Source organism: Lissotriton vulgaris, chromosome 1_1 (assembly GCF_964263255.1).
Source record: "Lissotriton vulgaris chromosome 1_1, aLisVul1.2, whole genome shotgun sequence".
Taxonomy (NCBI): Eukaryota; Metazoa; Chordata; class Amphibia; order Caudata; family Salamandridae; genus Lissotriton; species Lissotriton vulgaris.
The window spans coordinates 910,500,855-910,645,033 of NC_141685.1; positions in this window are offsets into that span (position 1 = coordinate 910,500,855).

Genomic DNA, 144,179 nt, shown 5'->3' on the forward strand with positions numbered 1-144,179 from the left:
AGAGTACAACGAGGCACGAGAGAGAGAGAGAGAGATCGAGAGGACAGACAGAAGCAGAGGAAGGCAGGAACCTCAGGTGTGGGGCCAGGTATGAACGAGCCTTGATTGGTTGAAGGAGCAGTTGCAGGTAAGTCCAGGAGACTGCTAAGGCCAACCACCTGCTTAATTGCTGTTCAGCGCTGTGACCGCTGTTAAGTAGGTCCAGGGAGGGGCGGGGAGTGCAATTGAGCAGTGTTCGGAGCATAGGGGGCGTGGGAGGCAGGAATGCAGGAGAACGGGAAGCAGGAACGGGCATAACAAATGGTACAGAGAATCACACATTGCCTACTAAATATTTTTTTTTGAAAGGCAGAAAAAATAATGGTCAACAATGGTCAAAGACCCACAAAAAGAATAAAATGGGTACAGAAAGTACAAAAGTCGCACAGTGAAATTGAGAAAGATGAAAGAGGGGTACAAAGACGGGAGAAGAGAAGCAATGAAATACGAGGCAGAACAGAATCAAAAAGAGGCACAGAGAGCAATAGAGGCAGCAGAAAAGAGTTATGAATAAATTCACAAAGAGTTTAAGAGTTATGAAAGGAGGCAAAAGGAGTACAACCAGGCACAAGAATGTGAGAGAGAGATAAATCAAGTGTGAGAGAGCAGAAAGGAGTGGGGATATGCTGCAGCCTCAACAAGCTCTCTGAATTGCTGTGGCGGGGGAGCGCATTCCTTTGAAGTCTGATGGGGGTGGCGGGGGAGCGGATTCCTTTGAAGTCTGATGCCGAGGCTCAGAAGGCTCAGACAAATGGTGTGGGATGTGGCTGAGGATGTGCACGCACCTGGCTCCATTGAACTGTACCTAATCCGCAGTTTGGGTAGACTTTTGAAAGCCTTACTATAATCTCGCCAAACATGCATTGCTAAAGCAATGCTGTAGACAAGACCTAAAAACTGGTATAGATGCCCAGCTCCAAAATCCCAATTCTTTCTTTTCTCTTTCTCCCTTTCTAATTTTAAACCCTCTACTCTGAGCTGTTGGAATGTTCCTATAGCATAATTGCCCTTTTGTTTGACCATACTGGTTATTCAAGCTATCTATTTTGTTATTGCCTTTAGCTCTGTGGCTCAGGCCTATCACATTTGTTCTGGTGGAAGAAATATTTAACATAGAGAGCCAAGCCAGAGCCAAGTGGATGGTCTTACTATGCTCTAAGAGCTGGTGCACATGCCGAACCTGAAAATGTTTAGCACGTAAACTGTGCAACAAACACCATATAAAAATATCTTAGACTCTTCAAAATTAAAAAACTGTGCTTAACATGCAGAAATGTTTAAACGTGGTACTAAGAAGACATCAATGCTTTGAGAGGACAATTTTTTTAGAACTGACAGTTTTCAAGAATGCAATTTAAAAATATTCATGTCATTCCAATCGCCTGCCATGACAGCAATGCGATTAGTGAATTAAGAGGCAAGTCAGTTGTCATGTGCACTCTGTAGGTGGCCTAGAGTTTTACATGGAGCAACATTAAAATCTATTTAAATAAGACAAAGCAGAGGTGCTTGTATAGCACACACCCTGGCCTCACGTATTTCATAGAGCTTTCAACTGCAATCTCGAAAAAGGAAGCAGGGAAAATAAACAATTAGCCTAGTATCACACAATTTAAGCTGATCGCGAAATTTCAGTGGCTCACCCACCTCCAGGTTCAGGGCCTATAACAACCAGCAGAGCCCCCGACAGTGGTAGCATATAGATTGTGTATCTATATGCTACCTCATAAAGGCAATGATACTTGTAGGGAAAGGGTACAAAAGGGGGTGGTGATGGACGGAGCATCTGAATCAATCAAACACTCACACCCAGTCAAAAGATCTGGGTTTAATCCATCACTGTTCTTTAACCCACTCTGCCACCCCAGTTCAGACATGGCTATATGCTAATCAGTCTGACCCTGTGCCTCATGGGAACAGTCGGGCCCGAACTGCCAAGCCATGTCTTCCCTGGACCGGAAACAAGCTTCCGAGGACCGGTTTCTGGCATTCCAGCCGTCTTCAACCCGGCTTGCTTGAATCCAGTGGCAAAGTGAGCAAGGGACTCACGTCTTAGCATACCCTGCCACACTTGTGGCAGCCAAAAGCGGTACAAAAGGGGGTGGTGATGGACGGAGCATCTGAATCAATCAAACACTCACACCCAGTCAAAAGATCTGGGTTTAATCCATCACCGTTCTTTAGCCCACTCTGCCACCCCAGTTCAGACATGGCTATATGCAAATCAGTCTGACCCTGTGCCTCATGGGAACAGTCCAGCCCGAACTGCCAATCCATGTCTTCCCTGGACCGGAAACAAGCTTCCGAGGAGCAGTTTCTGGCATTCCAACCGTCTTCAGCCCGGCTTGCTTGAATCCAGTGGCAAAGTGAGCAAGGGACTCACGTCTGAGCATACCCTGGCACACTTGTGGCGGCCAAAAGCGGTACAAAAGGGGGTGGTGATGGAGGGAACATCTGAATCAATCAAACACTCACACCCAGTCAAAAGATCTGGGTTTAATCCATCACCGTTCTTTAGCCCACTCTGCCACCCCAGTTCAGACATGGCTATATGCAAATCAGTGTGACCCTATGCCTCATGGGAACAGTCCAGCCCGAACTGCCAAGCCATGTCTTCCCTGGACCGGAAACAAGCTTCCGAGGACCGGTTTCTGGCATTCCAGCCGTCTTCAGCCCGGCTTGCTTGAATCCAGTGACAAAGTGAGCAAGGGACTCACGTCTGAGCATACCCTGCCACACTTGTGGCGGCCAAAAGCGGTGCAAAAGGGGGTGGTGATGGACGGGTCAGACTGATTTGCATATAGCCATGTCTGAACTGGGGTGGCAGAGTGGGCTACAGAACGGTGATGGATTAAACCCAGATCTTTTGACTGGGTGTGAGTGTTTGATTGATTCAGATGCTCCGTCCATCACCACCCCCTTTTGTACCACTTGTAGGGAAACGGGCATAAAGAGAATGCTTTGCCACTTTAGCATTAGCGGCGATTTAGAACCGAGTGCAAATAGGGCTTTCATTTAAGGGAAAACATGTGGCAACCACATATCCAAAATCTATAAACGCTTCTGCACATCACTCTTCGTTTTAAGCACCAAGATGTATATTTTAGGTATGGGTGAAATTTTAATTACGTCGGAGAATCTGATTAATTATGCATTACCCCTTAAATGCAAAATAACCAAAATAATGTGCTTAAGTCCGCTTGAGTAATTAGGAGTAATTTGGGGCAAAAATCCTACTGTAGGTGCACAGGAAAAATAAACTGAGAGACCGAGTGACTGGAGGCTACTGCTGTTCATATCCTGCAGCATTTACTGCTATTTTCTTAGATAAATTGCATCCGTCCTCTGCCCATTTCGAATGCAAGGATGAATGTTGCACTAAGAAAAAAGTGATACGAGTAATTATGCGGTAAATATTAGTAATTACGCTACAGAGGATTATGCCAGTTACGCCCACCTTCTAATATGGCCACAATTGGCAATTGCGTGGTTGAGTTGTAGAACCCAGTTTTAGCACCAAGGCCTAAAGGTGTCTGAGAGAGCGCTTGATCATCGTTCTGTATGGTAATAGGAGGCCTTGTTTTTATTTGTCAGTGAGTTTTTTACAAGGGAGACGATATTTAAAACTGTCACACTGACGTGAACTAGATGAGCAAGCTCTAATCAGAAGCATATAACAGCTGGCTGCCACCATTTTACTCAGCCGCACGCAATACGTCTCCCTGGGAAACAAAAAAAAACCTTCCGTCGGTTTTCGCACTTTGGCCAGGGTTATCAAATCCCGACTCATTTCTCGGCACGCCAGAAAGTCCTTTAATAATAAAGATTTATTGAAGAGGCGAGCTGATCCGGGCCAGTGTTTTATGATTAAGTTACAATCTGATGTGCTCAGAATTCATTTTTAATTTGATGGAGCGCCCTAACGCGGTGCACCCAGCAGCACCTGCGGCACAGAGAGCGTGCGGCCACATAAATTAAGCAATAAAAAATGATTAACTTCTGCGGGGTCCTGCGCGCGCCGAACCCGAATCCTTGTCGGACTAATGACGTCAAGGTCATATCTGATCAGTTTCTCAGTATTAATAAGAAAATCTGTCTTGTTTGGGGACTTTATATTCAGAGTCATTAAAGGCTTTCTAGAAGAGCTACATGTTCGGTGGAAGTGTTATTTGTATTGGAAAACTGAACTGCGTTTAATGGCGCCTGTTACAGATGCATCTGAAGGTTTATCTTTTAAAAACAGAGCCTTCAGCTCCCTGTTTGTGGCAAAAAGTGTGTGACCTTCTTCTAGGACTGGGTGTCAGTGTGTCACTGAGCGTCCTTCCATGCATGATGTAGCCTACCAAAACAGCCATTTTATCTCGTGACGTGTTGCAACCCTAGGCAGTCTAGGAGAAGAAGACCTCCCAGCATATCCCACGCAACATTGTGCTATTAAGAGACTAATTAAATGCAGTCTTGGGTGTGGTACTAGATTATCATTGTCAGAATTTCATCTAACATAAATACTGTACATTAAGTAGCTGCCCATCGGAATTAATGATAGAACATCTGCAGCTAAAGTTGGTGACATTTTTGTAAATGATATTTAGGACACTATCTCAGATGATAGTTCTTACAATCGTCTTCGGATACCCTCTCAACCACAGTAATCCTAATTTAAGTTAATAATTGTTCAGGCCGGCCTACCTAAATTTGTGCACTGAAGAGGTCATCAGTGACGGCCGGTGCAGGTAAGAGCGGTGAGATCGTGGGGTGGGGGAGTCGACAGATGGCGATGAGAAAAAATGAAATAAAATAAATCCACTAACCTTGCGCTTGCCACACCACTGATTTAGCGATGCAGTGAGCGCAAGGTAAGTGTTTTAAAAAATATATATATATTTTTTCCCTTGTCGTCGGCATTTGTCGCTTACCCCTCTCGACCCACTGCCTCGCCACTCCTACCTACACCGGCCGTCACTTGAGGTAATGCCATACCCATGCAGAGAAGCCTCAAAAAGGGAGAAACCCAATTCTTTATTAAAGTAGGTGAGAAATGACAAGGCATGTCAAGATGCCTGTTTTAGTCCCTGACACTTTCCCAGAAGCAATTCCTTTTCACCTACTATATTGCTTGGTCTCAGCTGGTCAATGTCTCTATATCTTTCAGTGTTGTCAGATCTTCACACTACTGGAGCCTAGGACCACACCATAGAGCAGCTTGTACAGACATGGTTGTTTGATTTGTAATCTAAGTAGAATGATAACTCTAATGGTTAAGTCAGTTCGACTGCGCCCTGATAGAATTTGTTGGCGAAAACTCTACTTAGTGAAAGACTGACAAAATATTTAATTTGTTCAGGAAATTTACCAAGGCGCTGAATGGGACATCACAAACAGCGAGCTTCAAATTGAATTATGGAATTACAAAATACATACATAAAAATAAGTAAAAAAGGTATACAATGAGAAGTGATCAGTCAGGGCGTGTGAAAGATATATACTCTGAGGCGAGTGAAAGGTGGGGAGGCTGAGGGGATGAAATAGAATAATTGGAGTAAGGTGCTTGGATTAATTTCGGTAAGGTGCTTTAGAATTTAAGTGCGATGAGGCGACATCAGCGAAAATGAGAGGGGCTCATGTTGTAGGTGAGAAACAAGTGCTTATTGTAGATGTGGGTCACCGAGAGCTGTGCTGGAGTACAGAATATAAGCAAAGATGCAAGATTATTAGGAGGGGAGCAAGGCTTTGGACGGATTTGAGCAGACTGTCAATAAAAAGGAGACAGTTTGGGAGGGAAAGGGTATATAGGCGGATCGATTCATGTCCCGCCCAAAGGAATAGCACTGGTTCTTTAAACCTTGTCGTTCTGCCACTGTCTCAGGCCCACAGGCGCGGGTTATGCCTGACACTCTGCAGGCAGCAGAAAACCGGACACCGCAGATCGATCGCGACTGGGCTCTCTGCTAATTTATCGTCTCCATGACTTGACGGGGGACAAGTGGCAATCCCGCAGAGGAGAAATGGAGACTTCATCGCTGTCACTGCTGTCTGAACTCTACCTCGTTGTGCTCTTTCTGCAGTGACAAGTGTGCCAGAGGACTCAGTAGTAATTGGATGTTCTTAATAGGTGTTGGTAAGAAAAGCCCAGGACTTATTCCTATCCAGGTTTGCCAGTTAAGTCCCTATTAGGCAAATCAAGATTCCATGTGCTGAGCATGCATTTAACAAATGACCGCGCTCTCGGACGGATAGTCTTGGCTCGCTTCCTTTTATAAAAATGGAAAAACACGCCTGATAGCATTTGTAAAGTCGTAAGCGCTAGGGCCTCACATTTAGTAAAAGGATGACAGGCACGGGGTGTATGTATTGTACTAAAACCAGGGCACAAGTCCTAAAAGAAGAAGTGGGGGGATGCTGACATCACAAACGGTGGCTTGCACCATCAGACTCATTGCCTCCCCTCACTCACCCCTTAGATGCGATTGCATCAGAGAAGCCAGCGCGTGAGCAGCGTTCTGAATGAGTTCCGATCTCGCCACAGAGAGGCCAAAGAGTGAAGGTGTGGCTCCATTTGCTTCAGTAATTGAGCTCCTGGTAAAATAAGTGGGGGGGCGCCATCCACCCACGTGGTAACCCAACTCGAGCCCTGACTAAAACTGAACTCAAGCACATGCACTCTGGGGCCCTTATTTATGAGGCCTTGCGTCAGTTTTGCGCCGCTGGTGCGTCACTTTTTGTGACGCACCTCGTTACACCATATTTAAAAAGTGACGCATCTAGGTAGATGCGTCACTTTTTAAACCCCTGCGCCACATTATACCTGCGTCAGGTATAATGTATGCAGAGGGGGCGTTCCTCCGCAAAAAGCATCGTAATAGTGACGCAGTGAAATCTATGAGATTTCACTGCGTCACTTTTAGGACGCTGTTGCGTCAAAATCTTACGCCTGCCTCACAGCAGGCGTAAGACTGACGCAAGCCCTTTCACATGGGGCTTTCCCCATGTGAAAGGACGCATTGCTGGAGTTGCGTCACTTTTGTGACACACTGCAGCAATGCGTCACTTTTGCGCTTACAGATACATCAGAAATACTGACGTATCTGTAACTCCTTGCGACATGATGCGTCATACATTAAATATGACGCATCAGGAATGTCGTAAGGAGTGCGCAGTGAGAAGTGAAGCATTGCTGTTTTCATGCAGCGATGCGTCACTTTTCATAAATGAGGCCCTGGTTCTTTTACAGCAGGGTCAGCTGACTGGTGACACCTGTGTTGGATGGGTGTGGGGTGAGTGTATGGCCAGCCCTCAAAGGAGTAACTGGTAACTGAGTGCCTGTTGAGACACTAGGACGAGTCTCAGCAGGACACTACATTCCTCCCAAACTTTGTTGAAAAAGAAAACAAAGTCCAACCTGTGTGAATGAATGAAAACAACTAAAACAATACTAATTGGGAGATTTACTAAGATTTGATGTTGTGTTTGCATCACAAAAGTGGCGCAAATCGGGGCAAAATCTTTTTTTCCAATTTAGTTTCCAGCGCTAAACTTGCTTAGTGTTGGAAATAACGGGAAAGTAACTCAAAGCAGCACTGCTTTGCATTATTTAGCGCCAAGGGGGCATGACTTGGGTGGTGCATGGGCGTTGCCAGGTAACCACCCAGGGTTTCTGACATTAACCCAATTTACTAAACAAAGTAGACAGGGTTTAGTGTCAGAAAACTGTGCCTTTTAAAAGTAGGTGTAAGGAAGGAGAAATGCTTTAATGTCTCCTTCCATTTCCGACTTTGCATGTGTGCTGCACTGTCCAGCACACTACAAAGTTGGAAACGTATTGAAGTCAGTCTCTGCATGGTATTTTGTACTGGACGCCTACCCTTCCAGTACAAAAGCTATCCTAGACTAAGGGAGACACCCTTGCACGATGGCGCAAAGGTGTCTCCGTGTTGCACAGCAGCTGATTTCAGCGCTGGTGCAACAGAGAGGGGAGGAGAGTGTCATATTTCAATACATTTGGTGCTCTCCTGTTCTCTCCTTCTCACGCAGCGCAGCATTTACAGCTGCTGCACTGTGCTGTGTGAGAACTTAGTAAATCTGTACTTATGGGGGAGATTTACTAAGATTTTCTGCCATGCTTGCTTCACAAAAGTGCCGCAAATCGGAGCAAAATCTTTTTTTCCCGAATTACTTTCCAGTGCTAAACTTGTTTAGTGCTGGAAATAATGTGAAAGTAATGCAAAGCAGCACTAAGCGCTGCTTTCAATTGCTTTGCGCCAAGGGGGTGTAACATGGGTGGAGCATGGACATTTCAATGGACCCACCCGAGGTTGCTGAGCCTAAACCCAATTTACTAAACAAAGTAGACAGGGTTTAGTGTCAGAAAACTCCACCCAGGTGCAAGGAAGGATACATGAGAAATGCTTTCATTTCTCCTTCCTTTTCTGACTATGCATGTGTGCTGCACTGTACAACACACATACAAAGAGGGAAAAAGTCTGAAGCGAGTCTCAGCATAGTATTTTGTACAGGATGGGTGCCCTTCCAGTACAAAACCTATGCTAGACTCAGAGACACCCTTGCACCCTGGCGCAAAGGTGTCTTCACGGCACACAGCAGTTTGTTTCAGTGCTGGCACTAGGGAAAGGGGAGGAGAGTGCCATATTTGAGTGAATTTGGCACTCTCTTTCTCTCTCCTTTACATGCAGCGCAACATTTACGGCTGCAGCACTGCACTGTGTGAAAAAGTGGCAAATCTCCCCCTTATTCTCACAGCCTCGAGAGGCAATTCACAGAACAGCGGTGGACAGGTGCAGCTGGAAGCACCTAGTCATCTGTGCACGTGTTAATAATTTAACCAGCTGCCGCTAGGCATGAACCCTATTTGGTCAATTACGATATCGGTCGGAAAGGCTCTGAATCAGATTCGGGTCTGCCGAATCCGATTCAGAATCCTTCTTTCTGGCCACTTAGTTAAGCTTTCTGAATGACTAGTTATGATGTTTGGAAAGCGTTCAGACTTTCTGAGTAGGTTCTGAATAGCATTCGGAGGAACCAAGGGGCATATTATCAAGGGGGGCGATAGACAATTTTCACCACTTTAGCGGGTGTTTTCGGCCGCTAAGCGGCGATAATACTATTGCCCTATTAGCAAGCTGTCGCTAACAGCAGTTAGCGACAGCTTGTAGGCGATAGCGAGCGGTTTGGGGCCCGCTTTGCATGTCAGCGATATTTTTCGCTAATGACATGCAAAGTGGGCGTACCTAACCTGTTAGCGACTGAAAGCAGTTGCTAACATCGCTATCCCCTATTACCAACACAGGCGTAGCGATGGAAATATTCGCGCTAAGCGCGAATATCTCCAAAAACGAACACCTGCTCAGACCAGTTCTTAGCCATTATATCCAATGGGAGGTGGATATAATGGCCAAGACCCTGTTAGTGATAATGCGTGAATATCGCTGTATTCTCAGCCATATTCACGGATTTTGCCGCTGTCGCCGGGAATTTTATCGCTTTTGAGATAAACGTTGCTAATAGCACGTTATCTCAGCGATAAAATCCCGTGATGCGCGGCGATAAAAAAAATTGCCGCTAACTCTACTTAGCGACAAATATCGCTATTTGTTGATAATATGCCCCCAAGTCTTTCGCAGGCGACGCGTACAGGTCAACGGTCCGCGTTTCCGATCGAGCGATTACGATGTCTGATTCAGACAGCCTTTCCGAATCAGTTATTCCGATATGGATCGGCTGTCAGAATCTGACTTTAGGGGGCCGTAACATGTTCCCCTTCACCCTGAGCCTTCTGAATGGGCCCCGTGGATGTACCCAAGCGACCCCCCTTTCAGACCATGCAGAGTGTGGCAGGCACCATTGGGTTCCCACCACAGGGTGCACGATTTTCCCCACCAACCCCTTTCTTCTAAAGGAGCCTGTGCATTTGGTCGGAGCACAGGCTCCCATTGAGGTTAATGGGAGTGCGACCAAATTGCATTCGGAACCATCAAAATCGGTTGGTCGGACTCCCCGAATGCGATTCAGTCAGAAACCACTCCGATACAGATTCGGTCAGAATGCTTTCCAACGGACATCCTAATCAACCCCTATGTAGAGTTAGTATGAATCTTTTGATAGCATGTCAGTTGAGTCAGCATCCACTCACACATCGATGGTCAGTCCTGAGTGCTCTCGCTGTGATGCAGTTGGTGTCAACAGTTCAAATTTGGTGTATCAGGAGCATCAGTGGAGTCATTCTGCAGAGCTTACACTTGAGGCACCTTGGTTCCTGGAAGACATTTTGCCAAGACTGGGATGGCATCGACTATGCATGGGAAGTCTTCCTCTGATGCCCTGGTGCGACCCGGTACCCATCGATAGAGCAGCTTCCAGAACATCTCTCGTCCTAGGATACCTTTGGCAGGAATATCCTTGAGGCCATTTTGCTTGGCTAGCATCTTGTGGGATGCCTGGGGCCCACTGCAGGATTATTGACAGAATCACGGCATACAAAACATAAGGGTAAATTATTCATGGTCAATGTGCTTGCCAACTGGATCTAGGTGACGTGGGCTATCATAGTGTTCCCGCACACTTGGTCTTTCACATTTCTAGGGGCACCTCACTCTCTTGGTGCTTTGCAGGTGTAAGTCGCCACCCTGGTGATGCATATGGCAATGATGGTGTGGTTTGATGACCTCAACAACAGATGGCAATGATTTGAATGGAGAAAGGAGAAAGGGGGGCTGGAGGGGCCTAATAGCCACACATGTCAGTGACTTTACCGGTGCTGTTATTCTTCTCGACATGTGCTGTTGCGATCAGCGATGCCATCTGTCTCAAGCAGCCGATGCTTGAGAACTGATGGTCGCACCGGGAAGTGTGGAGTAGTGACGTAGTTTGTGCTTCCAGGCGGCTTACCTTTGGTCCTCCCACTGTACTGTCACCAAGGACATCACTCCACCTCAGTGGCTGGCTTGTGTCAGTGGGGGCACTCTCCGGAAGTGTCAAGAGTCCTCGATCTCTCTTCACCCTGGAATCTTGTGCTCTTGCTTATCTGTGGTCGTCCAGTCCTTCAGTGTAACACGCCAGGTCACATGCTCTTCTCCAGTGAGACAGGTCAGGTCACACAATTCTTCTTGCTCAGTTCTTGTTTGCAGTGTGGCATCCTTCCATGTGTCATCAGTTCTCCTCCCTGGGACCTTCTGCCTGCTCTGTCGCATTAGTTGGACTCCACATCTTCTCCTGTTTCAGAACACTCACTGATCCAGTCCTGCCTGTAGGACTGGACATCTTTTTACATGTATGTCAGCCTTTTTGGGGATGACAGCGGAGGTAGGTGTGCCTACATGGATCTGGTCTGCAGCCTCTTCAATACCTTTGTTCTCCTGGAGAAGGTATTCCGAGGTAGCATGCAGAGGCGGCCGTTCACCCTAGAGACTGTGAAACGCTCTCCGCTGCAGCATGGGGGACAGAGAGCAGCTCAATTTGTGCGTGGCTGCAACCAGTTCATGTTTGAGCATTAAACATTCTTCTCCGAGGGCTTGCTAGGCCTAGTGCCAATCTCATCTTTTCTTTTGTAGGGCGTACCCTGGAGAGCTAGTGTCCCATCGTGCAATGGTGAGGCTATGCTCTCCCTTTTGGGTTTGTACTGGCACGTGATTGTGTCAGGGCTCCTGTAGTGGTGCGTATGGTGGCTGGCCTTAACTCACCTTTCCCTTTTCCTGTTGGGTTTTCTTTTCGGAAAATGTGATGTCTGCCTGCTACAATCTCCCCCGGAGCAGGTAGTCAGTTTGTGTCCTTTTTTAAGTGTCATCAATGCCAGGTCCCATCTGGCAGCATGCGGTGTCATCAGAGGATGTTCATCACTCTCACAGGCAGTTTTTTTAGGACAGACAGGGTCCCCCGGCTTCTGCCCTAACTGAGAACGTGGAAAGCAGTGAGGTTGGAAAACGGGTTCCCAGGGTCATCACCCAACAGAGCCTCCCCACTGTTTCTCCAAAGGGGCTTGAATTCATTTCCTCCCCCCTTACCCATGAACCTGTCTACATCTCCCTTAACCTCCCCCTGACTCTGCTGGGGGGAGCCTGAAACACTTTTCTTGGCTACCTCTCCCACATACCCTTTCTTGTGGACCCTGGTACACATACAGTCTTCCGCCTCCATAGCAAGATTTCTCGGGTCAGTCAGCTTACTATCAGTCAAGTGCTGGCACAGCTCTGCAAAACACAGACTAGAAAAGTTATCCTAAACAATCAAAGTGTACAGTCCAGAAAATCTGTCACAGTGCTGCCCTTCACCCAACCATCCAGTGACCTGCAAGAAGACTCCACATATTCTCACCATTTCTGAAAATCAATTTTCTTACTTCCTCTAAGCTGATCCCTGTCCTTGTCAGGAGTGAGACCATACCTAGTGAGAAGGGCCTCCCTCATGTCGGTGTAGACAAAGTTGTACCCCTTACCCAAAGCCAACAATGTGTCCCTCCCCTTCTCTAAGAAGTGGGTCCACAATCATGATCCCCCATTTCTTCTCAGAGACCCTTGGATATCATCTCCCTTCTTGTTCTCTTTTCCTACATTCTTAGGAATGTGTAGTATTCTGTGTGAGTGGACTGAGATATTGCTGCCACCATATGAGTTGGACCAACTCCTCTGATCTAGTTCCTTTACTCTAAGCTCATGGTCTAACATCATCCTTTTTTTCTTCCATTGCCAGCTTGAACCTCTCCAGCTCCATTGCATCTCTCCTTGCTTCCCGACAGTCCTCCAGCTCCTCTGGGGACAAGCCACTGTTGCCTGGCCTGGATGGCCTCTCACCTCCCAAAAGCACATCTGCCCCAGAAATAGGCTCTACATCCTCCCCATCGAGCTCTCCAGACTGCCCACTGCCATTTCTTCCTGCTACCTAGGCCCGCAGCACATTCTCTAGCTTGTTTTTCCTGGTGTTGCCTTTGATATGGACTTTCAGGTCTTGCAAATAACCTTCAACTCCTTCACGTTGTAGGATTCCAACCTTTTCTCCTCAAAAGCCACTTCTAGGGATGCAACTGATGATGCTCTTGACTCAGGCATGAGGCTGTAGAAAATTCAAGCTCCACAAAAATGGAAAGACAAAAATGTACCAAAATAATTCAGTATGTGGTTAGTGGTCTGCTATATTTTAGTAGTGTACACCAATCACTGTAGTCAAGTGTAAATGCAAGTCGTATACTATCACTGCCGCCAATGTTAGAAATGGAGGTCTCTGGTTAGCAGGTTTGCACCCTGTCCAAGTAGGGACCCTTCTTTCTAGTCAGAGTAAAGGGGATTACACTTCTAAAATAACCCCGGCTCACCCCCTTGGCCAGGCAGGCATACGTCAGGCATACGTGTAAAGCATTTGCACATAACACACAGTAATACACTCAAAACACTACAAAAGGTCAACGAACAAGTTTTAGAAAAGTAGCCAATATTTATCTGTGTAAAACAAGACCAAAATGATAAAAGACCCAACATAAAGTAATCACAGTACGTATACTGCAACAATAACCTTGAACTACAGTTCCTTGAATTTGATAGCTTCGTTCAAGGCTATCCCTGCGTCGTGAACAAACAAATCCAACAGTTCAGGCTGGCTGTGAGGTCGCCGGCAAGCTAAGGTGTTTGGGATCCCCTAAAACAGTACTTCAGAAATGCAAGGCATCATGGACCTTGCAATGATCTCTGGAGAAGAGCTTCGTCAATGTCGGTTCCAGAGGTCGGTGCGGGAGTCATTGGGCCTTTGAAGTCACACTAATTTAAAAAAGAGCTAAAACAACAATATCATCTATGAAATCAATTCACTGGTATGTGCATAACATTTTAGTTATTTAGAAAATAATTACATTACAAATGAGGATGTATATAGGAGTTTCACAGTGATATGAAAAACAATATATGAGATGAACTGTATTTATCAGAGGGTATGTGTTTAAGATGTTAGTACAAAATGTTTTGGGAAGTAAGAGAAAAATTAATAAGTGCCCCTTCATTCCATTGTGTGGTTTATAGAACTAACAGTAGAGTATTGTTCAAAGTTGTAATGAGGAATGTATTTAAAAGTTAGAATGTTTTAAATGTCTAAGCATCATGTGCATAATGGATACATCTATGTTATTTGTGTTCTGGGAGTTGTAGTACTTTTGGCCACATAATTAAACAGGAGTAGTGTAAGTAAAACATAAGAAACTGTTCTGAGCCTGTATATGTATTAGAACGTAGTAATATTTGTTAGGTATGTGTTAGGAAGTGTTTGTCAATGTGGTTTGTCACCTATATGAGTGGTTTGCAAAAGCCTAGATGGTGTGATTTATTTTTTTTGGTTACCGATTGCTATAAGTATGGTGGGACTCTTAAGTTTATTTGATGATGTAGAGAACTATACATTTTTGGACAGATGGCTTTAAGATGTATATCTATTATGAAATCACATATATGTTTACATGGTGATCTTTGTTCTTTAAGGCAAATTAAAATATAATGTATGTGGTGAGGGTAGTGTATTTCTTCAAGCATGCTCTGTTTAAAATTGAGGAGAGTTTATAGTGGAGAATGTCTGTTGAGAGTTATTGAGCTACCTTTATTTGGCATGTAACTTGTTTTTGAGAAATGCTGAATATATGTTTTAAACACACAAGAACATTTTGAGAAATGATGTAGGTGGGCTAATAGGAAAAGCTTTTGTGCTTTGAAAAAGTGAGATTTGTTTTCAGTTTTAGAAACCTACTTATGCATGTGCATGCTGAATAACAGAACAATGTATGCTTGTATAGAGGCATATATCCAATTATATATGAAGTGTAATATCTAGACTTTTCTGATACATAGGTCATTAGAAAAGGAAAGGTACACTAAAACAGATCATTTGATACTGACAGAATGAGTTACACAATTGGTTCCTGTTGGAAAGTGGGTTATTGGTAGGGGCAAATGTAGGTCTGCCACTGGCAATAAGGCCACTAACACATGGTAGGACCCAGCATAGGTATTAGAAAATTATTCCTATGCCCAACCCTTGGCAACTTGGCTGCTAGCAGACAGGCTTAACTTCAAAGAAAGGTATGTAAAGCATTTAAAAACACCATTTCAGTAAATAATAAATACACAACACAAAATAAAAATCCAACATCAATTTATAAAAATAGGTACTATTTTTATCTTTTAAATGACACCAAAAGAAAAGAAACCACTGTAGGGAACCTGAGATATGAATTTTTAAAGATTAGTCACTTTCTAGTGCTTAGAAACCAACAGTGCCCCTTTTAGTCATTTCGTTTTCTCTGACAGGGACACCTTTAGAAATTGTTCTGGAGAATCTCACCAAATGTGCCCCCTTCTCCAGCAGGCGGGGTTCAGTTAGAACTCCTTCCTGAAGTTCTGCTTGCGGGTCCTAAAGCATCCAACACACAATCCAAGGTTCTAAAATCTCCAAGGGGGTCCTTGAAAGTGTGAAACATCAAGTCTGCAATCCACTTGAACAAAACCCTTATAAATCCACTGGTACTCCAGGCAGGAAATTCTTTGTGGGGATGTCCAAGTGAGCTTTATGAACCTGTAGCTTGCAGGGAGTCCACTCTTTAGTCCTTTTGCAGCAAGGTAATCCACAGGGCTGCAGTTTCAGTTGATGCAGTCTTCAGAGTGTAACTGCAAAGTTTTTCAACGAAAATGGAGGAGGAACTACTCGGCAGAATCCAAATTGCGTTACAAAGCTGCCTTAAAAGCCTATCATACCCTTTGTAAAGCTGCTCGTGCAGACTATGTCTCCACCACCATTTCCAATGCTCTTAATGGCTCAAAAACTCTTTTCAACGTAGTCAAAGAGCTTGCTGACTCCAAAACACACTCTAACCCACCTGCACTCAGCAAACAGAAATGTGAGGCCTTGGCCTCGTTCTTTGTTCAGAAAGTGGATAAAATATATCAGGACATAGTGATTGCACAAAACACGAATCCCCAGCCACCTTTTATACCATCCTCATCTCTCTCAATAAATGATAACCAGGCTGAACTTTCCAACACCCATGCCAATTATTTGGATACCTGGTCCACTTTAAGCTTAGACACATTGAAAAAACTTCTAAATAGTATCAAATCAGGATCTCCCAGGGATCCTTTGCCGATTCACATACTACGGATGTTGGAAACATCAACGCTGAATGTGATCCTGGAACTTCACAATGTCTCTTTGCTGGAAGCTAATATTCCATCAGATTGGAATGCAATGATTCTTCCGCTCCTTAAGAAGACAACTGCGGATCCCGATCTACCCATGAATTACCGACCGATCTCCTTATTACTAGCTTTCTCTAAACTCTTGGAGAAACACGTCCATACACAACTATCCCAGTTTGTAGAAACACATGATCTTCTCCATCCAGCCCAATCTGGCTTCAGAGCTGGTTTTTCTACCGAAACCACACTTCTAGGGGTAACAGAGACAATACGACGCCATCTAGACACAGAGGACACCGTCACACTCATTTTGTTGGATCTGAGTGCTGTGTTCGACAAGGTGTCCCACGCAGTGCTGATCAGAACCCTTAGATCTCTGGGCATCTGCGGACCAGCTGTGAACTGGCTTATTTCATTTCTCTCCAACCGCACCTTCCAAGTTTTCTCCCCCTTAGAAAGTTCAGAATCCCCCTCTTTCACATAAGGAGTGCCACAGGGATCAATCCTCAGCCCCTTACTATTCAATTTGTATGTAAGACCCCTGGCAGACGTGGCAAAGGAGTCAGGGCTGTCCTTGTTCTCATACGCAGATGATTCACAAATCATCTTCTCTCTTTCCATGAAGAGCACTGAACGCTCCTCTCCACCCGTAAGACTGGGATCAATGCCCTAATCACGTTGAGGCTAGATTATGGCAACATGCTCTACTTGGGCTCTAACAAGAAGGTGGTAACCAACAGGTTACACATAGTGCAGAACTCTGCAGCTAGGCTCTTATGCCGTGTACTCAGAACTTCATCAATTTCAGGGCGCCTTCGGAATCTGCATTGGCTCAGGGTTGAGAACAGAGTTAAATTCAAAGCCCTGAGTTATATGCATAAAATAAAAACAGGAAATGCCCCCCGCTATCTTCAAACACTTGTCTTGCCTTACGTCCCTTCTCGTTGCCTCCACTCCTCCACCCAAGGGAAATTCACCATTTCAAGAGTAAACTATCCCGGATGGGCGGAAGGTCTTTCTCTCATTTAGGCCCCTCTTTGTGGAATTCTATGCCTACAGCTCTTTCTAACGACACTGACTATATCCATTTCCGCAGATCCTTGAAGACATGGCTTTTCAACAAATAATTTGCTAGCCCCTCCACTCCATCTCTGATCTGTTTTTGCGCCAGGAAACCCTTTTTGGGTAGCTGCCGCGCATTACAAATTGAAAAAATAAATAAAATAAATAAAATTCAGAGGTCAGGCCTTAGAATCTTTGCACAGCAAAACTTCCCAGCAGGGTACTTCTTGCTTCAGTAAGTTTCAAGCAGCAGATGATACTTATTCAAAATTCTCTGGGTCAAGCAGCAGGTCACTCCTGACCAATGGGAGCAGGGTAACTCCTCAAGGCGATGACCATATCCTGTAGAGTGTGGCATAATTTTGTCCCAGAGTGCATCAAATCTTCGAAATCCATAATGGCTGATTTTCCAGCAGAGAGTCAAGACCTGGCTAAACACACCCCCAGGAATGGCCTATTTCCCTAGAGTCTCGCACTACCATCTGCACATACCTTCCTTAAGCCTATCCCTGACGCTGGGACTCTGGGTCAAAAGTGTAAACGTGTAACTGACACCCAGGCCTCCTCTCTGCCTTTGAAGAGCATGGTTTACGACTCTACCTCCTGGCCTTGCATTCCTATGGACCAGTACACTGCCCTTCCAGCAGAGCTGGTAACCCCAGGGGCTCTTTACCACCTCTTCAAAGCAGCATAGCTAATCCACTTAACTCTGACCAATCAAGGCAGACCAGTGGAAGGCTGAATTTGGACTTACAAACAAGACAGTCTTATAACTTCTTATGGGTACACTTTAGGAGAGCTTTAACAATATGATATTTTTGGATATACTACTACCATTCTAGAAAGTCTTTGAAGGGCCAGGCTAGTCCTCTCCTACCAATAGTTATTAATCAATAACTTCCTAACATGTTCACCTATGTAACAAGGGATTTGCAATGGGAAACATGAATTGGGCCATTTTTCCAGTACCAGGACTTACAAAATCATATGTTATAAGTACTTGCCTGATATCTACAGGAAACCCACCCCATGTGCAACTAGGGGAGACTGTGGGGGTTCTGGATCTGTAGAAATATTGCAGATTCTCCTTTTACTGTGCTCCTAGCATCAAAGTCGATTTTGACCAGCACTTTAGCACAATGTGGGGAGTGAAATGTGAAATTTCACCTTACCCAGGCATATAAAAACTCATTTTGTGAGGGTGTACCTTATAGATAACTGACCCCCCACTGCTGGCATACCTAGGGGAGACCCTGGGGGACCCTAATATGCCAAAACATTATAGGTTATCCATTTTTAAGTGCCCCTACCACCAAGTTGAGTTTGGGCACAATTTACTTTTTAAAAGTAGTCCTGGCACCAAGGGCTGGTTTTTTTAAACTGACCTCAGGTTTCAGCAGTGCACACATGACAGTGCAGAAAAAGCTGCTGGCCTCCAAATTACCATGCCCCAGGGTACTGGGGACTTCTAGGTAGTTTCAATCCCCTGCCTTATCATATACTAGGGGCTTACTGGGTAGTTCATGCCAATTACAGGGTACCCCACCATACCATAGTGTACCCTAGTGTATGTTAGGTGTTTTAACTGTATTCTAATGTGTTCCTTTCAGCTTAGCACTGGCCCTGGTTAGGCAGAGCCCAGGGTCAGTCAAAATCATTTACCACCAGCATCAGTCATCATCAAGTTGAGGGGTGCCCAGGGCACAGGATGACCTTGCAACAGTTACATATATAGTAACAATTTGTATGTATCTAACCGCAATGAAGATACTTTACAGTCACCCAAGCATTACTCAGGCACTCATCTAACCACTCAAGCACTATGTACATACTTATTCCTTCACCCAGACACTACACACACACTCTTCCAATCATGGAGGTACTAATTATGTACAATCTCCCAGGCACTAATCATTCACATATACAGTCACCAAAGTTGTACCTATGCAATTATTCAAATTCCCATGCACAAACCATGCACTCAACCAAACACTCACTTATAACCCATGCACTCATCCAGACCCTCAGGTACTAGTCAAGCACTCCTTCAATTACATGGGAAGTACCATTGCAATGAAATTATCATCCATTCAGCATCTATGCTCTCATTCAATTACTGAGGCAATACTCTTGCACTAATATAATCATCACAGTAGCACTCTTGTTTTTATACAATCCCTTAAGCATTAACAATGGACTTATACAACAATGAGTGACACAGTGGCAGAGAGGCACATATATAGCTCTTATGTTGTGTTTTTGGATTTACAGTATTGAGACATTGTATATACTTTTATACTTTGGATAAATTTACTACAAAAGGGATAAAGTGGTCTTTTAGCATGTATAAGTGAGAACTGCAATATTGTGCAGCTGTATTGTAGGAGATGGTGCTATAATATTAAAAGGTAACACATACATTTAGTTTTGTGTTTTGGTTTGGGTTTGGTACATTGAAGTAAGTGCTTGTAGTTATGTAGCTAGGTTCATCTATAGATTGTAAACTGCAACATAACATAAACACTGTTTTTGTATTATGTGTAAGCCAGTAGTAGAAGTAGATGGTACATTGACTAGAATAACAATTCAAATATACTTCTTTTTATTACAGAACAATATCTCCATAACTACTGACAGAATGCCTACAAAATCTCAGGGGAAAAAGAAACAGAAACAAATACAGTACCTATGCAGAACTGAGACACAAAAGGGGCACGATGAAGAAAAATTTGTAAAAGAAAACAGAGCTACTGGTAAAAGGACAAAGTAATTTCTTGAAAATGGATGTGGACATTTGAGATGTCATCAGTGATGGCATCAGTGATGTCACTGACCAAGTCATGAGTGATGTAATATGTGAGGTCATAAGCAGTGCATTGCAGGGCACGAGTTAGAGTTAGCTCAACTAATTAGAACTGCCTAATTTCACTGGTTTTGTATGAGTGAAACTTGAGTCTAACTATAACTTTCTAAGGTTTTTAAAATTATATTTCCTAACTATAACATCCCTGTAACCTTTGGTTTTTTCAGTTAATTTCTAACCGCCCCATTGTGTCTTCCTTGTGTATCTCTCTGGGTATGCATGAGTGACTGAGCGAAAATGTTATAGATCTGTTACCACGATTTCTTGGGGAGTCAGGGTTTTCATGATCTGAGGTTGCCACATGCAATTGTTACTCTGTGAGGCTTAGGGGTACTTATGGAGGCACTGTGAGCTAGCAGGACTATAGGCCACATATCCTGAGGGGTGCATAGAATAAATGTAGCACCATCCCAATGTTTATGTTATCCCACAAACACACAGTTCCCACTGGGAAAATGGAAGACGTACACCAGTAGCTTGGATCCTTATGTTGAAAAAGTAGAAAAGATGAGGTCTGGTTGGACAAGTTGCCCATTTTGAAAGTTGGGTACAGGATTCTCATCCAGGCTTCAGCCCATGACAGAAAATTGGCTTCAGCATTTGATTAAAAATCAACTTCAACACTTGCTAGAAAATTAATTGAAAGTGAGAAATGACTTAATCTCCCTGTATTCACAAATATAGTAACATAGAATGCAAATGTAAATATAAGAATTATATTAAACCTACGTAATTCAGAAAGACATATACCCTCTCTTGGGACTAACCGATACAGTGCATTTTCCGTGTTTGGGCTTTTAAAAGGTGCACCTAGCACAAACAAGGAAAATGTTCCATATTAGGAGGAATGCGCTGCTCTCAGAGCAGCCAGGAACTTGTGCTGCCCTAGGGACAGCGCATTGATGTGAAAAACGGAGCGGCTGCTTTGAAGCTGCTCTGTGTTTCGCAGTGTAGGTGGTAACCCGCCTGCACTTCAAAGAGGGATTAGAGATCCCATCGTAGGAGGGTGCAGTGAGTGACTGGGGCTATTTAAACTTGCGCTTTCGTCTATAATACTGTCTGGGCACGGAGGCAAAGTAGTTCCCTCATTTGCATGGGGCCACGCTCCATGCAAACGATGGAATGCCTTCTGATGATAACGCTGGAACTTTATTTATGCCAGTCTATCAGTATTACAGAAAGGGACACACAGGCGTCCGTGGCCCCTTCTGTAATACCAAAGTGCCTCAGGGGCACGAAAAGCAGGTGCAAATGCCCATTGCACCCCCACAGCACTTCTGTAAATGGCCCTTGAGGTACACATTTATCCATTGCAATATGCTCCATTATGTACGCTACTCTGTATATTTAAAGCCAGGTTTATGTTGCCTGATCTCTTGTTACTGTGTGATTGTCTGAAGGGAAACGCAAACTCCTCTGCACAACGGAGTTGGAAATGGAAACTGCTCACTGTACCTATAATGGGTTCTGAAGTACTTGTTGTTCTCGGATCCAATTAAGAGATTTTGAGGTTCATGATGGTTATTAGGTCCATTTCAGATTTTGAAGCTGTCGATGGAGAACATGTCTGGGCCGCTTTTAAATTACCTGCTATTAAATTAACTACGCTACTTTTTACAGTTGTCCATAATGTTAAAATCTAGCATGGTTCAACCACTCCTGGGTGTATGTAAGGGAAAATTTCCCTTTCTATCCTTTGTGCCAGACATTCCAAAGTTGGGTTGTTTTTTAAGGGTGTGACCTATGAAATGTTTCAGTTCACATTGAAATTATATATCTATATTAATAAGGCTACTCTGTATTTGAATTCATATCTGTGCATTAAAAGGGAGTTATTGCATTTGAAACAAAATCATGATGTATTTTCGTGTGTTTTTATGACTCAGGACTCAATTAGGACTCAAATTTATTTGAAAACAGTTGCCATATCATGATGTACATGTGTGTTTATTTTTCTTACTTGACGCCACACTCAATAAGATGTGCACTGCTTATTTTGTGCGACATGTTGTCCCAAAAGAACTCGTGAAGGAAGCCTTTTTCTACTTCCTGCTTGCACATTGTACTGCTTCATTAACAATTGTTAACAGTTGTTTTTGCTATTAGTTTATTCTGACACCTCTAGATGACATTATGTCAGAAGGGGTGAATCAATATTCATGTAGTGGGTTAGTGCCAAGATGGTAGGGTTATGTAAAGTTTTAAAATATTACTGTATGATTTGTTGAAATTATGATACTTTCCTCATATTATGCTGTCTTTGCAGTTTCCACCATTTTCTATTTAGAAATTTGCTATATAAACACCTTGGTCTAGGGGTGAGTCAGAGACTTACGGAGTTCTACTACGGATACTGCCTGAATCTCTATTGATTTGCTATAAATTTGGGACTCGGGCAATGTTTCTTATTTTGCTTGCAACTGTATTTTACTTAGAGTCTGAGTGTCTTTATGGACATTTACTTCTATGTCCTTTGACTGATTCAGTGATTTTGCTGCAACATTTGTATTTTTAGGTCTCGCCTGAGCTAGCGCATGGGCTAGCCCAGGCAAGACCTTTAGTAAGCGGGTTTTCAAAGTGCTACCAGAGAGGCTTTTGCTGGCCTAAAGCTTGCGTGTATGTGAGCGTGAATGCGCGCAGGCCATCTGGCTTTTTGTAATGGCTCATTAAGCCTTACAGCGCGTGAATCCCCTCCCCTCCCCTTCCCCCTCCCTTCTCCCACTCCCTCCTCGTCAGCTTCATTTTCACTCCTCTCGCGCATCTGTCTCTTTCTTCTGCCTGTTCCTCTCTCTCGTCTCTTATCTTCTTCTGTCTTTCCTTTCACTTTCTCTTTGCGCTTGTTTTCTTTGTTTAATCACTCTACAAAAGCAAGTGCTTCTCAGCTGCTCAGTCATGTACTTCTGCCCCCTCCATGTTCCTGCCCCAGCCCCACCATCACTCCCTCTGTGTGCTTGCCCAGCCCCCGGTCCTCCCTGTGCTTGTGATTGTCCCCCCGCCTATGGAGGTGTGTAATAATACAGGCGTGCGGTACACAGTGCTGTTCTCTAGTTTCACTCAATAAATGAACTGCTTATTCCTTATGAAGAAAACGGATGTAGAGTTTGTGTCATGTGATCTCTGTTCTCGTGGCCGCCGGCCAGCCCCGTGTTGCTGCAACAAAACACGGTAGATATAAGCAACAAATTATGCGGCATTTCTAGCCTCCGCCCGGAGAGTTCCTTTCACGAACATGCATTTACCGCTCTCTGAGGTGGTAACTAGCTCAGCTCCAGCTCTAATCTGCTAAAGACATCAGTCAGCACTGGTCTTTCATGGCCCTAGGAGAACAGTTTACAGGACCGAATGTGAAATGAAACACTTTATTTGTAAATCTACCGGCGCTGGGCCCTAACCAGACCTGGGAGGAGGAGGCTTGCTGTAGCCCTTGTATCCGCTTTACAACTTTCACCTTTCCACGGGCACCCACAGACACTCGTGAAAGCGTGGGCAGCCGCCTCAGACTATTTTCAGTTTTTTGAAAAGCCCACCATCTCCGGGTCTGCCTTGCATCGATGCGCAGGAGAATGTCCAGGGAAGAGCTTTTGGTGTGGGTTGTGAAGGCCTCAACACATAGTTTTTGGCAACCATTGAATCTCTTATCACAGCCTCAGCCACAACAGCGGGATCAAAGGGTTCGCTAGGAAGACAAGAGGGGTAAGGATGGCGCCCGCCACTGTTCCCCAATGATGATACGTTTCACTCAATGTATAGATTTTTGTTTTATACAGCGCGAACTCAACCCAAATGTATCAGAGCGCTTTACATGAGCACCGGTTGCGTTACAGACTGATGACACGTTCATCTTGTTAGGCATGGGCAGATTATGTGATTTGCCCAGAATCTCAGAACGTTGAGCGTTGTTTGCCCAGACTCGAGCTCGGCCTCCTAGCTTCGAGGGCCATATCCTCTCACCCTCCCACCCCGCGCTCCTCCATAGTCTATTTGCTTGCTGTTGCCACTATTCTGTAAAGTTACTGATTAATGCGCAGAGATAGCTGCTGACTTGTTCTTTAGTTCTTTGCCTCCACGACCCCTGTAACAGAGATATCACTAATTAACACCTATGACACACGTGCACACCATTAGATGGCCCTGGCCGTGTTTGGGACATATCTATAAATGGGGCAGAAGAGGGAGATTGTGACTGCAAGAAGCCTGTGGGAAAAGAGGAGTGACTGTCACATCTTTAAACCTAACCTACACGGTGTTCCCAAACTTGGGATCTCGACCCGTTGGTGGGTTATGATGAGCCGATTTTTGGGGAGTCGCAAAAATCTATCCAATAATTAAAGATGCCTTTTAATTCTGCATTTATCTTGTCGCATTTTCTGAGGTTCAAAAACGGAAGGCAAATGCCGGCTGTGCATTCTGACAAATTGCTACTATTTTTTTTAATATGGGAATTTGGTTTTTACAAACTTTTCTCACTTTACAGTCGCGAAAAGTAAAGTAAATTAAGAAACAATATTTCTGGGGTGCAAGGAGTGTGAAAGAAAAGGCCGTAGGATGTTTGTGTTTGTAATACACAACAAAATGTAAATATCTGTACATAAATTGTACTCATTCAGCAGGTAGGAAAGCCAAAACCAAGCGCATTTTTTGTAATAATGAAGTGTGCTGGAAACAAAGATTGTAATATGATCAAAACAAATCAAGACAATCAATCAACGAGCATTGGCATAGCTAATAGGTCTCACCTTTGGGACCTTATACGTTTTTAGCTATGCAACAGTTGATGTTATTGCACCAAGGATATTGTGCTGCATCACTAAATACTTATAAGGTCCAAAAAGCGAGACCTATTGGCTATGCCAATGATTGTTTGAATTTACTGCATTGCTTTTAAAATTATTAAACCTTCATGATTTCTCTCAATTTCTGATCTCAAACTCCCTTTTTGAGTCACTCCTTTCTTATTGACTGTATAATGAAATGCTATTTTGAATCTTTGTCGCCACATCTCATGTTAACATCAAAACAGTGCTTTGAAAAACAGTATGGAGCTAAAGATCTAGTCTCCGCCCTCACGTTGCTCTCTTTTCTGCAAATGTTTGAGTTGAAAGAAGATGTGTACTTTAAAAAGATTGCTTGTTTTGGCTATTGGGAAATCATATGCTTCACACAGTAGAACTGTGTTGATTATGGTGACAAGCCAATGACCAAGTCTATGGTTGTCATTAGTTCAAAGGGAAAATGTATGTAGGATGCCATGTATCTGACAGCTCTACCAAGAGTCTCCCATCAGGTGTTAGTTTAACGCATTTTAGTTAGTGTGCAGCATCACCGCGCTAAAATGAGTAGTCACTCATATTTAGTTACAGTGCTACTGTGCTCAAGGTACTTTGAGTTCAGCTACATCATGCGTACAGCAGGTGCAGAAGTGCTTGATCTTTAGACGGTGTCCTAGTAGTGAGAATCGGGGCCTGAGAGGTGACTCTGGTTAACATGGAAACCTGCTCTGGCCCCAGCTTTTTATGTTATGTATGTATCTTTATATGTATGTGTTAGAAATGGGGGTTTCAAATTGGCAGAGGTAGGTGCCTTTGTCCAACTTAGGACTCTTGTTTTTAGTCCGGGTAAGGAGGATACAATTCTAAAACAACCCCTGCTCACCTCCTTGGTAGCTTGGCATGACCAGACAGGCTTATACCAGAGGCAGTGTGTAAAGCATTTGGGAACACATACATTTGAAAATACACTACAAATGGACATCACACCAGTTTAGAAAAGAAGTAATATTTATCTAAACCAAACAAGACCAAATGACAAAAATCAACAATACAGTAATAAAAATATGACTTTCACATGGTAGGAATAATTCAGTTCAAAGCAAATTGCAGATGCAACACTTTTCACTCAAAGTACCTTGGATGCATCGCGCACACAAACAAAAAGAGTCACAGGGAAGGTGATGTGTCGGTTCCTTACACTCAGGATAGGTCAAGATAGGATGCGTCAGTTCCTTGCTCTGGGGGATGTGTTGTGTTGGTTCCTTTCTGTGGGGCAGGGGAGGTAGCGTCGGCTCCTTGCCAGAAAGGAGATGATGCGTCGGTTTCTTACTGCGTGGGGATGTGATGCGTCGGTTTCTTACTGTGTCCCTTAACGATGCGATATGACGATCTGGGACGATGCATGGGTTCTTGCAGGTGCATAGTAGGGCTTGCGCCGGAATCAGTGCGGTGATCTGGGACTTCAGAGACTGGTGCACTTGATGCAGTGTGCAGCAATTTATCGAGCCGCGGGCAGGCGCTGCGTCAGTTTCTTCAGCGATGCGTCAGAAGCAAGTACGATGTGTCGCACTTCTCGTTATTGCATTGCTTTTCCAGCTCCCAACAGCCAGAACAACCTCCAGAGGCCCGGAACAGATACAGCCACCTTTTGGCAGGTCAGAACTGCCAGCAAGGAAGTTCAGGGGAGCTGGGGGTGTAGTCTCTCTGTCCGTGAGACTTCAGAACAAGAGACAAGCTCTTCTTCAAGCCCTTGGCAATCTTCTTCAAGCAGGGGACACAGCGAACAGCAAAGTCCTTTTCCCTTTCCTTGCAGAATGTAGTCACTGCAGGCCAACCACAGACAGCAAACAGAACAGGGGCAGTATTCCTCCTCGGTTTCTCCAGCTCTTCTCCTTGGCAAAGGTTTCTCTTGATTTCCCAGAAGTGATCTAAAAGTCTTGGGCCTGGGCATCTCTTTTTAGACAGTACATCTCTTTGTTCTCTTATGTAGAGAAGCTCTTTGCCCAGCCAAAACCAGTTCTGTCCTCTCTGGTGAAGCTTCCTGGCAGGAGGGGGAGACAGTATTGTCCTTGGCATAACAGGCCCATTCAGGTGTGAAAGAAATCTCCTCCCCCAACTCTGAATGCAGCCCAGGTGTATTCAGACCAGCCCTGACTCACCCTGGAAAGGCAGGACACACCTCAATCCCCCAAGTGGCTGCCTGAACAGAATACACATCCCCAGCCTCTGTCACTCCAAAGCCAGACAGTCAATACACAACCTAGCAGAGGCACACTGGATGGTTAGGAAAAAAATACATACTTTCTAAAAGCAGTATTTTCAAACCCAGAATGTCAGAATCAGCCTCACTAACAGATGCATCTTAATGATATGAGCTCAGGCATATTAAACTTCATTTTCCTATCATGTCCCCATGGGCAGTAATACTCATAAGATATTGAGATCAAATTTCCAATCCTATCCTTTGGGGACAGATAGCCTTACTATAGTGAAATACAAAATTATGATAATTATTATTTTTATAGCATTTATAAAGCACCTGGTTACACCACTGGTGTGTCCCCATGCTCTACATCCTTACCAGACAACTACACAGATACCAGCCTGAAAAAGGGGCAACGGATCAGGGAAATGGGAGGGAAAAAAATTCATTCACAGTTTGAACAGCCAGGTTTTTATTTTTTTCCTGAAGATGCTCTCTGTTTGTACTGCACAAAGGCAATTATTTGCTGCCAGTTAGCCAAGAAAGCGGGTGCCGCTTTGTCCTTTCTTTACCCTGGGCATTCTAACCAGGTAAGTTCCAGTCGACCTCAGATGCCATTCTGGATTATAAGGAGTAAGACCGTCCTGTAGGTAGGACGGGCCTTTATCCTGCAAGGCTCAGTGGCAAAAGCATAGCACCTTAAACAAGATCCTTTTCTGAATAGGCTGCCATTGTAAGATTTCAAGTCCTTTTTTCGAGGAAGCTCTTTTAGGTAGACCCAGAACCAAGCGAGCTGCTGCATTCTGGATGCACTGCAGCCTATGCAGGCATTTTTTTGATGCATTCATATATAGGACATTCCCATAGTCCAATTAAGATGTCACAAGGGCATGGGTCAGGGTTTTAATGGAGGATGCCGGGAGAATGTCTATGGTTTTCCCTAAAATCTTCAGGATTCCAAAGCACTTCCCTGTGACTTTCCTGGTCTGAGTCTCAAAGGAGAGGGTGGAGTCCAGCCACACTCCTAGATTTTTTACCTCTGTCTTAGGGGTCAGGCCAGGCATAATATTGGTGGCTACCAGGCCGGAGACCAGATGGATTTGGAGTCTTGCCCACTACCAGGGAGCTCTAGGGAGCTCTTTAAAATCGCTGACACCCTATGCTCCTTGCAACTCCCTGATCCCGTAGTCAGTTCGCAAGAACTTTGCAATAACATCTCCGACTTTTTTCACAATAAAATTCTTGACATACATGTCTCCCTGGAAGCTCATTGTCATGCTTTGGACCAAAGCGTACTGCCTGTCATTTCCAGTCTGGATTCTTTAGGTACAGATCCCTCCTGTTCTCTTATGGAATTTCCATCTTTATCCTTGGAAGGACTGAACCTGTTGCTTGACAGAACCAAATCTGCTTCCCCCTGGACCCTCTACCTCTGAAAAAACTGAAAGAGTGTAGAAATAGCCTTCTTCCTCCTATGCTTGAGGTAATGAATAAGGCTATTACCCAGGGTTCTTTTCCTTCTGTGTGGAAGAAGGCGATTGTGAAACCTCTCCTTAAGAAGCCGTCCCTCGATCCGGCCTTGCTGAAAAATTTCAGGCCGATCTCCCTCCTCCCTGCCCCCGCCAAGATGCTTGAGGCGCATCTGAATTTCCATCTGTCCTCCTTCCTTGAATCATCCTAATACCTTGACAACACGCAACACGGTTTTAGAAAACATCATAGTACTGAGTCCGCCCTCACTTGTGTGGTCAATAACATCCGACGCAAAGTGGACTCTGGCCAAACCACGGTTTTGTATTTGTTGGACCTCATGGCCGCGTTTGACACCCTGTCCCCGGCCATTCTTACATCTCGGCTCAGGGAAGCTGGTGTCACGGGACCGGCCTTGAGTCTCCTCAACTCCTTTCTGTTGGAAAGGGAGCAGAGAGTGATGCTCGGGAACCACCTCTCCCCTGCCAAGTCATTGCAGTGTGGGGTGCCACAAGGGTCGGCTTTAAGTCCGACCCTGTTTAACATCTATGTGGCTCCTCTGGCAAGACTAGTAAGATCGCAGGGGATGGAGGTGGTGTCCTATGCAGACGACACCCAGATTATGGTGTCGCTGACTCACTCCTCTGTCAGGACATCTGCCGCCAGTTTCAGGGTATGCATGCAGTATGTGGCAGACTGGATGACTATAAATTCCCTGAAACTGAACGGCGAAAAGACGGAGGTGTTGATCTTTGGGAAGGACCAAGATGCTTGGTCAAGTGAGTGGTGGCCACCTTCTCTTGGCATCTGCCCCACCCCCTCCCAATCTGCCAGAAACCGTGGCGTAATTTTCGACACCTCACTTTCCCTTTCCCTTCAAGTCAACAGGACCGTGGCCACTTGCTGGGGTGTGATCAGGATACTCAACAAAATCTGTGGGTATCTTTCCCCCCAGGCACGTAAACAGGTTGCAGTTGCCTTGGTAGGATCGAGGCTAGATTACTGCAACTCTCTCTATATGGAAGCCAATAAAAGCCTCATACATCGACTGCAGATTGTGCAGAATGCTGCAGCTCGCTTTGTCCTGGCCCTTCCTAAAACCTCCTCCGCTACTGCAGCCAGGAAAGAACTCCATTGGCTACCTGTCCAGCACAGAATCTCTTTTAAAATTCTGTGTTTGGCCTACAGAGCTTTGACAGAAGGCTCCTCTAGTGCTATTGGCTCTCTCCTTATGCGCTATGTCCCTACAAGAGGCCTTCGTTGTGCGGGACTCTGTCAACTTGTTGTCCCGCGTTTTAAACTAGCCAGATGGGGAGCCAGAGCTTTCTCCGTGGTTGCCCCTCAGCTCTGGAATTCGATCCCTATCGAAATAAAAACCCTTCCCACAATTGAGTCATTCAAAAAGGCTCTTAAAACCTGCCTCTTTAAGAGGGCTTATCAATGAGAGAATGCTGTTGAGTGGGGGGCTTAGCTACTATATTTGATTTAGGCGCCTTGACGCCCACTGGGCTACGTTTGCGCAAGATAAGATCTGTTTCATTCATTCATTCATACCAGTATCTCTGTTTTATTACAATTCAGCTTCAGGCAGTTGTTTGTCATCCAAAAGGCAAGGTCTTTTAAGCAGTTCGCAAAACTGCTGGCTGCTTGCACCATGTTAGGAGTCAAGTTGACCACTAACTGCATGTCATCTGCATATGACACTATGGTGAAGCCGTGTTTTTCCACAATTCTGGCTAAGGGGGCCACATACAAATTAAAAAGAGTAGGGCTCAAAATTGAGCCCTGCGGCACCCCCTGCACTAAACAATTATTTAGAGGTATGTGGGGGTTGTGTTACTTGAAAATTACAGCCCTGCAGATAAGAGGTCAGCCAGTTTAGAGCAGCCCTGTCCACATTGCCTATTATGAGATGGTGTAAAAGCAGCTTGTGGGACACCGTATTGAAAGCTGCACTAAGGTCCAAAAGGACTAGTGCAGTCATCAGGCATTCATCCACCCGCCTGCGTACTGTCTCCGTAGCAAAGAGCAGTGCCGACTCCGTCAAGTAAGTTGCCCTAAAACCTGATTGAGTGGGATGAAATAGGTTAAATTTATTAACGTGTGCTACCAGCTGTAAGTTGACCACCTTTTCTGCAATTTTTGAAAAGTAGGGAAGTAGCTAGACAGGTCGCAGGTACTCCAGTAGAATCCTGTCTATTGTGGGTTTTTTTTCAGGGGGAGTACCATCGCTTGCTTCCATGTGTCCGGGACCAACCATTCCTGAAAGGACATTTCCAACAGTTGTTGCACCAAGGGTAATATGGTGTCTAACCCCATGCAGATAGCTTTCAGTGTGGTTGGGTCTTTTGGGGAATCTGATTTTATACCCACCACTATCTTTTCCAGACCTTCCAAGGAGGAAAAGAGAAATTCAGAGAGGCAATTTCCCCCCCACTCCGGGATCTGTTCAGGTTGGTAAACAGATCCGTTGCAAGCCTCATCAGGGAAGGTGTCATAGATTGCTGATACCTTTGTAGAAAACAAGTCGGCGATTTGGTTTCACAACTCATTTGAACTGGAGGCCAGTGCCACAGTTCTTTCCAGAGAAGATAGCTCTTTAAGAATAGCAAAAAGTTCCTTGGGGGAATTATCCGCTTGCTCAATCCTCTCAGTATAGAAGGCAGCCTGTGTCTTCTTGAAGAGGGAGTGATAATGGTTTGGGCTTACAGGCCACCTTATCCATATCCAGAAATTAGAGTCTCAATTTACGCTCTATGCGTTTACAAGACTTCCTAGCCAACCTCAAAGCTTCGTCACACCAAGGTGCGGACTGCGGGCCCGATTCACAGAACTAACTTAAGACAAAATCCTAAACTTACTACCATTTTGGTATTCAAAGAAGGCACTTACTCATTTTGGTATTCCCAGAAGGCAATTACTCATTTCGTGATTCACAGAAGTTAGGAGTCCTAACTTTAGGACTCATGAATGCCTTCTGTGAATACCGAAAGTCTTAAAGTTAGGATTTTTCTCAGTTTAGGAGTAGTAAAGTTAGGACTCCTAACTTTTGGACTCTTAAAAGCCTGCTGTGACTACCAAAAGTCTTAAAGTTAGGATTTTTCTCAGTTTAGGAGTCCTAAATTTAGGAGTCCTAACTTAACTACCCTCCATAGGGTTGTATTTAAGGCTCAGGCGGAGGGGGAGGAGAGTGGTAACAGTAGCCACGCATTACCATTTACCATGCCTGCCTTTACCACAAGAATATGTGGTAAAGGCATGCATGGTAAAGCAATTTGTGGTTAAGACACAGTTGTTATAGAGACAGCATTGTTCAGGTATGCGGGGTAGAGGAACTTGCTGTTCCAACATACAAGCATGTTCCAAACCTTACAAACCACTTATACAGCACGTACTCAGCACTGCCTTTTTTATGTCCCAGTCCAACGGTGGTCATAAAGTTGTTTCAATTACATGTTCATGCAAACAAACTGCATGCTCCTCTAATTATTAGCCTCTCTGAAGAGCAATTAGACCAATCGTCACACATGTGCTAATTGTATTGATCAATTTATGGGAATGTGTGTGAATGAGATAGCGGTTGAGATACAGACAGCAACAGACTAAGAAAAAGAGATTAGGAAAAAGAAAATATGGTACTGAGAGAGAAAGAGTCCATTCAACACGCATGAGTAAATGTAGAAAGACAGAGGTAAAGAGGAAGGAGATGACATGAGAGATGAAGATGGAATATCTCAGAGAGAAGTGGGGAAAAAAAGTTCATATGCTGCTAACAAAAGTGAGAGACTGCGGGGAAAATTGGTCGAAGGGGAGGACAGGAATGACTGAGACACTTCAAAGACCAACACCCCTTCCACAGACCTCAGTAATGTCTAATTTAAAGCCCATATTTTCAGAATTATGTTATGTTAAGTATGCTTATATAGCGCATGGCTACCCCGTTACAGGGCATCCCAGCGCTTGCAGACAGGCCAGATGGCAGAGCACAGCAGGGGAAAAGAAGTGACAATTTAACCGGCACCAGGAATGCTGGTCATCCTAAATGGAGGAGAACAGCCAGGTTTTAATTTGTTTCCAGTAGAGACGAAGGTCCTGTGTGTCGCAAGAATTGAAACACCTTCCATTCTAATCAATCACAACAAAATAATTTTTTCATTGACTAAATACTGCTAACAAGCATTGGCCAGGCAAATATGCCTGGCTTGTTTTAGGCATGTGTTTATCATTGTATAATATGTCTGGTTTCAATAACAGAAAACTCCCAGAGAGGCACTCAAATGCAGGCCATTGCTTTGATTTACCTGTGAGAAAGTGTCACTCAAATTGCCATATATTTGACAGTAGAATGTCACTCATATACAGACTAAAGCAATAGAAATGTCAGCTGTGGTCTGATCTATGAACGATTTGGTGTTGTCTCCCCTTCTGATAAACCACAAGGGTATAAGATTTCCACTGTGAAAATACTTCTTAAGTATTCTTTGAAATGGTTGAATATTTTTTGGCCAATGTCATTTTCCACCTATTTGTAATTTAATGACTGTGTGCCTGATGGTTGCTTTGCGGAAAGCCTATGCGAACGATAGTAGGCTTTATTGGTTGTGGACTACAGGCCCCATTAGTTAAGTTAGAAAGTTAAATCAGATGGAAGTAGGCGTTTGAGGGTGGATCTTTATTACACTGTGTTAAAGACTGTGTACAGTTATTTTCTTACATTTAGGCTCATAGATTATCGCTGTAAGCAGGGGTTTCGATTATTCCCCCCAGCAATCCCTGGGTGTAGAAGAATATGCATGGGGCAGTGAGTCAATCGGCTCAACCACTGGTACTCTTGCCCTGTGAGTGACGGCATTGTCATGCGTGCAAGTCTGTCGTAAAATGAGAACCATACATTGCAAGGACTGGAGGGCAAGTCCTTTAGTTTGACATTTTACCATTTTAAATGTACGCTTTCATTTCTTTCCTTCCTCCTTTGTTCTTTTAGTGTGATCTTTCCTGATGGTTCTTCTAAGCTGCTCATTTGCTCCATATCTGTAGCTTGCCATATCCCATGCGATCAGTGCTTAATTTGTGCCGGTGCTTTCGGGTGCTTAGCACCAGCACTTCTTTTTCAGGGCCGGGTCTAATATTAAAGTTTGCTCACCAGGGCCCAGTAAATATTAAAAAATTAATTGCACACCTACCCATCCTGTTCTCCTTCGGTTCAGATTCCTGCCTGGTAAGTCTCCAGAGAACGGCCCACCCACGTCCAGGCATGATGACTGCATCACGTTAGTGATGTCAGCAGTTGACGTCCTTCTGCTCATCCAATTTGAATAATTGCGACTGAGGGCGGGCTCGTGGGTGAGGTGGGGGAAAGGCAGGCTGGGAAAGTTCAAGACATGCTGCTAAGGCCCGTTGGACTGGGTACTCTGACTTTTGGGCGGCTGTCCAGAGGCCTGCAATGAGGAGGAATTTAAATGCTGCAGTTAGAACATTTTAAGAATGAAAGCAGCGAATCCCTGATGCTGCACAGATTATTAATTTGTTATGAAGGAATTGAATTCGAGCAGCTGCAGGCACCAAAGGTCAGTCTCCCTCCTTTCCTGCACCTGCCTGTTTTTTATTGTCGTACTACAGAGCAGTTATTGAAACGTACTAGTGTCTGCCACTGCAAGTCTCAAAAACTGAAGTTTTAATCCAGTTGATTATGGAAGTCGGAAGAGTTAAGAGCTGGTGCGCCGCAAGCTTGTGTATTTCTAAATATGAGTGCGCCAAAGCGAATTTCTATACCCATACACTCCGCTTGAATACGAAAGCCCTGCCTTGTAGAATTCCCCAGAAAAACATGTGACCTTTGCCCACAGACTTACTTGTAAATCAGCTGTGTAGACCCTCATGTCCTCCCAACAAAGCTATCAACTGCCAAAAAATAAACTAGTGCTGCTTTTTCCAAGAGCTAACAATAGGCCCCTCCTGCCGTGTGTCCTCAAAATATGCTTTCTTGAGAAGGTGAGGGCAGCCAGGGTGCAGAAAAGACACCCTTCGATTTCTAAATGTATTCAAATCTATTTGTGCTATAGAAATCCAATCACAAAACATAGTCACAAATAAAGCGGACCTTTTATATGTTTCAAAGAAGTAATGCATGGGGAAACGAGAAGCAATTTCGAAAAAAAAGTCCAGAGCCTACCTTGATAATGTATTAACCCCTACCCCTCTACTACTTAGTGGAGTGTCACCAGAGGAGTGAACGTGTTTATTTATTTATTTATTTGAAATCTACACTAGGATCTAGGGAAGATTACTCAACTTTCCAATGGTTGCAACGGTTTACCTTTTTCTACTTTTGCATAGAAATCAAGCATACATTTGCCACTGTGCAAAAAAAATCTTGTTAAATCTTAAACCTTCAGAGATAAAGTCTCCATATATTTTGCATCTTGGATGGGTTCGATTAGTGTGGCAGTTATATCACAGTATAGTGAAAATTAGCTTGCAGTGCACAAACAATCTTTTCATCTGCGAAAGCATAGTTAAACCAGGAGTATTTGGAAACTTCACTAAGGAATAAAGTCCAGAGCAATGCTTAAAAAAATCTTTATACATCCCTAAATCCACCTGCCAATAGATGAATCCATAATGTTTGTCCAAAATACACACCATGAGTGTACTGCAGCCAAACGCTTCTTCATGTGTCAGCAAACCAATAACTACAATGACCATATCTAAGTTGCTTGTTCATGCTTTATGAGTATTCTCACAGTTCTCAGCTATTTTGCATCTAAGGTTTTTCTTTTTTTTTTAAATTGTTTTTATTGTTCTCAGGAAAGTTACACTGGTTCCAAAAAATAATCAAGCATCATAATAAAGCAAAAAGGGAAAAAAACAAAAATTTGACAAGATGAAAAACAAAAAAGCAGGACAAAAAAATTAAGAAAACCAATAGAGACAGCAATTCATAGGATCAAAAAAAATAACAGCTAATACATACACTTTCTTTAAACTTTGAAGACATAGATTTCCCTTTTATCCTTGCTGCTCCACCAAGGGGGCCCAGAATTGTAACCCTTTTTTCCTGGCTCTACTCCCCTTACACTTGTATAGTGCCATCTCTAAGTTAAATATATGGAAAAGTCTGGTGTATCATGCTTGGTATGTCGGAGGATCTTCAGCCTTCCACTTTGAAGCAATCAATATACGTAGAGTTGCTGTCACAATAAAGCAGAAATAGACTTGGGATGTTTCTAGCTGTAAGGTCTCGTCACAGCCGAATAGGATTAAAGTTGGAGTTAATGGGGCCCCATAGCCTGAGACAAAAATGTTTCGATCCCCTGCTTTACAGCACCCAGTTTACAACACTCTGCAAACATGTGGGCCATATCAGCCGGGCCTTGTCCACATCTTGGGCGTTTATTAGTCTCCCTTTTCTCCTATACCCAAAGTTTAGTGTGAAGTATAATCTAAAAAATGTTTAAAAATGTTGAGCCTTGAGGTTGACACATAAGAGAACCTTCTTAGACAGTCCTAATGATCTACATAGATCCACATCTTGATTTCCCAGTTTGACTGCCCACCCGCTTTCCATTTTAACTATATCATCACCACTAGCTTCCATCATCATTGCGTATTTTTCCTTCACTTGGGGCTGTTGATAAACTAAGATGTTTAACAGTGGGAAATGGGCCAAGTTAGTAAGTTGTGCGGTGACTGATTTAATTGCCTCCCTAATCTGTATATACTTAAATAAGCATCGGAAATCTATTCCGAATCGTTCCTGGATGACATGATTCCGTTTGAAATAACAATGTCACCGACATAGTTAATTCCCGCCTGCTCCCACTTACTACCGATTTTATCATACAGTGAGGCTGAGAAGATTGATGAGCAACATAATAACAGGTAGCGTTGGATTTTCGGAATTTTTAGCAATTTAATAGATTTCTGCCAAACATTCCAAGCTGCTCTAAGGGGTCTGAAACGACTTTTCTTGTAGTAACTCCCCTCCTATTGTCTAAGTAATATCCCTGGTGCTAAATCACCCAAAGCTAATTCAAAGATGGAGGGTGGTATCTCCATATCCTGAGCGGAATATGGAGAAAAGACAGGGAAACATCTCGCACTTCGCATCAGACAAAGGGTAGCTGCAAGTAGCATTACAAGGCTGAATAGGAAGGATGGTACAATTTCCACTAAAGCTCAAGAAATAGTGGAAATATTTGAGGATTTTTACCAAGATCTTTATAACTCTAGGCTAAGTGCTCCAGTAGTAGGCAATGCTGGTTTAGAACCACCATCTTTGATTAAAGAATTAGAAGCAGACATTACTTTGAAGGAGGTTAATGAGGCACTATTGTCGATGGCTTCTCGGAAGGCGGTTTGCCCGGATTTAATACCAATTGAGATTTTTAAAGTTTTGCACAGAGAAGTAGCCCCTCTTTTGTTAGATTTGTTTTTAGCAGTACAGCAGAAAGGAATTCAACCTAAATCATGGCAGGAGACTAATATAGTCATTTTCTTGAAGAAGGGAAAGGCAATGAAAGATCCAGTCTCCTATAGGCCAATCTCGCTGATAAATTCTGATGAAAAGCTTCACTCTAAAATCCTAGCGCGTAGGCTATCTAAGATAATTGATTACTTAGTAAGCCCGTGGCAACACGGTTTCATTCCGGGTAGAGGAACGACAGACCATAATCAAAGGGTAATAGCATTATTTAATATTGCAGAGATCTCAGGGCAACAGATGTCATTAATATTATTGGATGCTCAAAAGGCGTTTGACCAAGTGGAGTGGGTATATCTTTGGCAGAACTTATGGTCAAACGGCTTTGGAGCACGTATTTTAACTGCCCTCAGAGCCATTTATGTTCAACCATATGAGAATATACAACTGGTGGGGAGGGAGTCGGGGAAGGTCAAGATCGTCAAGGGTACAAGGCAGGGCTGCCCATGCTCCCCTATTCTCTTCTCATTATATATAGACCAGCTTATCAGAGCAATATTAAACAATCAGGTACTCAAGCCGGTAGTGGTCAGGGGTATAGCACTACGGTCTTAGCTTACGCTGATGACATTGCAGTAGTCACCCTTGACCCTCAGGTGGTAATAGGGAGGATTGAAAAACTGTCCCAGGAGTTTGGGAAGCAATCAGGGTAGGGGCTAAATGCCGATAAAACAAAAATTGCCTGCTCTAAGTTGGTTACTTGGCAGGATTCTAGGAGGACGGAGGCAGCCGCATACTTAGGGATTTCTATTGCAGCAGATGTTGGGACAATCTGGAATATAAATGCAGATCCTCTCATCAGGAAAATAGGGGCTGATTTAAAGAGAATGGTTAACCTGCATCAATCTATTATTGGATGGGCGAATGTCATAAAATTGACAATGTTCCCTAAAATATTATATCTGTTACGTTGTATACCAATGGAACCACAGAACCTTTTCTTTAAAAAAATTGAGGGGATCTTCTAGCAGTTTATCTGGGGATATAAGAAAGTCAGGAGATCTCTGAAATTAATGACCCTACCACAAAACCGAGTCTGGATGGCTGTCCCAAATATTCTCTATTATCACTGGGCTATTATGCTTCAGAAGATGAAGATTTTATTTAGACCCAGGCCAATGATAACAGCTCAGGATATGGAGATACCACCCTCCATCTTTTCTTTTTTTCCTATGAATACATTCGGTCCCTTTCCAGGAATCCACTAACGCCAGGAAATAAGGTGAAGAGCTTGAGTAAGGGATTACAACAATGTTCTCTTTATAAGTGGTAGTTTGTGTGCTCCTGATCAGCTGTTTTATTAATGTGTGCTACCAGCTAGAAGTTGACCACCTTTTCTGCAATTCTTGAAAATTAGGGAAGTTGCTAGACAGGTCGCAGGTACTCCAGTAGAATCCTGTCTATTGTGTTTTTTTTTCAGGGGGAGCACCATCGCTTGCTTCCATGTGTCTGGGACCAACCATTTCTGAAAGGACATTTCCAACAGTTGTTGCACCAAGGGTAATATGGTGTCTAACCCCATGCAGATAGCTTTCAGTGTGGTTGGATCTTTTGGGGAGTCTGATTTCATACCCACCGCAACCTTTTCCAGACCTTCCAAGGAGGGATAGAGAAATTCGGAGAGGCAATTTTCCCCTCACTCCGGGATCTGTTCAGTTTGGTAAACAGATCCGTTGCAAGCCTCATCAGGGAAGGTGTCATAGATTGCTGATAACTTTGTAGAAAACAAGTCGGTGATTTGGTTTCACAACTCATTTGAACTGGAGGCCGGTGCCACAGTTCTTTCCAGAGAAGATAGCTGAAGAATAGCAAAATGTTCCTTTGGGGAATTATCCGCTTGCTCAATCCTCTCAGTATAAAAGGCAGCCTGTGTCTTCTTGATGAGGGAGTGATAATGTTTTGGGCTTAGCTTACAGGCCACCTTATCCATATCCAGAAAGTCTAGTCTCCATTTACGCTCTATGCGTTTACAAGACTTCCTAGCCAACCTCAAAGCTTCGTCACACCAAGGTGCGGACTGCTGGCCCGATTCACAGAACTAACTTAAGACAAAATCCTAAACTTACTACCATTTTGGTATTCAAAGAAAGGCACTTATTCATTTTGGTATTCCCAGAAGGCAATTACTCATTTCGTGATTCACAGAAGTTAGGAGTCCTAACTTTAGGACTCCTAAATGCCTTCTGTATATACCGAAAGGCTTAAAGTTAGGATTTTTCTCAGTTTAGGAGTAGTAAAGTTAGGACTCCTAACTTTAGGACTCCTAAAGGCCTGCTGTGAATACCAAAAGTCTTAAAGTTAGAATTTTTCTCAGTTTAAGAGTCCTAAAGTTAGGAGTCCTAACTTAACTACCCTCCATAGGGTTGTATTTAAGGCTCAGGGGGAGGGGGAGGAGAGTGGTAACAGTAGCCACGCATTACCATTTACCATGCATGCCTTTACCACAAGAATTTGTGGTAAAGGCAAGCATGGTAAAGCAATTTGTGGTTAAGACACAGTTGTTATAGAGACAGCATTGTTCAGGTATGCGGGGTAGAGGAACTTGCTGTTCCAACATACAAGCATGTTCCAAACCGTACAAACCACTTATACAGCACATATTCAGCACTGCCTATTTTATGTCCCAGTCTAACGGCGGTCATAAAGTTGTTTCATTTACATGTTCATGCAAACAAACTGCATGCTCCTCTAATTATTAGCCTCTCTGAAGAGCAATTAGACCAATCGTCACACATGTGCGAATTGTATTGATCAATTTATGGGAATGTGTGTGAATAAGATAGCAGTTGAGATACAGACAGCAACAGACTAAGAAAAAGAGATTAGGAAAAAGAAAATATGGTACTGAGAGAGAAAGAGTCCATTCAACACACATGAGTAAATGTAGAAAGACAGAGGTAAAGAGGAAGGAGATGACATGAGAGATGAAGATGGAATATCTCAGAGAGAAGTGGGGAAAAAAAGTTCATATGCTGCTAACAAAAGTGAGAGACTGCGGGGAAAATTGGTCGAAGGGGAGGACAGGAATGACTGAGACACTTCAAAGACCAACACCCCTTCCACAGACCTCAGTAATGTCTAATTTAAAGCCCATATTTTCAGAATTATGTTATGTTAAGTATGCTTATATAGCGCATGGCTACCCCGTTACAGGGCATCCCAGCGCTTGCAGACAGGCCAGATGGCAGAGCACAGCAGGGGAAAAGAAGTGACAATTTAACCGGCACCAGGAATGCTGGTCATCCTAAATGGAGGAGAACAGCCAGGTTTTAATTTGTTTCCAGTAGAGACGAAGGTCCTGTGTGTCGCAAGAATTGAAACACCTTCCATTCTAATCAATCACAACAAAATAATTTTTTCATTGACTAAATACTGCTAACAAGCATTGGCCAGGCAAATATGCCTGGCTTGTTTTAGGCATGTGTTTATCATTGTATAATATGTCTGGTTTCAATAACAGAAAACTCCCAGAGAGGCACTCAAATGCAGGCCATTGCTTTGATTTACCTGTGAGAAAGTGTCACTCAAATTGCCATATATTTGACAGTAGAATGTCACTCATATACAGACTAAAGCAATAGAAATGTCAGCTGTGGTCTGATCTATGAACGATTTGGTGTTGTCTCCCCTTCTGATAAACCACAAGGGTATAAGATTTCCACTGTGAAAATACTTCTTAAGTATTCTTTGAAATGGTTGAATATTTTTTGGCCAATGTCATTTTCCACCTATTTGTAATTTAATGACTGTGTGCCTGATGGTTGCTTTGCGGAAAGCCTATGCGAACGATAGTAGGCTTTATTGGTTGTGGACTACAGGCCCCATTAGTTAAGTTAGAAAGTTAAATCAGATGGAAGTAGGCGTTTGAGGGTGGATCTTTATTACACTGTGTTAAAGACTGTGTACAGTTATTTTCTTACATTTAGGCTCATAGATTATCGCTGTAAGCAGGGGTTTCGATTATTCCCCCCAGCAATCCCTGGGTGTAGAAGAATATGCATGGGGCAGTGAGTCAATCGGCTCAACCACTGGTACTCTTGCCCTGTGAGTGACGGCATTGTCATGCGTGCAAGTCTGTCGTAAAATGAGAACCATACATTGCAAGGACTGGAGGGCAAGTCCTTTAGTTTGACATTTTACCATTTTAAATGTACGCTTTCATTTCTTTCCTTCCTCCTTTGTTCTTTTAGTGTGATCTTTCCTGATGGTTCTTCTAAGCTGCTCATTTGCTCCATATCTGTAGCTTGCCATATCCCATGCGATCAGTGCTTAATTTGTGCCGGTGCTTTCGGGTGCTTAGCACCAGCACTTCTTTTTCAGGGCCGGGTCTAATATTAAAGTTTGCTCACCAGGGCCCAGTAAATATTAAAAAATTAATTGCACACCTACCCATCCTGTTCTCCTTCGGTTCAGATTCCTGCCTGGTAAGTCTCCAGAGAACGGCCCACCCACGTCCAGGCATGATGACTGCATCACGTTAGTGATGTCAGCAGTTGACGTCCTTCTGCTCATCCAATTTGAATAATTGCGACTGAGGGCGGGCTCGTGGGTGAGGTGGGGGAAAGGCAGGCTGGGAAAGTTCAAGACATGCTGCTAAGGCCCGTTGGACTGGGTACTCTGACTTTTGGGCGGCTGTCCAGAGGCCTGCAATGAGGAGGAATTTAAATGCTGCAGTTAGAACATTTTAAGAATGAAAGCAGCGAATCCCTGATGCTGCACAGATTATTAATTTGTTATGAAGGAATTGAATTCGAGCAGCTGCAGGCACCAAAGGTCAGTCTCCCTCCTTTCCTGCACCTGCCTGTTTTTTATTGTCGTACTACAGAGCAGTTATTGAAACGTACTAGTGTCTGCCACTGCAAGTCTCAAAAACTGAAGTTTTAATCCAGTTGATTATGGAAGTCGGAAGAGTTAAGAGCTGGTGCGCCGCAAGCTTGTGTATTTCTAAATATGAGTGCGCCAAAGCGAATTTCTATACCCATACACTCCGCTTGAATACGAAAGCCCTGCCTTGTAGAATTCCCCAGAAAAACATGTGACCTTTGCCCACAGACTTACTTGTAAATCAGCTGTGTAGACCCTCATGTCCTCCCAACAAAGCTATCAACTGCCAAAAAATAAACTAGTGCTGCTTTTTCCAAGAGCTAACAATAGGCCCCTCCTGCCGTGTGTCCTCAAAATATGCTTTCTTGAGAAGGTGAGGGCAGCCAGGGTGCAGAAAAGACACCCTTCGATTTCTAAATGTATTCAAATCTATTTGTGCTATAGAAATCCAATCACAAAACATAGTCACAAATAAAGCGGACCTTTTATATGTTTCAAAGAAGTAATGCATGGGGAAACGAGAAGCAATTTCGAAAAAAAAGTCCAGAGCCTACCTTGATAATGTATTAACCCCTACCCCTCTACTACTTAGTGGAGTGTCACCAGAGGAGTGAACGTGTTTATTTATTTATTTATTTGAAATCTACACTAGGATCTAGGGAAGATTACTCAACTTTCCAATGGTTGCAACGGTTTACCTTTTTCTACTTTTGCATAGAAATCAAGCATACATTTGCCACTGTGCAAAAAAAATCTTGTTAAATCTTAAACCTTCAGAGATAAAGTCTCCATATATTTTGCATCTTGGATGGGTTCGATTAGTGTGGCAGTTATATCACAGTATAGTGAAAATTAGCTTGCAGTGCACAAACAATCTTTTCATCTGCGAAAGCATAGTTAAACCAGGAGTATTTGGAAACTTCACTAAGGAATAAAGTCCAGAGCAATGCTTAAAAAAATCTTTATACATCCCTAAATCCACCTGCCAATAGATGAATCCATAATGTTTGTCCAAAATACACACCATGAGTGTACTGCAGCCAAACGCTTCTTCATGTGTTAGCAAACCAATAACTACAATGACCATATCTAAGTTGCTTGTTCATGCTTTATGAGTATTCTCACAGTTCTCAGCTATTTTGCATCTAAGGTTTTTCTTTTTTTTTTTAAATTGTTTTTTATTGTTCTCAGGAAAGTTACACTGGTTCCAAAAAATAATCAAGCATCATAATAAAGCAAAAAGGGAAAAAAACAAAAATTTGACAAGATGAAAAACAAAAAAGCAGGACAAAAAAAATAAAGAAAACCAATAGAGACAGCAATTCATAGGATCAAAAAAAATAACAGCTAATACATACACTTTCTTTAAACTTTGAAGACATAGATTTCCCTTTTATCCTTGCTGCTCCACCAAGGGGGCCCAGAATTGTAACCCTTTTTTCCTGGCTCTACTCCCCTTACACTTGTATAGTGCCATCTCTAAGTTAAATATATGGAAAAGTCTGGTGTATCATGCTTGGTATGTCGGAGGATCTTCAGCCTTCCACTTTGAAGCAATCAATATACGTAGAGTTGCTGTCACAATAAAGCAGAAATAGACTAGGGATGTTTCTAGCTGTAAGGTCTCGTCACAGCCGAATAGGATTAAAGTTGGAGTTAATGGGGCCCCATAGCCTGAGACAAAAATGTTTCAATCCCCTGCTTTACAGCACCCAGTTTACAACACTCTGCAAACATGTGGGCCATATCAGCCGGGCCTTGTCCACATCTTGGGCGTTTATTAGTCTCCCTTTTCTCCTATGCCCAAAGTTTAGTGTGAAGTATAATCTAAAAAATGTTTAAAAATGTTGAGCCTTGAGGTTGACACATAAGAGAACCTTCTTAGACAGTCCTAATGATCTACATAGATCCACATCTTGATTTCCCAGTTTGACTGCCCACCCGCTTTCCATTTTAACTATATCATCATCACTAGCTTCCATCATCATTGCGTATTTTTCCTTCACTTGGGGCTGTTGATAAACTAAGATGTTTAACAGTGGGAAATGGGCCAAGTTAGTAAGTTGTGCGGTGACTGATTTAATTGCCTCCCTAATCTGTATATACTTAAATAAGCATCGGGAATCTATTCCGAATCGTTCCTGGATGACATGATTTCGTTTGAATTAACAATGTCACCGACATAGTTAATTCCCGCCTGCTCCCACTTACTACCGATTTTATCATACAGTGAGGCTGAGAAGATTGATGAGCAACATAATAACAGGTAGCGTTGGATTTTCGGAATTTTTAGCAATTTACTAGATTTCTGCCAAACATTCCAAGCTGCTCTAAGGGGTCTGAAACGACTTTTCTTGTAGTAACTCCCCTCCTATTGTCTAAGTAATATCCCTGGTGCTAAATCACCCAAAGCTAATTCAAAGATGGAGGGTGGCATCTCCATATCCTGAGCGGAATATGGAGAAAAGACAGGGAAACATCTCGCACTTCCCATCAGACAAAGGGTAGCTGCAAGTTGCATTACAAGGCTGAATAGGAAGGATGGTACAATTTCCACTAAAGCTCAAGAAATAGTGGAAATATTTGAGGATTTTTACCAAGATCTTTATAACTCTAGGCTAAGTGCTCCAGTAGTAGGCAATGCTGGTTTAGAACCACCCTCTTTGATTAAAGAATTAGAAGCAGACATTACTTTGGAGGAGGTTAATGAGGCACTATTGTCGATGGCTTCTCGGAAGGCGGTTTGCCCGGATTTAATACCAATTGAGATTTTTAAAGTTTTGCACAGAGAAGCAGAAAGGAATTCAACCTAAATCATGGCAGGAGACTAATATAGTCATTTTCTTGAAGAAGGGTAAGGCAATGAAAGATCCAGTCTCCTATAGGCCAATCTCGCTTATAAATTCTGATGAAAAGCTTCACTCTAAAATCCTAGCGCGCAGGCTATCTAAGATAATTGATTACTTAGTAAGCCCGTGGCAACACGGTTTCATTCCGGGTAGAGGAACGACAGACCATAATCAAAGGGTAATAGCATTATTTAATATTGCAGAGATCTCAGGGCAACAGATGTCATTAATATTATTGGATGCTCAAAAGGCGTTTGACCAAGTGGAGTGGGTATATCTTTGGCAGAACTTATGGTCAAACGGCTTTGGAGCATGTATTTTAACTGCCCTCAGAGCCATTTATGTTCAACCATATGAGAAAATACAACTGGTGGGGAGGGAGTCGGGGAAGGTCAAGATCGTCAAGGGTACAAGGCAGGGCTGCCCATGCTCCCCTATTCTCTTCTCATTATATATAGACCAGCTTATCAGAGCAATATTAAACAATCAGGTACTCAAGCCGGTAGTGGTCAGGGGTATAGCACTACGGTCTTAGCTTACGCTGATGACATTGCAGTAGTCACCCTTGACCCTCAGGTGGTAATAGGGAGGATTGAAAAACTGTTCCAGGAGTTTGGGAAGCAATCAGGGTAGGGGCTAAATGCCGATAAAACAAAAATTGCCTGCTCTAAGTTGGTTACTTGGCAGTATTCTAGGAGGACGGAGGCAGCCACATACTTAGGGATTTCTATTGCAGCAGATGTTGGGACAATCTGGAATATAAATGCAGATCCTCTCATCAGGAAAATAGGGGCTGATTTAAAGAGAATGGTTAACCTGCATCAATCTATTATTGGATGGGCGAATGTCATAAAATTGACAATGTTCCCTAAAATATTATATCTGTTACGTTGTATACCAATGGAACCACAGAACCTTTTTTTTTTAAAAAATTGAGGGGATCTTCTAGCAGTTTATCTGGGGATATAAGAAAGTCAGGAGATCTCTGAAATTAATGACCCTACCACAAAACCGAGTCTGGATGGCTGTCCCAAATATTCTCTATTATCACTGGGCTATTATGCTTCAGAAGATGAAGATTTTATTTAGACCCAGGCCAATGATAACAGCTCAGGATATGGAGATACCACCCTCCATCTTTTCTTTTTTTCCTATGAATACATTCTGTCCCTTTCCAGGAATCCACTAACGCCAGGAAATATGGTGAAGAGCTTGAGTAAGGGATTACAACAATGTTCTCTTTATAAGTGGTAGTTCTTGTGCTCCTGATCGGCTGTTCAAAAGTGTTAGCCAAAATAATCTTTTTTCAGTTTCTTCATATTTTATTTTTTTAAAGGAGGTGGCATTTCTTGTGTACTACCCACACACTGCATATTGTCAGTATAAATGTTGGCCCTACAGATTGACACCCTTCAATCTAGTGATTGTCTGCCTTTAGATTTTTAATAGGTTTGTTGTGTTCACAGATGTTAAGTTGGAAGGAATGTAGAAGAGCAAAATTAAAAGCATTGTAAAAATCATGGTAGTTTGATGCTATTCTCATATTGTGATAGCTATCAGATCCTGGAATAAAGAGAAATTGAACAAAAACCCTATTATGGGCAAATGACAACACACATTGCTTTTATTTTTTAGTGAAGTATTATACAAGCAGGGATAGTACTCATGATTACGATTTCAACTGGTTTGGAACACTCAATCTTTAACCCATAGCAGAACAGTGGACCAATTTTAATATAATGCAACAGAAATGCTAGTTTGTTTATTTTGCAACTTAATCGCAGGGATGGGTCCCTGGGCTATAGCATAGCATATGCGAAAAAATGGGTTGTTGTTTGAGAGATGTTTAACCCTACCGTAGAAACAGCCAAAAACTTTGTTAGGGTGAACACAAAATGTTGTTAAACTAACCTGTCAATGTTTTTTTCTAGTCTCTCGCACATACTTTAGAAGATGAATGCATAAGGTATGTGTAAGGGGCTGCAGATGGTATTTGTGCACAGTGTAGGTGTTTGGATTTAGAGACAGAATGTGGTGGGGGTCTCTGAAATTTCAAATGATAATTTTAATTCCAGGTGGTTTTAACTGGCACATAAAATTAAAAAAATAATTATACACCATAATGGCCTTGTGGTTGTTAGAGGTAATTTCTACTGTTTCAATGTTGTGCTGAGAGCTCTGACTCCATCTAGTGGATATCAGGAATTTTCTTCCATCTCTGATGACTGGCATGTGTTCTCAGAGGTCTTTGAATAGATTTTAATAGCTATTGCTTCTGAAAGTACATTTCAGGAGCGGTGGGTCCCTCAATCTCTTTTCTACTCCTATTGAGGAGGAAGGTCTTCTGGTTCAGTAGAGACCTGTCAAAGGTGGTTGGGTATTAAACTTGGGGAAGGGTAGTGGTGGAAGAGGGCCTTTGTCTGAATTCTGCAGCGCTCAGATCACTGCCCAGCTTTCCCCAATAGCTCTCCATCAGGAAATGTGAGTCACAGTTGGAAAGAAAGATATTTCTTCTTGTAGAGAGTTGAACACTGAAATTCAAATTGGTTATTACATCTGGCTTTCAGTAATGCTCGTTGTGGATGTGGGTGGGGCCAATAGAGGAAGTGGGTGGGTCTAGTAGAGGAAGTGGGTGGAGCCAATGAAGTGGGTGTGGCCTCTCCCAAAAGTTGAGCACCTGCACTTAAAATTTTACAAATTAAGCGCTGCATGCAATCACTGCTTGTTACCCCAGCTGTCATCTTCAAATGGTAATATTCATAGTGAATATTATTGTTTTCTGACTCCAAGATAGATGCTTGATTTAGATGTTATATTTCAGCCACTCAGAGTGATTTTTACTGACTAGGCATCTTTGAACATATAATGCACAGTGTGTCAATGTTTTACGGTTCCCCGATGGCTAATACAATGCTTCTAACTGTGGCAGCCATGTTGGTACTTTAAAACAATGACATACTATGCAAGTACCATTCTAAGATGTCCATTCACTTCTACGTTTATTTTTTTAATTTATTTCCTATTGCATATGGCCACCACATATAGGCAGAAAAGTTTTTCCTTTTTTCAAGTTTTCTTCTTTTAACTTGCATATGCTTGTTTAGTGTGTGTGTGTTTTTAATGTGCACTGGTGAGTGAGTAAATGCAAGCATGAGTCAGTGGGCAGATGAATGATTGCAAGAGTGGAGGGATGAGCAAAAGAGTGCATGTAGTTGAGCGCCTAATTTTATCACTGACAGAAAAAAACATTTTTAGTTATATGCCAGACCTAATGGCATTGCCACTGCAAGTAGCTGATAGTTCAGTGGACCATTGCTAATGTAGCAGAGAATGGTCCGTAATTTGAGGCGAACAGTATACAAATGATGTCCTTTACTCAGCCTGTCAGCATCAGAGGTTGATAAACTGAGTCCCATAGAACTGGGTTATAACAGCTAAGAGCAATGCTCTGGAACGGAATAGTTCCTATAATGGGGCAAATAAGTGAATAAAACATTTTTATATGCTTAAATCGAGTTGTCCGAATTTACATTTATAGTATTTACATATGCTTCCCATCTATTCCCATTATAATTTATAAAAGAAAACAGCTTACCAGATAGATCTGTGAGTATACATTTACCTGAATGGTGGGCAGAATCTTTATAAAAACCTTTTTGGTTTACATTTTTTTTAGCTTAATAAAAGGGTGACATTAAATCTGTAAAAACTTTACAAAGGCTTTAGAAATCCACACCTTTTTTTTTAAAGTATTTTTATTTATACCATTGCACAATTCACACAATTCATTATATATTCTACAACCATACATTGTATTCATTTATCGTATTACATCATACACAAAAAAAAACAATTAAGAATTCATTAAAACAACATATCAGCATCTACTCAGGTTATTTCAATTGCCATTACTTGACCTGGTCAAATCTCACAGATCCAATCCTTCTTTCCATCTTACAATGGGGTCCCATATCCTTAAACCCAATCTCCTCCCTTTCCTACCTTTCCGGGCGTATATATTTTTTTCCAAATTATAGGTTAATAAAAGGTTAGACAGCCAGACTTGCATTTCTGGGGGGTTTTTATCTAACCAAGCCCTGGCTATACAAAGCCTAAAAACTGCCATTGCGACAAAGATGAACTCCCTCTGAATAACACTAGTATCTGTAACTATCCCAAGCAGTATTTCTGGGGGTTTTAAAGTAATCTGGATATTTAGAGTGGCATCCAAAAACTTCTCTATATCCTTTATCACTGTCTGTATCTGCGGGCATACAGCAAATAAATGTATTAAATCTGCGTCAAGGGAGCTACATCTTGGGCATGTGATGCCTGTGGTACCCCCCCATTTTGCTATTTTTGCAGGGGTAAAGTAGAGCGAGTAAAGAGTTTTATACTGCTGCGATTGAAGTGGTGCTGAACACAGGAGAGTTCGCTCTAAGTCCAGTGACTCCTTAAACCAACAGGACTCCCCTTCCAACCTGTCTGCCCACTTTTTACTATCCTTATCTATGTCATCTGATTTCCCTGCTAACAAATTTGCATAAAAGCACCGTATTGAACAATCACCCCCCAATCTTATTTTCTCGAGAATTTCTACTTTAGCAAACCCTATACTTCCACCCTGCTTATTCCCCAGAAAACTTCTTAGCTGAAAAAATTTGAAAAGGTCCCTCCTGTCTAACCCAAATTTGGTCATTAGATCTGTAAATTGGAACATCCCCTCCATATTCCTCACATCCCCAAGCTGTACTATCCCCTTCTCCACCCAGCCCGCCATTATTCTGTCACCAAAGATCTGCATTGGGAGGGAGACATTTTTATACAACCTCGTATACCAGTTGTATCGGCCCAGACCAATTTTTTTCATCACTGCATTCCAAATCCTAATTGCAGCTTGGACCGTCTTGAATCTAGTTCTTTTAAAATAAGCGAAATCAATACATTTGAGGAAGGAGTTCTCTACCTCCGGTCCCAACACAATAGAGTATATCCTGGATGAATCATTTGTTGTTCTAGCGTCTACACCACCCCCCCCCCTATCAATCCCCGCATATATTGGAGTGCAGATGCCCAATAGTATAATCTAAAATCAGGCACCCCCCACCCCCCCCTTTTCTCTAGGCAAAGACATAAAACGATATGACTCACGGGTCTTGTCATGGGCCCAAATAAATCTGTTCAGAATTTTTTCCAAATCATTGAACCATTTTAACTCAAAAAATAATGCTATTGTCCTAAAAAAATACAGAAATTTCGGCAATATTAACATTTTTATAACATTAGTGCAGCCTACTAATGACAGATGCAGATTGTTCATACGGTCTAGATCGGACTTGACTTTTGTCAGGAGTGGCGCAAGATTATTCTGTACCAACACGTCTAAGTCAGCTGTAATTGCAACCCCCAGATATACAGCAGAGTCCACAACTCTTTGATCATTAAACACCATATGTTGATTACAGACTATTTGAGTTTTGGAGCTGTTCAGGCTGTACCCAGATATTTGCCCATATCTTTGTGCTTCATTTATTTATTTTATTTTATGTGCTTCTATAGCGCCTGAATAGACCCCCGAAGGGGTATCTCTGCGCTTTTGCTATTTGAAGGAAAAATACAGGTGTACCAGGTCTTTCCAGTAGTAACCAAGGCCGGGGGAAGATTAGCCACTGGTGAAGAGGTAAGTTTTAAGAGTTTTGCGGAAAGCTAAATGGTTTGTAATACTTTTTAATGTAGGGGGAAGAGAATTCCAGAGAGCGGGTCCAGTGTGTGCCAGAGCACGCCCTCCCTGACGGGACCTTTTTATTTTAGGGACCTGTAGTAGGTGAAGATTACTGGACCGTAGAGAGCGGGCTGGAACATAGGGTAGAAAGGCAGTTGTAAGATATTTGGGGCCCTTACCTATCAAGCATTTATGAATGGTGCACAGAATTTTAAACTTAGTGCGTTGCCGCACTGGCAGCCAGTGGAGTTGCACCAGTAAGGGTCGGGAGGGAGTCCTAGATGGAGCATTAAGGACTAACCTCGCTGCCGTATTTTGGACTACTTGCAGTTTGTTCATTTGGCCTTCATTAGTTGACAAAAGAAGGCCATTGCAGTAGTCCAATCTACTGATCACTAGTGCCTGGACTAGTGTCTTCCTATGGTTGTCGGGTAGATAGGGGAACACCCTTTTCAGCAGACCAATAGCCCTGAAACATGTGCCGGCGACTTGGTTGACGTGATGTTTAAATGTCAGCGCCTGGTCAAATAGTACTCCCAAGTTTTTCACAGTCTGCTTTGGAATGGGAACTGGGCCCAGTTCTACCGGCCACCATTCATCGGACCACAGAGTCACCGCCTCTCCAAACAGCAAGACCTCTGTTTTTCCCACATTGCATTGTAGCCAGTTCTCAGCCATCCATCTTGAGACTACCCTCATGCTTTCTGCAAAAGATTTTAGCAGATCAGGTGTGAAGGGTTTAAAAGGGAACAAAAGTTGGGTGTCATCGGCGTAGGACACCGGGGTAAACCCATAGGACCTCACTAAGGCGGCCAAGGGGGCCACATACACATTAAATAATGTGGGGCTTAGGCATGAGCCCTGTGGCACCCCCCTGGTGAGCTCCCTGGAGATGGATTTATGGGAGCCCAGCCTGACTTCTTGAGAGCGGCAGGAAAGGAAGCTTTCCATCCAGGACAGAGCTGCACCTCCCAGCCCTACATCCCTCAGACGACAGAGAAGCACTTTGTGAGACACCGTATCGAAGGCGGCGGATAAATCTAACAGCACCAGAATCATAGACCCCCCTTCATCTAGTGTCATCCTGATGTTGTTGGTCACTGCCAGAAGGGCCGATTCGGTGCTGTGATTTGGCCTGAACCCTGATTGAGAAGGGTCCAGGCCTTCCGCTGCCTCGATAAAGTTGGATAGATGGGTGTTCACGTGCTTCTCCGTTAGCTTACCGATGTAGGGGAGGAGGGAGATGGGCCGGAGGTTAGAAAGATCTGTCCAGGGGGAGGCCGCTTTTTTCCTAATCGGGTTTACCACCGCAATCTTCCATTCCTTAGGGACTTGCCCTTTGGCCAGTGAGAGATTAATTACTGACTGGATGGATGGGGCCAGAATAGAGGTCAAAGGGGCCACCATTTTTGCAGGGAGGAAATCGTTGGGGGAGCCAGTTTTCACGTTGTTAACAAGGAGTGAGAGATCTGAATCACTAACTGGTGGGATAATAAGAAAATAGTTTTTGTGCTGTATGGGCAAGTCTTTAGCAGGGGGGGCCATGGTTCCTATGTCTTGTGATGCTAAGATTTTATTATAGATGAGATTGATTTTGTCCTCAAAGAACGTAGAGATCTCATCACAAAGTTCTTGTGAGGCATCATCAGGGCACTCCCCTGCTGTGGGTTTAACAAAAGTTTGCAGGATTTTAAATAATTCCCTCGGGCAGTTGCCAGCCTCTGCGAGTTGCAACGAGATATTATTTTTCCTTGCTATCTTTATATTCTTGTAATACATTGCCTGGGCCTTTAAAAAAAGTTCCTTCTCTTTTTCGTTTTTCGACCTCCTCCATGTTTTTTCTAACCGCCTACATTTCTGTTTTTCTTTCCTAAGATCTAAGGTATACCATTTTTCTTGTTTGGTTGAGGGGTATTGCTTGTGGAGTTTTAAAGGGGCCAAGGTGTCGATAGCTATTTTAAGAGAAGTATTGAATTTGTCCAATGCCAACTCGGCTGAGTCTGCATCTGTAAATATTGGTTCTAGCCAACATTCCTGCAGCTTTTCAGCAGATATTTTGTGCCATTGGCGACGAAAGATTGGCGGGGGTGGTGATCTATGCAGACGTTTAGTGGGACCAGGCAAAAAGAACTCAATCAAGAAGTGGTCTGTCCAATAGATTTCTTTGGCGGGTAGGCATCTGATTTTGGTACAGTTGGAGAATATTATGTCCAAGGTGTGGCCACCCGTGTGTGTGATACCACTATTTATTGCTTTCAGTCCCAGATTGGATAGGTCAGCTTCAGTCTCAATTTCCACTATGGCCATACTAGGATTAGGAGTCAGGATAGCAATATCGTCAGCGTAGGCGAGTGTCTTTATTTCACATCCATTCAACCTTACTGGAGGAATCCTTACATTGCTTTCAATTTTCCTTATCAAAGGGTCTAGATAAAGGGCGAATAGTAATGGTGATAATGGGCAGCCCTGTCTAGTCCCTCTCCCAATCCTAACTGCTGACGATTTGCCTCTGTTTACTCTAATCCTTGCTGTTGGGTTTTTATAGAGTGTCTGCATTGCTGTTACAAAACTATTTCCAAATCCATTCCATTTTAATGTTTGCCATAGATATTCCCAGGAGACTCTATCAAACGCCTTTTCGGCATCTAAAAATAGTGCCGCGATAGAGTCCCCCAGGACATTCGCTGCATCAAACGTTGTGATCACTTGTCTGATATGTTGTGTCGTGCCTTTTCCAGGAATAAAGCCATGCTGAGTGTGACTTACCAATCCCTCTATTACTCCCGCCAGCCTTGTTGCTACAATCTTAGAATATACCTTCGTGTCCGCATTCATCAATGTAATAGGCCTATATGAGCCTGGGAGTGTCGAATTTTTCCCTTTTTTTAAAATAACAATGATGTCTGCTTCCCCTCATGATTCAGGTACTTTATCCCCTTTCTGTGCCTCCACCATGACATCAAACATTTCCATTCCCACTGTTTGATAAAATACCTTATAAAACTCCACCGGTATCTGATCCGGTCCGGCAGCTTTACCTGCCGGAAGCGTGCTTAATGCCATGATAAATTCCTCTAGAGTAAAAGGGGAGTCCAATCTATCTTTCTCTTCTTCCGTCACGCCTGGCGAGGTACCATCCCTTAAGTAACTTTCCATCTCGCCCACCGTTCCCATACTATCCCTAGTATATAATTTTTCATAGAACTGCCTGAATACATCTCTCACTCTGTCTACTTCAGTAACCAAAGTTCCATTTTCGTTCACAATCTCAACAATGTCCGATGCAGCTAGTCTCTGTCTGGTACGTACTGCTAGTAAATGGCCTACCTTCTCACTTAACTCATAGGCAGCTTCTCTCTTAGTCAGATAATTCTCTGCTGCTTTTTTAGAAATACTTTCCGTCACCTCCACCCTGAGTGCCACAATTTTTAATAGATGTTCTTCTATTGGTGCCCTATTTCTTAAAGCCTGCGCCAACTCCTCCTCCACCCTTATCAGTTTTTGTACAGCTTCGCTAGTTTTGAGTCTTGTCTTTTTCTGTGCTGAGAACACATAGCTCATTGTTTCTCCCCGTACTCGTGCCTTAAAAGCATCCCACACTACTCCCACTGGGGCTGTATCCTTATTAATTTCCCAATAGGATCTGATCCATCCTATCATGTAACACCTATAGCCTTCATCTTTCAACAGGGCTCTATCAAATATCCACTGCCTATCTTTCATTTGCGCCTGACCCAGTTTAATCGTTAAAATCAGAGGACTGTGATCTGAAACAATTCGAGGCTGTTTATCTATCTGTGCCTCTGATATCAAGGAGGATGAAATCAAGAAATAATCCAGCCTAACAAGTACTTTATGTGGGGCTGAGTAAAATGTACTGCCATCGATGCCTGGATTCATTTTTATCCAAGGGTCAACTAAAGAATTATTTGCTACCATATCTGATAGTGCCCTGTGGGTTCTCTTTTTTCTCCCTATATATATACCCCCCATTTGTCCAAATGAACTAGTAGGATCGTGAATGTTAAGGTCTCCACAGCATACAATTGGCTCAGGCCATAGTGCCAGCTCTGTATCTAAAAATTGAAAAAGGTCTGGGTCGTCCTCTGTCGAACCATACACAGAAACTATGGTGCATTTTTCTCCCTTAAATTTTATTTCTAATATTACCCACCTTCCCCACTTATCCTCTGATTTCCTAATTACTTCTACGTCAGTGGGTCTTCCTAGTACCGCTACTCCTCTGTGTTTCGTCTCTTGCAAAGTATTTGCCAGTACCGAAAACCCTAGATGATTCATTATATAACTCTTGGAAGCTTCGACGTGTGTTTCTTGGAGGCAGACCAAGTCCAACTTAAGTGTCCTAAGCAGTGCCACCACTTTTAATCTTTTCCCCGAATCATTCAGCCCACAGATATTAATAGTAGCTATCCTACAAGTCATTTATCTGGATCATTAGTTTTACCCAACGCAAGGTACCATTCAAGATCTAGCATTTTGTTCTCAAAATAAACCTGATATGTATCATGTATCCTCATTACTTCAATTGTTGAATACCAATAGAAGTTCCTTCCTTGTGTTCTGAATTGTGCTTTCTTGTGCTGATTCTTACATATTTTCACCCCTTTTTTTGTATTTTTAACCCTCACTTCAGCCCCCTCTTCCCCTGCTCCCACCCTACCCCCCCTCTGGTTACCACCCCCCTCCCCCCCTTTACAGGCGAATAGGTCCATAAGACCTATGTGTAGCCGCAGTAGCCTGTGGATATCGCTCCCCTCCCTCCCCTATACCCAACACCCCGAGTATTATATACTCCTCTGTGCCATTTCACTCTTTACTGACGCTGTCCATTAAATTTAACCAACCCTCCAAACAGCTGTATATCAGAGTCTAACATTTTCAACTTTATCATCTTTAAACTTCTCAGCCCCCTTTCTGTGACTTAATCTCCTCCATGTATTGCTGGGCCTTTATCTCAGATAGAAATATGTTTATTCTATCCCTTGTAACCACTTTCAGTCTTGCTGGAAATAAGAGAAAGGCCTCAGAGCCCAAAGCCTGAAAGGGTTTAATAAGCTGCCTCAGTCTCCATCTTCTCTCCACCGTTGCGTGGCAGAAGTCTGGCCTGGCGAAAAAAGTGACTCCTTCAAAAGATCTTTTCTTATCTGGTCTAGCCTTGTCCATTATCTCCTCTCTGAGCAGATAATTCCCGACATAGATCAAGATGGCTCTGGGGAAAGCATGCTGAGCTGCCTGTCTCTTATCCCCATAATTTTTCCTGATAGTAAAGGGAAATCTGTGTGCTCGTTGTATCTCTCTCTCCCACTTCCACTGCGATTCAGGAAAAGCTCCTCTCAACAAATTAACCACAAAACGCATAATGTCATCTCCCTCTTTTCCTTCCTCTACTCCAAAATGCGTATGCTATTCCGTCTCTGGCGGTTCTCAAAATCCTCCAACTTCCATTGTAAGTCAATTGACAACTTTTCCTGCTCCATTTTAAAGTCCTGCCATCCCCCAACATCGTCCTCTAGTTTTCCAGTCCGAGCCTCCACCTCAGTCACTCTTTCACTGAGACCTTCATATAGTTTGTTAACTTTTCTAAGAGTATTTTGGATTTTCTTTGTGGCCTGTCTAGCCCTTCGACTTTCCGACCTTGCTTCCCCTTGCATCTGCTTGAGAGTGGAACAGATCGTGTCAAAAGGGGCCATGTACTGCACCGGTATGGGGGTATTACCGGAGGCCTGTGGGTTACTTTCTTCTACATAAGTCTGGGATGTTGCAGAGTAGTCCCAATCTAGCTTCCTTCCCCCCATTACTGGCGAATCCAATCCTCCGCCATATCTTTTACCCTTTGACCTTCTCCTTCTCTGCGTAGTATCTTTTACAGATGAACTTGAACCAGAGCTCGAATCTTCATCTGATTCTTCTGTAACCTCATTGCTTGACTGAGTAGTATCAGCATCCTCATTCACTGAAAAGAAGCATTCTCCCTCCAGTGAGGCTCCCTCTCTTTTCTCCAGTTCAGCGTTTTTATTTTCTGCGCCTGATTTTGCACTTTTTCCTGCTTCCGATAGAGAATTAGCCCCATTGTTACTCTCCTTCAGCCCTTCATTACTCATTTCTGCTTCCAGCTGAATTAACGCTTCCAGCATGTCTGCGCTTCCTACTGCGTTAGATTTATGTGGGCTCTTCAATACAGTTAATGTTATGTCATTGCTAGCCCCTTTAAGCTGCTTTTGCCCACTGTCATTTGAACCTGAGGCTTGTGTTACCTTCGGCGCTGCAGCTCCCGTTTCCTCTCCGCCTCCGCTACCACTGCCAATGTTTGCTGCTGCCGGGTCTCTGGGTTGCCTAGCAACCGCTGTCTCCGCGCTGGAAGCGTCAGTCTCTGCTGGTGACTCAGCCGCTGCGTCCTCGAGGACGTCTCTGCTAGCGGTAAACGCCGTGTCTGGCTGCGAGCCTCTCCTCGAGGTAAACGCTTCCAACAAGGTAGGCTGCCTCAATGCCGCGTCTTTCCCTTTACTCATGCCTTGCTTTGCCGCTATTGTGATATTTTCATTTGGGGAATCCGCAAGCCGATCTTTCTTAGCTGCAGGCGCTGTCATTGTATCGCGTTTTGCACGCACCTCTGCCGTCTCGGCTTTCTCCACTTTCTCTTTCTCTATTTTCTTCCCCTTTTGTATCGGGGGAATTGTCTTCCTTATGGCGCCAGGCCCTCGGTGATGCTGCGATCCTGAGGTTAGATCGTTGCGGGTTCTCTTCACGCTACCCTGGGTACCTTTACCGCTCGTTCCTTGTGCGTTTGCTGTAGCGTCTTGCTGCATCTTCACCTTCTCCTTGTCTTTGTCTTTAGACAGGCGTGTAGGCATCTTTGTCAACTGATCACGAAGCACTGCTCTCCACTCCAGTGCACTTTGAAAAAGTCGGCTGAGTTGTTCTTTTAGACCTGGATATTTAGGACGGAATCTGTTCAGTCCTCTCTGCAACCAGCTACTCAGATCCATAAAGGAGTATAACAGTCCTTATTCACCAACCATCTGGGCGTCTCGGGGAGAGAGGTCTGGAGCGACTTCTCACCACAACCTCCCGGCGGCCATCTTGCCCCCTAGAAATCCACACCTAATGCACATTCCTTAATCAAAGGAGAGCATAAAGAAGGGAGGAAAAGCTAGAAAGAGGCGAGAGAGATACTCAGAGAAAATGTCCTGAGTACTTACTGGTAATCTCAAATTACTCCGAGCACTAGCCCTTCCTCATCACAGTCTCCAGATAATGAATGTAACCCACATCCAAACAGATAGTCATATATGTGATAGAAAATATTTGAAAGCACAGATTTATTTTACTTCTTGACTAATCAACCCTGTGTAGGCCTCCTCTGTCCCATCTTGTCCACCTGCTGCTAGCAATGAAAGTCCAGGGGATTGTGGGAGGGAATGCAGGATTACTCAGAATATTGAAGATTGCCACTAAGCAAGCAGGACATTGTCCTTTCCTTCTCACTGTCCTTACATGAGGATGCACCAAGAAGTATGCAGAAAAATACCAAACAGGAATCATCCAAGAACATGGCACCAGAACACAAGTATGGGAAGTAGAACACCGGAATAGGATCATCAAACAAATGCAAATCCAAATGCCAGAGAGTTGCCTCAAACACATGCACCCTAATTGTCGCACAAAAGTCATCAGACAAAAGTGCCACTGGTATCCACCTGTGCCAAACTTGTCTGTAGGCCAAAGAAAAGTCTATTTGAGATTGATTCCACTACACCTCTCGGAAGGCAGGATAGCCTCCTCTTCCGTCTCTTCAATGAGAAAACCTGAGTTGCAGGAGGAATCACAAAGACCTAGGACTGGATTTAAATTTGCTTTGATTTACATGTGTAAAACGTTAAAATGATACTGTCAATAATACACTGAGCTATTTATACTGAGGAGTGGTGAGGCCAAAAAACAAGTATATTTGAAATTATTTACAGCATGGTAAAAAGTAGACATATTAAGAAATAGTCGAGGAGTAGAGTTCCATGTTTTAGTAGTAATCTAAGGCAAAGCCAGATTTCCTAATCTAGCACGTCAAATTGTCAGAATCGCAAACTATGATCAGACTATGAGCACCCTACCATATGCGAGGAGTGGTGATTATAAAGTCTTTAAATGTAGCTAGGAGCAGCAGACTTAAACATCACCATCATATATACCACATATACAAAGTGAATTGAAGAATCTTCTCGTCCTTACGAGAAGGCAGTGAGTCTCTTGATTAACTGAAATATGAGATCATTTGCATGCTAATAAAATAAGACGAGCTGCAGAATTTTGAATCCAGTTAAGCCATAATGAGACAAGGAGAAGGCCTACATGCATAGAATCACAGTAGTCCGGTTGGGAAACAATTGTTAACTGGATAACTGTTTTAAAAAATGGTATGGAAATCAAGGTCTGATTTTACTGAGCACTTTCATCACAAAAATGCAAGTAGATGTAAACTTGTCGATATGACCCTTGAAGGATACTGAGTAGTCAAATTCTACTAGGTCCTAGAATGCTTGATTCCGGTCCAGGAAAGACATGGCTTGGCAGTGCAGGCTGGACTGTTTCCATGAGGCACAGGGTCAAGACTGATTTGCATATGGCCATGTCTGAACTGGGGTGGCTTGGTGAGCAAAATAACGATGAATTAAACCCAGATCTGTGACTGGGGTTGAATGTTTTGCCATTGTGCAACATTCCGTCCATGATCTTGTGTGTTTTGCTGTTCACTCTATGTGGGAAGGGTATGCCAAGACGTGGGTCCCGTGCTCACTAGGCCACTGGAGTCAAGCTATCCTGGATGAAGACGGCTGATAGCCAGAAACCGGTCCTGGGATGCTTGATTCCGGTCCAGGAAAGACATGGCTTGGCAGTTCAGGCTGGACTGTTCCCATGAGGCACAGGGTCAAGACTGATTTGCATATGGCCATGTCTGAACTGGGGTGGCTTGGTGAGCAAAATAACGATGGATTAAACCCAGATCTGTGACTGGGGGTGAATGTTTTGCCATTGTGCAACATTCCGTCCATCATCTTGTGTGTTTTGCAAATTCACACCCTACTTATAAACAGAGGTGGCAGACTAGGGGGAATGGCAAGTTCCTCAGCCCATCAGTTAGCATCCATCCAACATGTGACTTTGAAACGGTGTCCTCTTCGAATTTACCGAAAGAATGAGATATATCTCATCAGCATAAAATGTGATGCTGAAGCCATCAATCAAGGCAGCAGGTGGGGTTCCATATATTTTGAAAAACATTGCACTGGTGCTCCACACAGTTACATAAGAATGAGGCAAACCATTGTAAGGAACTGTCTCTCACTCCAGCTCCGTATAGACCATCTAAGAGGATCAAGTGGGAGAATGTGTTGCCTGACATGATGACTATCAATGAGAACAATAATGCTTCAATGCCCTAATTAAACAACATAGGGATGTAAATGGACAAGACCAAGAGCGTCTGTCCTTGAGAGGAACTAAACTGTGATCGATTGAAATCCAGAGCATAGGCACTTCAAATAAAGGGAGAAGTTGAGAATTTACAATACTCTCGGATATTTTCGCTGGGTGATGGAGAAAAGAAATAGATAGCACAACTTAAGCAGTATGATAGGCTGAAAAAGGAGATCTGATCCCTAACCTCACTTCCCATATAAGACTCTTTTTTCTGCAACCGAAACACCTCAAAGTTCTAGTCAATCAATCAAGAACTTCTATAGCACTAATTCCCTAAAAAAAGGAGCCTAGCAATCGTTCAGCATGAGGAGATTTACAAAACAGGTAAGTCTTAAATGCCTTCGAAATTGAGAAGAGCTAACAATTCTGTTGAAGTTCTTCTTGCAACAGTGATACGCCATAACAGGTAATCACTGTGAAAGAGAACAAACACAGGGGACCAAAACTTGGGATTTTCCCATGTGACGGGTGAGATTATTTTTTTAGGGGAAAATAATAAATTTTACGAACAATGTCAAATATCTATACACAAGGGTATCTTCACCCACTATTTTACATAAGGCCTATTGGACCCCTCACCATCTGGTCAGAAATATAAGTGTGTCTTTTTAAAGACCCTCACCCACTCTAGTAGTGGCATGCTTCATCATCGGGTTGCATCCTGGTCCCAAAAAACGAGGATGGTTTCAACCATATTCCAGGGAGCACTCTGGATAATAGTTAACAGCCAAGGATGGTAAAGAATAAAAATGCCTTAAGTATCACAGGTATCCCCTTTATTGGTGGTAGCTCAGGTATGGTTAAAAATCTATACGGTGGGTAACAATGGGGAATAATGCCCCTCTTACCCGATTCCTGTATCAACATGTTTCAGCCATTGGATTGTGGCCACTAAGGGGCCTTAGGCTTTCATCAGGATGAGAAACATGCCCCGGATCTTCCGTACCCGACTAATGACAACTTTTGAGGACAGAAGACAGATAAAACGTTTAAGATATAAAGCATGCAAAAACAAGTATACTGTCCTCTGCTTAAGGAAAACCTCTTGCTATTCTCTTTGCTCTAGGCTCATTGAGCGACATGGTAGGAGGAGGGGGTATGTACTCCTGTAGTCACAGATTCGTCAAAGGTGCAACGCTGCCTGTTTACGTCTTTGACCAAGCTGAATTAAGGTATGTTTATTGTTTACAAATCCAGGCTAGTGGCTGCCATCCAATGTAATCCCTGGGATATGGTTGAGCCCTCCCTGGTTTTTAGGGACCAGGATGAGACCGGATAATGAAGCATGATCCTACTAGCGTGGGTCTTTAACCCCTTCGCTGCTCATGACGAGCTCAGCTCAGCTCAGCTCGTCATGCAGTACACTGGTCGTGTGCTTATGACGAGCTGAGCTCGTCATGAACAAATGCACCAGGGATTTTCCAGCACAGGAGGGGAAAACCTCTAGCAGCCAAGGTGTTAAAAAGAAGTACCTGTATTTCTCACTAGCAATGACAGGTCCAAGAGGCCTGATGTAAGATAGCATGAGAGGCTTTCCTTGGGTATAAAATAACTGGTAAAGAACAGCTGGTAGCTAACCAATGTAGTGCTTGCAATGTATTGATTCCCAAAGCAGAGCATGCACAGTAATGTAGGTAAACCATACCCCAACCCCCCCCCCCCCCTTCAACCAGTGGCAGCACAAAAATGATGGCCAGAAGATCCCCCAGGAAGGTCAACAATGTGTCATCAATTTCTCAATGGTGTTGAACAGTTTTGAGAGTGAGGGTGCATACTTGTTAGAATATTGATTGTTAGTTGGAGGATGGTAGCCCACCAAAAGTATTAAAGTCACTATTTTTGTTAGGTCCAGCAAAGTTTCAATAATTTGAACCTGAGTCTAACTCCTGCTAGCTATGGCATAGATCAGGAAAGGTTGACTTAAGAAAATGTGTATAGCATTTAGGAGGACCAAAACAGTTAAAAAAAATCAGAAACGTAATACAATAGAAGATCTCCTCTCAATTTATAAAAATAGAGAGTAATTTACTGAACTAAATGACACCAAAATGACAGAAATCCAGTAAGGGAAATAGAGATATGATTTTTTAGAATTTTAAATACAAATAACATTAAAAAGCATGAGCACCAACAGCATTCATCTGGTTGCACGTGACCGATGACTAGGTGTGATTTAGGAATTATCGCAATGGAGCACAGATTGGATACAGAAACCAGGTTTGACCCAATTAAAAGTTTTCCCTTCTAAGTTAGTCTCTGAAATTAAAGTAAAATATCATGAGCTGGTGAAGGCAGCAGGCTGTGGTGGAGAAGGCCTCCATGAGACCGGATAGACGAGCTCCCAGTGAAGTTGTTAACTTTTGCCAAGAAAGCTCAGAGCGAGTGAAATTCAAAATTTGCGGCCAACAAAGGGGTGCCTTAGCCCTGTGAATATTTCTATGTTGGGTATTAGTCACTTTTTTGATGATCAGATTAATCCAGTGGAGCAAAGCTGCATGCTGTAGCCGAGCAAGGCTCTACAAGGCCAGATACCATCTCTGCAATGGATGTATTTAAATAAGAGCCCAGTAAACAACAATCACTCCTGTTCTGTTGTTTCTGTGTGTTGGCAGTACCTTTTTACTGCAAATCACCACAAATTTCACCATTTGCTGTAAATTGTTACTGAGAAGAGCACCTGATTACGTTAACTGGAGTAATGGCATTATTTCAGGAATTTCGTATGACAAGTGTAACAGAAAATTCACAGATTACATCGACATAAATTAAATTTCTCCCAATCCTAGTCAAGACTCATTCCAGCAAAATTGAACAGTAGGCTCCAGGGCAGGCCTCTTTGGAACTGGTTAGATGGGCTCCTCAGTAAAAGGGAATTCTTGCAGCTTTTTGTAGCCCTTATACTTAAGAGCAGGTTAGTCAGTTGACACTTGGATTCCAATTCTTTGTCCATGGTACAAGTGGGAGCAGATTCAGTCATTCAGGTCCCTATAAAGTTCTGAACAGCAGGCAAAGTCCTTCTTCTGCTTTTCATGGGTCCAGTCTCCTGGGCCCCTGAACAAAAGGGAAAAAGTTCCCAGGGGTAACCCTGCCCACGTTTGCAGCAGTTCCTGTTTGCCTTATAGTAAACAATCCCACACTGCATTGATCTGCATAAATCCAACATTGCAGAAACCATCATCCTCAGGGCAGAGCTTGTGGGCCCACCCTAGGGGTGTTGTCAGGGAAATGTACAACCCCTCCTCTGTGGTCACTTAAAACTAGTTCTAGGGACAGTTCCTCCCCCACTGGAATTTGTGCCTGCCTGACTGATGAAATAAATAAGGGCCCTGCCCAGGTGTCAGTTAACATCTGCATGCCAAAGCATGCCTCTTTGAAGTTAATCAAGTTCCTGGGAACAGCCCAGATGGTCATCCTGCCAAAGGAATAAAAAACACCTCTTCACACCCAAGAACTTTATCCAGTTCTGGTAGCAGTCTGCACACCTCATTAAGGGGGATATTCAGCTGCCGAGTGAAAGTTGCAGCTAATGTAAATGGGTCTCCAGAAGCTTTTTCATTAAATTAGATTTTAAATAACTCTCAAAAAGAGTGTTTGAATTATATTTCTAGCTGTTTCCTAACTGAAATTAGCATTATTAAATGCATGTTACCCAGTGTTTTCCTACAGAACATCCAGTCTTGCTACAGTGAAAATAGCTTTTAGGGCTTTGCGGACATATTTAAAACTTTGCCATTTCTTAGTTTCCAATACCTGGCACTCTGACTCATGGGAAGTACAGCCTAATTAGGGCTCACTGATTTAAAAGTAGGGTTTAGGGTCGTCAAAAAGGGTTGTTTTAGCAGGTTGAATTTGCAGTTTAAAACTGTCACAGCCATGATAAAAAGCAGGCCTTTAGTCATGAATGTACTGTCGCCGTAGAGGGCGGCACAATGGGAGCTGCAGTCCACTAGTGATATTTAATTTAATGTCCCTGGGTGTCCTTTATACCATGTACTAGGGACCCATAGGTAAGTTAAATATGCCAATTAGCAGAATAACGAGTTCCAACATGATTTAGAGGTCAAAGCACATGCACTGGGGTCTGGTTAGCAGAGTCCCATTGCACAGAATTTAAAAAAACACCATCATCACTCCAATAAAAATGTGCTGATAGTGCAAAAAGAGCCATTTCCTACAGTACAAATTGAGTGATTTTGCTTGGTATAAAGGGAAGAGTAGGTAGTGTGAAGTCGAATAAATCTATAGCAAAAATGTGGAGTATTGACCTTGAATTTGTGCTTGGCCCGGAATTGAAGCTTATGTGGAATAATTCGGTTTTTCCCAGCACAAATACTGTCAGGTAAAACATGGAAAAATCTGTGTGGAGAAATTACATTAGCTTTAGTTTTGCCACTCAGAATAATGTAAACCCATGTCATTTCTCATTCCATAGTGTACAACTCACATTGGGTTGTTAGCTCTATTTTCTGGGTGCAGTAAAACCTCCTCGTATATCGTGGGTCTCACAATGAGATACATCGTGTTCAAATTTACTGTAGAATTCTTGAAAAGGTATTTTGTAAACCAAGCTGATGTTTTTATTTCGAAGTGTGCTATACAACATTGAAATACTGCAGTCTTTTCCATCCAAACTTTCATGTACCCCCAGCAAGAGTGTCAGTGGCGTGATGTTACAATACAAATTCACTTTGTGTCAGAGAAAAGAAAAGTAAATACTTTGTTAAAAGAATTATTAACAATTATTGGTAAGCCATCTGACATTTGACAGTCTGCCTTTGAAAAAATATGTCATATGTTGCAGGACAAATTCCAAAAAGCCTCTTTAGTTAATATTGAAATTGAACTCATTCAAGGTTGTCTGGGGTATTGCAGCACTAATGCCTTCCTACTTCTGTTACCTCTCCACTTACTAGAGGAACACTAGGCCATTCACCACAAGATCAAAGTGGGACCCATGGACTGTGCACCCAAAAAGTTCAATTAGAAATACAGAGGCCTCACAGGCACCAAGCAAAACACCTGTATCAGACAGATCACTGATTGCCCTGGAGATGGCCAGTGGTTGCTGTGCCCCTCCTTGTGTGATCCGGCAAAATGACAGTGTCAGGCAAACAGTGACACATGACGCTCTGCCTCTACCCAACCCACTAAGAGCTGCACAGAAAGAAGGAGAGGAAACACAAAGTAAAAAGTCTGCTAAAGCAGGGCACCCATGAAGCAGTCGAGCAGAAACATGTCTGTTAGAATGGAAGGTCTCCTGAATGGTCTAAGGCCATTTCTCTCTGCTCCGAGTGCCCGACTGCATGTTTATCTGGTATAATGACTTTTATTTTGACCCTGGGATCACACTAATACAGCGTGCATAGAGGTCTAGGTGGATCCCTCACTATGTGAGCTACAGGGCCTGTCCTGTGATCCAGATGAGTGCACACAGTGCACCTTCATAATGGGCAGAGGATTGCTATCACTGCTCTGGAAATAGCACGTAAAGTTGTGTGGGAGATTGATAGCGTGGCAATACCTTTTCAACGAGTCTATGAGAATGTGGCCTGCTGGCCTCCATGTGTATAAGTCTATTGTCATATGAATGCTCACAATCTTGCACATATTTTGCATGTATGTTCTGTAAATGTGCGTGTGTAGTGTGGGTGTAGCCACAGTACAGTGGGAGGACTGTGCATAGGAGCCTGAGTATTGAAGCCAATTGGATCCATTTAAAATGTTTCTAGCTTGCCAAGGCGACAGATGGAAGATGAGGACAGCTTCTTCATACAGTGTGAGATTTTTGCTTGTATTAATGTTGGAGGAAGAATCAGCTCCAGACTCCAAAGTGGGGAAGATGGTGACAGGGTTACCTTTAGAAATTACATGGAGACATTTATTTGTAAGGGGCTGTTAATTTGTTCTTCCAGAGCTCAATCATTTGGTGGAAGGTAGGGATGAAGGATCGTATTACAATTTATTTTGTTTTAGGTGAGGACATTTCTAGGTCTGGTGTGCTCTTTTGTCTCTCCTTGTTCACTCCTTCACATAAACTGATGACAGCCAGGTGCTGAAACCTTGCACTTCATCATACTTGAGCTACGAGTGTTCTAGTTTGAGGAGTGTCCTGGTGCTACCTGTCAAGGAAAGCATCAATTTACATAAAAGCTGTGTTTAGAGAGTAGCCTGAGAAGGACACTAGAAAGTGAACCATCCCAAACCTGTTTTGAAGCATGAGACAGTGGATCCACAGTCCGCTGTCTAGAAAGTGGTTTCAATTGGAATATAAAACCCTATATTTTGTTCCTGTTCCAAGTTCCTCATGAAGAAGGAAGGGAGACTCCTCACAGTACTCAGTGACTGCTGTGTAGCCATAGCTTGTGTCTGCCTGACAACCAAGTACTGATGTCTATCCGACAGCCAAGAGGTGATGGAACATCACCTGAAGTCTACACTTTTTACTGGAGGTTCTGGGGTCTGCCTAATGCCTAGGAGCCTGCCTGCAGAGAGATGGAAGGAACCTGCCTGGCCGTACAGGAGGGGAGACTGATAAGGATAGAAGCCCAGCATGTTCCCACTCAAAGGAACAAATGAGGTTGGAAAATGAAGTCAGGGTGACCTATGATGAAGAGGATCGCTGAGCAGGAACTGCTACAACTGTCTTGAGGTTTACCTAGCCCATTCAGGGTTAATCTGCTGGAGCAGGGTGGGCACTCACTGCCTCACATCCTAGCACTCAGTTTGCCCCGATGCAATCCTAGATAACACTCATTTCGGTATCAGGCTTTCATTTTTCACCCTTGTTGGTGAAGCCAGTGCTGTGTATCTCTACACATGTGTTTACAAATAGTTGTCCTTCTTCAGTAGAGAGCAACACATTCTTTTTGGAGGTGCTGGAAATGCTGCACAAAGTCTTCTCTGGTCACTGTACCACTCGCTGGGTGCAGGTGCATCAACCAGAGCTTGTCAGCTCATTAGCTCAAGGTAGCCTTTTCAAACAGGAGGAGGGTGGGCGCACACTGCCTCACATCCCAGCAGTCAGTTTGCCTAGAGATACACAGCACTGGCTGCATTAGGTCCACCTCTTGATAGTCTTAATTCTGCTTGCTTTGATAGCCCAGATTTTTTAGGTGATCAAGTGAGGAAAGGAAAGGAAGGGAACAGCAGGGACCTATAACACAAAGAAAGACAATCTATATTACCAGGAACATACCAACAGGCTACAAATCTAGTTTCAGTAAAAACGATGGTACCTGGATAGAAAAATATCATTATTTCAAAATAAGATATATGGTTTAAATATATTTATAGATACACATTACACATGTTAGGTTTGCAAAGGTTTTTTTGCTTGTCTGAAAACTTGTAGCTGTAATAAAAAGGCAGAGCATTAACATCTGTACATACTGAATCAATCTTCTTTTCTCATGTATCTATAGCAAGGCATCTTATACATGCCTAACTAATAGTGTGCCTTATATCATGGGCTATGAACAATTTCTTTTGGACTCACCAGGGATCCTGTTAAAAATGGTAAGAAATAATACATTCAACTTAGTCATAGCATTGTAACACTCCTCTCCCTGATCTGCATATCAATACTGAAACAGGGATAGTATTACTCCATACCACCAACAGAGGATGTCATTTGTAATTTATAGTACTTAGAAGGATTTAGGAATGAAATATAACTTCTTTAAATAGATTGGTAATTTTATCACCATTGTCTTGTGTCAAGGAATTTTGTATAAGCAAAGAAATTGCCTGACCTTATGCTTCACTTGGAGTCCATTTGGCAATGGTAAAGGTAAGGGCAATGTTTAGAACAGGCAATTTGTCATCACTATTGAGCTCACTGGCTCGCCAAAACTTCAGGGATCTTCCCCAAAGTAAGTAAACTTCGAACTTAGTGAATGCTCCCCTAGAGTATCTGTAAATGCAAAATGATGTATTAATCTCACACTTACTTACAGAGAAATAAAATAACATGCATAAGTTGGTGCAAGCACCCTTACTTCCCCAGAAACTCAGCAAGGATTCTGGCAGCAGGCCAGAACAAACAGCAACCAGAATTAGTGCTAATAACAGCAAAATACCCCTCCTGCAAACCCCCAACTATATCATAATAAACACACAAGAAACATTGTTTGTTGGAGAAAATATTGCTGCAGGTTTATTTGCATAATAAAATATGCCAACATGGTTGGTCAACTTATGGGCAATCCAAGGCCAGGCAGCAGTGACATCCCCTAAGCTGCCCTGCCCACCTGATGAGCCAAATTGCATTGTGGCAATAATCAATCGGTGCTCAAGATTTTGTGGGATTACCCCTTAAGTCATGTGGACCACCAGTCCACCCATTTACTCATGCCCCTTGAGGGGGTGGAGCGTATCCAGGCTAGCCCCCGGTTGCTCAGGTATACAACCGACCACAGGACTAACGGGGCGCCGTCGTTCCTCCAGGGTCCTGCCGTAAGGACTTCCTGGGGTTGTTTGAAATTTGTACCCTTGTTGTGCTCCTGAAGAGGGTAATCCTATGTACCATTCAGCCTCTGGATTGCTTTGTAACTCCGCCATGACTCTGGGTGAGGCATCCATCACACCCAGGGCCCCCCACCAAGGCAGGTATTCTGGCTTTACCATTCTTACTTACACCCCGCTGATACTAAGGCACCCCCAAGTCAAACAGAAACAGGTCCAAGCCTACACTGGACAAGTGAACCCTGTCCATATGAAAATATCTCATGGACTTGGCATGTAAGAGTCCATGTTTGAGAAATCCAAAGCCCCTCTGTCCTGTGAATTTGTGCATGGCGCGGTTTACTCTCCTGTACGAGATTTCTATGGCTTCACCATACCTCGCCCCCTGCCAGACTAATTGTGGCGTAATCTCAGACCACCATAATTCACATTCACCTAATTGGTTGCTCAATTTACACATAGTGGCTTTCATTGCTTGCAGAAGGACCTTATCACACAAGAAAGTCAAGTCATTGCCTCCCAGGTGTATGATCAAAATGTTGGGAGGGGATCCGCCTGCCGCCAGTCTTTTCCGTAGCTTCTTCAACAAGCAGTACCAACACATGCCTGGGAAGCTCAGACAGACTATCTCAGTGAAGGAAAACCTGGGCCTTCAACTCTTGCTTTCGGTCCACTGTGCCACTCTGGCGAAGGGGGAATGGACAATCACCCAAACCTTTGATCCTTGCAAAAGGAAGAAATTCAGAGTTGCAACACACCATTTATTTCAAGGGTACACACAAACTTTCTCTCGGGGTCCAAAATTACAATGTGGTTTGTGTCCGAGGGCCGCAACGGTAGGGGCAGGGTCAGTGGGGAAGGGGGCGGGGCTAGAGCAACAAAAAAAACTGCGACCATGAGGTTGGACACAGGTTCCTGCAGTGGACGCATTCGTCCACTGAGCCACCAGACCCAGCATACCTACATCTTTCTTTCTCTATCTCTCTATGTCTCTGTTTCCCTCCCCCTATCCCTCTCTCTCTCAGGCTCCCTCCCTCTATCTCTCTCTGTCTCCCTCCCTCCATCCCTCTCTCTCCCTGTCTCCCTCTGTCTCACTCACTCTGACTGTCTCACTCCCTCTCACTCCCTCACTCTCCCTCACTCTGACTGTCTCACTCCCTCTCTGTCTCCCTCTCTCTCCTTCCCTCTCCCTCTCTCCCTCCCTCTTCTTTCCTCTCCCTACTGCTCCCTCTCCTTCTGTCTCCTTCCCTCCCTCTCCTTCCCTCCCTCTCCTTCCCTCTCTACTTCCCTCTCTCCTACCCTCTCCCTCACTCCCCTTCCCTATCCCTCACTCCCCTCCTCATCCTCACTCCCTTTTTCTCATCCTCACTTCCCTTTCGTCATCCTCACTCCCCTTCCCCTGCTCCAGCTTCCCCTGACTCACTCCCCTTCCCTCTCTCCCTCCCTCACTCCCCTTCCCTCCCTGCCTCCCTCCCTCACTCCCCTTCCCTCTCTCCCTGCCTCACTCCCCTTCCCTCTCTCCCTCAATCCCCTTCCCTCTCTCTCTCACTCCCCTTCCCTCTCTCCCTCCCTCCCTCCCTCCCTCACTCCCCTTCCCTCACTCCCTCCGTCACTCCCCTTCCCTCACTCCCTCCCTCACTCCCCTTTCCCTCACTCCCTCGCACACTCCCCTTCCCTCTCTCCTTCCCCCTCTCTCGTTCCCTCTCTCCTCCCCTCTCCCTCACTCCCTTCCCTCTCCCTCACTCCCCTTTCCTCATCCCCACTCCCCTTTCCTCATCCTCACTCCCCTTCCCCCGCTCGCCCTTCCCCCTCACTCACTCCCCTTCCCTCTCGCCATCCCTCACTCCCCTCCCCTCCCTCCCTCCCTCTCTCCCCTTCCCTCGCCCCCTTCCTCGCTCCCCTTCCCTCCCTCCCACTTCTGCTTCCCTCCCCCGCCTCCCTCACTCCCCTCACTCCCTCCCTCACTTCCCTTCCCTCACTCCCTTACTCCCCTTCCCTGACGCTCCTTCCCTCACTCCCTCACTTCTACTTCCCCCCGCCTCCCTCACTCAGCCTCCCACCCTCCGCCTCCCACCCTCTGTCTCCCTCCCTCTGTCTGTCTCCCTTTCTCGGTCTCAATTTCTCAGTCTCCCTCTCTCTCCCTTTCCTCCACTCTCCCTCCCCTCTGTCTCCCTCGCTTTCCCTCCCTCCCTCTTCCTCTGTCTCTCTCCCTTTCCCTCCCTCTTCCTCTGTATCCCTCTCAGTCCCTCCATCTCCCTATGTCTCCCTCCCTTTCCCTCCCTCCCTCCCTCTCTGGCTCCCTCCCTCTACCTCCCTCTGTCTCCCTCTGTCATCTCACCTTGCATGTGTTTGCCCGGGCTGAGACAGCTTCCGGACACACACACACACAGCGCACCCGAGCACTTCACAGGTCTTTAAAAGACCATTTGTATGTTAATGGGGCTTTGTGTCATTTCACCTCTTAGCGCCCCTGCATCTCCATGCTGACTATCACTGGAATGAATCATCCGCCGGTCCCTCACAGAGCAGCAGAGTCTCGCTTCGGTTACAGACACTCTTTAAAAATAATTTTTAAAACACGGGTCTGATGTCTGCAAGGTCCGCGGGCCGCCAGGGAAGGCTTGCCGGGCCGCTGGCGCCCCGCGGGCCGTACTATGAGTACCCGTGATTTATTTGATACACTGCACACATTTTATACATATTACACAAATTGCACATAATACCACACGATGTCCCGCATAATTGCTTGTCATTTTTTTTAATTCACGCTGCCCACCTCGTTACTCATGGTGCAGCTCAAGCTTGTACTTAGTTTACACTGGAGCTGACTGTAGTCTCATTAATACATGGTGTCACTATGCACACTCAGCCCTTGCCGGCGTCAAGGGCAGATATACCACTTGAAACACTGTGATTTCCACCGTCCAACCTACCTGATGCGGCCTGGTGACATGCCCATCTTAAATTCTTGAAGTAGCTGCCCCTATCCTAAATGAACAGCTGCAAAAACACTTGCCAGGCCCAGTATTACCTGACAATGTTAAGCAAGATTTCATAATTTGTACTTGAAATTTAGTCAGGGGCATATGGTCCTCATGGATCAATAAGTATCGTTCCCCGGGGGTCGCAGAGCCAGGTAGGCTGCGACTAAGCCTACCGGGTAGTACCTGGTGTCCCCTAGTTACTGTAACCAGATCTCCTTTCCCTGCCCGCCTGGTCTGTTTGGGATCTCTTCACAAACTTTAAGTGATTTTCTGTGAACACTGCATCCTGTTTACTAACTGCATCCCACGATTGATCGTTCTTGGACCTTGGCACTAATTTGCTTATTCTCAGAGCCTCAAAGAATGCTAGGCTGAAAGCTGCTGAAAAGCGGGCAGCGTCATAAGGAGAAGAATTTGCCTTGTCCACTACATTAATCATGTCCTGTAATGTGCCATATTCAATGGGGGACTTGGTGTCGGGTGCTCAGGGTTCTCCTCTCGCCCAACCCTTTGGCGCCGCCCTGATGAGGAAAGATTTAGGGGGATCGATCTGGCCCTTCAATTTAGCGTAATGATACCCAAGAATGGCTCCTGCCCTGGTCCTTAGCCCACACTATAAAGGTTTGAACCTTTTGCTCCAAGGCTGACATGTCTTCCTCCCAGGGCCCGCTATCTTGCAGAACATAGCAGCATGCGCTTTGTAGCGCTTCCTGGTCCCTGGTGCTAAGGTGCGCACACCTAATTCTCTCAGTTGTTGTTCCACTGGAGGAGGAACCAGAGGTGCAGTGTGAAAGGGATCATCTTCTCTCTTGCTCTAGGCCACGCCGCTCGGAAATGGCGCCACTGAAAATGAGAGAGAGTGTCAGCTGCCACATTCTGCACCCCTTGAATATGTCTAGTCTTGCATTTCACGTCGTTCAACAAGCACGTCCGCGCTAGTTCTCTCAACAGTCATAGCACCAACGGACAGATAGCTATTTGCATGTTTATTGCCTGAACCTCTACCATGTTATCTGACCAGAAAAGCACTCGCCTGGTGTTAGAATTGGGGGTCTCTGGTTGGCGCAAGTATGCACTTGTGACAAGCAGGGACCCTCTCCTCTAAGTCAGGGCAAAGGATGACCCCTTAGAATTACCCTTGCTATGGGCTACTAGAGGCAAGATGGCCGCTGGCAGGCTGTAGGGAGAGGACGTGTCTCTCCTCTCTCCCTAGTTTTTTGAGAGAAAGATGAAATATGTATGCAGACCGGCGCTTTAGCAGACGAATTCCCTTGATGTACACGGAGAAACGAGGATATGGTGTACTTGCTTGGGCAAAAGAATAAGAAAGATATAATCTCAGTGTTCCCAATTATAGCTGAATATAAGCTATACAGAAAAGAATCAACCGCCCAGACGGTGAGGACGGCGGTGGTGCGGGTACTGACACGCTCAAATCAGCTTATAGCTAAGTTTACTGGCTGGACTCGATTGCACTATCAAAGAGCACTAGCTACATCGTCTAACTATTGGGATATGATGGCTCCGAAAATATCAAAGAACGTGAGAGAGGAGAGGGAGAGAGCTGCCTGGAGCGACTCAGATGCCCCGGCGGCTAACCTCAGAGCGAAGAAAATGCTTCGGAGTCAGGAAGAGTGTGATAATCTTCGTGCCGGCAAACAAGACAGGAGTGCTGTTAGAAATGGTGCAGCTAGCAGCATGACCGAAAGGAAGAAGAAAAAGGAAAAAAGCAAGGCAGCATCTAACAAGAAATGCAATGCAGGTGGTAAAGCGGCTGAACAGGCAACCATGAGGCAACCTATGGTTTACGAGGCTTTTTTACCTGTCAGTGTCGGCGTCCGCGGGATATCAGCAAACGCGTCGGCTCCCGCAGACCTTGCTGTGGATGATTCAACCTCCGCCCCTGCTTTAGAACATTTGGATCAAGACGGCGCTATGGTACAGTTTGTGGACTCAGCTCTGACAGCGCCGGTAAGCGTGGAGGCAACGGTCACAGCAAGCGAGCAAGGGGCGGGCAAGGCACTGCAAAGCAGTCGGGAGGACTAACGCTGCAGGCGGTTGGCGCGGAGAGGGGCGAGAATGAGAGTGTTTCACTAGAAGGGGAGAAACAGGCTGCGAACCAAGTGAACCAAGCGAGCATTATAACACAAATGGAAGCAATATCAACACGGCAGGAGCAAAGGGCGGTAAATAATGGCAATTGTCAGGATGGAGAGGGGACATCTGTGTGTATGGACAAGGATATGGCATCAATAGGTGTATTAATAGGGGAAGTAAGAGCAGAAATACAGGCTGAAGGCACGATTCTTACTCCTGAAGATATTATGGGGGCGGGGTCTACTCAAGGACTTACTAAATCTGGACCCACGATAATAGTGAATGACATGGCTATTGTAGATTCTGATGATCTTTATTCAAAAAAAGGAGGCCAATCCAGCAGGCACCCTTTGGCAATTCCAGGCTCTCCTTCCGATGAATGTTTTTTTTCTGTGAATGAGGGTGAGGAGGAGGAGGAAGAGGAGGAGGAGGAGGAGGACGGGGAAGAGGAGTTGGGGGGGGCACTTCTGTAGCCTCCTCAAGCTCTGTGGAGACAGAGAATGATCAAACAATGTCTGGATTAGCGACAGAGGCAGTAGCCACATCAGAATGTGGAGAGGGTTCGGTTCAAAAGCTATCTGCCAAGCGTAAGTCAAAAGTTTTGACAAAAAAATGAAGGGAATCAAAAAATATTGTAAGTCCTATAAATGCTGATATTGCAAAGCGATTGGATTGGGATTATTCTGCGACGTCGCAGATGTACCAAGAGACTGTTGGGGTGACAGGAGATAAAGCTATGGGTACTATAGAGATATCAGAGCAAGATTCAGAACAAACACAGAGGCAGAGGCAGAGTCAGAGTCAGTCTCAAGGGCAATCACCACCTAAAGGGTTTGAAATGATGTTTTCAATGTTGAAGCAGATACAGACAGAGGCGAGAGTGGAAAGCCGCAGAGCCAGGCAGGAAAGTAAAAAGATACAAGGATCTCTCCGTAAAGTGAATAAATTATACGCAGATTTGACAGGGAGAGTTACAGAGGTGGAAGAAAGAACCGGTATGTTAGAGGATGAAATGAAGAAATGGCAAGAGTTCAGGCAGGAGCAAGAGAAGACTACATCAGATGTCCTATGGAAATTGGAAGAATTTGAAAATAGGCAGCGTAGAAATAATATCAGACTTTTGGGTATTGCGGAGGGGAAAGAGGGGCAGGATGCGAGATCATACGTTATTGAGTTACTCTTGGGTGCGCTTCCTGGCATAGAAGGCTGGGATTGGGAGACGGAGATACAGCGTGCGCATAGATTTCCATTTACACAGAGAAAGGGGGATGTATCAAACAAACCTAGAGCAATACTCATATATGTTGGTAACTATCTGCTGAGAGAGGAGATAATTACAAAAAACAATTTGATGGACAGAATGTAGATCAATGTCTTACATTCACCCCAGTACAAGGATCTGGGCCTAAATCCATAGTTTTTGCACTCCACACCACCCTGGGTCAGATAATGGCTTTATGCAAATCAGCTCTGACCCTGTGCCCCATGGGAACAGTCCAGTCCGAACTACAACAGCCATATCTTTCCCAGACCGGAATCAAGCATCCGAGGACCGGACCGGTTTCGAGGTAACACCTCTCATCAGCCCGGCTAGCTTGACTCCAGTAGTGTGGAGGCTCTGGGACCCACGGCTGAGCTACCCCAGTACACTCAGGGAGAAAATTACAAAAAACAATTTGATGGACAGAATGTAGATCAATGTCTTACATTCACCCCAGTACAAGGATCTGGGCCTAAATCCATCGTTTTTTGCACTCCACACCACCCTGGGTCAGATAATGGCTTTATGCAAATCAGCTCTGACCCTGTGCCCCATGGGAACAGTCCAGTCCGAACTACAACAGCCATATCTTTCCCAGACCGGAATCAAGCATCCGAGGACCGGACCGGTTTCGAGGTAACACCTCTCATCAGCCCGGCTAGCTTGACTCCAGTGGTGTGGAGGCTCTGGGACCCACGTCTGAGCTACCCCAGTACACTCAGGGAGAAAATTACAAAAAACAATTTGATGGACAGAATGTAGATCAATGTCTTACATTCACCCCAGTACAAGGATCTGGGCCTAAATCCATCGTTTTTTGCACTCCACACCACCCTGGGTCAGATAATGGCTTTATGCAAATCAGCTCTGACCCTGTGCCCCATGGGAACAGTCCAGTCCGAACTACAACAGCCATATCTTTCCCAGACCGGAATCAAGCATCCGAGGACCGGACCGGTTTCGAGGTAACACCTCTCATCAGCCCGGCTAGCTTGACTCCAGTGGTGTGGAGGCTCTGGGACCCACGTCTGAGCTACCCCAGTACACTCAGGGAGAAAATTACAAAAAACAATTTGATGGACAGAATGTAGATCAATGTCTTACATTCACCCCAGTACAAGGATCTGGGCCTAAATCCATCGTTTTTTGCACTCCACACCACCCTGGGTCAGATAATGGCTTTATGCAAATCAGCTCTGACCCTGTGCCCCATGGGAACAGTCCAGTCCGAACTACACCAGCCATATCTTTCCCAGACCAGAATCTAGCATCCGAGGACCGGACCGGTTTCGTGGTAACACCTCTCATCAGCCCGGCTAGCTTGACTCCAGTGGTGTGGAGGCTCTGGGACCCACGTCTGAGCTACCCCAGTACACTCAGGGAGAAAATTACAAAAAACAATTTGATGGACAGAATGTAGATCAATGTCTTACATTCACCCCAGTACAAGGATCTGGGCCTAAATCCATCGTTTTTTGCACTCCACACCACCCTGGGTCAGATAATGGCTTTATGCAAATCAGCTCTGACCCTGTGCCCCATGGGAACAGTCCAGTCCGAACTACAACAGCCATATCTTTCCCAGACCGGAATCAAGCATCCGAGGACCGGACCGGTTTCGAGGTAACACCTCTCATCAGCCCGGCTAGCTTGACTCCAGTGGTGTGGAGGCTCTGGGACCCACGTCTGAGCTACCCCAGTACACTCAGGGAGAAAATTACAAAAAACAATTTGATGGACAGAATGTAGATCAATGTCTTACATTCACCCCAGTACAAGGATCTGGGCCTAAATCCATCGTTTTTTGCACTCCACACCACCCTGGGTCAGATAATGGCTTTATGCAAATCAGCTCTGACCCTGTGCCCCATGGGAACAGTCCAGTCCGAACTACAACAGCCATATCTTTCCCAGACCGGAATCAAGCATCCGAGGACCGGACCGGTTTCGAGGTAACACCTCTCATCAGCCCGGCTAGCTTGACTCCAGTGGTGTGGAGGCTCTGGGACCCACGTCTGAGCTACCCCAGTACACTCAGGGAGAAAATTACAAAAAACAATTTGATGGACAGAATGTAGATCAATGTCTTACATTCACCCCAGTACAAGGATCTGGGCCTAAATCCATCGTTTTTTGCACTCCACACCACCCTGGGTCAGATAATGGCTTTATGCAAATCAGCTCTGACCCTGTGCCCCATGGGAACAGTCCAGTCCGAACTACAACAGCCATATCTTTCCCAGACCGGAATCAAGCATCCGAGGACCGGACCGGTTTCGAGGTAACACCTCTCATCAGCCCGGCTAGCTTGACTCCAGTGGTGTGGAGGCTCTGGGACCCACGTCTGAGCTACCCCAGTACACTCAGGGAGAAAATTACAAAAAACAATTTGATGGACAGAATGTAGATCAATGTCTTACATTCACCCCAGTACAAGGATCTGGGCCTAAATCCATCGTTTTTTGCACTCCACACCACCCTGGGTCAGATAATGGCTTAATGCAAATCAGCTCTGACCCTGTGCCCCATGGGAACAGTCCAGTCCGAACTACAACAGCCATATCTTTCCCAGACCGGAATCAAGCATCCGAGGACCGGACCGGTTTCGAGGTAACACCTCTCATCAGCCCGGCTAGCTTGACTCCAGTGGTGTGGAGGCTCTGGGACCCACGTCTGAGCTACCCCAGTACACTCAGGGAGAAAATTACAAAAAACAATTTGATGGACAGAATGTAGATCAATGTCTTACATTCACCCCAGTACAAGGATCTGGGCCTAAATCCATCGTTTTTTGCACTCCACACCACCCTGGGTCAGATAATGGCTTTATGCAAATCAGCTCTGACCCTGTGCCCCATGGGAACAGTCCAGTCCGAACTACAACAGCCATATCTTTCCCAGACCGGAATCAAGCATCCGAGGACCGGACCGGTTTCGAGGTAACACCTCTCATCAGCCCGGCTAGCTTGACTCCAGTGGTGTGGAGGCTCTGGGACCCACGTCTGAGCTACCCCAGTACACTCAGGGAGAAAATTACAAAAAACAATTTGATGGACAGAATGTAGATCAATGTCTTACATTCACCCCAGTACAAGGATCTGGGCCTAAATCCATCGTTTTTTGCACTCCACACCACCCTGGGTCAGATAATGGCTTTATGCAAATCAGCTCTGACCCTGTGCCCCATGGGAACAGTCCAGTCTGAACTACAACAGCCATATCTTTCCCAGACCGGAATCAAGCATCCGAGGACCGGACCTGTTTCGAGGTAACACCTCTCATCAGCCCGGCTAGCTTGACTCCAGTGGTGTGGAGGCTCTGGGACCCACGTCTGAGCTACCCCAGTACACTCAGGGAGAAAATTACAAAAAACAATTTGATGGACAGAATGTAGATCAATGTCTTACATTCACCCCAGTACAAGGATCTGGGCCTAAATCCATCGTTTTTTGCACTCCACACCACCCTGGGTCAGATAATGGCTTTATGCAAATCAGCTCTGACCCTGTGCCCCATGGGAACAGTCCAGTCCGACCTACAACAGCCATATCTTTCCCAGACCGGAATCAAGCATCCGAAGACCGGACCGGTTTCGAGGTAACACCTCTCATCAGCCCGGCTAGCTTGACTCCAGTGGTGTGGAGGCTCTGGGACCCACGTCTGAGCTACCCCAGTACACTCAGGGAGAAAATTACAAAAAACAATTTGATGGACAGAATGTAGATCAATGTCTTACATTCACCCCAGTACAAGGATCTGGGCCTAAATCCATCGTTTTTTGCACTCCACACCACCCTGGGTCAGATAATGGCTTTATGCAAATCAGCTCTGACCCTGTGCCCCATGGGAACAGTCCAGTCCGAACTACAACAGCCATATCTTTCCCAGACCGGAATCAAGCATCCGAGGACCGGACCGGTTTCGAGGTAACACCTCTCATCAGCCCGGCTAGCTTGACTCCAGTGGTGTGGAGGCTCTGGGACCCACGTCTGAGCTACCCCAGTACACTCAGGGAGAAAATTACAAAAAACAATTTGATGGACAGAATGTAGATCAATGTCTTACATTCACCCCAGTACAAGGATCTGGGCCTAAATCCATCGTTTTTTGCACTCCACACCACCCTGGGTCAGATAATGGCTTTATGCAAATCAGCTCTGACCCTGTGCCCCATGGGAACAGTCCAGTCCGAACTACAACAGCCATATCTTTCCCAGACCGGAATCAAGCATCCGAGGACCGGACCGGTTTCGAGGTAACACCTCTCATCAGCCCGGCTAGCTTGACTCCAGTGGTGTGGAGGCTCTGGGACCCACGTCTGAGCTACCCCAGTCCACTCAGGGAGAAAATTACAAAAAACAATTTGATGGACAGAATGTAGATCAATGTCTTACATTCACCCCAGTACAAGGATCTGGGCCTAAATCCATCGTTTTTTGCACTCCACACCACCCTGGGTCAGATAATGGCTTTATGCAAATCAGCTCTCACCCTGTGCCCCATGGGAACAGTCCAGTCCGAAATACAACAGCCATATCTTTCCCAGACCGGAATCAAGCATCCGAGGACCGGACCGGTTTCGAGGTAACACCTCTCATCAGCCCGGCTAGCTTGACTCCAGTGGTGTGGAGGCTCTGGGACCCACGTCTGAGCTACCCCAGTACACTCAGGGAGAAAATTACAAAAAACAATTTGATGGACAGAATGTAGATCAATGTCTTACATTCACCCCAGTACAAGGATCTGGGCCTAAATCCATCGTTTTTTGCACTCCACACCACCCTGGGTCAGATAATGGCTTTATGCAAATCAGCTCTGACCCTGTGCCCCATGGGAACAGTCCAGTCCGAACTACAACAGCCATATCTTTCCCAGACCGGAATCAAGCATCCGAGGACCGGACCGGTTTCGAGGTAACACCTCTCATCAGCCCGGCTAGCTTGACTCCAGTGGTGTGGAGGCTCTGGGACCCACGTCTGAGCTACCCCAGTACACTCAGGGAGAAAATTACAAAAAACAATTTGATGGACAGAATGTAGATCAATGTCTTACATTCACACCAGTACAAGGATCTGGGCCTAAATCCATCGTTTTTTGCACTCCACACCACCCTGGGTCAGATAATGGCTTTATGCAAATCAGCTCCGACCCTGTGCCCCATGGGAACAGTCCAGTCCGAACTACAACAGCCATATCTTTCCCAGACCGGAATCAAGCATCCGAGGACCGGACCGGTTTCGAGGTAACACCTCTCATCAGCCCGGCTAGCTTGACTCCAGTGGTGTGGAGGCTCTGGGACCCACGTCTGAGCTACCCCAGTACACTCAGGGAGAAAATTACAAAAAACAATTTGATGGACAGAATGTAGATCAATGTCTTACATTCACCCCAGTACAAGGATCTGGGCCTAAATCCATCGTCTTTTGCACTCCACACCACCCTGGGTCAGATAATGGCTTTATGCAAATCAGCTCTGACCCTGTGCCCCATGGGAACAGTCCAGTCCGAACTACAACAGCCATATCTTTCCCAGACCGGAATCAAGCATCCGAGGACCGGACCGGTTTCGAGGTAACACCTCTCATCAGCCCGGCTAGCTTGACTCCAGTGGTGTGGAGGCTCTGGGACCCACGTCTGAGCTACCCCAGTACACTCAGGGAGAAAATTACAAAAAACAATTTGATGGATAGAATGTAGATCAATGTCTTACATTCACCCCAGTACAAGGATCTGGGCCTAAATCCATCGTTTTTTGCACTCCACACCACCCTGGGTCAGATAATGGCTTTATGCAAATCAGCTCTGACCCTGTGCCCCATGGGAACAGTCCAGTCCGAACTACAACAGCCATATCTTTCCCAGACCGGAATCAAGCATCCGAGGACCGGACCGGTTTCGAGGTAACACCTCTCATCAGCCCGGCTAGCTTGACTCCAGTGGTGTGGAGGCTCTGGGACCCACGTCTGAGCTACCCCAGTACACTCAGGGAGAAAATTACAAAAAACAATTTGATGGAAAGAATGTAGATCAATGTCTTACATTCACCCCAGTACAAGGATCTGGACCTAAATCCATCGTTTTTTGCACTCCACACCACCCTGGGTCAGATAATGGCTTTATGCAAATCAGCTCTGACCCTGTGCCCCATGGGAACAGTCCAGTCCGAACTACAACAGCCATATCTTTCCCAGACCGGAATCAAGCATCCGAGGACCGGACCGGTTTCGAGGTAACACCTCTCATCAGCCCGGCTAGCTTGACTCCAGTGGTGTGGAGGCTCTGGGACCCACGTCTGAGCTACCCCAGTACACTCAGGGAGAAAATTACAAAAAACAATTTGATGGACAGAATGTAGATCAATGTCTTACATTCACCCCAGTACAAGGATCTGGGCCTAAATCCATCGTTTTTTGCACTCCACACCACCCTGGGTCAGATAATGGCTTTATGCAAATCAGCTCTGACCCTGTGCCTCATGGGAACAGTCCAGTCCGAACTACAACAGCCATATCTTTCCCAGACCGGAATCAAGCATCCGAGGACCGGACCGGTTTCGAGGTAACACCTCTCATCAGCCCGGCTAGCTTGACTCCAGTGGTGTGGAGGCTCTGGGACCCACGTCTTAACTACCCCAGTACACTCAGGGAGAAAATTACAAAAAACAATTTGATGGACAGAATGTAGATCAATGTCTTACATTCACCCCAGTACAAGGATCTGGGCCTAAATCCATCGTTTTTTGCACTCGACACCACCCTGGGTCAGATAATGGCTTTATGCAAATCAGCTCTGACCCTGTGCCCCACGGGAACAGTCCAGTCTGAACTACAACAGCCATATCTTTCCCAGACCGGAATCAAGCATCCGAGGACCGGCCCTGTTTCGAGGTAACACCTCTCATCAGCCCGGCTAGCTTGACTCCAGTGGTGTGGAGGCTCTGGGACCCACGTCTGAGCTACCACAGTACACTCAGGGAGAAAATTACAAAAAACAATTTGATGGACAGAATGTAGATCAAAGTCTTACATTCACCCCAGTACAAGGATCTGGGCCTAAATCCATCGTTTTTTGCACTCCACACCACCCTGGGTCAGATAATGGCTTTATGCAAATCAGCTCTGACCCTGTGCCCCATGGGAACAGTCCAGTCCGAACTACAACAGCCATATCTTTCCCAGACCGGAATCAAGCATCCGAGGACCGGACCGGTTTCGAGGTAACACCTCTCATCAGCCCGGCTAGCTTGACTCCAGTGGTGTGGAGGCTCTGGGACCCACGTCTGAGCTACCCCAGTACACTCAGGGAGAAAATTACAAAAAACAATTTGATGGACAGAATGTAGATCAATGTTTTACATTCACCCCAGTACAAGGATCTGGGCCTAAATCCATTGTTTTTTGCACTCCACACCACCCTGGGTCAGATAATGGCTTTATGCAAATCAGCTCTGACCCTGTGCCCCATGGGAACAGTCCAGTCCGAACTACAACAGCTATATCTTTCCCAGACCGGAATCAAGCATCCGAGGACCGGACCGGTTTCGAGGTAACACCTCTCATCAGCCCGGCTAGCTTGACTCCAGTGGTGTGGAGGCTCTGGGACCCACGTCTGAGCTACCCCAGTCCACTCAGGGAGAAAATTACATAAAACAATTTGATGGACAGAATGTAGATCAATGTCTTACATTCACCCCAGTACAAGGATCTGGGCCTAAATCCATCGTTGTTTGCACTCCACACCACCCTGGGTCAGATAATGGCTTTATGCAAATCAGCTCTGACCCTGTGCCCCATGGGAACAGTCCAGTCCGAACTACAACAACCATATCTTTCCCAGACCGGAATCAAGCATCCGAGGACCGGACCGGTTTCGAGGTAACACCTCTCATCAGCCCGGCTAGCTTGACTCCAGTGGTGTGGAGGCTCTGGGACCCACGTCTGAGCTACCCCAGTACACTCAGGGAGAAAATTACAAAAAACAATTTGATGGACAGAATGTAGATCAATGTCTTACATTCACCCCAGTACAAGGATCTGGGCCTAAATCCATCGTTTTTTGCACTCCACACCACCCTGGGTCAGATAATGGCTTTATGCAAATCAGCTCTGACCCTGTGCCCCATGGGAACAGTCCAGTCCGAACTACAACAGCCATATCTTTCCCAGACCGGAATCAAGCATCCTAGGACCGGACCGGTTTCGAGGTAACACCTCTCATCAGCCCGGCTAGCTTGACTCCAGTGGTGTGGAGGCTCTGGGACCCACGTCTGAGCTACCCCAGTACACTCAGGGAGAAAATTACAAAAAACAATTTGATGGACAGAATGTAGATCAATGTCTTACATTCACCTCAGTACAAGGATCTGGGCCTAAATCCATCGTTTTTTGCACTCCACACCACCCTGGGTCAGATAATGGCTTTATGCAAATCAGCTCTGACCCTGTGCCCCATGGGAACAGTCCAGTCCGAACTACAACAGCCATATCTTTCCCAGACCGGAATCAAGCATCCGAGGACCGGACCGGTTTCGAGGTAACACCTCTCATCAGCCCGGCTAGCTTGACTCCAGTGGTGTGGAGGCTCTGGGACCCACGTCTGAGCTACCCCAGTACACTCAGGGAGAAAATTACAAAAAACAATTTGATGGACAGAATGTAGATCAATGTCTTACATTCACCCCAGTACAAGGATCTGGGCCTAAATCCATCGTTTTTTGCACTCCACACCACCCTGGGTCAGATAATGGCTTTATGCAAATCAGCTCTGACCCTGTGCCCCATGGGAACAGTCCAGTCCGAACTACAACAGCCATATCTTTCCCAGACCGGAATCAAGCATCCGAGGACCGGACCGGTTTCGAGGTAACACCTCTCATCAGCCCGGCTAGCTTGACTCCAGTGGTGTGGAGGCTCTGGGACCCACGTCTGAGCTACCCCAGTACACTCAGGGAGAAAATTACAAAAAACAATTTGATGGACAGAATGTAGATCAATGTCTTACATTCACCCCAGTACAAGGATCTGGGCCTAAACCCATCGTTTTTTGCACTCCACATCACCCTGGGTCAGATAATGGCTTTATGCAAATCAGCTCTGACCCTGTGCCCCATGGGAACAGTCCAGTCCGAACTACAACAGCCATATCTTTCCCAGACTGGAATCAAGCATCCGAGGACCGGACCGGTTTCGAGGTAACACCTCTCATCAGCCCGGCTAGCTTGACTCCAGTGGTGTGGAGGCTCTGGGACCCACGTCTGAGCTACCCCAGTCCACTCAGGGAGAAAATTACAAAAAACTATTTGATGGACAGAATGTAGATCAATGTCTTACATTCACCCCAGTACAAGGATCTGGGCCTAAATCCATCGTTTTTTGCACTCCACACCACCCTGGGTCAGATAATGGCTTTATGCAAATCAGCTCTGACCCTGTGCCCCATGGGAACAGTCCAGTCCGAACTACAACAGCCATATCTTTCCCAGACCGGAATCAAGCATCCGAGGACCGGACCGGTTTCGAGGTAACACCTCTCATCAGCCCGGCTAGCTTGACTCCAGTGGTGTGGAGGCTCTGGGACCCACGTCTGAGCTACCCCAGTCCACTCAGGGAGAAAATTACATAAAACAATTTGATGGACAGAATGTAGATCAATGTCTTACATTCACCCCAGTACAAGGATCTGGGCCTAAATCCATCGTTTTTTGCACTCCACACCACCCTGGGTCAGATAATGGCTTTATGCAAATCAGCTCTGACCCTGTGCCCCATGGGAACAGTCCAGTCCGAACTACAACAGCCATATCTTTCCCAGACCGGAATCAAGCATCCGAGGACCGGACCGGTTTCGAGGTAACACCTCTCATCAGCCCGGCTAGCTTGACTCCTGTGGTGTGGAGGCACTGGGACCCACGTCTGAGCTACCCCAGTCCACTCAGGGAGAAAATTACATAAAACAATTTGATGGACAGAATGTAGATCAATGTCTTACATTCACCCCAGTACAAGGATCTGGGCCTAAATCCATCGTTTTTTGCACTCCACACCACCCTGGGTCAGATAATGGCTTTATGCAAATCAGCTCTGACCCTGTGCCCCATGGGAACAGTCCAGTCCGAACTACAACAGCCATATCTTTCCCAGACCGGAATCAAGCATCCGAGGACCGGACCGGTTTCGAGGTAACACCTCTCATCAGCCCGGCTAGCTTGACTCCAGTGGTGTGGAGGCTCTGGGACCCACGTCTGAGCTACCCCAGTACACTCAGGGAGAAAATTACAAAAAACAATTTGATGGACAGAATGTAGATCAATGTCTTACATTCACCCCAGTACAAGGATCTGGGCCTAAATCCATCGTTTTTTGCACTCCACACCACCCTGGCTCAGATAATGGCTTTATGCAAATCAGCTCTGACCCTGTGCCCCATGGGAACAGTCCAGTCCGAACTACAACAGCCATATCTTTCCCAGACCGGAATCAAGCATCCGAGGACCGGACCGGACCGGTTTCGAGGTAACACCTCTCATCAGCCCGGCTAGCTTGACTCCAGTGGTGTGGAGGCTCTGGGACCCACGTCTGAGCTACCCCAGTACACTCAGGGAGAAAATTACAAAAAACAATTTGATGGACAGAATGTAGATCAATGTCTTACATTCACCTCAGTACAAGGATCTGGGCCTAAATCCATCGTTTTTTGCACTCCACACCACCCTGGGTCAGATAATGGCTTTATGCAAATCAGCTCTGACCCTGTGCCCCATGGGAACAGTCCAGTCCGAACTACAACAGCCATATATTTCCCAGACCGGAATCAAGCATCCGAGGACCGGACCGGTTTCGAGGTAACACCTCTCATCAGCCCGGCTAGCTTGACTCCAGTGGTGTGGAGGCTCTGGGACCCACGTCTGAGCTACCCCAGTACACTCAGGGAGAAAATTACAAAAAACAATTTGATGGACAGAATGTAGATCAATGTCTTACATTCACCCCAGTACAAGGATCTGGGCCTAAATCCATCGTTTTTTGCACTCCACACCACCCTGGGTCAGATAATGGCTTTATGCAAATCAGCTCTGACCCTGTGCCCCATGGGAACAGTCCAGTCCGAACTACAACAGCCATATCTTTCCCAGACCGGAATCAAGCATCCGAGGACCGGACCGGTTTCTTTGTAACACCTCTCATCAGCCCGGCTAGCTTGACTCCAGTGGTGTGGAGGCTCTGGGACCCACGTCTGAGCTACCCCAGTACACTCAGGGAGAAAATTACAAAAAACAATTTGATGGACAGAATGTAGATCAATGTCTTACATTCACCCCAGTACAAGGATCTGGGCCTAAATCCATCGTTTTTTGCACTCCACACCACCCTGGGTCAGATAATGGCTTTATGCAAATCAGCTCTGACCCTGTGCCCCATGGGAACAGTCCAGTCCGAACTACAACAGCCATATCTTTCCCAGACCGGAATCAAGCATCCGAGGACTGGACCGGTTTCGAGGTAACACCTCTCATCAGCCCGGCTAGCTTGACTCCAGTGGTGTGGAGGCTCTGGGACCCACGTCTGAGCTACCCCAGTCCACTCAGGGAGAAAATTACAAAAAACAATTTGATGGACAGAATGTAGATCAATGTCTTACATTCACCCCAGTACAAGGATCTGGGCCTAAATCCATCGTTTTTTGCACTCCACACCACCCTGGGTCAGATAATGGCTTTATGCAAATCAGCTCTGACCCTGTGCCCCATGGGAACAGTCCAGTCCGAACTACAACAGCCATATCTTTCCCAGACCGGAATCAAGCATCCGAGGACCGGACCGGTTTCGAGGTAACACCTCTCATCAGCCCGGCTAGCTTGACTCCAGTGGTGTGGAGGCTCTGGGACCCACGTCTGAGCTACCCCTGTACACTCAGGGAGAAAATTACAAAAAACAATTTGATGGACAGAATGTAGATCAATGTCTTACATTCACCTCAGTACAAGGATCTGGGCCTAAATCCATCGTTTTTTGCACTCCACACCACCCTGGGTCAGATAATGGCTTTATGCAAATCAGCTCTGACCCTGTGCCCCATGGGAACAGTCCAGTCCGAACTACAACAGCCATATCTTTCCCAGACCGGAATCAAGCATCCGAGGACCGGACCGGTTTCGAGGTAACACCTCTCATCAGCCCGGCTAGCTTGACTCCAGTGGTGTGGAGGCTCTGGGACCCACGTCTGAGCTACCCCAGTACACTCAGGGAGAAACTTACAAAAACCAATTTGATGGACAGAATGTAGATCAATGTCTTACATTCACACCAGTACAAGGATCTGGGCCTAAATCCATCGTTTTTTGGACTCCACACCACCCTGGGTCAGATAATGGCTTTATGCAAATCAGCTCCAACCCTGTGCCCCATGGGAACAGTCCAGTCCGAACTACAACAGCCATATCTTTCCCAGACCGGAATCAAGCATCCGAGGACCGGACCGGTTTCGAGGTAACACCTCTCATCAGCCCGGCTAGCTTGACTCCAGTGGTGTGGAGGCTCTGGGACCCACGTCTGAGCTACCCCAGTACACTCAGGGAGAAAATTACAAAAAACAATTTGATGGACAGAATGTAGATCAATGTCTTACATTCACCCCAGTACAAGGATCTGGGCCTAAATCCATCGTTTTTTGCATTCCACACCACCCTGGGTCAGATAATGGCTTTATGCAAATCAGCTCTGACCCTGTGCCCCATGGGAACAGTCCAGTCCGAACTACAACAGCCATATCTTTCCCAGACCGGAATCAAGCATCCGAGGACCGGACCGGTTTCTTTGTAACACCTCTCATCAGCCCGGCTAGCTTGACTCCAGTGGTGTGGAGGCTCTGGGACCCACGTCTGAGCTACCCCAGTACACTCAGGGAGAAAATTACAAAAAACAATTTGATGGACAGAATGTAGATCAATGTCTTACATTCACCCCAGTACAAGGATCTGGGCCTAAATCCATCGTTTTTTGCACTCCACACCACCCTGGGTCAGATAATGGCTTTATGCAAATCAGCTCTGACCCTGTGCCCCATGGGAACAGTCCAGTCCGAACTACAACAGCCATATCTTTCCCAGACCGGAATCAAGCATCCGAGGACTGGACCGGTTTCGAGGTAACACCTCTCATCAGCCCGGCTAGCTTGACTCCAGTGGTGTGGAGGCTCTGGGACCCACGTCTGAGCTACCCCAGTCCACTCAGGGAGAAAATTACAAAAAACAATTTGATGGACAGAATGTAGATCAATGTCTTACATTCACCCCAGTACAAGGATCTCGGCCTAAATCCATCGTTTTTTGCACTCCACACCACCCTGGGTCAGATAATGGCTTTATGCAAATCAGCTCTCACCCTGTGCCCCATGGGAACAGTCCAGTCCGAACTACAACAGCCATATCTTTCCCAGACCGGAATCAAGCATCCGAGGACCGGACCGGTTTCGAGGTAACACCTCTCATCAGCCCGGCTAGCTTGACTCCAGTGGTGTGGAGGCTCTGGGACCCACGTCTGAGCTACCCCAGTACACTCAGGGAGAAAATTACAAAAAACAATTTGATGGACAGAATGTAGATCAATGTCTTACATTCACCCCAGTACAAGGATCTGGGCCTAAATCCATCGTTTTTTGCACTCCACACCACCCTGGGTCAGATAATGGCTTCATGCAAATCAGCTCTGACCCTGTGCCCCATGGGAACAGTCCAGTCCGAACTACAACAGCCATATCTTTCCCAGACCGGAATCAAGCATCCGAGGACCGGACCGGTTTCGAGGTAACACCTCTCATCAGCCCGGCTAGCTTGACTCCAGTGGTGTGGAGGCTCTGGGACCCACGTCTGAGCTACCCCTGTACACTCAGGGAGAAAATTACAAAAAACAATTTGATGGACAGAATGTAGATCAATGTCTTACATTCACCTCAGTACAAGGATCTGGGCCTAAATCCATCGTTTTTTGCACTCCACACCACCCTGGGTCAGATAATGGCTTTATGCAAATCAGCTCTGACCCTGTGCCCCATGGGAACAGTCCAGTCCGAACTACAACAGCCATATCTTTCCCAGACCGGAATCAAGCATCCGAGGACCGGACCGGTTTCGAGGTAACACCTCTCATCAGCCCGGCTAGCTTGACTCCAGTGGTGTGGAGGCTCTGGGACCCACGTCTGAGCTACCCCAGTACACTCAGGGAGAAACTTACAAAAACCAATTTGATGGACAGAATGTAGATCAATGTCTTACATTCACACCAGTACAAGGATCTGGGCCTAAATCCATCGTTTTTTGCACTCCACACCACCCTGGGTCAGATAATGGCTTTATGCAAATCAGCTCCAACCCTGTGCCCCATGGGAACAGTCCAGTCCGAACTACAACAGCCATATCTTTCCCAGACCGGAATCAAGCATCCGAGGACCGGACCGGTTTCGAGGTAACACCTCTCATCAGCCCGGCTAGCTTGACTCCAGTGGTGTGGAGGCTCTGGGACCCACGTCTGAGCTACCCCAGTACACTCAGGGAGAAAATTACAAAAAACAATTTGATGGACAGAATGTAGATCAATGTCTTACATTCACCCCAGTACAAGGATCTGGGCCTAAATCCATCGTTTTTTGCATTCCACACCACCCTGGGTCAGATAATGGCTTTATGCAAATCAGCTCTGACCCTGTGCCCCATGGGAACAGTCCAGTCCGAACTACAACAGCCATATCTTTCCCAGACCGGAATCAAGCATCCGAGGACCGGACCGGTTTCGAGGTAACACCTCTCATCAGCCCGGCTAGCTTGACTCCAGTGGTGTGGAGGCTCTGGGACCCACGTCTGAGCTACCCCAGTACACTCAGGGAGAAAATTACAAAAAACAATTTGATGGAAAGAATGTAGATCAATGTCTTACATTCACCCCAGTACAAGGATCTGGGCCTAAATCCATCGTTTTTTGCACTCCACACCACCCTGGGTCAGATAATGGCTTTATGCAAATCAGCTCTGACCCTGTGCCCCATGGGTACAGTCCAGTCCGAACTACAACAGCCATATCTTTCCCAGACCGGAATCAAGCATCCGAGGACCGGACCGGTTTCGAGGTAACACCTCTCATCAGCCCGGCTAGCTTGACTCCAGTGGTGTGGAGGCTCTGGGACCCACGTCTGAGCTACCCCAGTACACTCAGGGAGAAAATTACAAAAAACAATTTGATGGACAGAATGTAGATCAATGTCTTACATTCACCCCAGTACAAGGATCTGGGCCTAAATCCATCGTTTCTTGCACTCCACACCACCCTGGGTCAGATAATGGCTTTATGCAAATCAGCTCTGACCCTGTGCCCCATGGGAACAGTCCAGTCCGAACTACAACAGCCATATCTTTCCCAGACCGGAATCAAGCATCCGAGGACCGGACCGGTTTCGAGGTAACACCTCTCATCAGCCCGGCTAGCTTGACTCCAGTGGTGTGGAGGCTCTGGGACCCACGTCTGAGCTACCCCAGTACACTCAGGGAGAAAATTACAAAAAACAATTTGATGGACAGAATGTAGATCAATGTCTTACATTCACCCCAGTACAAGGATCTGGGCCTAAATCCATCGTTTTTTGCACTCCACACCACCCTGGGTCAGATAATGGCTTTATGCAAATCAGCTCTGACCCTGTGCCCCATGGGAACAGTCCAGTCCGAACTACAACAGCCATATCTTTCCCAGACCGGAATCAAGCATCCGAGGACCGGACCGGTTTCGAGGTAACACCTCTCATCAGCCCGGCTAGCTTGACTCCAGTGGTGTGGAGGCTCTGGGACCCACGTCTGAGCTACCCCAGTACACTCAGGGAGAAAATTACAAAAAACAATTTGATGGACAGAATGTTGATCAATGTCTTACATTCACCCCAGTACAAGGATCTGGGCCTAAATCCATCGTTTTTTGCACTCCACACCACCCTGGGTCAGATAATGGCTTTATGCAAATCAGCTCTGACCCTGTGCCCCATGGGAACAGTCCAGTCCGAACTACAACAGCCATATCTTTCCCAGACCGGAATCAAGCATCCGAGGACCGGACCGGTTTCGAGGTAACACCTCTCATCAACCCGGCTAGCTTGACTCCAGTGGTGTAGAGGCTCTGGGACCCACGTCTGAGCTACCCCAGTACACTCAGGGAGAAAATTACAAAAAACAATTTGATGGACAGAATGTAGATCAATGTCTTACATTCACCCCAGTACAAGGATCTGGGCCTAAATCCATCGTTTTTTGCACTCCACACCACCCTGGGTCAGATAATGGCTTTATGCAAATCAGCTCTGACCCTGTGCCCCACGGGAACAGTCCAGTCTGAACTACAACAGCCATATCTTTCCCAGACCGGAATCAAGCATCCGAGGACCGGACCTGTTTCGAGGTAACACCTCTCATCAGCCCGGCTAGCTTGACTCCAGTGGTGTGGAGGCTCTGGGACCCACGTCTGAGCTACCCCAGTACACTCAGGGAGAAAATTACAAAAAACAATTTGATGGACAGAATGTAGATCAAAGTCTTACATTCACCCCAGTACAAGGATCTGGGCCTAAATCCATCGTTTTTTGCACTCCACACCACCCTGGGTCAGATAATGGCTTTATGCAAATCAGCTCTGACCCTGTGCCCCATGGGAACAGTCCAGTCCGAACTACAACAGCCATATCTTTCCCAGACCGGAATCAAGCATCCGAGGACCGGACCGGTTTCGAGGTAACACCTCTCATCAGCCCGGCTAGCTTGACTCCAGTGGTGTGGAGGCTCTGGGACCCACGTCTGAGCTACCCCAGTACACTCAGGGAGAAAATTACAAAAAACAATTTGATGGACAGAATGTTGATCAATGTCTTACATTCACCCCAGTACAAGGATCTGGGCCTAAATCCATCGTTTTTTGCACTCCACACCACCCTGGGTCAGATAATGGCTTTATGCAAATCAGCTCTGACCCTGTGCCCCATGGGAACAGTCCAGTCCGAACTACAACAGCCATATCTTTCCCAGACCGGAATCAAGCATCCGAGGACCGGACCGGTTTTGAGGTAACACCTCTCATCAACCCGGCTAGCTTGACTCCAGTGGTGTGGAGGCTCTGGGACCCACGTCTGAGCTACCCCAGTACACTCAGGGAGAAAATTACAAAAAACAATTTGATGGACAGAATGTAGATCAATGTCTTACATTCACCCCAGTACAAGGATCTGGGCCTAAATCCATCGTTTTTTGCACTCCACACCACCCTGGGTCAGATAATGGCTTTATGCAAATCAGCTCTGACCCTGTGCCCCACGGGAACAGTCCAGTCTGAACTACAACAGCCATATCTTTCCCAGACCGGAATCAAGCATCCGAGGACCGGACCTGTTTCGAGGTAACACCTCTCATCAGCCCGGCTAGCTTGACTCCAGTGGTGTGGAGGCTCTGGGACCCACGTCTGAGCTACCCCAGTACACTCAGGGAGAAAATTACAAAAACAATTTGATGGACAGAATGTAGATCAAAGTCTTACATTCACCCCAGTACAAGGATCTGGGCCTAAATCCATCGTTTTTTGCACTCCACACCACCCTGGGTCAGATAATGGCTTTATGCAAATCAGCTCTGACCCTGTGCCCCATGGGAACAGTCCAGTCCAAACTACAACAGCCATATCTTTCCCAGACCGGAATCAAGCATCCGAGGACCGGACCGGTTTCGAGGTAACACCTCTCATCAGCCCGGCTAGCTTGACTCCAGTGGTGTGGAGGCTCTGGGACCCACGTCTGAGCTACCCCAGTACACTCAGGGAGAAAATTACAAAAAACAATTTGATGGACAGAATGTAGATCAATGTCTTACATTCACCCCAGTACAAGGATCTGGGCCTAAATCCATCGTTTTTTGCACTCCACACCACCCTGGGTCAGATAATGGCTTTATGCAAATCAGCTCTGACCCTGTGCCCCATGGGAACAGTCCAGTCCGAACTAACACAGCCATATCTTTCCCAGACCGGAATCAAGCATCCGAGGACCGGACCGGTTTCGAGGTAACACCTCTCATCAGCCCGGCTAGCTTGACTCCAGTGGTGTGGAGGCTCTGGGACCCACGTCTGAGCTACCCCAGTCCACTCAGGGAGAAAATTACATAAAACAATTTGATGGACAGAATGTAGATCAATGTCTTACATTCACCCCAGTACAAGGATCTGGGCCTAAATCCATCGTTTTTTGCACTCCACACCACCCTGGGTCAGATAATGGCTTTATGCAAATCAGCTCTGACCCTGTGCCCCATGGGAACAGTCCAGTCCGAACTACAACAGCCATATCTTTCCCAGACCGGAATCAAGCATCCGAGGACCGGACCGGTTTCGAGGTAACACCTCTCATCAGCCCGACTAGCTTGACTCCAGTGGTGTGGAGGCTCTGGGACCCACGTCTGAGCTACCCCAGTCCACTCAGGGAGAAAATTACATAAAACAATTTGATGGACAGAATGTAGATCAATGTCTTACATTCACCCCAGTACAAGGATCTGGGCCTAAATCCATCGTTTTTTGCACTCCACACCACCCTGGGTCAGATAATGGCTTTATGCAAATCAGCTCTGACCCTGTGCCCCATGGGAACAGTCCAGTCCGAACTACAACAGCCATATCTTTCCCAGACCGGAATCAAGCATCCGAGGACCGGACCGGTTTCGAGGTAACACCTCTCATCAGCCCGGCTAGCTTGACTCCAGTGGTGTGGAGGCTCTGGGACCCACGTCTGAGCTACCCCAGTACACTCAGGGAGAAAATTACAAAAAACAATTTGATGGACAGAATGTAGATCAATGTCTTACATTCACCCCAGTACAAGGATCTGGGCCTAAATCCATCGTTTTTTGCCCTCCACACCACCCTGGGTCAGATAATGGCTTCATGCAAATCAGCTCTGACCCTGTGCCCCATGGGAACAGTCCAGTCCGAACTACAACAGCCATATCTTTCCCAGACCGGAATCAAGCATCCGAGGACCGGACCGGTTTCGAGGTAACACCTCTCATCAGCCCGGCTAGCTTGACTCCAGTGGTGTGGAGGCTCTGGGACCCATGTCTGAGCTACCCCAGTACACTCAGGGAGAAAATTACAAAAAACAATTTGATGGACAGAATGTAGATCAATGTCTTACATTCACCCCAGTACAAGGATCTGGGCCTAAATCCATCGTTTTTTGCACTCCACACCACCCTGGCTCAGATAATGGCTTTATGCAAATCAGCTCTGACCCTGTGCCCCATGGGAACAGTCCAGTCCGAACTACAACAGCCATATCTTTCCCAGACCGGAATCAAGCATCCGAGGACCGGACCGGACCGGTTTCGAGGTAACACCTCTCATCAGCCCGGCTAGCTTGACTCCAGTGGTGTGGAGGCTCTGGGACCCACGTCTGAGCTACCCCAGTACACTCAGGGAGAAAATTACAAAAAACAATTTGATGGACAGAATGTAGATCAATGTCTTACATTCACCTCAGTACAAGGATCTGGGCCTAAATCCATCGTTTTTTGCACTCCACACCACCCTGGGTCAGATAATGGCTTTATGCAAATCAGCTCTGACCCTGTGCCCCATGGGAACAGTCCAGTCCGAACTACAACAGCCATATCTTTCCCAGACCGGAATCAAGCATCCGAGGACCGGACCGGTTTTGAGGTAACACCTCTCATCAGCCCGGCTAGCTTGACTCCAGTGGTGTGGAGGCTCTGGGACCCACGTCTGAGCTACCCCAGTCCACTCAGGGAGAAAATTACATAAAACAATTTGATGGACAGAATGTAGATCAATGTCTTACATTCACCCCAGTACAAGGATCTGGGCCTAAATCCATCGTTTTTTGCACTCCACACCACCCTGGGTCAGATAATGGCTTTATGCAAATCAGCTCTGACCCTGTGCCCCATGGGAACAGTCCAGTCCAAACTACAACAGCCATATCTTTCCCAGACCGGAATCAAGCATCCGAGGACCGGACCGGTTTCGAGGTAACACCTCTCATCAGCCCGGCTAGCTTGACTCCAGTGGTGTGGAGGCTCTGGGACCCACGTATGAGCTACCCAGTACACTCAGGGAGAAAATTACAAAAAACAATTTGATGGACAGAATGTAGATCAATGTCTTACATTCACCCCAGTACAAGAATCTGGGCCTAAATCCATCGTTTTTTGCACTCCACACCACCCTGGGTCAGATAATGGCTTTATGCAAATCAGCTCTGACCCTGTGCCCCATGGGAACAGTCCAGTCCGAACTACAACAGCCATATCTTTCCCAGACCGGAATCAAGCATCCGAGGACCGGACCGGTTTCGAGGTAACACCTCTCATCAGCCCGGCTAGCTTGACTCCAGTGGTGTGGAGGCTCTGGGACCCACGTCTGAGCTACCCCAGTACACTCAGGGAGAAAATTACAAAAAACAATTTGATGGACAGAATGTAGATCAATGTCTTACATTCACCTCAGTACAAGGATCTGGGCCTAAATCCATCGTTTTTTGCACTCCACAGCACCCTGGGTCAGATAATGGCTTTATGCAAATCAGCTCTGACCCTGTGCCCCATGGGAACAGTCCAGTCCGAACTACAACAGCCATATCTTTCCCAGACCGGAATCAAGCATCCGAGGACCGGACCGGTTTCGAGGTAACACCTCTCATCAGCCCGGCTAGCTTGACTCCAGTGGTGTGGAGGCTCTGGGACCCACGTCTGAGCTACCCCAGTACACTCAGGGAGAAAATTACAAAAAACAATTTGATGGACAGAATGTAGATCAATGTCTTACATTCACCCCAGTACAAGGATCTGGGCCTAAATCCATCGTTTTTTGCACTCCACACCACCCTGGGTCAGATAATGGCTTTATGCAAATCAGCTCCGACCCTGTGCCCCATGGGAACAGTCCAGTCCGAACTACAACAGCCATATCTTTCCCAGACCGGAATCAAGCATCCGAGGACCGGACCGGTTTCAAGGTAACACCTCTCATCAGCCCGGCTAGCTTGACTCCAGTGGTGTGGAGGCTCTGGGACCCACGTCTGAGCTACCCCAGTACACTCAGGGAGAAAATTACAAAAAACAATTTGATGGACAGAATGTAGATCAATGTCTTACATTCACCCCAGTACAAGGATCTGGGCCTAAATCCATCGTTTTTTGCACTCCACACCACCCTGGGTCAGATAATGGCTTTATGCAAATCAGCTCTGACCCTGTGCCCCATGGGAACAGTCCAGTCCGAACTACAACAGCCATATCTTTCCCAGACCGGAATCAAGCATCCGAGGACCGGACCGGTTTCGAGGTAACACCTCTCATCAGCCCGGCTAGCTTGACTCCAGTGGTGTGGAGGCTCTGGGACCCATGTCTGAGCTACCCCAGTACACTCAGGGAGAAAATTACAAAAAACAATTTGATGGACATAATGTAGATCAATGTCTTACATTCACCCCAGTACAAGGATCTGGGCCTAAATCCATCGTTTTTTGCACTCCACACCACCCTGGGTCAGATAATGGCTTTAGGCAAATCAGCTCTGACCCTGTGCCCCATGGGAACAGTCCAGTCCGAACTACAACAGCCATATCTTTCCCAGACCGGAATCAAGCTTCCGAGGACCGGACCGGTTTCGAGGTAACACCTCTCATCAGCCCGGCTAGCTTGACTCCAGTGGTGTGGAGGCTCTGGGACCCACGTCTGAGCTACCCCAGTACACTCAGGGAGAAAATTACAAAAAACAATTTGATGGACAGAATGTTGATCAATGTCTTACATTCACCCCAGTACAAGGATCTGGGCCTAAATCCATCGTTTTTTGCACTGCACACCACCCTGGGTCAGATAATGGCTTAATTCAAATCAGCTCTGACCCTGTGCCCCATGGGAACAGTCCAGTCCGAACTACAACAGCCATATCTTTCCCAGACCGGAATCAAGCATCCGAGGACCGGACCGGTTTCGAGGTAACACCTCTCATCAGCCCGGCTAGCTTGACTCCAGTGGTGTGGAGGCTCTGGGACCCACGTCTGAGCTACCCCAGTACACTCAGGGAGAAAATTACAAAAAACAATTTGATGGACAGAATGTAGATCAATTTCTTACATTCACCCCAGTACAAGGATCTGGGCCTAAATCCATCGTTTTTTGCACTCCACACCACCCTGGGTCAGATAATGGCTTTATGCAAATCAGCTCTGACCCTGTGCCCCATGGGAACAGTCCAGTCCGAACTACAACAGCCATATCTTTCCCAGACCGGAATCAAGCATCCGAGGACCGGACCGGTTTCGAGGTAACACCTCTCATCAGCCCGGCTAGCTTGACTCCAGTGGTGTGGAGGCTCTGGGAGCCACGTCTGAGCTACCCCAGTCCACTCAGGGAGAAAATTACATAAAACAATTTGATGGACAGAATGTAGATCAATGTCTTACATTCACCCCAGTACAAGGATCTGGGCCTAAATCCATCGTTTTTTGCACTCCACACCACCCTGGGTCAGATAATGGCTTTATGCAAATCAGCTCTGACCCTGTGCCCCATGGGAACAGTCCAGTCCAGTCCGAACTACAACAGCCATATCTTTCCCAGACCGGAATCAAGCATCCGAGTACCGGACCAGTTTCGAGGTAACACCTCTCATCAGCCCGGCTAGCTTGACTCCAGTGGTGTGGAGGCTCTGGGACCCACGTCTGAGCTACCCCAGTACACTCAGGGAGAAAATTACAAAAAACAATTTGATGGACAGAATGTAGATCAATGTCTTACATTCACCCCAGTACAAGGATCGGGGCCTAAATCCATCGTTTTTTGCACTCCACACCACCCTGGGTCAGATAATGGCTTTATGCAAATCAGCTCTGACCCTGTGCCCCATGGGAACAGTCCAGTCCGAACTACAACAGCCATATCTTTCCCAGACCGGAATCAAGCATCCGAGGACCGGACCGGTTTCGAGGTAACACCTCTCATCAGCCCGGCTAGCTTGACTCCAGTGGTGTGGAGGCTCTGGGACCCACGTCTGAGCTACCCCAGTACACTCAGGGAGAAAATTACAAAAAACAATTTGATGGACAGAATGTAGATCAATGTCTTACATTCACCTCAGTACAAGGATCTGGGCCTAAATCCATCGTTCTTTGCACTCCACACCACCCTGGGTCAGATAATGGCTTTATGCAAATCAGCTCTGACCCTGTGCCCCATGGGAACAGTCCAGTCCGAACTACAACAGCCATATCTTTCCCAGACCGGAATCAAGCATCCGAGGACCGGACCGGTTTCGAGGTAACACCTCTCATCAGCCCGGCTAGCTTGACTCCAGTGGTGTGGAGGCTCTGGGACCCACGTCTGAGCTACCCCAGTACACTCAGGGAGAAAATTACAAAAAACAATTTGATGGACAGAATGTAGATCAATGTCTTACATTCACCCCAGTACAAGGATCTGGGCCTAAATCCATCGTTTTTTGCACTCCACACAACCCTGGGTCAGATAATGGCTTTATGCAAATCAGCTCCGACCCTGTGCCCCATGGGAACAGTCCAGTCCGAACTACAACAGCCATATCTTTCCCAGACCGGAATCAAGCATCCGAGGACCGGACCGGTTTCGAGGTAACACCTCTCATCAGCCCGGCTAGCTTGACTCCAGTGGTGTGGAGGCTCTGGGACCCACGTCTGAGCTACCCCAGTACACTCAGGGAAAAAATTACAAAAAACAATTTGATGGACAGAATGTAGATCAATGTCTTACTTTCACCCCAGTACAAGGATCTGGGCCTAAATCCACCGTTTTTTGCACTCCACACCACCCTGGGTCAGATAATGGCTTTATGCAAATCAGCTCTGACCCTGTGCCCCATGGGAACAGTCCAGTCCGAACTACAACAGCCATATCTTTCCCAGACCGGAATCAAGCATCCGAGGACCGGACCGGTTTCGAGGTAACACCTCTCATCAGCCCGGCTAGCTTGACTCCAGTGGTGTGGAGGCTCTGGGACCCACGTCTGAGCTACCCCAGTACACTCAGGGAAAAAATTACAAAAAACAATTTGATGGACAGAATGTAGATCAATGTCTTACTTTCACCCCAGTACAAGGATCTGGGCCTAAATCCACCGTTTTTTGCACTCCACACCACCCTGGGTCAGATAATGGCTTTATGCAAATCAGCTCTGACCCTGTGCCCCATGGGAACAGTCCAGTCCGAACTACAACAGCCATATCTTTCCCAGACCGGAATCAAGCATCCGAGGACCGGACCGGTTTCGAGGTAACACCTCTCATCAGCCCGGCTAGCTTGACTCCAGTGGTGTGGAGGCTCTGGGACCCATGTCTGAGCTACCCCAGTACACTCAGGGAGAAAATTACAAAAAACAATTTGATGGACAGAATGTAGATCAATGTCTTACATTCACCCCAGTACAAGGATCTGGGCCTAAATCCATCGTTTTTTGCACTCCACACCACCCTGGGTCAGATAATGGCTTTATGCAAATCAGCTCCGACCCTGTGCCCCATGGGAACAGTCCAGTCCGAACTACAACAGCCATATCTTTCCCAGACCGGAATCAAGCATCCGAGGACCGGACCGGTTTCGAGGTAACACCTCTCATCAGCCCGGCTAGCTTGACTCCAGTGGTGTGGAGGCTCTGGGACCCACGTCTGAGCTACCCCAGTACACTCAGGGAGAAAATTACAAAAAACAATTTGATGGACAGAATGTAGATCAATGTCTTACATTCACCCCAGTACAAGGATCTGGGCCTAAATCCATCGTTTTTTGCACTCCACACCACCCTGGGTCAGATAATGGCTTTATGCAAATCAGCTCTGACCCTGTGCCCCATGGGAACAGTCCAGTCCGAACTACAACAGCCATATCTTTCCCAGACCGGAATCAAGCATCCGAGGACCGGACCGGTTTCGAGGTAACACCTCTCATCAGCCCGGCTAGCTTGACTCCAGTGGTGTGGAGGCTCTGGGACCCATGTCTGATCTACCCCAGTACACTCAGGGAGAAAATTACAAAAAACAATTTGATGGACAGAATGTAGATCAATGTCTTACATTCACCCCAGTACAAGGATCTGGGCCTAAATCCATCGTTTTTTGCACTCCACACCACCCTGGGTCAGATAATGGCTTTATGCAAATCAGCTCTGACCCTGTGCCCCATGGGAACAGTCCAGTCCGAACTACAACAGCCATATCTTTCCCAGACCGGAATCTAGCTTCCGAGGACCGGACCGGTTTCGAGGTAACACCTCTCATCAGCCCGGCTAGCTTGACTCCAGTGGTGTGGAGGCTCTGGGACCCACGTCTGAGCTACCCCAGTACACTCAGGGAGAAAATTACAAAAAACAATTTGATGGACAGAATGTTGATCAATGTCTTACATTCACCCCAGTACAAGGATCTGGGCCTAAATCCATCGTTTTTTGCACTCCACACCACCCTGGGTCAGATAATGGCTTAATTCAAATCAGCTCTGACCCTGTGCCCCATGGGAACAGTCCAGTCCGAACTACAACAGCCATATCTTTCCCAGACCGGAATCAAGCATCCGAGGACCGGACCGGTTTCGAGGTAACACCTCTCATCAGCCCGGCTAGCTTGACTCCAGTGGTGTGGAGGCTCTGGGACCCACGTCTGAGCTACCCCTACACTCAGGGAGAAAATTACAAAAAACAATTTGATGGACAGAATGTAGATCAATTTCTTACATTCACCCCAGTACAAGGATCTGGGCCTAAATCCATTGTTTTTTGCACTCCACACCACCCTGGGTCAGATAATGGCTTTATGCAAATCAGCTCTGACCCTGTGCCCCATGGGAACAGTCCAGTCCGAACTACAACAGCCATATCTTTCCCAGACCGGAATCAAGCATCCGAGGACCGGACCGGTTTCGAGGTAACACCTCTCATCAGCCCGGCTAGCTTGACTCCAGTGGTGTGGAGGCTCTGGGACCCACGTCTGAGCTACCCCAGTCCACTCAGGGAGAAAATTACATAAAACAATTTGATGGACAGAATGTAGATCAATGTCTTACATTCACCCCAGTACAAGGATCTGGGCCTAAATCCATCGTTTTTTGCACTCCACACCACCCTGGGTCAGATAATGGCTTTATGCAAATCAGCTCTGACCCTGTGCCCCATGGGAACAGTCGAGTCCGAACTACAACAGCCATATCTTTCCCAGACCGGAATCAAGCATCCGAGTACCGGACCGGTTTCGAGGTAACACCTCTCATCAGCCCGGCTAGCTTGACTCCAGTGGTGTGGAGGCTCTGGGACCCACGTCTGAGCTACCCCAGTACACTCAGGGAGAAAATTACAAAAAACAATTTGATGGACAGAATGTAGATCAATGTCTTACATTCACCCCAGTACAAGGATCTGGGCCTAAATCCATCGTTTTTTGCACTCCACACCACCCTGGGTCAGATAATGGCTTTATGCAAATCAGCTCTGACCCTGTGCCCCATGGGAACAGTCCAGTCCGAACTACAACAGCCATATCTTTCCCAGACCGGAATCAAGCATCCGAGGACCGGACCGGTTTCGAGGTAACACCTCTCATCAGCCCGGCTAGCTTGACTCCAGTGGTGTGGAGGCTCTGGGACCCACGTCTGAGCTACCCCAGTACACTCAGGGAGAAAATTACAAAAAACAATTTGATGGACAGAATGTAGATCAATGTCTTACATTCACCTCAGTACAAGGATCTGGGCCTAAATCCATCGTTCTTTGCACTCCACACCACCCTGGGTCAGATAATGGCTTTATGCAAATCAGCTCTGACCCTGTGCCCCATGGGAACAGTCCAGTCCGAACTACAACAGCCATATCTTTCCCAGACCGGAATCAAGCATCCGAGGACCGGACCGGTTTCGAGGTAACACCTCTCATCAGCCCGGCTAGCTTGACTCCAGTGGTGTGGAGGCTCTGGGACCCACGTCTGAGCTACCCCAGTACACTCAGGGAGAAAATTACAAAAAACAATTTGATGGACAGAATGTAGATCAATGTCTTCCATTCACCCCAGTACAAGGATCTGGGCCTAAATCCATCGTTTTTTGCACTCCACACAACCCTGGGTCAGATAATGGCTTTATGCAAATCAGCTCCGACCCTGTGCCCCATGGGAACAGTCCAGTCCGAACTACAACAGCCATATCTTTCCCAGACCGGAATCAAGCATCCGAGGACCGGACCGGTTTCGAGGTAACACCTCTCATCAGCCCGGCTAGCTTGACTCCAGTGGTGTGGAGGCTCTGGGACCCACGTCTGAGCTACCCCAGTACACTCAGGGAGAAAATTACAAAAAACAATTTGATGGACAGAATGTAGATCAATGTCTTACTTTCACCCCAGTACAAGGATCTGGGCCTAAATCCACCGTTTTTTGCACTCCACACCACCCTGGGTCAGATAATGGCTTTATGCAAATCAGCTCTGACCCTGTGCCCCATGGGAACAGTCCAGTCCGAACTACAACAGCCATATCTTTCCCAGACCGGAATCAAGCATCCGAGGACCGGACCGGATTCGAGGTAACACCTCTCATCAGCCCGGCTAGCTTGACTCCAGTGGTGTGGAGGCTCTGGGACCCATGTCTGAGCTACCCCAGTACACTCAGGGAGAAAATTACAAAAAACAATTTGATGGACAGAATGTTGATCAATGTCTTACATTCACCCCAGTACAAGAATCTGGGCCTAAATCCATCGTTTTTTTGCACTCCACACCACCCTGGGTCAGATAATGGCTTTATGCAAATCAGCTCTGACCCTGTGCCCCATGGGAACAGTCCAGTCCGAACTACAACAGCCATATCTTTTCCAGACCGGAATCAAGCATCCGAGGACCGGACCGGTTTCGAGGTAACACCTCTCATCTGCCCGGCTAGCTTGACTCCAGTGGTGTGGAGGCTCTGGGACCCACGTCTGAGCTACCCCAGTACACTCAGGGAGAAAATTACAAAAAACAATTTGATGGACAGAATGTAGATCAATGTCTTACATTCACCCCAGTACAAGGATCTGGGCCTAAATCCATCGTTTTTTGCACTCCACACCACCCTGGCTCAGATAATGGCTTTATGCAAATCAGCTCTGACCCTGTGCCCCATGGGAACAGTCCAGTCCGAACTACAACAGCCATATCTTTCCCAGACCGGAATCAAGCATCCGAGGACCGGACCGGTTTCGAGGTAACACCTCTCATCAGCCCGGCTAGCTTGACTCCAGTGGTGTGGAGGCTCTGGGACCCACGTCTGAGCTACCCCAGTCCACTCAGGGAGAAAATTACAAAAAACAATTTGATGGACAGAATGTAGATCAATGTCTTACATTCACCCCAGTACAAGGATCTGGGCCTAAATCCATCGTTTTTTGCACTCCACACCACCCTGGGTCAGATAATGGCTTTATGCAAATCAGCTCTGACCCTGTGCCCCATGGGAACAGTCCAGTCCGAACTACAACAGCCATATCTTTCCCAGACCGGAATCAAGCATCCGAGGACCGGACCGGTTTCAAGGTAACACCTCTCATCAGCCCGGCTAGCTTGACTCCAGTGGTGTGGAGGCTCTGGGACCCACGTCTGAGCTACCGCAGTACACTCAGGGAGAAAATTACAAAAAACAATTTGATGGACAGAATGTAGATCAATGTCTTACATTCACCCCAGTACAAGGATCTGGGCCTAAATCCATCGTTTTTTGCACTCCACACCACCCTGGGTCAGATAATGGCTTTATGCAAATCAGCTCTGACCCTGTGCCCCATGGGAACAGTCCAGTCTGAACTACAACAGCCATATCTTTCCCAGACCGGAATCAAGCATCCGAGGACCGGACCGGTTTCGAGGTAACACCTCTCATCAGCCCGGCTAGCTTGACTCCAGTGTTGTGAAGGCTCTGGGACCCACGTCTGAGCTACCCCAGTCCACTCAGGGAGAAAATTACATAAAACAATTTGATGGACAGAATGTAGATCAATGTCTTACATTCACCCCAGTACAAGGATCTGGGCCTAAATCCATCGTTGTTTGCACTCCACACCACCCTGGGTCAGATAATGGCTTTATGCAAATCAGCTCTGACCCTGTGCCCCATGGGAACAGTCCAGTCCGAACTACAACAGCCATATCTTTCCCAGACCGGAATCAAGCATCCGAGGACCGGACCGGTTTCGAGGTAACACCTCTCATCAGCCCGGCTAGCTTGACTCCAGTGGTGTGGAGGCTCTGGGACCCACGTCTGAGCTACCCCAGTCCACTCAGGGAGAAAATTACAAAAAACAATTTGATGGACAGAATGTAGATCAATGTCTTACATTCACCCCAGTACAAGGATCTGGGCCTAAATCCATCGTTTTTTGCACTCCACACCACCCTGGGTCAGATAATGGCTTTATGCAAATCAGCTCTGACCCTGTGCCCCATGGGAACAGTCCAGTCCGAACTACAACAGTCATATCTTTCCCAGACCGGAATCAAGCATCCGAGGACCGGACCGGTTTCGAGGTAACACCTCTCATCAGCCCGGCTAGCTTGACTCCAGTGGTGTGGAGGCTCTGGGACCCACGTCTGAGCTACCCCAGTACACTCAGGGAGAAAATTACAAAAAACAATTTGATGGACAGAATGTAGATCAATGTCTTACATTCACCCCAGTACAGAGAGAGGAGATAATGGCAAAGGCAAAACCACAGGCCAAGTGTAGATATAAAGATGTTGAGTTTTTTGCTAGGCCTGACTTCTGCCATACAACTCTAGAAAGGAGGTGGAGAATGCGGGAGCTGATTGTGCCTTTTCAGAAAATGGGATGTGAGGCGTGGATTGGTGTCGTTACAACGCAGGCTATTACAACGCCTGCTGTTACAACGCGGTTTTTACATCGCATACCACTACAACGCATAGTGCTTTTAAGCGCTGGATAGTGATTTATTTAATTTACTATTCCAACTCCAGTCCCCGTGGATAGTAGGGAAGGTGTTGGATAGTAAATTAAATATATTCCCTATCCTAGAGCGCCCCCCAGCGCAATGCGTTGTAATGGTTTGCATTGTAATGGTTGCGTTGTAATGGTAGTGCGTTGTAATAAATGCGTTGTAAGTGATGTTTCCCGTGAGGCGTACCTGATGTTTCCTAGCAGGCTAAAAGTGGTAAGGGATGGACAGTTTAAAATTTTTTATTCTGAAATTAAAGCTCAAGAATTTCTGATATGGTTGAAAGAGAATAACCCACAGTCTCAGACACAGGCTGATAAAGAGCGAGCGGTAGCTCTGGTGGCGCAAGGAAGCAAGAAGCCGTAAAAGCACACAAAATGGATAAGATGTACAAATGATTTATAGCAAAGTAAGCAAAGATGTATGTATATATATAGGATATTTCGTCTTGTTTGCATAGGTTGGTATTAAGAAAGGGGGAGTGGGGGATACGGTGTTCCCAGACAGTCACAGCTGCCACATATAGGTCCCATGGACCTATTTGCCAGTAGGGGGGGTGGGATAGTCAGGGTGGGAACTCAGGGAGGGGGGGGGGTGGGGGGGGGGTGAGGAACAAAAATTTTGGAGATATTGTAGAGGAACAAAGGAAGCAAGTCAGAAGATAATGACTAATAAAAGAAAACTGTATTATTTTTATATGGCTGTTAGGTTATTATGTATAAAGTTTGAGCTGTGTATTGATTTAAGAAATGTCGACTCACTTAATAATCCAGAATGAATACTTGAATAATGACATGGAATGTCTGCGGGTTAAATGATAGACAAAAGAGACAGAAGGTGTCTATTTTAATTAAGAGCCTTAGACTAGATTTCCTAATATTGCAAGAAACACATATCCAGGTGTCTGAAATTCATCTGCTTGAACAATTGGGACTCTCGGTCTTAGCGTACTCAAGACAGGGGTCTAGGAATAGGGGAGTAGCAGTACTAGCAAGACAGAGAGGCATCACTACTAGGAAAAAATGGGAGGATGCTTGGGGGAGATGGGCTCTGGTAGAATGCATGGTAGGAGAACAATGGATAACTCTTGGTTCTATATATGGATCTACAGGGGACGATGCGGAAATCTTTGAACAGGTCGATATAGAGTTGGCAACTTGGGCCCCATTTGTAGTACTAGGAGGGGACTTCAACATTAATGGCGCAGGAGGCTTGGGATTGGGGTTAGGACCACCAGTTAAATATCAAGGAAGGAAAAGAAGAGTGTTTCAAGCAGTTTGCTCCCTAGCCAGGAATAACGGTTTATTGGATGTTTGGGATACTCTCAAACCAGGAGAGGATGGATATACGTATTACTCTGCACCGCATAAAGTAAGTGCAAGATTAGACTATTTCCTGGTTAGTAGTCAGGGTGTTGATGGTGCACATATCGAGAGATTGCCAAGATTATTGGCGGATCATAACCCCCTGAATATTAACTTAAAAGGACTATCAGTGGCAAGGGGGGGCTCGGTCTGGACTTTTGAAAGAGCGCTACTTGAAGATGAGGCATATATCCAGCATATGAAAATATGGATAGTGGAATACCTGACAATAAATAGAGAGACAGCAACTGACGGTATGGTCTGGGATAGTTTTAAGGCAGGGGTGAGGGGAGAGACTCTAAGTTTCGGAGTAAGGAAAAGGAAGCAGGAACAAGAGAGAAGTCAGGCCTTAAAAAGGGAGATACTATTAGCAGAGGAAGAAGTGAGTAAGGGTGTAGATTCACCCAATAGTAATGGGTGTGTGCCAAACCCTGCTATAATTAAGTTAGCGAAATTGAGAATGGAAGCAGAAGAATATATAACAGCAAAGGTAGCAAAACAATATGTGACCAATAGGGAAACATGTTATGAGTTGAGTGACCGAGTAGGCAGAATGTTAGCAGTTAGAGCAAGGCAAAAGGTATCGCTTGGGGAGATAAAGGCAATAAAAGACAGTTCGGGAAAGGTGGTAACTAATGTGCACCAAATTAGAGAAGTCTTTAGAAAATTTTATACAAATTTATACCAAGAAAGCGATGTAAAAGATCCTGGAGAGATAGCGGCTTACTTGAATGAATACGCAAGGGTGGAGTTGGATGAGTCAGAGAGAAAGAGATTAGACAATCCACTAGACCAACAGGAGATAGGAAATGCTCTGAAGAATCTTCCATCTGGCCAAGCAGCTGGGCCGGATAAGATCCCGCTAGAATTCTATAAGGTGTTCTGGGAAGAGTTAGGGAAGGATATGGTATGCACTATGCAACAGGCACAGAGGGGTATATCAATACCAAACTCTTGGTCTGGTGCAGAAATAGTTGTTATTTTAAAGAAAGGAAAGGCACCCACAGATCCGGGTTCGTACAGACCAATAACGCTAATGAATACCGATACAAAGATGTACTCAAAAGCATTACCAATAAGATTTGCTAGCGTAATAACTCCATTAGTTACCATCAGCCAGCATGGATTTATACCTGGACGAGGAACCACGCACCATACACGGAAATTAATTACCCTTTTTGATAAAATGGAAGTTATGGGGAACCATTAGCGGTATTACTGTTAGATGCCGAGAAAGCATTTGACCGCGTATCCTGGGTGTATTTGTGGAGTGTTTTAGAAAGGGTGGGATTTGGAAATGGCTTTCTTACGGCAATAAAGACTTTGTATAGGGATCCGGTGGCCACGATAAGAATAAACTCGGGAATAACTGAACAAGTGACAATTAATAGGGGTACTAGACAGGGATGTCCGTGCTCCCCCTTACTCTTTGCTATGTATCTGGACCCATTAATACGCAGAATGGAAGGGAATGAGAATATACCTCCAGTTGTTACGCCTAGGGGGGAATGTAAGATACTTGCATATGCCGATGACGTGGCTGTTGTAACACCAGTACCCACAGAGGCTATTAGATGTCTGGAACTGGAGGCTAAAAATTTCGGAAAAGTGTCAGGATACTCTTTAAATACTGGGAAAACACAGATTATAAAAAACAGCAAGGCAATGTGTCAAGATTCACGAGTGGTGCAGACAGGAACATATCTGGGTATAACGATCACTGCAGAGCTGGGAAAGTTAGTAGAATTAAATATAGATCCTATTATAAGGAAGGTGGGGAAAGACCTAGACAGACTCAATAATCTACACCTTACAATAGCTGGTAGAGTAAATATTATTAAGATGTTAATTTTACCGAAATTTTTATATATTTTTAGGACAATCTCGTTATGGTTTGGTAATCTTTGGTTTAAAAAGATCGAAGGAATGATCAATAGATTTATCTGGTCTAAAGGCAAAACTAGGAGAGCAGCAAGATTTATGGTACTCCCAAGAGAGAGAGGTGGGTGGGCTCTACCGGATCTGAAGCTTTACTATTGGGCGGCAGCTCTACAGTATATGGTTGGATTGATAGGTGGAGCAGAAGTAGAAGGGGAGGATGATTTAGGATCATTAGCAATATATGGTTTATTGATGGGGGAAGAGGTAAAAAATATATTCTTGAAACACTTTGACACAGCTTACTTTAAAAGGACACGATTTAAGACCATTCTGGGAGCCCACAATATCTGGAAAGCTTTTATCAAGAAATATGGCTTGGGGAAAATTAATAGATACACGAGAATAAAAGATAATTCAGCATTCCCTGAGGATATTTTTTCAGATTTAGTGTATATAGAATGGTATAGGAAGGGTATTATAAAAGTGGGGGATTTGATGGGTACACAGGGGATGAAACAATTTGTAGAAATACAGGAGAAATATGATTTGGCAACAAGGCATTTTTTTAAATATCTTCAAGTAAGAAGTTTTTTGGTGAATAAAAGGGGGGGCCCGAGAGGATTTTAGAAAAATGCTATACTTGAGGTGATACATAATGGAGTAAACTGCACTATTAAAAGGTTCTATGCAGAGTTAATTGAAACAAAACAGGATGACACGGTTAAGTGGGGGGAAAGTTGGTCGACTAAGCTGGATATAGAATCGGAATGCTTTAATTTGTCATTAGAACTGGGACAAAATATTCTGTGCTCTGCAACATTACAGGCTCAGCACTATAAAACTATATATCGGCTGTACTATACTCCGGCAAAACTCGCACAATGGGGGGCGGTTACTGGGATTAATTGTCCTAGATGTGGAAGTTTGCAGGCCGATATAATTCATATTTTCGCAACATGTCCATGTTTATCAACAATATTGAATGAAATACAAAAATTTTTACAAAGAGCATTGAAAATAGCCGTCAACTTAACCCCTACGATTGTGTTATTGGGAGTGAATTCAGGCAACGCACATGGAGAGGGTTGTTATTTTATTTTCGTTGCAATGGCTGTCTTCAGATTATGTATTGCCTCAGCATGGCTCGATCCGTCACCACCAGTATTTCAACAATGGTTAGACAAGGTCTTAAACATTTATAGTCTGGAAAAAGCAATATACTCTAGAAAAGGAAAGAATGGGAGGAAATTAGGATTGAAAATATGGGAACCGATCGCAAAATGGAGAGAAGAAGCATAATGTATATAATGTATATAATGTATAGGTCTGTAACGTTTATTGTGGTAGGAGGGAGGACTCACAAGTGTTTAGTAAGAAATAATGTGTCGTATGTTTTTTGTTAATTTTAGGTGCCCCACAAGATCGGATTGATTAATTGCTAAATCTAATCTCTCTCTGATGTATATGTTCCTCTATGTGTATTGTAGGAAAAGTTTTTTTTTTTTTGGAAATATGATTGAATGTATATAGTAATATGTTCCTCACCCCCGGTGTAGGGGGGAAAATAATGTGTAAAAAGCTGTCAGTAAAAAGAACTTAAAAAAAAAAGAATTACCTTTGCTTACCCTCTAGGTGCGTGGCGTGAGCAGCCAAGGCTATTCTTCAGGCGTTATTCAGTTAAGCATTTGTAGTCACACACACGGTAAAATGTACCAATCCCCCCACAAATGGACACCAGGCTGGAAGTATATATCAAAATACGATTCTTTATATAAAAATAGATATATATATAGCAGCAGACTTATCACAAGACCAATAATAACGTTGTTTTTAGATTAGCCCACAGATTGTAAAATAGGCAAAGCTTCTTCTTTGTTGCAAGTTCAAAATAGTTCTTGTCACTTTATCTCTTCTTAAAAGATAGTCTCTCACTCAATTCTGTGGGTTTTGGACCCACCCCGGGCCTTCGGCGGGCTTTGCAGCGCCTCTCCTGCCTTCTGCGGTGAAATTGATGCAGCCCCTACTGCGACTCACGCATCGGGCGTGAGCACGCCTGCGCCGGGACCGGCTCTTCCCCTTGGGGACAGAGTCAGTTGCGGGCCGGCTCGACGGTGCGGGAGGGCTCGAGGGACAGCGCGGGAGGCAAGGTAAGCTCATGGTCCCTAACGGGGAGTGCAGACGGAGCGCACAGCTCTCACTCACCCGTGGGGACTCCGAGGACACGCAGACTTCTTTTCTCGGCTCTCCGTCAGGAAGCGGCTTGATGACGGGGAAAGAATAAGTTGCGGGCCCGAGCCCGGTGATGATGAGATGAAGCACTTCTTTTACTTCAGCGGGGGTCGGCACAGGCTTGTGCGACTCCGGCGATTGGGGGTATTTTTGGATCTTGACGCCAGCGGGCGTGTGCAGTCAGGCAGGCGCGGCCCGCGACCCTTGGCACGACGGTGCGGGGGTCTCCTTAGCAGGGGTGGCGCGGCCTGACGACCTTCTAAGGTCGCAAAGCGGGGTTTGAGGGCACAGTCTGTGCAGCTGTCGATCCGGCGTAGATCGCGATCTGTAGAGGGAATTCCGGCGGGAGGGGGGAGAGCGTCTCAGCGCGTTCCAGTAGCAGGCAAGGGGCAGAGGAGCAGGAAGCCTAGCCTGGGGGAAGAGAGCGACTCTGGTCAGAGCGAGGCTCTCACAGGACAAAGGCAGGCAAGCTCCCGAGTGCCACAGCCCTAGGAGGGGCGATGAGGGGCGCAGTCTGGCTCCAGCAGGATGCACACACGGCTCGAATGTCAGGACGAGCAAAAGCACCAAGGACCCACTAGTCCTGGGGTCCAGATCAGGGGACAAGCTCAATCAAGCCCTTGGAGAATGTTTAGAGCACAAAGCAGCAAAGTCTTTTCTCAGCAAGTCTTTTCCTCTCCTCTCTAAGCAATGCAAGCAGCAGGCCAGTCCTTCCAGCGTCTTCTTCTCCTTCTAGTCGGGTAGAGGTCCTTCGTGGTAAAACAGGATTCTGATTTCTTAGGAGCAGGGCTCCTACCTTTATACTGCATTTCTTTTGTTCTTACAGGCCAGGGGGGCCTTTGCATAGCCACTTTCAGTCTCTGATCGATTCGATTCAAATAACTTTATTTCGATTCCACAAGGAAATCATAAAAGTATACATCAATTTAAAAACAAAACAATCTACCATAAAATCACAATACATATTTGCAGGATAAAAACCATAGTACAGCTTAAAACTAAATACCATGAACATTCAATATCTATTTCTGATCATCAGAGCTGATCTAATAAAATTCAATACAGCATTACAGGTGTTTGCAGTTGACAGAGATAACAAGAATTCATAAGCTTCTTTGTAATAACACGTTCCAAGAGATAATAATAATGGTCTGATAAAGGTGTTTCTTGGGACCTTATACAAAGTACAAAAGAAAAAAAGGTGGAGAGTATTTTGCGAAACCTTATTATTACAAGGGCAACAAGGTAACTTCTCCCACCAACCCCCCTGCTTTGGAAAAGCAAAGAGGAAGCCAGGAGTACCTTGTTGATGGGGCTCCGCCCTTCCTGGGCCAGGTGCAGGCTGAGTCATCAGTCGCTCCCCAGGGGGGCGGAGCCAGCATTGTGGTGGCAGAGCACAGCCTGATTAAGAGCCCAGGGCCACTCCTACCTCCCACTAAATTGTAATCCTTGCATTCACCACCTGTCATCCCCCAGCCCTGTCACTCACACAACCCAGACAGTCAGATACACATACTAGCAGAGGCGGGCTGAAATGGTTAGGCAAGCAAATACTAACTTTCTAAAAGTAGCATTTGCATACCCAGGATATTAAAATAAACTTTACTAAAAGATGTATTTTATTATTCTGAGTTCGGGCATACTAAACATGACTCTCTACCATGTTCCCTGAGCCTGCTGGGATTATAGTGTGTAATAATTCCAGCAGCCCATCTGGCCTAAAGGGAGCAGGTAGCCTTACAATAGCGAAAAACGAAATTGGCTGTAATTCACTATTAGGACATGCCACACACATCAGGGCTTGTCCTACCTTACACTTACAATGCACCCTGCCCTAGGGCCTACCATGGGGTGACTAATATGAAGTTAAGGGAAGGTTTAGAGGCTGGCAAGTGTGCGCACTTGCCCAGCCAGCATGACAGTACCAGACTGCACACAGGTTCTGCAATGGCAGACCCTAGACACATTTTAAAAGGCTGCTTCTGTGGGTGGCGCAACCAGCGCTGCAGGCCCACTAGCAGTATTGGCATTTACAAGCCCTGGCACTCCTGGTGCACTTTATTGGGGACGGACAGTAAATCCAATGAACCAATCAGGAACATCAATCACAGTTACATTTTACATAGGGAGAGCATATGCACTTTAGCACTGGTCAGCAGTGGTAAAGTGCCCAGAGTCATTAAACCAACAAAAACAGGTCAGAGAGAGTATTGGAGGAAGGCAAAAAGTTTAGGGATGACCCTGCCAAGAGGGCCAGGTCCAACACAACCCCCTTTCAGCCAAAACGCAGGGTAGACCAATCACCACTGTGATGGGCTTCCCTGCTTTGGGTGATAAAACCTGGACCTGGCCCGCAACAGCAGGGGCACATTCCAGTTCTACGCCAATCTGAACCTATTTCAAATCCTCTGTCCATACTCTCAGGGTCCACCCGGCTAATCCATGGGGCACCCTTTTCTTCCTCTGTGGACACCACCTGTGCAGCCTCTAACCTTAACTTGCTCACAGGTGTGTCCCAACAGGCAGACATCAACTCACAGTGGCCACTGACAGTAGCAGGGTGGAGACTCAGGCCTCATGTATCTCAGGGCTCCCAAACCTCTGTGGCCTCAGAGAGCGGGGGGCAGTAGCCCCAGTTGCTAGGCACCTTTTGTCCATTCTCTCTTCTGTCAGTCCAGGTATGATATCCTGGCACTGACCCACCAGCCCCAGGCCTGTACCTGGCGACTGGACCAAAGACTGGGGTGGGCTCTCCCACACCCGGTCCTCCTTCTTGTGGCTCTGTACTCTCCCACCTGGAGTGGTACCCCCTTCCAGAATTGTCACGGCACCTGTGGCAGGTGACCTGCACAATTTGCCCACCAGTTCAGGGGTGCTATCCTGCAACTGGGGCACCAGGTCATTGGGAACACCCTGCACCTAGCCCTCTATCCTAGGGTCTAAACCCTCAAACTGCACCGGGGTCAGAGGCAAGGACTCCCTCCGTCTGCACCCCCTTCCAGAGTACTGCCCACTCCCCACTGGAGTGGTACCCCTAGAAGTGACATGGGTCAGGACACTGATTACAGTGTTCCCACCCTCCAGGTCAGACAACACCTGAACCTGGCTCTCCAACTCAGGGACCCAACCCTGCAGTTGAACCCTTGCCTGGCGCACCAGGACTTCCCGGGGAGCACGCATGCCCCCCCTGAGGGTGGCACATAGCTCATGTGCCGTGCGACAGTCTGCCTGGCGCAGATCTCCCAGCCTCTGTCCCTCTGACAGTGCGGGAAGATCCCCCAGGACAGAAGTGATGTTCCCATGGTCATTCACTGGGGACGCAGCCCTGCTGGCTGGCCCCTGACCCACTGGTTCTTCCACGGGGGACTCTTTCCCCCTCTCGCCCCTCCATCTGGACCTCTGCACCCTCCCAACTGGAGCGGTACTGCCAGATACCAGAACTACTGGACCTCTGTTAACAGAGCCTCCACGTTCTCTAGCCACTGGGGGATCCCCCTCAGAGGGTGACTCCTCCGGACAGCCTAGGCTCCCCACCTGGTGTTCCCTTAAAGAACCATCCAGGCTCTGAGACTGAGGTTGGGCACTACTGGGACAAAACCCATTCTCATTCCTTCTCCTTAAGGACAGGACGTGAGGCCCTACACCCCTCTCACTACTACAGGACCTAGCTGGGCTACTCTGCGCCACTTCCACCACTCTGGGCTGGAAGTTACCTGAGCCACTCCCCACAGGATCACACCCGAATGCCTCTCCAGACCCTCTGGAATCCACCACAAGGTCTGCCTCCAATGTGAGCTCCCTGGGGTCAGAGAACTCACTCTCAAACAGGTGTTGGCATAACTCTGGAAAACTGGGACTTAAAGTATGCTCTCCCACAATTGGATTACACAGCCCCCTAGCAGGGTTAACCAAACTATCCTTCACCTCTCCATCCAGTGCCTCACACACATACTCCACACCATTCTCCTGAGACTGGCCAGACAGTAGCGGACTGTCTCTGTCACACAACCCACACTCTTCTGGGCGGTCCTTACACTCACCCGCCAGGACCTCAACCATGGGGGAATCCCTCCCACCACTAGGACCATGAACTCCTACGCCAGCCACCCTATTCCCTTCAGAGACGCTGCGCACTACTGGAGCTACCTCATGCCCTTTAACCCCCTCCAAGTCAGGTGCCATATCTCTAGGTGCGTGACAGTACCAGACTGCACACAGGTTCTGCAATGGCAGACCCTAGACACATTTTAAAAGGCTGCTTCTGTGGGTGGCGCAACCAGCGCTGCAGGCCCACTAGCAGTATTGGCATTTACAAGCCCTGGCACTCCTGGTGCACTTTACTGGGGACTGACAGTAAATCCAATGAACCAATCAGGAACATCAATCACAGTTACATTTTACATAGGGAGAGCATATGCACTTTAGCACTGGTCAGCAGTGGTAAAGTGCCCAGAGTCATTAAACCAACAAAAACAGGTCAGAGAGAGTATTGGAGGAAGGCAAAAAGTTTAGGGATGACCCTGCCTGCTAGCGTCTCTGGCCAGAGGTGGAATGCAACAACTATTGGAAACAGTTCCAGAACCGTCACGTTGGCCGGGATTTTTTCGCTTGTGCCATGCTTTCAACCATCTCTCAGCGCACCATTCACTCCCCAAGATTGCCACACAGCCCTCCCTACCCGCTGCGTCCGTGAACAGGGATAGGTCAGGGCTGCCAGCCCAGGTGGCTCTCCAGATGACTGAACCATTGATATTCGCCAGGAACTCTGCCCACATTTTGAGGTCTTCCTTCATACCTTTACTCAACCCAACTAGGTGGTGTTTCTTCTTGACTTTGGCCATGGCCCTGGCTAACCTCCTGGCAAAGATCCTTCCAGCTTGTATCACTCTAGCGGCAAAGTTCAATTTCTCTAGGAGAAGCAGTTTTTTATGTTCTTGCTGGCTGAACCCTTCACTGCCAGTAAGCCCCTCTTCCTGAATACTAATCGATGAGTAGAATCATGGGTTCATAATTCCCTCTGTTTCAGAACCTCCACTGCATTCCACCATTCCTGAAGATCCTTCAACAGCGAAACCAAGTTCTTTAGCTCCTGTAAAGGTACCGTCGTTTTTATAAATTCTGGATTCTCCTTGCTCCCAAGAATGTTTACTGTATTCTTTCCTGTACCCCTTATTATGTTGAAGCAATTATTTTGTCATTTTTACTGTTTGAACAAAGATTTCACCATATTGGTAACGGTTTAACAACTAAATGCAGCAATAAGCAACTGAAATACGACTAGTCCCCGTTGTGAAGGGCCTTCCACATCCCAGGTCAGATATCACCACGTTTTTAGTATTTTGATCTGTTTGAGCTAGAATTTTTTTTTTTAAATCTTCAGATTATGTAGCAGATGATGGATTATGTGGCAATAGAGGTACACCATAATTATGCAAAAAATGACGTGGCGGCAGAATCACATAGGCATAGATGCATCAAGGTAAAATCCGCTCGCAAAGGGGCAGATTCTCAGAAACTGCCCCTTTGCGACCGGTATTTTTGCATTTGGGATGCCTCATCCCAAATGCAAAAATCGCAAATTAAGAAATCGCAAAATTGCGATTACATGCATTTAAGGAATCTCAAATTGAGATTCCTTAAATGCAATGCATTAAAGTTAAAAAAAATAGCGATTTCGCCAATAGGGCTCGCAAATTACCATGAAGTTGAACTTCATGGTAATTTGCAAAAACTTTGAAAAATGCACTAAAGTGCATTTTTCAAAGTTTCATGTTGCGCACACACACATGCCCTAACGGCATATTTGTGTGCAACATATGTGCACAGATCAATTTCAGGGGTGCAACGTGGTGTCCTTTGAACACTCCTGCACCCTTGAAATCGCATTCTCAATTTGCGATTCGCTAATTGCGATTCACAAATTGAGAATGTCTTCCCATTTATTCCTATGGGCCTCTAGGCCCATAGGAATAAATGGGGAGGTATCCCTTAATTGCGACTCGCAATTTGCGAGTTGCAATTAAGGAATTTTAAGAAATCGCTATTTTTTTTGTGATTTCTTCATGCATAGCATTTTGCTATTCTTTATTAGCGAATCATTATTTTTCGCTATTAAGGAATAGCAAAATGGGTTCTTGATGCATCTGGAGGTTAATTCCTATGTCGCTACACATGAGGGAGTAGGGAGTTACAGACTAAAGTCTAATCTCTGAGTGAAGGCGAGCATGAACCAGAAAGAGGTATATTAAAAAGAAATGAAAGAGAGCAGTCCGACAAAAATAATAGGGAAATAAAAGTGGCAATTACAGACAGAAGAAACATAATTTCTGAATCTCTAACAACGCCATCAAAAGTGAGGAGGATGAATAGAAAAAAATGAAACTTATTTATTTACATCAACGGAAGAGGGCAGAGGAAAAGCCCGTAAAGTTGTGCCTAACAGCTTCCGCGCTCTGCAGCGGAGACAGAATGAAATGAACGATTCCGGAAAGGGCCCGAAGGTTTTTACCCATAGAAGTATTGAGTCCGAAATGAGAAGGCAACGTCAAACCAATCAATTCAGTGCCATTGTGTGTATATAAGCGCTGGTCAAAAACATTCCAGAAAAATCGAAGAGTGATTAAAGAATATATATAGAAACGGAGTGCAGGAGATATTTCGGTAACACCTCTGGGCACAAAGTCGAGGAACCCACCTCAGTTTAAAACTAATCTAGAATGTTAATGAGGCCTGTTTTGCGAAATTATCCACTCAGTAAATAAGGTCCATGGTGATTTTCCTAAGTGATCACCCATGCGTGTGGTGTTATGGACTCCGCAGTGCTTCATTTGTGAAAGGAAGAGTGCCGGTGAACGATGTTCATTTCAGAAGCAGGCGGCAGGTGCAATTAAACAGGGCCGCACCAGATATCAAGGCTGGTAGGCTTTTTTTTATATTAATCTTTTTAATACGAGAAAAGCAATAAGACATGAACATTACATTTTAACCTTTGTAGCATCACAGAATAATCAATTATCCATAGTTGTACAGTAAACCGTGAAGTACTTCCCATCCAACGGTCCCAACCCACCAGTTAGACATCAGAGCCTGTTGTTAGTGAGCAATACCATAGAAGGACATTAGGGTCTGCAGGAGCAGTCATAGGACATCTACAACCTCGGAAATCGTTCCACCTCCTCCAGAGTTTGACTCATTTCTTGGGGCAACCTCTTCCTTCATATACGGCCCTCTCTACCAACATGCACTAATCCTTGTCTTTTGTCAGGCACTCAAACAGGGCACTGGGGTGGCCCTCCTCTCTCACGCAATGTTACGCTTCGCCACCATCAACCCCACAATCATAAAGATTTTGTCCATGCAGGTGAGATCCGTGGCCTCCTATATATTAAGTAGACACTATTTCGCAGTAGCCTTCTCATCACCCCTGCACTCCCAATTCAAGTATGCAATCACAGTATTCCAAAAGTTTCGAATGGCAGAGCACTCCCAGGTCATGGGGAAAAATGATCTGTCTTTGTTGCAACCACGGTGACATAACGAGGTAGATGCCCTGCCCATCCGTGGAAAAGTGGTACAAGCATAAGAGCTCAGATGAAGGATTTTCATCTGTACGAGGCAAAACCTGGCTCTAACGGTTACCTCTTGAGGGGGGCGCTAGTGTCTCCACCCATTCCTCATCCTCTATACCCTCTAGATCTTTCTCCCGCTGTTCTCATAATCTGACCAAGGTATTGGACTGAAAATTGAGCAATTTTCTGTGCAGAAAAGATAGGGCTTTCGTGGGCATACATTCATCAAGGAGATGATCCTCCAGCAGGGATGTGTGGGGGAGCTCGCCTCCCTTCATCACCACCGCCTGAAGCATTGTGCATGGCGGATCTGTAAGTATCTATGGGGAACATGCATCAAGTGATTTTGGACTCGCAAATGGTGCGAATCGCAAAATTCGGCCGTTTGCGATTCCAAAATCACTTTTTGGGATGCATTAAACAATTGTTTAGAATTAGGAATTTTTTGCGATTTCTAAAAATTTCACACACACATGTCCTTTGGACATGTGTGTGTGAAACTTGCACTTAAATTAACATTTCAAGCGTGCAGGGGGGGGGGGGGTCCTTTGGACCCCCCTCAGCACCCTTGAAGTGCATTAACAAATTGTGATTCGCAAAATGAAAATCGCAAAATGTTAATGCCTTCCCATTAATTCCTATGGGTCTTTTGGCCCAGAGGAATCAATGGGAAGGTTTTCCTTAATTGCAATTCGCAAAATGTGAATCGTAATTAAGGAAAATTAAGAATTCGCAAAAATATTTGCAATTTAATCATGCATTGCCGTTTGCGATTTCTAAATTGCGATTCCTTAATTTTCGCAATTTAGGAATCGCAAACGGGTGCAATGATGCATGTGCCCCTATACGTTCTGTGGGTGCCATTTGGTATTCTTGTACTTCCACAAATGGGATGATCCCCGCCTTCTATCGCATATCTCCCACCCTGGAGAAACCAATGAGGTACCATTTATCAAAACCCAGTGGTTTACCCAGCATCCCTAGCAGATCATTATCCCAAAAGGAGGGAGGCTGAGGTTAGCTTGCCTTTCCAGACTTCCTGAGGCTAAGTATACTTGTTGTTGGGATTGGAAAACTGTTGGGATGCAAATTGCCATATAATGCCCTTAGATATCCCCCACGAGCAGGGCCAGTCTGTCAAGGCGTCAGGCAGGTTCCTCTTCTGGGAGATAGGCCCACTGATTGATTTTGATAAGTTGTGCTGCCCAGTAGCATTGTTGTCTATTTGAGAGGATGGTGGCAACACTGTACCATCCCCATGTCAATTTTTGAAGGGCGATGCAAGCAGGACCCCCATCCCAAACCAATGTACGAATTTCCTGTTGATGGCCTGAAAGTAGGAAAGGGGAACCAAGTAAGGTGTGTTATGTAAGCTGGACTGTGCCATTATTTTAAAAAGATCGGCTTGCCCCAAGAGGGACAAAGGCAAGGTCCTCCAGTGATATATGTCACTTCTGAGGTGTGACAGAGGTGGGTCCAGGTTTCTTGTGAAGAAGCTCTCTGGGTCTGAAAAAATATGAATGGCCAAATATCGGAAGCCCTCCACAGCAACCTTAGCCGAGCGGTATTGAGGCAATCGTGGGGCTTCCCCATGTAGGAGATATATGAGGGATTTGTCCTAATTGATGATGTACCCCCTGTAATGGCGAAATAATGTGAGAATGTGCATTACTCTGTTTAGGGTGGAGACTGGGTCAGAGAGATATAACAGAATGTCATCCACATATAAGCCGTATTGGCAAGGGCCTGGCAGCTCCTCCAACAATACGTTTTTAAAAAACATGACAAAACAGAAACTGATTAAACCAAAAGGCTAGCAGCTAACAACACACCAGTTAGCTTGGACAATGCTTGTTACGCTTGCTTGTCTGCCGCCCATATCATCTTATGAACTTGCCACAGACCCATCTGTCTGGTTTCCATATGTCTGTCAAAACGTTTTCATCATAAAAGTGCTTCTATATTTGTGTTTCTGTTTGACTGACTTTTGTCAGAAGTTGTTAGTTGTATTTTCTGAAGGTCACATAATGTTATTCTGTCCTGATGAGCATTGGTAAGTGGTCTGTTGTTGGAGATGGGGAGGCCAAAAACCCACACAGTGAGGAAAGAGCGACCGCTATATCAGAGCAATATACCCCTTTTCTGGGCCAACAGCAAAGCTCTCTATTTCTCCAAGCTTAACACCTACTTTTTGCTATACAAATTCTAAGATGGATGCCAGTCTTGTGAATCCGAGTTACACGGGATTAGAGTTAGTAGTTAAATGTTGCTATACTTCTGGCCTTGCCAAGGTGGCAAGGACAGCTACTAGACAGGATTTAATCACATTCTTAGGCAGAAGTCCACTAATCATCAGCTCTGAAGTTAAGACAAGGCCAGCCTTCATTTTCAACTCATTAATCCTGTGGCTCGGTGCGCGGGGGCGAGAATTGATTGCCTTTATAAAAGGCTTCTTTGAGAGGGCTTATTGGCGGTGTGAAGCAGCAGTGTGAGCAGGGAGAAATAATTGGCCAATAAACACTGTTTTAAGGGTGTTTTATGCTTCTGTACTGCCAGGGGACGTGGGAACCAACTCGAAAGTTTCAGACTGTCGCGAAGTACACTTGCCGAGTGCAATCCATACATGTTAACAGCCATCGCAATTACTAGGGCGTCAGAAGGGATATTAATAATGCTTCCCAAACTGTAATTTCCAGATCAATTCTACCTTTTTTGTGAAACTTTTAAAGTGGAGTAAGGTGCCCAGTACAGTTGTTTCTACTCATCAGTTCTGTCGTGCGAAGTAATGTCGGATTTCTTTTTAACCGTGAGAGAGGAGCATAGGAACACCCATAAATGGATTGTTCTCAGTCGCTTATAGTTCGAATTCTACAAAAAAACAGTCATTCTCATCTGCTGAGAGTGTGGACGTCAATTTATCAAAATGCCAGAGGTAGTAGAAGTAACATCGCACAACCTTTGACATCAATGACACCAAAGGAAGTGGCATCATATGACCTCCATTCAACAATTATTCTAACGACTTGATGACCTTGAGAATGATGACATCATAATAATTGATGGAAGCAAGTTCAATTCTAGCAGTAAAAGTATTGCTGATTCACAGAGAGGTGGTAAAAAAGATTTTGAAAAACAATTGGGGTCCGATCCACCTGTATTAAATCATATTTGTAATATACTGAATATGAACTATGTTATTGGCTATTGACTTAATTTAGTCCTTATCATTGTTAAAAGGTTTTGATTTGTAAGGAACTATCGCACCTGCACAAAACAAATAGGTGAAGGTTTTGTTAATGCACACCCTTTCCCTCTCTTGAAAATAAGGATAATTGGTAACAAGTTTAAAAAAGTGTGGGGCATATTACCAAGCAATAGCGATAATTATCGCTATCGCTTGGTTAGAGACAAAAATTTACCGCTGAGCTGCGGCGATTTTTATCGCAGATAAACCTTGGTATTACCAAGGTTTATCGCAAATGCAATAAAAATCGGCCGCAATGCATGAATATCGCTGAAAAGTCCGCGATATTCATGCATTACCGAGCTAATGCTCTTAGCCATGTTATCCACCTCCCATTGGATAACATGGCTAAGAAATGCTCAGGGTAGGTGTTAGCTTTTGGAGATATTCGCGCTTAGCGCGAATATCTCCATAAGTTGGTAATAGGAGATAGCGATGTTAGCGACTAACATCTTGGCACGCCCACTTTGCATGTCATTAGTGATAAATATCACTGACATGCAAAGTGGGGCCCAAGATGGTCGTTATCTCTTACTAGCTGTCGCTAACTGGTGTTATGCACGTTTATCTCGTAAAAGATACTGACTTGTTTTTTTTTACAAAAAATGTTTTAAAAAAATACAATAAAATTTGAATACTCTGTGTTGACTATGAAACTCTGGGGCATATTATCAAGGGGGTTTATCTCCACTTTTTTGGCTTTAAAAGCCAAGAAAGCGGAGATAAAATTATCTCCCTATTACCTAGCTGTCGCTAACACCAGTTAGCAACAGCTAGTAGGAGATAGCGACCATCTTGGGTCCCGCTTTGCATGTCAGTGATATTTATCACTAATGATATGCAAAGTGGGCGTGCCAAGATGTTAGTGACTGAAAACAGTCGCTAACATCGCTATCTCCTATTACCAACTTTTGGAGATATTCGCGCTAAGCGCGAATATCTCCAAAAGCTAACACCTGCCCTGAGCAGTTCTTAGCCATGTTATCCAATGGGAGGTGGATAACATGGCTAAGAGCATTAGCTCGGTAATGCATGAATATCGCTGACTTTTCAGCGATATTCATGCTTTGCGGCGATTTTTATCGCATTTGTGTTAAACCTTGGTAATACCAAGGTTTATTTGCGGTAAAAATCGCCGCAGCTCAGCGGTAAATTTTTGTCTCTAACCAAGCAATAGCGATAATTATCACTATTGCTTGGTAATATGTAAGTATGGGCGGGAAATTCGCAATCCGCGAGATTCGCGAATTTCCCGCAAAATCCGCAAATCCGCGAGCAGCGGATTTTATGGCTTGCTCGCACTGTTCGCGTGAGTTCGCGGCTTCCCAGTTCAACTTCGCGCCCCGCGAATAAGCGCTAAATTGCAGAAATAAGATCTTAGCAAAACTGAAACTACTTACCAGGTTCAAAAGTTCAAGCTCATCATTAGTAGCCATTTCCTGTAGTGCTTCCTGAGGGGCCCCTCCAGAGTTCAGTTGCCTACTTGCAACTATTATGTGACCCTGCTCTGACTCTCAGAATAGTTACACATATGCCACAAAGGTCCTCCTGAATTACAGCTAAGGGAGACAAGCAGGAGCCAGGCTGGAAGTTCAAATCGAGTGACACATTAATCAGCCCCTAATTCATTATTGTCAGTTGGGGCAGGGCAGGTGTTGTAACTAATTTTGCAACAATGAAAGCACTTAGCAAGTGCAAAAGATCACTAATCAGGAAGCACTAAGGAAGCAGGTGCCAGCTAAAAAAATATTCTGTGACACATTAATCAGCCCCAAATTAATTCAGGTCACTTGAGGCAGGGAAGGTGTGCTTTGCTTTGCCACAATAATGTACACTGGACAACCAGAGGGTGCTGTGATGAAACAGAGGGTGGCATGGGTGAGCCAGAGGGTGGCATGGGTGAACCAGAGAGTGGCAGTGGTGACAGAGGGTGGCAGTGATGAAGAAGAGTGTCCCAAACAGGCTGGACACGTAGAAACAACAAGTTCGCAAAACTTGCGACCCGACAGGTAAGTTCGCGTTTGCGAAATTGTACAAAAACCCTCGCGACCTGGCAGAAACCCGCACGAACACACAAAAAAAAAAAAATCCGCAAATTCGCGAGAATTCGCGGATTTTGCGGATTGCGAGTTCGCAAATCCGCAAAATTCGCGAACGCGAGATTCGCAAAATTCGCCCATGCTTAGTAATATGCCCCTCTGTTCTTGAGCTGGTTCTGGTGAGCTTACCACTGATTATTGTATGTGGGGACTCTAATTGAGCCCCGTTTCTCTATCAGAGGGGGTGGACTGTTTTGTTGTATTAAACAACTTCACTAGTCACATTAGAGTGCATTTATGAATACATTAATGATGCTGATGTGCTTGAAAGCCCTTGAGGGGGTTCCACTTTGCATTTACATGGCTGCAGTGCCGCAGGAACTTTGCAGTTTATTTGCATGTAAGTTAACTGGCTCCGCAACTAAAGCTAATATGAATTCCTTTAAAAAAAAGAGTGGCATATGTACAAGGGAAGTGGCGGAGTGAGGGGTTAGCCTTCCTGGCTTAATGCCTCACTCCGCCACATCAGAAACGCAGGGCTGCACCATATTTACAAGGATATGGTGCAGCCCTGTGTTTCCACCTGCGCTGGCGCAACACTTAGTAGCCTCGCGCCAAGGCACCCTTGCACCATAGTGCAAGTGTGTCTGCGTTGAGGGGAACATTGTTTACATGCAGGAAGGTGTCCCTTCCTTCTCATAAACAATCTTTAAATGCCACTTTGTAACTTCTATGTGTGCTGCTTAATGCAGTACACACAGAAGTAGCAAAACGGTATTTTAAAAAAAGGATTATTTATGTGCAGGAAGGGGGACCTTCCAGTAGATAAACAATCAATTTACTATTGCTGTTTTTGTGTGTGCTGCACAAAGCAGCACACATGAAAAGAGCAATAACGAGGAGAAATGAAACATTTCTCCTCGTTGCACCAGGGTAAGACCAGGTTTTCCCTGGTCTTAATTCTGGCTCTGCCTCCTATTTACATCTCCCTTGCAAATAGAAGGCAGCGTCCGGATCAATGAGTGTTGCGGTGGAACACCCACAGCAACACCCATTGACCTCCCCTTTCACGCTAAGCATAGTGTGCAAGGGGGCCTTATTTACAAGGCAGTGTTAAGCCACATTAAGTGGCTTAACACTGCCTTATAAATAAGGCAAGGCCCTTATCGCCACCACTACATCACTGAAAGTGACGTCGTGATGGCGAGAGGGGCTTGTAAATACTCCCCAAAAAGTGGTAATGCTGTACTTCTGGTACAAAAGTCATGCAATACGACAACTTAAACAATGATTTTTATTCATATCCATGGGAATTGAGTAGCTGATTGTGCGTGTAGGAGTAAGGGACTTCTTGTTGCATTTTTGTCTCATTGCATTAGGAAAGGTGGGCAGAAGAGCATCATGAATGTATGTACAGGTATTTGTGGAGAACAGACCTAGCTGATTCTTCAGCTACTTCGTGAATTGCAGGAGGATTGGGGCAGCTCTGATGTTGATTCGAATATGTTTTCCCATATCAAAGATGCATGGATGGTGAAGGTCTGTCTTCTGAATTTGCCATGTAAGCAGCAGCTTTTTGTTTCATGTCTTGCAATGCCATGACTTCTTGTATGGTGCTGCTTTCCTATGGTACTCAGTGGCTCACCAGGTATGGACTGGATCGATCTCTGTTGTCTTGAACTTGATGCAGGTTGTCTTGAAGGCGATGCACAATCAGAGAAAGAGCTAAAATAGTGCTCTGCATATTTGCATATGAGAAACTATATTTCTAGGCACAGCCCAAAACGTGGTGAGGGTTTTCTCAAGTTCTTTCTACATTTAAGGATATCTGTTTTAGATCTGTTATTTATTATTTATTGGAGCACACAGGTCTGGACCAGGATCCCAAAGCATCCCTGGCAATTTGTCGGAGCAGTCCCCGGAAGGGGGGGGTGGTGGGGAATGAAACTGTGATGAACTGCTGGTTTTGTTACTTGGGGGGTGGGGGCTAATATTGCAGGACCGCTTTAAATTCGGCCCCAGTCACAAAATCTGCCCAACCCTTTCAGCCACCTGGGGAAATGCCCAATGCCCGCTACAGCCAGTTCAGCCCTGAGTGCACACTACTTTTGCATGGAACTTTTTATGAATTATTGTACAACTTGCAGGTCACAGACTCAATAACAAATGAAGCTGCCATAGCCATTCATCCTTCTGAACTCACATCAAAAGAGAATATCTAGGAGGGCGTGGCCTGGCAAGCTGTGATGGCGAACGTGTGCTAGGCAAGCTCCGTCCAGCCTGAACACACATCCTCCATTTATCCTGCCCTCTTATCCTTCCTTGGTGTCTCGATTGTGCCCCGAGTGAGGTGCGAGAAGGGGCTGCACAATGTGCCTCAATTTGGACCCAAATCCCCGGGTGGCGGACTGCGACGGCAGCAGCCGGGGTGCTACCTGGTTGCTTTGATCCTGCGCCACCATTGGAAGCAACGGCTGATGCCCGGAGCGTGAGGTGCCTGAAATCCCCATACCCGCTGAACTGGAGGTCGAGTGCCCGTGGGCTGTTGGTGAGATAGGAGTGGTGGGTGGCGGCAGCCCTCTGTTTCTGGCTGCGGGGGTTCTCTGGAGGCTTCCCTCCCACAGAGGGCGCTGGTTCTGCGTCCTCTGTGCCACCTGAGTCCAAGGAGCCTCTCCCTTCCCTGATCGCCATGAGTGGCGCACCCACCCTAGCGGCCATTTCAAGTCATGCGGGAGGACATTGGTGGAGGCAGCTTGCGGGATTGCACGAGCCCTAGACAGACATTGCTTTCCCTACTTAACCTGGTGGTGGGAGATACTTTCATTGGAGCCCCCAAGGAGAGTGTTGCTCCCCTGGCTCATTGACTACTTATTCTTCTAGCTGGAGCCACAAGCATGAGTGGGACTGTAGAGGGGCCCGGATGAGGCACAGTGACCCCTAGGCAGTGGGTGTTTACCATTGATCCTTACCTCCTTCCCGTTGGTTGTCCCTCCGGGTGGACCCCTCTTTTGCTGCTCCCCTCCTCTCATCAGCCGGGGTCTGCACGAACTGCAGCAGGATCGGGTCGCGGACTTATGGTCCTGTTGCCTTCCCCGGCCTGAGATGTGCACTGGAGAGTGCCTCTTCCTTTCCTACGTGGTGGGGCCTGTAACCATTTGGGGCAGCGATTGGTGACGCCAGTGCTTGAGCGCCCAGGTACAGAAGGGCCCCATTGTCACCATGACGAGGGACAGGACCAGTGGGAACTCGACTAAACAGAGTACACTTGATAAATATACAGGTCCTGGGGCCTCTGCGGCAACGCATGGGGAAGCTCAAGGGGCCGCACCAGGCATACCAGACAATGCTGCGCTTTTAGGTGCCATTACGCAGTCCAGGGATGTCCTCAACGCTAAAATCGAGTGGTCGGATCAGATGTCATGCTCCTCCGACAAGACCTGCGGAATCCTGTGGCCCGCATCACGGAGACTGAGACGCAGATCTCTGGCCTGGAGGATGAGGTCGCCACTTTACAGAAGCGGGTGGCCACCCTGGAAACATTGCAGCGGGGTCTTGCCACATGTGTGGAAGATGCAGAGGGGAGGGCCCAGCGTAACAACCTCCGCTTCGTGGGCTTCCCGGCGGGGTGTTAAGGGGGGACATGGAGCGGTTTCTTACTCAATGGTTGGAGAGCTGGCTCCCCCCGGAGTCCCTATCCCACTGTTTTGTGATTGAGCGTGCTCATAGGGCTCTTATGCAGAAACCCCCGCCGGGAGCCCGTCCCAGGCCGGTTATCGCAAGACTATTGAACTACTATGACCGTGACATTATCCTTAAACAGGCCATGGCCAAGGCACCGCTGCTCTTCTACAACACACGCATACTGATCTTTCCGGATTACACAAAGTTGGCCCAGCAGTGGCAACAGTCTTTTTTGGTTGCTAAGGCACGTCTTCGTGAACTTAAGCTCCCATATGCTCTACTGTTTCCAGCCCTTCTGCGGGTGGTGTATCGATCCCGCACCCTCTTCTTCGATTCACCAGAGGAGGTGTTCCAATGGACTGATGAGACATTTCTCTAACTTCCTCATACACCGCCTCGGCGGGAAACATACTCCTCATCCAGCGAGGTGGCTCGTAGGCAGCTGCAAACGAAGCCTAAAGAACGTAGACACGCCAGATCCAATCGTTGATCCCGCTCCTGCAGGGAATCCTCCCGAGCCAGTTCGGCCTCCTGATGGACTACATCAGTCTCCTGATTGGATGGGACTATCTCAACCATGTGTATCTTTGATTTTGTTACCTGGATCGGAGGAGCCCAAGTGAAGGCTGGCTTCTCTGTTGCATCATCTCACAGAGGGAGTGCCTGCTGACATTGGGCTGTGAGTTGGGGATCCATTGGTCGAGGTTAGCCGAGACTTCCTGTTGGAGTCTTTGGGCCGCAACCGCCGCAACAGATGTTACATCGTTTTTGAAGTATCGGGTGAGGGAGTGGTTGGGATGTTGTCTTTATTTTTGTTTTTTGGGGGGGACTGTTGGGTTGTGTTTGGGGGGTTTTGTTTTGTAGCTGCACTGTCCATTAATGTTCCGGAGTCTGTCAGAGTGTATGGAGATTTGTTGATAATGGCATTGAACTACATGGGGCCCGTGTAGGGTAGGAATGCTCGATAGTACACAGGAGGCCTCTTGATTCCCCGGGTCCACAGCTGGAATGTTAGAGGGGCACTAGACAAGATCGAACATGGGGCTATTCTGAAGAAGGCCAAGCGCGCCCACGCTGAAGTGTTATTGTTGCAGGAGACACTTCATATGGAGACTAAGGCTCTGTGTTTCCAGAGCTTCAGTTTTGTTCATGTTTTTCATTCAAGGTCCATGAGGGGGTCCCGGGGTTGCTATTCTAATACATCGTGGATTTGCATACACACATGTCAAGAAGTCGGGGGATGCGCAGGGCAGATACCTGTTTGTGCAGGGTACGGTGGGTGGAGATACCTTAGTCTTTGGGAGCGTGTATGCCCCTGCCTCTGTCTTGGGAGCTGGTAGAGAAAATCATGACCTTGTGGGCAGACATACCCGAGGGCCTAGCTGTTGTTGGTGGTGACTGGAACGATGTGATGGATATGGCCAGGGATCGGTGGAGGCAGGGGGGTCCGCTGGCGGTCCTACACCCTACTATTCTTTATTCACTAGTGACCAGTCTTGACTAGGTTGACCCCTGGCGCAGGTTACATGGTACAATGCAGGGCTACACTTACCTCTCGGTGGTCCATGACTCCCTCTCCCACCTTGACTTTTTATTGTCCATCGGGCAGTCGACAGCAGGGTGGTGTCAGCTGACATTCTCCCACTGGGACTTTCAGATCTTTCACCGGTGGCCCTCACCATCAGAGCCGGGAGGGCCCATGGGCCTTTACGGTGGCACCTCTTGGCCTGGAATCCCCTGAAGGAGGACTATAGGGAACGGTTGGAGGATGCCATTGATCAGTACTTGGCGATTAATGTTGGCTCGGTTTGAGGGGCTGCAACTCTGTGGGAAACGATGAAGCCCACCATTCGGGGGGGTGAACATCTCTTTTTGTGTAACGTCCCGTAAATTGCTTAGAGAGGCCCTTGTACGGATGGAGGCTGATATTCTAGGGCCGGAGGCGCGAAGTGGGGAAGAGGAGGGGAGACAGGCTTGCCGCCAGTTGTTGCTGGCACAGCATGAATACTCTCATATTCTTTTGGATGAGGCTCGTCAGGAGTGGTTGGCTACTCGTAGCAGGATTTATCAGTGGGGCAACAAATCTGGCAAGCTGTTGCATAGATTATACCAGGGGTCACTTCGGCCCCAGGCTCTTCCAGGGGTTGTAGGGCCAGATCGATCACCTTTTCCTGAGGCGTCAGATATTGTTAGCAGCTTTGCTGAGTATTATGCTGAGTTATACGCCTCCAAGGAATGCCTATCAGCGGAAGTCATCGGTCATTTTTTAGACAACCTCCCACCCAAGGCGCTCTCTGATGAAGCACAGGAGTAGTTGGAGTGCCCACTCACAGAGGAAGAACTGGGGGTGGCCTTGGGGGATCTGAATCTTGGCAAGGCTCCGGGCCCAAAATGTTTTCAGAGCGAATTCTTTAAAAAATATTTTCTTCAGTTGGGGCCCCACTATTGTAGGGTGGTGGTGAAGGCCAGGGACCGGGGTAGACTGCCCAGTGATTGGAGACACTTGGAGGTTGTAGTATTTCACAAGCCTGGAAGACCAACCGAGCACCACCTTTTGTATCGCCCTATCTCCCTCCCAAGATTTCGGCCAAGGCGTTGGCGAATCATCTCCGACCCCATATAGCTTCGCTCATACATCCAGATCAGGCTGGGTTTATGCCCCAACGGGCGACCCGCCACAATATTCGACTGGTGCATGTTGCAGTAGTGACTGTCCAGCGGTTGGGGGAATGAGCAGCGCTCCTGCTGGCAGATATGGGCAGGGCATTCAACTCTTTGAGCTGGGTATACCTATTTGCACTCTTGCGAAGGTTAAATTAGGGACCTCGATTCATGTCATATTTAACCCTGTTGTATAGAGACTTAATGGCATCGGTGCGAGTAGCGGGCTTTTTCTCCTCTACATTCTCTTTTGGGCAGGGTACTAGGCAGGGTTGTCCGTTTTCTCCCTATTTATTTGTGTTGGCGTGTTGGCAATGGAGCCTCTGGCCGCCTGGGTACGGACAGGCGCTCAGGTGTCTGTTTTTTAAATGGGCACACATATTGTCTGATCGTATAGCACTGTACGCCGACGATGTGCTGTTCTTCATTAGCAATCTGGATAGGATGAGTTCCCAGTTGCTGCGCATAATGCAGATCTTTGGGGAAACATCGAGCCTATATATGAACCCTCAGAAGTCCACTCTGTGGGTCTTGGGAGGTGGGGGCACACTCGGCTCCTGGGCTTCATCGGTGCAGGTGATTCATAGGGGATTTAAATATTTGGGAGTGTTCTTGTCCGACTCTCCCACTACGGCTTGGGATCGGAACTTGGCACCCATTTGGGATCGTGTGCATGAGGATATCAACACCTGGTCTAATATGCCTCTGTCTATCTATGGGTTATGATGGGTTTTTAGACCCGTCAAATCGGCACTGTTCACTTGGCGCTCCGCGCCTTAATTATGCTTAACACACTTTTTTAGATTTTGTACTTGTTTTTATTCTTATTTTTGAGTTTTTTGATTAGTTTCATTTACTCATGTATTATTTTCATTTCTCATAATACAAACATATAATTCAATTCATCAATTTTGTAAACATTATATCATATTTACATATTCAATGCTTTGGCTTCATATTTACACAATGAACAGTACACAAAAATTTAACAGATGAGCCCAATGCATTTCGGCGCCTCTACGGTGCCTTCATCAGGGGCGTGTCTGAAAATAAAACATATAAAATTGTGTGAGAATCTTAATTCAATGTAGTTCATGGGGGATATGTGGCTATGGTGGTATCATACCTGGTGTTTGTCATAACAGGTGGTTATTTAAATTCGCCTCACTTGCTGGACTCAGTGTTCAGTCACTACAAGTAATAATGAATAACCTGTGTTGGTTATAAGATTGTGACAGCATATGGATATTGAAATGAGTCTTGAAAAGACTAGTAAGAACATACCTGTATAAGATGATATGTAATCGCTGCAAGGATAAAATAATATAAATTAGGACTAAAGGTTTTCCTGTCTTGTATATCGATTGCTCAAACAACGTAGGTCTGAGAACCCTTACCTTGTCTTCACCAGGATTGTTATTCTGTTTGGTGAAAAAAGCGCAATTACTAGAGTGTTTGTGGGCATCTAACGATAATATCAATACACTCCGTGAAAACGGGTCAGTGCATACCTGAATTGCCAAAGATTTTCGCCGTATCTGGGGTTCCACTGTCTATCGATCGTCTTCATGCACTGTGTGCCGAACAAACGCCATTAAAACTCCGCGAACTCCGCCAGGGAACGGAGTTTGTAAACATAAAGAAAGGACTTAGTCTTAGTGCTGTAGCCATTCTGATAGAATGTTTGGGCGCCATGCTGGAATATGTATAATACCGGGATGACTACCTAAGTCATTGACTTTATTCGTTGAGATAAAAATACTTGTAAATTATCGATATCTATGAAATATGTTTGTTCTTAGGGTCATGGCGATAAATTGTAATTTCATTCTCTGACTCACAGTCTGGAGTTGTCAAAAAGTGATAACTCGCGGTTGTGCATCCCGTTGATCAAACTACGTTAGTGGTCAACCAAATCTAGAATGCTAGCGATCGCTAAAATTGCGTTAAAAAAAATAATAATCCCAATGGGTTCTTTGTAGCCGGCGCTCTGTTCGTGTTAAAGCGTCAAAGATATGTCTTGGAGTTTTATTATTAACGAAATGTCTCGAGGGTGGGTTGGTTCATGTGATAAATTGGTCATGCTAGAAAAACTAGAATATAGTGGAAGTCCTATCGGTGTTTTACGCGCTTAGGGTGCATTTGTTATCACTGCATAACCTTAGGTGAACGACCTGCTGGTGTGCACATATTGTGATAATATACATCGTGAGAGTGATAAACCATGGCACATGTTGACGCATATAAAGTTCACATTGATACATAGTCAGATACTCTGTTTTACAACAATATACATAACCAGTTCCCTCTAGTATTGTGGTATAAGGTATATATCAGCTAGTACATGACTCATATTGACACATATAAAGTTCACATAAATACATAGTCAGACGCTCTGTTTTACAACAATATACATAACCAGTTCCCTCTAGTGTTGTGGTGTGAGGTATATGTCTGCTAGTTGATGTAGTAGTCCCTAAGTGTTGAACAGGTTTTATCTTGACTAGGTAATTTATGTTATTATTTTGACTCATATTGCTGATGCGGTTTGTGTCTTTACAGATAACACGAAAGGTCATATTTGTCATTAAGCCCCGTAGGAGCTAAAGTTTTTAAATATTTTATCCAGAAAAGTTCGCGTTGCATCAATCTCTGGTGATTGTCAATTCCTTCCTTTATCTGTACTTTTTCAATGATGAAAAATCTCAGCTGAGATATAGTGTGTTTTTCATCTCTCCAGTGAAGTACTAAAGGTGACGTCAAGTTCTGGTTGCAGATTCTGCTTTTGTGCTCCGTTATGCGTACTTTCACTTTACGTTCCGTTTTACCAACGTACATTTTGCCGCAAGGGCACTTGATTGCATATTCAACATTATTGGAATTACAGTCACTATTATGTTTTAGCTGTATCAATTTTCCTGTAGTTGGGTGAGTGCACGTATTGCCTGTGATCACATTGTTACAGTTGGTACAATTTGAACATCTTGTTGTCCCCTTGTATGGTACCGAGCTTGTAGAAGGCTGTTTGTATTTTAACCTTGTTCTCAGGTTTGGTCCTCTGGTATGTGCATGTACTGGCAGTTCTCTAAAGATCCCGTGAAAGTCTGGTTCTACTGATAATAACTCCCATCGCTTGTTAATTATTGCTCTGATTTTGGTAGATAGGGTTGTATATTTGGTCACAAATACCATCCTCTTTTGTGTTTTTCTCTCTCTTGGTTTCAATAGATCGTCTCTATTCATTGATTGTACTTTATTCAGATGTTGTTCCAGTACATTTGGAGGGTAACCTCTGTCTTTGTATTTCTGGGTCTGTTTTTCCAGATTGAGTTGACATACATGTGGTTCTGAACATATGCGTTTAATTCTTATGAATTGAGATGCTGGTAAGTTATTGATAAGGCTTTTGGGGTGAAAGCTTTTGTAGTGAAGCGCACTGTTGCGATCTGTTGGTTTCGTGTACAATGCTGTTTCGAAGCCTTGTTGCGTTTTTGTGATCCTAACATCAAGATAGTCGATGACACTGTTACTGATCTTATGAGTGAATTGGATCCTGTTGTCCACTGAATTCAAAGCAATTATCAGCTCCTCAAGTTTTTCTCGTGTATCATCCCAGATTAAAAATACATCATCAATAAACCTACTGTACATTTTAACATGTGACCATTCTCTCAGTGACATTAGGTTGATCGCTTCGTATTGAGCCATAAAGGTATTAGCGTATGCAGGGGCCCCTGCAAAGCCCATAGAAGTCCCATTCAGTTGGGCAAAGTGCTCATTCTTCCATGTGAAATAGCTGTTGTGAAGACAAAATTTTAACAGCTGAATCAAAAAGATTTTTTGGTTCGTTGGTATGTTCTCCATTTTGAGCAGTGCCCATTCAATAGATTCCAGTCCTGCGTGGTGTGGTATGGAAGTGTAAAGTGCCACCACGTCAATGGTGCACATAATCCAGTGTTCTTGGAAACCCGCTTCTGTCCATTTCAATTTATTGATAAAATCTGTCGTGTCCCGTATGTAGGATCCCCATTGTTGGACAAACTGTTGTAGATGATAATCGATGTATTTTCCTAATGGGTCAAAGATTGATCCACATCCTGACACTATTGGTCTAAATGGAGGATTTGTCGGGTGTTTATGTATCTTTGGGATCATGTAAAGACTAGGACGTCTTGGATTCCTCTGGGTTAGATATGCTGAAGTTTGCTCATCAATCCATTCATTATCCATCGCTGATTTCAGTATATCACTCAGCATCTGTTGTAAAGTTCCTGTTGGATCTGTCGGTAATTTCAGATATGTGTTTATGTCTGCCACATGTTCCTCAACTTTTCGATCATAGAACTCCGTGTCCATTAGTACCAGGGCTCCGCCCTTATCTGCTGGCTGTATTGTCAGTGTTGGATTGTTTGCCAGGTTGTTGATTGTATTTTGCTCTTGCTTGGTTAAATTGTTATGTCTTTTTCTTTTGTAATCCAATTCCTGTAGGTCTTTCCTAACCATTATTTCAAAAGTATTGAGCATCTTATGCGATACTGGTGCTTGGAACACGCTTTTGGGTTTGAATATTCACACACCAGCAGGTCGTTCACCTAAGGTTATGCAGTGATAACAAATGCACCCTAAGCGCGTAAAACACCGATAGGACTTCCACTATATTCTAGTTTTTCTAGCATGACCAATTTATCACATGAACCAACCCACCCTCGAGACATTTCGTTAATAATAAAACTCCAAGACATATCTTTGACGCTTTAACACGAACAGAGCACCGGCTACAAAGAACCCATTGGGATTATTATTTTTTTAAACGCAATCTTAGCGATCGCTAACATTCTAGATTTGGTTGACCACTAACGTAGTTTGATCAACGGGATGCACAACCGCGAGTTATCACTTTTTGACAACTCCTGACTGTGAGTCAGAGAATGAAATTACAATTTATCGCCATGACCCTAAGAACAAACATATTTCATAGATATCGATAATTTACAAGTATTTTTATCTCAACGAATAAAGTCAATGACTTAGGTAGTCATCCCGGTATTATACATATTCCAGCATGGCGCCCAAACATTCTATCAGAATGGCTACAGCACTAAGACTAAGTCCTTTCTTTATGTTTACAAACTCCGTTCCCTGGCGGAGTTCGCGGAGTTTTAATGGCGTTTGTTCGGCACACAGTGCATGAAGACGATCGATAGACAGTGGAACCCCAGATACGGCGAAAATCTTTGGCAATTCAGGTATGCACTGACCCGTTTTCACGGAGTGTATTGATATTATCGTTAGATGCCCACAAACACTCTAGTAATTGCGCTTTTTTCACCAAACAGAATAACAATCCTGGTGAAGACAAGGTAAGGGTTCTCAGACCTACGTTGTTTGAGCAATCGATATACAAGACAGGAAAACCTTTAGTCCTAATTTATATTATTTTATCCTTGCAGCGATTACATATCATCTTATACAGGTATGTTCTTACTAGTCTTTTCAAGACTCATTTCAATATCCATATGCTGTCACAATCTTATAACCAACACAGGTTATTCATTATTACTTGTAGTGACTGAACACTGAGTCCAGCAAGTGAGGCGAATTTAAATAACCACCTGTTATGACAAACACCAGGTATGATACCACCATAGCCACATATCCCCCATGAACTACATTGAATTAAGATTCTCACACAATTTTATATGTTTTATTTTCAGACACGCCCCTGATGAAGGCACCGTAGAGGCGCCGAAATGCATTGGGCTCATCTGTTAAATTTTTGTGTACTGTTCATTGTGTAAATATGAAGCCAAAGCATTGAATATGTAAATATGATATAATGTTTACAAAATTGATGAATTGAATTATATGTTTGTATTATGAGAAATGAAAATAATACATGAGTAAATGAAACTAATCAAAAAACTCAAAAATAAGAATAAAAACAAGTACAAAATCTAAAAAAGTGTGTTAAGCATAATTAAGGCGCGGAGCGCCAAGTGAACAGTGCCCGATTTGACGGGTCTAAAAACCCATCATAACCCCGAGTTACCCACAGGATTGACTACCCTGATAAATCGGAGCACCAGTGGATACATTGTATAACGTGAAAAACCAACGGAGTGCTCCTTACGCCCTTCATTTCTTCAGATCTGTCTATCTATGGCAGGCCACCCATTTTTAGGAAGGTATCGCTCCCGCGCCTACTGTGTAAAGTGCAAAATCATCCATACCCGATTCCCCCGAAGCGGTTCCGTCAGGTGAACGCAGCTTTGATTCAGTTCCTCTGGGAGGAGGGGCAGCGAGAGTGGCGATACGGACTTGCTTTCAGTCTACATACTGCGAGGGATTGGCAACCTCCGATGTCTGGTATTATATGGCATTGCACCTGCTTGTCTTAAAAGAGTGGTGGTATGGGGACAGGACGGACCCGGCGTATGCCGTTGAGCGACGGTGCATGGAAGACCACACCCTACATACAATTCTCTATTCTGCCCCGCTGAGAAGCTCCTTACCGTCTGCAACGCTGATTGTCTTTCAGATCTGGAGACAGTCGCTGCGGAGGATGGGTTGGTGGAACAGACTGACTCGGTAGACCCCACTTTGGCATAATGTCCGATTTTTACACCTGTTGACTCAACCTGGGTTCCGTGGCTGGGTCAATATCGGGATCTCCACCTTGGGCGACGTCATGCGGGGTCCAGTTTTAAAATCCTTCCAGGATATCCAGAAAGATTTTTAGATGCCGAAAAACAAATTTTTAAAAAGTATTTACAGTTCAGGCATGCTGTTTCCCCCAGCTTGGAGGGTTTGGAATCGCTGGCGGAGTTCAACCCGGTGGAAGCCAAGGTATTTATGGGGGACCTCCATGATCACAAGATCTCTAAAATCTATCAGTCCCTGTTTACACACTGTTCCCTTTCACTGCAGCACTTAAGGGAGACTTGGGAGGGTGATGTGGATCAGATGGAAGAGGAAGACTGGACTGAGGCTCTAGTTTCTCCGCGTGGAGCAGCTATCTTGATGAGCCTTCGGCTAATCCAATTCAAGTACCTCCATTGAGTATTTTATACCCGGGTCAGGCTCTAGAGGATGGGTTTAGTGGCCTCCCCGGTGCGTCTCCGGTGCGAACTTGAGGATGGGACTCTATTGCATACTGTCTGGCACTGCACTGCATAAACTTTGTTATCAACTCACTGCACTGCATTAGCCAGATTCTGGAGCAGGGTGCTGGCCTGTCTCTCTGAAGTGCTGGGGTGCAAGCTTCCCAACTCAACAAAGCTGGTTCTCCTGCATGTGATGGAAAGTACTGAGGCAATATTTACAAGCGCAATCTTATGCTCCTGGGTTTTACCCTGGCGAAGAGGGACATTGAGAGGGCTTGGAAGGCAGCAGTTGCTCCCTTGTCTCTGTATGGAAAAATGGCTTAGACTTTTGTATGGGTCTGGAGATTCCAGTGTTTGAAACCAGGGGTTGTCCCCGGAAGCACTTCAAGATTTGGAGGCACTGGGCTGATTATCGGGGCCGAGAGCTTGAGCCACCACGGAGGAGCGGAGCCAAGATCCAGTGTGATCTCCATATCTTTTGCTGCTGTTTTTCTCCTGCTCTGTTTTAACTTATGCCCTTTCTGCAGCTCATTGGCAGGACAGTTGCCTCGTAGAACCTGATGTCTTATATGATACAATGGTAGTTTATGACAGTGATATGTTGCGCTGGGGGGTGGGCAGAATTACTGTTCTGAGGTTCTGATTTTATTTGTATTGCCTTTCATCTCCTGAAATCTCATGAAGAAAGGTCAAATTCAATTTATGTATGTTAATGCGGCAGTTGTCTCTGGGTCACAGAGATCTGTGTCATATGTGATGTTTTGACAAATAAAATCTGTTTAAAAAAAGAAGAGAATTTCTATTTTTTCTAATAACAAGGGTACAGTAGCGGCTGGTATCATGTGAGGTTGGTGACTCAAATGGAGAAAATAAAGGAACTTACCCAAAACAAACGACGGTCGCCTCTCCTCTGTCCTCTCCATCTTCCGGTCCCAGTACCCACTGGCAACAGCAGATGGAAGCATTCGGTCAGCAGGCTCTCCTGAGACAATCACAATGCAGAATTGTGATTGGTCTGAGTGCCATGGTTCGTCGCTCAGATGAATACAGGAAGGCTTTGCATGTTCCTCACTGGGCTATGGGGGGCATACAAAGTGCACAGGACTGCTTGGTCAGCCCCGGTGGGCCGGCCAAGCAGTCATAAGCACTTAGAGAGTGTAAACCACTCCTCCCACTGTGCTGCCCCACCCTGTGAGACACTGACTTCCATAGGAAAAATACAAGGATAATGACGATATGTTATTATCCCTGTATTTTTCCTTTGGATCAGTGGGGCGATGCTCCTCCGCCTTAGCGGAGGAGCAGCCACTGCAAGAGCATCTGTAACTATGCTTGGAAATCCCCAGTTGCAGTGCACCCCAAAAGTCATCATTACTCATTGGCCTTCATTGTAGTGTGTCTAGTTTCTGAAGCCTGTCCATAGGTGGCAAATTGGATCTTTACCTTCGTAGTGAGGGAAGATCATAAGACATTTAGTTGCATTTTGGCCAAAGTAATAGGAGGTTCAGCGCAGTGCAACATATAGCTGCAAGCATATTCAGTGCAGTGGAACTGCATTAGAGAGCTATCAGCATTAGTTGGCTGGTTGGAAAGACAGCAGTACCTGTCTTAAAATGTCTGGAGATAGGTTTCACTATGCTGAAGCCTTATCTATTAAGATGCATCCTAATTAAGTCATTGTACATTTATATCTAGCTCAGTTTACACAGAGTTTTCACTTGCTTTGTTGTATATGGATAATACAGATCATGCCACATACTTTCTCTTTATTTTTGTCACAAGAGCATCTTGAGATATATGCAATGTACCCAATCAAACTACAGCCCATATATAACACGTTGCAAAAGTACATTGTTTGAAATGGGATAGCCAATTCTACTGGGGTAGCATGGTGCAGAGTGGGCAGGCCAAACTCCTGAGGACATGTGTGAAGCATCCTCGCAATACATACAGATGACACACAAGGCACACCACAAAAAGAGACACAACGTTTTGGTGAAAAAGAAAAACTTTTGTATTGTCTCAAATCTGCAACAGAAATCACAGTAGTCACAATTCTGCGCCAACTGGCGCCAGGGCAATATATACAGGAGGGATTATGTACGGGGCAAAGAAAAAGGAAAAGTCCATTAGTTCCAAGGATGTAATAAAAATGTAAAGCATTAACCTTAGGCTTAAAAGCACATTATGCATGGCATCGGCATCCCCTGCAAAAAGAACCTTCGGCGTTCAGCGTTAACATTAGGCCTAGACATGCATGAGACCTAAATCATGAGGCAGGAAACACAGTGCGCATAGGAATGGCATAGAACCTTAGGCAGGAATCCATCAACAGTGGGCATAACCTTAGCCTGGGACTAAAAATATTAGGCCTCATGAGCATTAGCATTAGGCATCAAATCATGAGTAAGGGACTGAGTCATAACATAGGTCTCACTCTGCGTTGTCCAAAATCCTGGGAGCTCAGGGGCATGAACCTTAGGAAAACATCAGGCACAATAGTATTGGCAGAACACAGGGCCTACAAACCTTCCTTGGCACAAACAGCATTAGCAATAGGCCTGAAACACACTAGGTGCATTATAATCGGCATAGCTGCACAATCACACTCGCACCGGGCATCAGCCATGAGCCTAAGTTACATTTGTATAGGGCGGAGCAGGCCTAAACAGGGGGCAGTATCCTTAGGCACAAACCTATTGACAAATTTGACAGGCTGGGGCATATAGAGACACTGGCCCCCAGCGTTGGGGTCCCCTATTCTGGGTTTCTAATTAGCAAAACTGCCCCCTTCATGGTAATGAGAAAGGGGCTCTGGCTCCCCTTGGTATACCCTCCTCCAGCTTTTCCGTGGGGCAAAAGTCAGAGTCTAGCCCCACTCCTTGGGGGGCTGGGAAGAGGAGACCGCCGCTGGTGCAGCTCTCTGGTACCCTCAAATAGTCTGTCCCTCCGTTGCAGGTGCCCGTTCTAGATGGGGCACCTGTAAGGGCAACACTGTCCCCAGGGGCGGGCACCAACCCTGTGCCCCGAAACAACCCCCTCCACCAACAGTTCCCCACTCACTGGGGCTCCTCTCCGCTAATTCCGATTCCTGCGGCTGCTGCTCCTTCTCATGGGGGCAGTGGCAGGCGATTTGGCTCGGGATGTCCTCGCGGGCAGGGAAGGCACCGACGCTGTGCCTCGGCAGTCCCTGCCAACCTCTCTCCACACACGGGGCCCCTGAGGGATAAAAATTAGATTTTTCATACATGAGGAGTATTGGACATATACATATGTTAGCATGGTGTATCTATATATCCTCTTTGCTTAATATGCACACAACATAACTCATATATGTTTTAGCCGGTAGGAAAAGGTTTATTTTTTCGTTTGTTGCATACTAATAGAGTAGGCCGAGAACAATACAGACGCCATCTTCTTTCCTCTGTGTCAGAATACAAGCTGTGATCATGTGTTACTCTCCAGTAGTTGTCAAGTCCCAATTTATTTGAGCTACTGAGAGCAGCTGAAAGTAACTGTTTTTCCTCTGTCCTGGGACTCAAGGTCGCATCTGGCTTTGGGTGCGATAAGCGCATTCCTGGAGGCGCCATGCCTACACTCCCGGGCACCAGGACGAAAGGGAGTCACCCCTCCTGACCTTCCCAGTAATAAATAGTAAAGCTTTGAACCAATCATGTGTGCCATATATGGTCCTTCCTTGGGGCCAAAGGGCCGAGTGGTGTTTTTCCATTTACAGTGACTTAATGTGTTGAACTGAAATTATATATGTTTGGTTTTGACTGTGAGCCAGCAGTCTTCTCCGCACACCTGATGGGTGAAGGTTGGAGAGGCTCCTATATAGAGTATTTGCTTAATAAACAATTGACCCTTCTTCACTGCCAACTGACTGATTATTTGGTAATGGTATTGGGGCTATCTGGTAGGTATAGCCCTTTATATGTTTACTGTACATCAGTTGGCGACTCCGCCGTGACTCCGCGATAGGGGCGTCCTCCCGTAACTGGGTAGAAAGGACAAAGAAAGGGGAGCTCTGGTCAAGTGGATGGACTGACCGAAGATTCTGACTTACTCCGCTCTCGCGATCAGGGAGCCCCAGCTACTAGTGACCCTTCGCCGGAGTCCTAAGGGCATAACCCGGGAGCTGACCGTGTTGGTCTTCAGGAGTTGGCAGTGGAGAATACACAATTGTACCTGCGTGCACCAGGTGAATGAATTGTTTTTGATGTCTTGTGGAATGCGCTGTTGAGCAGTGCTTTTGAAACAGTTAACTGTATTGGATTTGGTGGTCGGTGTACCCCTGAGAACGTTGGGGGTACATTGTGTCATTGTGGCTGCATCGGTAGATGCCCCACGGATTTGTTTTGTGAACAATAGAGACGGCGATCGGACGCCCTTGTGTGGCTCATGTGGTGCGCACCCGGCTGGACTGGTCTTGTAAAGGACTGTGGTTGTACCTGGGTAGCCTTTGGGACATATCTGAAGCGACGCTAAGACAGCGGGCTTAGTCAGAATAGTCCCGAGGGTGAACCAGGAATGCTGCGGGATGGTCTGTAGGACAGTCTGTGGTTAATACCTGTCCGATAGTCTCCGAGTAGTCTTTGGACTACTTGATTTTGGTATCTGTTGGTCTAGAATCTGAATCGATTAGTTCTCCATGAACAGGAGTCGACGGGCTCCGGTCTTTTGTGTGGAAAAAGACATGTCATTATGAAAATTCTTTCTTAGTGTATATATGTATGTATCGTTTTGTCTGTATTTGATTTTTGAGAAAAAGTGACAATGGTGAGGATGTGTGAACATGGCCATGTTTGAAAGATTGTTTTCTGAATGAGATTTAACTGTCAACAATCAGTATGCCGTGTTTTAGTAAATTGTGTTTTGGATGTTGCTGTCGCCAGAAAGGCACACGTTTGGATGAAAATCAACCTGCCCCACCAGAGGGCAGCCCAAGATATGATATGTATGTCAAACATGGTATTTCTCCCATTCTGTTTAATGCGCTATGGCATAAATATACTACAATGGCCCTTAACCGGGTCCTTTGATGAGAAAAAGATACATTTCTTGCAGGATCGATTGTTTTCTAAGAGAAGTCGACAGGCCATGTTTGATTCGTTAAACATGTGGCAGAAGGAAGCGAAGCGTAGACGCATCAGGGAGGAAAAGTTATGTAAAATGAAAGGAGGTCAGACGATTACACAGAAAGCCATAGCTTACGATAAAGCTCAAACTGAAAAAGGAATTGATTGTAACGATAGACAATTTAGATTACAGGTGGATAAAAGCTACGTAACTAGGACTGAGCCAGAGGATGAGATAGAGGATTTATTGGATGCGCGTCCACCTCCCCCTTATGCTCTACTATGCATATACCCTGCGGTCTCTTTAACTCCGGCTCCAATGGCTTCTGCACCTGTTGTTTCCTCTTCCCCCGTCCCTCTGGGAACGTCCTCTGTTTTATCTCCCTCAGCATTTGGATCGGCTACTTTGGGGCCCAATGCGTTGACGTCTCCCACTATATCCACACTTGTTTTGTCTCCACCAACTCCCATTTGGGCCTCCCAGTCCTCGAGCACGGCCTCAACTCTAGCTGACCCTACTCCCTCTCGTGGATCTTGGTGCACGAAAGTTGTTTACTTGTTCGGCGGTAGGACTAGAAGAAAAGCAGATGATTGTGAATCAGTCATCCCAGTGGATTCCCAATCCTATTTATACTTTAGCCGATGTATGGAGTACACTTCTAGATTATGAGCCCGTTATGCAGCAGCATGCCCTAGAGCACATAGCCATACTTCTTATTTCTCTATGGGAGCAGTGTTTCCCGGGAGGGAAGGCCCCATAAGTGATGTATGACATTCGGGACCGGGCTCATAAGTCTGAATTAGGACTAGAGTAAGTGTACAGGAACATCGAGGTTTTATTGAATTTTCTAGGGCGGATGCACTCGAAATGTCCAACTTGGGACTCCCAGCACCCTATGCGGGAAGTCTATCTTATCTTCCATCCTGAAATACCGGAATGAAGAAACAATCAAAATGTAGTAACTAGACCTCGTGTGGAGGCACGATTTCAAGAACAAAGGGTTTATACCCCTTGGAAAAGGAGCGAAGTCCTTTCGCTAAAATCATAACTCCCGCCGCCCAAAAAAACCCTACAGCTTATTATAAAGAGCTTACAGAAGCGGCCTCCTCAGCTGTTATGACCCTAGCTGACATAGAGCTATTTTTTGGGTTACTAGTCCCCGTTGACGTGTGGCGCCAGGTGAATGACCAGGACCTTGCCGCAGAGTTGGGCGGGACTTGTGATCAGATTAAAGATTATGATAAGGATCAAAAGCCTGGTGATAAACCGAAACCCGAACTATTGGCTTTACCGGGTCAGATTATTACCTACATGCATTCTTTAATTCCACCCCGTAAGGTAGATTGGGACAAATTGACAGCATGTAAGCAGAAGAAGGACAAAAGTGTTTCGTATTTCTTCACTAGATTTGAGGGTGTATTCATTGACTGTAGTGGGCAAGATTTGTCAGTGGAGGGTGGTATACGATTATTTGTTAATCGTTTCGTGACAAATCTGCTACCAGAAGTCTCAGCGCGGCTACACGCCTCTAAGAGTACTTGGACCACTTCTACACCTTTGGTCATACTGAGTATGGCTCAGTATTAGGAACATAGGGAAAATGAGAGTAAGGATAAGACGGAAAAGAAAGCAAAGGACCTTAAGACATGAGTGTTGGTACAGCAAGTCGTTAGGGGATGAGGCAGAGAGAGAGGCAGTAGAGGGTTTATCCCGAGGGGGGCGGGAACCGGGCGACGCGGAAGACCAGCTGTCGCTTTAGGAATAAACCAGTGCGCTTACTGAAAACAGGAAGGCCATTGGCGATCTCAGTGTCCATTGTTGCTGGCTCAGAATGGGGCAATAAGAGGGAGAGGAAGAGGCCGAAGTGGTGTGGATCGGAGTGATATGCGAAGACAGGAGACAACGCACGATGAATCTGAAAATAATTATTTCGATAATCCGAGCGGTAGGCAGTACTATAACGAAGATTGTGTGATTGATGGGACCGAAGGGTATGCTTACACATAGGACAGCCAAGGACAGAGTGGGGGCCAGGTGTCAGTACCCGTTGATCAGCAAGGTCCTTATGTGCAAGGGCGGTTGATGGGGACATCTGAAAACTTTTTAGTTGATACGAGTGCGATGAATAGTTCCATTTCTCGTTCGCTGGTCCCAGGGACTGCTCTGTCCAGACAGAATAATGTTTCAGTGGGATTTTCTGGAATTCCTGTGGTGAGCCCCATTTCTAAGCCTATTCCGTTTACAATTGGTCCGGTTACAGTGGACTCTCCGTTTTTGTTGACTTCACATTGTGGGGGTAATCTATTTGGTTTGGATCTGTTGAAGAAATTGCATGCGCAAATTTATTGCTCCCCTGATGGTGTTCATCTGACTATACAATCCCCTGGTAAACATACTTTGCAGTACTTCACTAAGAATGAACCCCTCCATCCTGAGTTTGCTGCTATCCCAGCAACACTGTGGGCCACATGAGACACAGATGTAGGATTGTTAAAAATTCCACCCGTTTCGATTACTTTGAAACAAAATGCTCGTTTACCGCGG